The following is a 144179-nucleotide window of genomic DNA, read 5'->3' as shown; positions in this document are numbered from 1 at the left end:
ACACCCCACTGTCAGCATTAGACAGATCAACGAGACAGAAAGTTAACAAGGATATCCAGGAATTGAACTCAGCTCTACATAAAGTGGACCTAATAGACATCTACAGAACTCTCCACCCCAAATCAACAGAATATACATTTTTTTCAGCACCACACCACACCTATTCCAAAATTGACCACATAGTTGGAAGTAAAGCTCTTCTCAGCAAATGTAAAAGAACAGAGATTATAACAAACTGTCTCTCAGACCACAGTGCAATCAAACTAGAACTCAGGATTAAGAAACTCAGTCAAAACCGCTCAACTACATGGAAACTGAACAACCTGCTCCTGAATGACTATTGGGTACATAATGAAATGAAGGCAGAAATAAAGATGTTCTTTGAAACCAACGAGAACAAAGACACAACATACCAGAATCTCTGGGACACGTTCAAAGCAGTGTGTAGAGGGAAATTTATAGCACTAAATGCCCACAAGAGAAAGCAGGAAAGATCCAAAATTGACACCCTAACATCACAATTAAAAGAACTAGAAAAGCAAGAGCAAACACATTCACAAGCTAGCAGAAGGCTAGAAATAACTAAAATCAGAGCAGAACTGAAGGAAATAGAGACACAAAAAACCCTTCAAAAAATTAATGAATCTAGGAGCTGGTTTTTTGAAAAGATCAACAAAATTGATGGACCGCTAGCAAGACTAATAAAGAAGAAAAGAGAGAAGAATCAAATAGATGCAATAAAAAACGAAAAAGGGGATATCACCACCGATCCCACAGAAATACAATCTACCATCAGAGAATACTACAAACACCTCTATGCAAATAAACTAGAAAATCTGGAAGAAATGGATAAATTCCTCGACAAATACACCCTCCCAAGACTAAACCAGGAAGAAGTTGAATCTCTGAATAGACCAATAACAGGTTCTGAAATTGTGGCAATAATCAATAGCTTACCAACCAAAAAGAGTCCAGGACCTGATGGATTCACAGCTGAATTCTACCAGAGGTACAAGGAGGAACTGGTACCATTCCTTCTGAAACTATTCCAATCGATAGAAAAAGAGGGAATCCTCCCTAACACATTTTACGAAGCCAGCATCGTCCTGATACCAAAACCTGGCAGAGACTTAACCAAAAAAGAGAATTTCAGACCAATATCCTTGATGAACATTGATGCAAAAATCCTCAATAAAATACTGGCAAACCGAATCCAGCAACACATCAAAAAGCTTATCCACCATGATCAAGTGGGCTTCATCCCTGGGATGCAAGGCTGGTTCAACATACGCAAATCAATAAATGTAATCCAGCATATAAACAGAACCAAAGACAAAAACCACATGATTATCTCAATAGATGCAGAAAAGGCCTTTGACAAAATTCAACAACCCTTCATGCTAAAAACTCTCAATAAATTAGGTATTGATGGGACGTATCTCAAAATAATAAGAGCTATCTACAACAAACCCACAGCCAATATCATACTGAATGGGCAAAAACTGGAAGCATTCCCTCTGAAAACTGGCACAAGACAGGGATGCCCTCTCTCACCGCTACTATTCAACATAGTGCTGGAAGTTCTGGCCAGAGCAATCAGGCAGGAGAAGGAAATAAAGGGTATTCAATTAGGAAAAGAGGAAGTCAAATTGTCCCTGTTTGCAGATGACATGATTGTATATCTGGAAAACCCCATTGTCTCAGCCCAAAATCTCCTTAAGCTGATTAGCAACTTCAGCAAAGTCTCAGGATACAAAATTAATGTACAAAAATCACAAGCATTCTTGTACACCAATAACAGACAAACAGAGAGCCAAATCATGAGTGAACTCCCATTCACAATTGCTTCAAAGAGAATAAAATACCTAGGAATCCAACTTACCAGGGATGTGAAGGACCTCTTCAAGGAGAACTACAAACCACTGCTCAATGAAATAAAAGAGGATACAAACAAATGGAAGAACATTCCATGCTCATGGGTTGGAAGAATCAATATCGTGAAAATGGCCATACTGCCCAAGGTAATTTATAGATTCAATGCCATCCCCATCAAGCTACCAATGACTTTCTTCACAGAATTGGAAAAAACTACTTTAAAGTTCATATGGAACCAAAAAAGAGCCCGCATCGCCAAGTCAATCCTAAGCCAAAAGAACAAAGCTGGAGGCATCACGCTACCTGACTTTAAACTATACTACAAGGCTACAGTAACCAAAACAGCATGGTACTGGTACCACAACAGAGACATAGATCAATGGAACAGAACAGAGCCCTCAGAAATGATGCCGCATAGCTACAACTATCTGATCTTTGACAAACCTGACAAAAACAAGAAATGGGGAAAGGATTCCCTATTTAATAAATGGTGCTGGGAAAACTGGCTAGCCATATGTAGAAAGCTGCAACTGGATCCCTTCCTTACACCTTATACAAAAATTAATTCAAGATGGATTAAAGACTTATATGTTAGACCTAAAACCATTAAAATCCTACAAGAAAACCTAGGCAATACCATTCAGGACATAGGCGTGGGCAAGGACTTCATGTCTAAAACACCAAAAGCAATGGCAACAAAAGCCAAAATCGACAAATGGGATCTCATTAAACTAAAGAGCTTCTGCACAGCAAAAGAAACTATCATCAGAGTGAACAGGCAACCTACACAATGGGAGAAAATTTTTGCAACCTACTCATCTGACAAAGGGCTAATATCCAGAATCTACAATGAACTCAAACAAATTTACAAGAAAAAAACAAACAACCCCATCAAAAAGTGGGCAGAGGACATGAACAGACACTTCTCAAAAGAAGACATTTATGCAGCCAAAAAACACATGAAGAAATGCTCCTCATCACTGGCCATCAGAGAAATGCAAATCAAAACCACAGTGAGATACCATCTCACACCGGTTAGAATGGCCATCATTAAAAAATCAGGAAACAACAGGTGCTGGAGAGGATGTGGAGAAATAGGAACACTTTTACACTGTTGGTGGGACTGTAAACTAGTTCAACCATTGTGGAAGTCAGTGTGGCGATTCCTCAGGGATCTCGAACTAGAAATACCATTTGACCCAGCCATCCCATTACTGGGTATATACCCAAAGGACTATAAATCATGCTGCTATAAAGACACATGCACACGTATGTTTATTGCGGCACTATTCACAATAGCAAAGAGTTGGAACCAACCCAAATGTCCAACAACAATAGACTGGATTAAGAAAATGTGGCACATATACACCATGGAATACTATGCAGCCATAAAAAATGATGAGTTCGTGTCCTTTGTAGGGACATGGATGAAACTGGAAAACATCATTCTCAGTAAACTATCGCAAGGACAAAAAACCAAACACCGCATGTTCTCACTCATAGGTGGGAATTGAACAATGAGAACTCATGGACACAGGAAGGGGAACATCACACTCCGGGGACTGTTGTGGGGTGGGGGGAGGAGGGAGGGACAGCATTAGGAGATACACCTAATGCTAAATGACGAATTAATGGGTGCAGGAAATCAACATGGCACATGGATACATATGTAACAAACCTGCACATTGTGCACATGTACCCTAAAACCCTAAAGTATAATAAAAAAAAAAAAAAAAAAAAAAAAAAAAAAAAAAAAAAAAAAATATTTGTAATGATAAAAATTCTAATTTATTCTTTAGTTTCTCTACACATTTACTTACATTATTTTTTACTTTGAAGAAGATGTGTGAGGTCAGAATAAAAAACATTACTGTTATTTTACAGTAAAGGCAGTTAAATGCATTTAAGTGACTTGATCAACATTATTCTTGGAATTCAAATAAAAGTTGTCAGGTACCTCTAATCATAAACATTCTGTTTAACGCAATGCTTCCTGATTTAGACTCAGGATTTTAAAAATATTGAGTCAATATATGCAGAAAACAAAAAGGCACAAAAATAAAAAGCTGCTATCATTGTTTAAACCTTGGCCCACATTGAAGATGTAATGTCAATAAAGAGACGTAAGTCTCATTAACAGGTTATAGCACTTTGATATAGAAAAATTACATGGATGGGCCGGGCGCGGTGGTGGTTCATGCCTGTAATCCCAGCACTTTAGGAGGCCGAGGCGGGCGGATCACAAGGAGATCGAGACCATCCTGGCTAACACGGTGAAACCCCGTCTCTACTAAAAGTACAAAAAATTAGCCGGCCGCCTGTAATCTCAGCTATTCAGGAGGCTGAGGCAGGAGAATGGCGTGAACCCGGGAGGCGGAGCTTGCAGTGAGACGAGATCGCGCCACTGCACTCCAGCCTGGGAGACAGTGCGAGACTCCAACTAAAAAAAAAAAAAAAAAGAAAAATTATATAGATGGAGAGAATTAGATATAAGAAAATTCCAAAGAGCATGTAACTATGAAATAATTTTAAGTGTTATAGGCAGAAAACAAATATACTTTACTTATTGTATTATCTATTATACATTGTATCATATACTTTGTTATAATATATACCTAATTTTTATGGTATATACACACACACACACATATAGACACGATTAAAGAACAAATATAAAATTTGGATAACATTAAAGAATAGCTTCAAATGGCATATCTTTATAATGCCAGGAATCAGCCATAGCAGATGAACCTACCTGGTATGCAGCATTAAGAAACTGTAAGCTCATTAGGAAAAAAAAGATAAAATGAGGAAAATAGGAAGGCATTCTCCATTGCTTTTTGCCTGAGGAGCCTCATAATATAGTAATTCAGAACACATATTTTAATATGTGTTGACTCCTTGGGTATATATAATAAATGTCTTTCTGCCTTGCAAACATTTCTGCATTCCAAGAGCTTATGACCCATGAAAAGCTTCTCCTTATCTTATCTCTATATTCCTAAAGATGGAAATAGAATTTAGAATTTAATAAAAAGAAATGTTTTCAGAATGTACTAATAGAAAGCACTATTGCAAAGTATAATTAAATGTTGACTCTTAACATAAACTCCAATCTTGTAGGTGTACTACCTACATGCTGGTAGCTTGGGTAGGATTATTACTTTCTTAGCCTCAGGGATATTCTGAATATAAACTAAAATATACATGCTAAGCATTGAGCACAGGGAGGAAACATAGTTAGTATACGATAAATGGCAGATAATGTGAAGGATGCTGTGATGACTCCCCAAGTCCCCTTCAAAATGGAGTGACATATTCCCCCAGTTGCTGACTGACAGCTCAGGTCAGCCTTTTCCAAGGTTATCCTCAGCTGAAAACAGATGCCTTAGCCAAGTTATGCCCTCTCTCCAGGGGTATCTAAATCCTATGACTGCTTATCACAGGGGTATATAAAGGCCTGGTTTCTTGGCCAGCAAGGGAACTCTCTGAAGAGCCATCACCACTCAGGAATACTATGTACGATTAGTTGAGGCTACACTGCAGTCTAATTTCTTTTTCTGCCCAATCCTGCCTCCTTCTTTTCCCCAACAGGTCTTGATCCCCAGCAAACCCTAAATAACTTTCTGCAAAATAATCTCTATCTTAGAGTCTGCTTCCCCCAGCACTCAATCTTCAACACATATAACTTTGACTTTCTGAGTTTTAAAATTATGTTTTTTTAAAAAATATTAAAATTAATTAATTTTAAATATGCTATACAGGACTTTTTAATATAAAATATATCTTTAAGCCATGAAATATGAAATCAATTTTTTAATCTAATAGCCTCACTTTATCATTTAAACTCTTTGGAATATGAGATAATTTACATAATTATGCTTTTCGGAGATCCATAAAGCAAGACAGCAAGACTACTTGTATGAACTAGCTCCAAGGCTCCTTCGAAGACTGAACAGGGAAAACCAATTAGGTATTTACTGCCCTCAGAATATCCTATAATATTTATTTATAATTTAATAGTTCAGGTCATCCATTACTTCAGCTTCCCTTACACATATCTCTATAACATTGCTATTAAAAATATTTTGTGTATCAAAATATTTCATATACCCCATAAAATACATACCTGTTATGTACTCAAAAAATAAAAAACACATTTCAAAAATATTTTGAAATTAGTATTTCTCTTAAACCACGTTTGTTCCTGTCATTTTCTGACATTAATTAAAAAAATAAAATTTTAGACTTCTGGTTTCAGTTAGAAAACCTATACATTTTAAGTAAACACAATTTTTTTCTGATAAAATCAGCAAACATAATAAATTATAAATCATTCATTCACATTCAGTTTATTCCAGGACACAGACTAAAATGTAAGCCCATTTTTATGGGCCATCAAATAAGGAACTTGATTAAAATTATTAGTTCAACCAATGAAGTGAATGTTTGCCTAAACTGCCAAGTTTAAAAAAAACACTCTTGTAGAAATTTTAATCTTTGTAAATTTTTTTCTGAAAGTTGTCCCAGAATTGTTAGTATTCTCAGAAAATAAAGAAGGCATTTTCTTCTCAAGCTGGACTCTAAATATTCTGCATGTCATCTGTCCATCAAACTCTGTCAGAACAATACACTCACTTATATATATTTTATATATCATTTAATAATATATACTTGGTCATTGTAAAGTTTTTTTAAAAGTAACTAAAATATCAATATATGAAATTCTTTAGAAATATTTTTATATATTCTATAACCATTTGTAGACAATGTCATATTTTCTGTAAATAATTCAATCCTTTGTCTTAGTAAAAATTAGTGTAAATAGAATGATACGCTGTTAACAAAAATTTAGTCAAATTAAATTTGGCAGCATTAATTTTAGCAAAAATAATTCATGAATTGGGTAAGCCCCCTGAACCAGTTGAGGTTCACAAAGGTTCATCAAGTAACATAGGCAGGTAGCATTTATAGACAGAAAAAGGAAATGAAATATAGAAACATAGATTGATCATAGCTCAGAATTTACCTGATTCAGGCATGGTGTGATGAAGCACTTGCCCTATACAGATACATGGTCTGATCAGTTGTCAGCCCAGGACTGGTTAAAGCCCAGCTGCTATGATTAACTGAGTCTCAGTTATTTGTTACAGAATATGTTACAGTTGTAGACTGTTTTCATACAAAGTTAAGTTGCAGTTTGCTACCTAGGGACTAAAGAAACAGAGAAAGCTTTAGGCCAAATTTAATTTAATTTAACAATATTAATTTAAATTTTCTGATTGACATAATTCTTCAAAGAGCATTGGAATACATCTCCTAGACCATTACTGATAAAAGTGATTTTTGTTTATCTCAAGGATATTCAATTAATTATTTATAAATTTTGTTCATAAGTTTCCATTTGTACTCTGCAAGAGCAGAATTTTATGTTGATTACCAGAACGACTGTGACAAAAAAATCTATTCGTTGTTTGTTCATTTAAAAATCCTGGAATATTTCCAGTAACATTTTGACAACTATAGTTTTTATGTCTACATGGCAAAATGAGACAATGAGAATAAGAATTGGAGATGGATTAAAACATACATTGCTCTTTGACAGTGTATTTTAACAGCCAAAATATAAAAGACTAATAGTCATGTTATAAAGATATATATACCAGACTAAATATCCAGAATAACACTTTCAAATAATTTTTTTTCAAGGCTGAAATATTACAGTCAGAATTGGCCTGTATTTGTGTTTGTATCCAAAGAGACACTACCTATGGGGTCCAAAAAGCCTCAAACAGAACATTTTTAATTATTTTAAGTCTATGATGTCCCCAGGTGACAGGGAATAAGTAATCTTAATTACTCTCTTTAGGTTTTAAACATTTTCCAAAGATAAAATTTCAAGGAATATTAGCTTCTTACATTTTTAAAGAATGCCTAGGAGTCAATATATCAAGGGTGAAAAAACAGAAGTAACAAACAGCGGAATTCAATTCTTAGAGGATTATGATTTTAAAAAATATTTATCATTTCTACAATATAAGTACTTATGCTTAATAAATTTAAATTTTAAAAGTTCAGCTTGAAAAATAAAAAAGACTACATAAAGGTCTAAGTAGTATAAAAGTACAACTATAGAACTTATAGAATTAAATAAGTAAAATGTGAAATTCAGTGAACTGATTAAAATTACAGAGTTGAGAAGGAGTAGAAGCTACACAGGAAACATAATAACCAAAATATGCCTCAGAGAGACAAAGGTAAGTAAAACCTGAAACAGAGGTTAGGGGATTTACAGGCTAGCATAACAAGGCCATCAACAGTTATAATTGGGTTTTCTGAAGGAGATCATAGAAAGAATGGAGAAAAGTGGAATATTTAATAATATATTACTAAGAAATCTCTATAATGGTATAAAAATAATTCTTAGATCCAGGAATCTTAAAAATACCCAAGAAAACCCACACTCTAACACATCAGAATAAATTTGCTAAACTCCAAAAGAAAAAAAGTCTCAGAATAGAAAAATCAACAAAACAAAAAATTATCTGCAAAAATGTCACTGAAACTGAAAACCAACTTAGTAAAAGCAACAATGATATCTAGAAGATATTAGAATGCCTTTATTGTACTAAGAAAATATTTCTGACCAAAATTTTAATCCCGGATTATAACTAAAACAAAATCATGATCAGATAAACAAAATCAAAAAACTTTTTAATAAGAATATAAAAATTTGTTGATTAAGAATGTATATAAGTAAAACAAGAGATAATTCCAGATAGACAATCTGAGATGATAAATAAATAAATAAATAAAATAATTAGCAAAGATTCTGTTTAACATGTGAGTACACATTTAGAAAAATCTTGTGCAAGTTAACAATAGTAATATATACATTTAAAAAATTAGAATTCTATACGATTCTATCCAGCAAATACTTTGCAAAGCAGTTGTTTAATTTCACACTCCATCAGCAATGTATATGACTTTCAATTGTTTCATATCCTTTCAGTATTTAGGTTTTTCATTTTTAAAAAGTTTCTGAACTATTCTAATTATTGTGTAATGATATGTTATTTTGCTGTTAATTTGCATTTTGCCAGTTTCTAACAACATTGAGTATTTTTTCATTTTCTTAATTGCCATTCTTATCTCTTCCTTGACTTCCTTGTCCTGATATTTTGCCATTTGTTTTTAATTGGACATTAAATTGGATTGCTTGTTTTCTAATGGAATTTTGGATGTTCTTTACATACTGTGGTTATAATTCCTATGTCAGATATATCATTTGATATCATTTGTCCAATATATATCAAATATGTCATTTGTAGCTTGTTTTTCCATTTCCTTTTTGAGTATCTTTCCAATCTCAGAAGTTTTTATTTCTTATGAAGTCTAATTTTCATCTATTTTTTTTCTATTTTGTGGTTTATGTTTCCAGTGTCCTACTTAAGAAAATTTTGCCAAAACTCTTTGATGCATTGCTCAGTATTTTTGTTCTTTTTTCTTGCTATAATTCAAGTTAAATACTCCACTCTTTTGGGACGTCTAATCTGCTTTTAATGGCATGTAGTGAAATGTTATCTCACAAACTGTACTTTCTATTTTCTGAGGTTTAATTTCTCCATACCTTTGATATCTCTCCATAACATAGTCATAATATCCTCTACTTTTTTGCACATAGAAAATATATATTTTAATAACTGTTTCATGTCATTATCTATAAATTTGACCATCTGTTTCATTCCAGGGTCACATTTTGTTGATTTATTTTACTCTTTGCTCTAGGTCACATTTTCCTACCTTTGGGGGCATACTTGGCCATTGTGATTGAGTGCGAGGAGTTATTAATTTACATTGTTTTACGCTGATATAAAATTATTAACTTTACATTATTTTATATTCAATTTTTAAAATTTCTATTAATATATTATTGACACACAATAAAATATCTTGGGAACAGTTTGGTCATTTTAAGATTTGCATTTATACTTTACTAGTTGGGACAAGAGCAGCTTTTAGTCTAGGGCTAATTTTGTGCCTCAGTGAGGCAATTTTATTCTGAGTACTCCATTCAATGACCAGTACATTAAGATGTTTTTTCATTTTGCCTGGTGAAATATGGAATATCTCAACTCTGTGGGAGTTCTGGAGATTGTTTTATTTGCCCCTTTTCAGTAGTTCTTTCTCATTCTCAGATATTTTCCCCATGAATGTGCACTAATCAATAGTTAGATGAAGATCCAAGGAGGAAGCTCTGTAGATTTCCAAAAATTTCTCTCTGTATAGCTCTCTCCTCCCTGGTGATCTGCCCTGGAAATACTAGGCACTTTGGCCTTTATACATTGTTTCTTATCAACTCATGTTAACAGCTGGGCTCTTTTTGGTCCTTCACCTCACCCCCTCACATAATGTGTTGGAAGCTCTTCAGACCGTAAGCTGAGGCAGTGATGAGTTCTCATTTGATTCATTCTTGCAAGTATGACTGTCATGTGACTGTTTACTATACAGTATCTAAAATATATTGTTTCATATATATATTTTGTCTTTAAGGCAAGAGAATAGATCCAATTCATATTTATTCACCATGGCTAGAAGTAAAGTTTCCTTATATATTCAATACTTTTAGAAATTAAAAATGTTAAAAACAAAATAAAATCGTGTTTTTTTCAGTTCTTGTTTTTCTTTCTCCTCTCCAAATTTTATGAGTGTTATTAATATAACATATATTTAATACATAAACTACTCTCTGCTTATCATCTATTTAGTATATCAACCCATACTTAATATTTATCCAATTAATATAAACACATTTCAAAAATTATTTTGAGCAACTACTATGTATATAAAGGTAAGATTAGAAAGGGATGTAAGTGTATAACACATGATTTTTTTTCCTCTCAATATTCACAAGTTGTTGGCCAGGTTTGGTGGCTCACAACTGTAATCTCAGCACTTTGGGAAGCTGAGGTAGGCAGATGGCTTTAACCCAGGAGTTTGAGACCAGCCTGGACAACACAGGGAAAACCTATCTCTACAGAAAAAATAAAATAAAATTAGCCAGGCATGGTAGCACGTGCCTGTGGACTCAACTGGGAGTCCCAGGTGGGGGTATTGCTTGAGCTCTGGAGGGAGAGGGTGCAGTGAGCCAAAGTCATGCCACTGTACCCCAGCCTGGGTGACAGATTGAGACTCTATCTCAAAACCAAAACCAAAAACAGAAACAAAGAAAAAACCATAGTCACAAGTTGTTATGAAGATAAAACTTTAGCAGCCTAATATATCTTGTTAAACGTGCTTCCTGTTGCTTGATTTTTGTTATAACCCTACATTTCTTTTTCAACTATATATGGGACTCTGAAGCTAGTGACAAAACAGCCCAAACCCTCAACTTCCCCCACTAATACTCATACTAATGACTTTAACATTTCATAAGCCCAAATGAAACAAAACAAAAACAAAATTTTTTAAAAAATGGCAAATTACTATAAACCAATGATTTAGGTTACACGTGAAAACAATTTTGTCAGTTTTAAATTTTTAAACTATGAGTTATATCACTAAAGCTGGCTAGAAGGACTATCCAATTATTTGGAGAGGACCCTTGCCCTCACCACAGTCTCAGACCTCTGTGTCCCTATCTTCTTCAGTCTAGTTTTCCCATCCTGATCTCTCATGTTGTTCAGTGCCTTAGATTTGCTGCTAGCTTCACTGGCACCTTGAATTAGACAGTTTATCTTCTATGTTATGTATCCTTCGTTCCTGAAGTCTGACTCCATAACAAAAATGGAAAACACACAAAATAAACCAGCTCAAAATAAGCAAACATATTTTTAAAAAAGTCCTAAGGGGAAGTATAAGAAAGAAACTTCATTTCCTAAGTTATTGACATGTTTTTCACCTCCTTTTTGTTTTGTTTTGGGCCAGGATCTCACTCTGTCGCCCAGGCTGGTGTGCAGTGGTGTGATGTCAGCTCACCGCCACCTCTGCCTCCTGAGTTCAAGCCATGCTCCCAGCTCAGCCTCCAGAGTAGCTGGGACTACAGACTTACACCACCATGCCTGGCTAATTTTTTTATTTTGTGTAAAGATGGGATTTCACCATGTTGCCCAGGCTGGACTCGAGCTCCTGAGTTCAAGCAATCCGCCTGCTTCAGTCTCCTAAAGTGCTGGGATTCCAGGCATGAGCCACTGCACCCAGCCTCCTTTCCTTTTCCTAAAAGAGAATATGGAAGATAGGAAACTATCTTATTTTTCCAATGATCATAGTAAAAAAAAAAAAAAAAATACATTCTCACTTTCCTAAGGGATGTTCTGATATCGGCATCTGCAAGTAATTGCATGGAACAGCAAAACAATGCAAGAAAGTAAACAGCACGTGCCAAGTAGTGGTGCAGCTTCTAAATTATGTGAATTAATAAGATAAAGAAATTGCCTTCAACGGCAATGGCCAGGGAAGGCTTTACCTTCAGGAAGAGCTTGAGCTAATAAAAAAATTAGACAATATATGACGATTTACTGAAAGGGCAAAAACATTTCAAAAAGGAGAAAGATTACAGTTAATGCAAAGGAAATAAAAGACAATAATTTGAGTGTGTATCAACGTTGAAATAACTAGTAAGTCAGTGACACTGACACTTACATAGAAAATAGAATGAAGGGTCCTTAATCTCCACACGTCAACTATTCTGAATTCCATCAATAAATATTTTACTGTTCCAAAATTGCCATATTCAGAAATATTTTGTCACTTAATTAAATTTATGACCTGGAGGAAAATTTTTCACAGTTACCCGGAATCTTGTTGCAGTAAAATAAGTACATTAATTTCACATCTTCCTGGATACAAATATAAGTGTTAACTTTATTTCTTAATAAAGGACCTGCTGATACACTGAATACAGAAATGAAAGAAATAATTACAAGCTGGAATAACTTCTTTCACTCTTTTCCTCTTAATTGCCAATGGAACAAAAGCAATCTGACAGGTTACTTAATACAAAGTAGACAATGAAGCTGGATTGAAGCATTAGGGTTTCTCTCTCCGATGTACCCTTTTTAACTAATGTGAAGTACTGGCTCTATTTTATCTGGTTATATTGACTGTATTTCTGTTACAGTGGGTAGCTAGTCTGATATGAACAAGGCAGGAGAGGGCTACCCCCTCCAAACAAAAGTATCTAGTGACCATCAGGTGATAGTCAAACTGTTGTTAACAGTCTCTCTAAAGTAGTAATTGGTCACAGCTGGTGCCGGGGAAGGCCGGCTCCTAGTTGATAGAGAACACCTGAAACTGATCAGCAGCTTCCCGTAGGTGCCGGGGAAGGCCGGCTCCTAGTTGATAGAGAACACCTGAAACTGGTCAGCAGCTTCCCGTAGGTGCCGGGGAAGGCCGGCTCCTAGTTGATAGAGAACACCTGAAACTGATCAGCAGCTTCCCGACGTGATCTCAGGAGACGGGTGAGTGGAGCCTTTACTTTTTGCTCTCTCAAAGTTCTTTAATCTCTCTCCTTTTAGTCTGAAGTAATGTCTTTCTTGCCTGTTTCACCTATGAGGTAAATTTTTTCTTTGACAAAAGTGTATTAAGCTGGTGGGTAAGAAGCCTGGAAGTCACTGCTCCATTGTAACAAACAGTAAATGGCTGAACAAACTGAAGAATCATCATCTCTTCTTAGGTTTATCAGAGAAGTGAGGTAACAGGGCAAACTGCTATACCCAAAGTTGAAGAGGCAAACAGGCACCTACAGAGTATCCCAACTTAGTGGAACAGAAAGTTATGAGCAGAAGCCACCTTGGGTATCATTCCCAGTATAGGAAAACCTAACTTTAGTTGATGAATTGCTGAAGGCTCAGAACGCACAAGTCTGAAAGTTAGAAACTCTAGAGGACCTAGTCGTAGTTTACACTTTTGTGAGTTTCACCTCCAGGATCTTTACCAAGTCCTATGAAGGTCAGGGAAAAATCCTTTCATGCTTCCAGCAGTGAAAGGGAAAGGCACCATTTTTAAATACACCACACCATGCTGTTCCTAACAAGACCTGCCTTCGGGAGAAAACATTTTACAAAAGCAATTTTACCAAAGGTGTTTTATTAGATCCTAATCTAGCTAGGGGAAATGAAATACCTGACTCCAGCTCCCTGTAGCACCCCTGTTCCACCTACAGTGGGGCAATAGGGAAATTGAGAAGCATCTTTTAAGCTTATAGTCCGGGGGCACAGAAGACTGTGACCTAATTATATAATTTTAGAACACTTCCCTTTCCCACACCTTACCTCTTCATTACTAAAGGCTTATTAACCACAGTTTTTTAAACTCAGATTCATCATATCCTCCATTCAACAAAAATTACAAGTCATACTAAGACAAAAAATACACATTGTGAAGAGACAGAGTAAGCATAGGAAGGCTAAATGACTCACGTAAGGTAAAATGTTGAAATTATCAAATCAGGAATTTAAAAATATATATCTGATAAGTGTGCCATGAGCTTTAATGAAAAAGGTAAGCAATATGCAAGAACGAAATATAATGTAAGCAGAGAGATGAAAATTTTGAGAAAAAAATAAAAAGAAATAATACAGATAAAAAACACTGTAACAGAAATGAAGAATGCCTTTGATGGGCTGATACACTGAACAAGGCTGAGGAAAGAATCCCTGAACTTCAAGATGTAACAATACAAAATTCCCAAACTGATATACAAAGAGAAAACAAGACCTAAAAATTAGAACAAAATATCCAGGTACTATGAGACAACTATAATCAGAAACTATGAGACAACTACAAAATGTATAACATATGCATAACAGGATTACCAGAAAGAAAAGAAAAAGTGAAAGGAACAGAATAAATAATTGAAGCAATTATGATTAAGAATTTCTCCAAATTAATGTCAGACACCAAACCACAAATCCAAAATCTCAGAGGACAGCAACCGAGATAAATGCCAAACAAAGAAACCTACACCTAGTCATATCATATTCAAATTTCAGAAAATCAAAGATGAAGAAAAAATCTTGAAAGAAGCCAGAAGGGAAAGAAAATAAACCTTACATATATGTGAAAAAAACGATGAAAATCACATCTAACTTCTCAGAAATCAGGCAAGCAAGAAGTTAGTGCAGTGAAATATTTAGTTTTGAGACATACACACACACACAAAACAAAACAAAAAGTAAAACAAACAAACCTAGAATGCTACACGCTACATAATTATCCTTTAAACATGAAGGAGAAATAAAGACTTTCTCAAACAAACAAAAATACAGGGAATCTCCTGTCAATAGATTGCTTTCCTAGAAATGTTAAAAGAAGTTCTTCAGAGAAGGAAAATAGTACAGATAAAAAACGTCCATGTACGTAAAGGAAGAGCATCAGAGAATTAATAAGTGAAGGTAACATTTTTAAATAGCAATGTTTCACAATGAGTTAGAAACAGTCACTCAAAAGAAGATAGTTACTGTGAATAGTGCTGCAGTGAACATTCATGTACACGTGTCTTTATGATAGAATGATTTCTATTCCTCTGGGAATGTATACCCCAGTGATGTGATTGCTGGCAATTTAAGATATTGCCATAATGCTTTCCACAATGGTTAAACTAATTTACACTCCCACTGATAGTGTGTAAGTGTTCCCTTTCTCCACAACCTCGCCAGCATCCGTTATTTCTTGACTTTTTAGTAGTAGCCATTCTGACTGATGTGAGATGGTGTCTCATTGTGGTTTTGATTTCCCTTTCTCTAATGACAAGTGATACTGATCTTTTTTCATATGGCTAAAGACCCATCAGTGCCAGATTGGATAAAGAAAATATGGTACATATACACCATGAAATACTATGCAGTCATAAAAAAGAATAAGATCATGTCTTTTGCGTGAACACAGATGGAGCTGGAGGCTATATCCTTAGCAAACTAATGCAGAAAAAGAAAACAAAATACTACATATTCTCACTTATAAATGGGAGCTAAATGATAAGAACTTATGAACACAAAGAGGGAAACAACAGACACTGGGTCTACTTGATGGGGGAGGATGTGAGGAGGGAACAGAGCAGAAAAAATAACTATTGGGTACTTGGGTTTAATACCTGGTTGATGAAATAATATGTACCACAGACTACCATGACACGTGTTTACCTGTGAAACAAAGCTTCACATGTGCCTCCAAACCTAAAATAAAAGTTCAAAAAAGAAGATATTTGTTATGACATATCACTATGTCCTTGGGAGAAATATTGTTGCCGGTTAACTCTTCAACTAGTTTGTCTGTGTTTTTTATTTTAGCCATATAAAAGACAAGACAGGTTTTTAGCATTCCAAGTGATTTTTATTTTCTCAGTCTCCTCTTGCCCAAATTCTGACGTCATTATTTTGTGAGACAAAGATCTTCATCATTGTCCATTTTGCTTTGATTAGATGGCTGATTGGACAGGTCGCCTAAAGTCAATCTTTAGTATTTTTTCATTGTAAGATTAACTGTTGAGTCATTTGATATGACAATGGGTTCACAGTAGCTTTAAAGATTATGTACAACATATATTTGAGTGGAATAACACAGAAAAATACAAAGAAAAATATTTGGAGTTTGCATCTTAACAAATATTTGGAGTTTGGATCTTAACAATCACATAGGCTGCCATCTATATAACTCATGTAGCAGGCAAACGATTTGTTGTAATTTTTAATATGGGAATATTCACTTTTAAATGTAATTATGTATTCTATGCATAAGTTGGAATGAAAAACTTCATGTGTACTTCACACATTGAAATTCTAAGTTTAAATGTATATTTATTTTCTAAGAATAAAGTGCTACAATAATTAATATGATTACATAGGTGTATATAGCTCACCAGATTGTACACTGAGATTTAATGTTTTATTTTTGCTACACCTCAATTAAAAATCTTTTTTTAGAAGATAAAGAAAGTGTCAGTGAAGATAATTTTCTTCCCTGAGGTTATATAGCATTTTGTTACAAGGATAAGATGCAGCAAAAATTATCATGAAACTAATTGTGAAAATACACTTATCTTTGAAAGTTCTTAACTATTTGTTTACATAAAATAATAACAGAGTTAAGAATATTCAAATACAGGTAAATAACAAAATAGGCCAGGCATGGTGGCTCACACCTGTAATCTCAGCACTTTGGGAGGCCCAGGCGGGTGTATCACCTGAGGTCAGGAGTTCAACACCAGCCTGGCCAATATGGTGAATACCCCATCTCTACCAAAAATAGAAGTAGTCAGGTATGGAAGCACACACCTGTAGGTAGTCTCAGCTACTCAGTAGGCTGAGCAGGAGAATCTCTTGAACCTGGGAGGCAGTGGTTGCAGTAAGCTGAGATCATGTCATTGTACTCCATCCTGGGTAACAGAGCAAGACTCTGTCTCAAAAAAAAAAAAAATAAAATACATTGGCAGTATATTACAATTTTAAGAGAAAATGTGAAAGATGGCTAAGTAGTTGAGTTATTATTTGTACCCAGGTTGCCTGACTCTACAGCCTACATGTGAAACCACAAAATTCCATTAAATGAATACAATACCTAATTGCCTGCCTGGTAAACTGTGAATATTTTACACACAGTCAACCTTTTGGAAAAATAGACTTTCCAGTGTTATTGGTATAAGATGGTAGCCCAAATTCATTGGTGGGGTGGTGGGGGGAGTGGGCAAGAATCTTACATCCAATGAACAAACTCTGAAAAGAAAGCTTAATGTTTCTCATAGTTTTTATGATCCTCAAAAAAAAAAAAAAGAGGTAACTAAGGTGTGTGATGAGCACCTTTAAATACTCGAAGGTTCCCCAAATACGAAATCAGGGAATGTCATTCCGAAGCCTGTAGCTGGCAGATGACAAAACACTACTGCTCCTATGTAGACACATAATTAAATACAAAAACATAACCACACCATCAGTCTTGGAAAATAATACATATGATTGCCACATATCACTTAATCACCACATTTTCATCTTCCTAGACTAAGAGTTTAGCCTACTTTTACTTGGTTATTAACAAATACATGATAGTTTTGTTGAAAATTTCTAATCTCATTTAATTATAAGGCATAAATACATCTTGTGATCAATTGTTTTGACAACAAGCACACAAATGAAAAACATGTAGAGAAAAACTGATACAGGAATGAACTGAAGATTTACAATTAGTTAAAAAGAAACAAGCAAAACTCTTATGTTTCCTACGTAGTTTACACCGAAGGAAAATACGTGGAAGGGAGGCAGTTTTAGGCTTTGAGAACTTAATAGGGATCCTGTTTACACTTGGCCTTTTCCAGGAAGCCTTCATAGATTTTCAACTCTAGAATTACAGACACACATATGTATTCCAAGAGTATATCTTTACTTAGGGGGGTTTTTATTATGTTCGCTGCAGTGGTCTGGTTTACATTCAAGTCCCAGAATATAGGAGGTGCTGAATCATTATTTGTTGAATGAATGATTAGATATATTATAGAAAAAATGGATGCCTTCAGTTAATAGGCTATGGTATATTTCAAATTTGAATTAAGTAAACTCTTCAATCCTATATTTTTAAGGAAAAATTCTAAAGCTTTTGTATGTGCTGATGTGTTTCAGTGTTCCTTTAAGTGCACATTATAAAGATAAAAAATGAAGGGAATTTCTTCCTGTGTCTTTCCTTTTTTAATTCTAAAGGGGTTTCAACTGATATTTTTCTTCATAGGAATAATATAGCAGTAACATTATTTATATACAATTTAATAGTTATAATTATATAAAGAATCATGATTGTGAGGATGTGAGTGCTTTACTGTGTATAAAGTTAATCACAAGTAAGTGATATTTTATTGGTGATAGTGCTACATGCTGTTCAACTAAGTAAAGGGTGCAATTCATGAAAAGGTTCAGCTGGTATTATGAAAAATGAAACGTCAGTACTACTGCTGATGAATAGCATACCAAGCACTGAATTTTAACTTAAGTATTATACTTTATTGTATTTTTATAAGCATTCTATATTCTTAAACAAGAGAGTACAAAGGTAAAATGTTATTTTATCATAAGTTACAGAAATTACAGATTTTAAATTACAATACAATAAAAGTCAGCTTCTTATAAACTTTTAGAATGAATCATAACTTCATATATATGACCTACATGTATGTGTATATATCACATATAAAATAATAATTAGAAAAATCAACATACCAGGCACGTATTTCTTAGCACATAATAAATTTATTACTTCAGGTAATCCTCAAAATATCAATTATGAGGCACAATTTCTATCTTGGTTTTATCTGCAAAAAAACAAAATACGAAGAGGTTGAACCATCTCCCAAGTTCTCACAACTAAAAAAAGAAAAAAACCAGGATTTAGACACCAACTTTCAGACACAAAAATAAGGCCTGAAATAAGGTAATTTTTCTCAAAATGATTTTGAACATTGAAATCTAGCAATTAATACAGGACTTTTTGTCTTGGACACCAAAGCAAATTTTGTACAGAAGTTATCATCACCACTATTAAGAATAAGTATGTATTGTAGACCACCTAGTTAGGATTAGGGATGCATTAGAGAGATACACAAAATTATTCTGTATTTCAATAGGTTTATATTTCATTTCTTGTAACTATGAATATTATTTCTTCCAAGGAAAAGCATATGTATGCTAAAAATTTATTTAAAACAATAACCTTACAAATTGAATATTGGTAACCTAAAAACTTGATATAAATGAAGAATTTCAAAGATTCCCCATGACAGACTAACTAAATAAGAATGTTTATTTTAACATAATTCTCAGTTGATTCCTTTATGTATTACAGTTTGAGAAGAGATGAAATAGGCCTTGCATTGCATTATATTATAGCATATTTCTATTTTTAGTTACATTGCTATTTTCTAAATAATGATATATCATAAAAATATTTAGTCATAATTTTCTTCTTCCATAATTCCTTCTTTTTCAACCCCAATCATGGCAAAGATGGTAAAAATACTAATTTTCTCCATGAACTAGCATAGAACTATAATAAATAAAATTTCAGTTCTATGCATGCATCTAGTATGTAACTGAAGTAGGATCTTCCAGATTTTTTTTTTTTTTTTTTTTTTGAGGGGACAGGGTTTCACTCTTGTTGCCCAGGCTGGAGTGCAATGGCACGATCTCGACTCACTGCAACCTCCACTTCCCAGGTTCAAGCAATTCTCCTGCCTCAGCCTCCTGAGTAGCTGGGACTACAGGCATGCGCCACCATGTCCAGCTACTTTTGTTTGTATTTTTAGTAAAGTTGGGGTTTCACCATGTGGGCCTGTCTGTTCTTGAACTCCTGACCTCAAGTGATCCACCTGCCTCAGCCTCCCAAAGTGCTGGGATTACAGGAATAAGCCACCATACCTGGCCCGCAAAATTTTTAGTAATTCTTTTATAGGATCGTATACAGTGATGAACTACTCTGACAATCCAGAATATAGTCAACAATTGATATTTATATTTCATATTTGACAAAATTGAAAGAATGTCACCGGTTTTATTTTCACATTAACATGTTAACATTGCCATTGAAACATATTCAGGATAGCATCATTCTTATCAGGATTTATAATATAATACAAAATAAACCTAATGCATTTGACTAGCTACTCTAAAATCCAGATGTTTGTCTGCTGTACTTTGAGCTCTCCACTAAATTGGGGTGACCAGATGATCATAGCCAATACTTCTTTCCCAGATTTTTTTCCTCCTTCTCTTTTCCTCTTTCTACTCTTCCTAAGTATAAGGACACTTAGAAGATTCCATATAAGAGTTCTATGTAAAATTCATTAACTCTGTTGTTTAATTCCTTTTCTCATGATGAATTGTTGAGGACAGCAGGATCTCACCTCCAGAATCTAGAATAATCTCTCATTCACCAGAATCATGACTACAGTCTCCATTATAATTAATAATAATAATAATGTGCAGAGTCCTAGCACTGGAATAGAATAGTGCAATTTAGAATAATGAAGTGAAATTAAAGAGATAAGTTGCTAAATTATTAACACTCCAAATGTATTAATCATAAGTCATCAAGGTGAATATGGACAAAGGCACTTGATTGTTCCTTAGGCAAATAATTGCTTTTGGCAGAATGACTACTATTTTCAGATTTGGTCAAATTTTATGTGGACTTATTTATTATTAGATGAAATGCACACAACCCAAAGTAAGATAATTTTGAATAATGAAATTTGTGCTAGATTTCCAAAGCTAATGAAATTGTTTCCTAGACGTATTCTCTCTTATTTCCACTGCATTTCATGGCAAATTAACCTGTCATTCTAATGCCAAATTTATTTGTCTAGATAGACCTAATGGCATTATAATATTTCTCCTGCTCAGAAGCATACAAGACTCTATTCTCTTCTGAAGTAGAGTCTAGCTTCTTAGTTTGCCATTCAAGACTCTGAAGTGTTAATTCATCTAATTCATTTGCTACTTTCAGTCATCAAAATGATTATGTCTCAAATATACTGATCTTTTTAGCTGTCCAATTCAGGATCGACACATTTGTTATATACTCCCATATAGTTTTATGCCACATTGAGCTACCAGGCCTATGAAATTTGGTAACATTTTGTTGCATTTATCACTGATCTTACGCTATTTGCTTTAATTTGTGTCACTACTTGACTGCTCCACGTGGCTGTTTCTTCTCTCAAATTGCTTACAGTTCTTTCATAAAGATGTATTATGTTTTTTTATTTACATTAGAGTTTAACAGTATACTAAACACATAATAGATAAATATTTATAAAAATTTATGTTACGCCATATAGAGCACTTTAACATAGACTCATAATATTACTTGATTTATGCATATATGTGAAATAAACTTTATTGTATCCTATTTTGAAGGTAACACATATGAGGCATAGGGACATTAAAGAATCCCAAGCTAAAGAATTAAAAGGTAGCTTTTCAAAGAATCAAAAAAATAAGGCTAGTTAAAGTATCGAAGCTAGTAATTTACAGAACCAATATTCCAGCCTAGTGATTCTAATTTTATGTTTGAGTTCAAAGAGTGCTGTAGCTAATTGTAAGCTATTTACAATAAATATTGTGTATTTCAAAAATAAAAAATTCAAGGATTACATTGTCAAGGGGTGTGTGTGTGGTGTGTGTGTGTGTGTGTGTGTGTGAGGATGAAGAGGAGATGATTAAAAACATAGACATGTTCATAAACTTAAAAGTGTTAACATTGTTTTAATGTGATTTATGTGTCTCACAAACTAAAAACTTCAGCTTTCAAATGGGTATTACTATTTGAGGTTGACAACAAATTTGTGTAATTTTTGCCCCAACATTTCTAAGAAAATATTGTCACTATATTTATTTAATATATTTTTTTTTAGTCAGAACATTACTAACTTTAAAGGGTAATTTATTTTTGCATTATATTACAAATAGAGCTAATTAATTTCCTATTATGTGTTTCCCAATATATATGCCTGATACACAAATATTAATTATAAAATGAGATTCACTTAGCAGGTTATTTTCAGTCTCTTACTCATTGAGTGTTAATTTCAAAATGACATTTTAAAAATGCAATTATTATGTATATAAAAACATTTCAAAACCTTCTTATAATTTTAGGAAAATATATACTGCTACACTGAGATAAATATCTGTTAGTAGCCATCATGTTTTCTAAGTTACCTAAAAAAAAAAAATCGTAATTCTGATTCTTTGACACACCATAACTCTTGTAACAGGCTCCAGAAAAATGCTTTTTGAGACAAACCAACCTGAGAAAACAAATCTTAGAAAAGCCCCAGGTTTTGCAAAAACAATACCTGAGGCTTTTTTGAGAAACCTGCGAGCTTTTCCAAGATTGTTATAAGCTGGCTGCTCACTCAGATGGAACTCAGTTACAAATCGGGCATTGCTACACCCTGATGAAATTGCAACAGCTTTCTCCCAAAATTTGACCTTAGAAATACGACAATGAAGCTCAGTGATCAATTGATTAATTATGTAAGTTCCTGTTATCAAGTTCTTCTTCCTGGTTCCCTTTGAAAGAAGGAAGGAGAAACACTAGAATGATCACATTTAAAAAAATATGTATGAGGAAATTGATTTTAAAATCCTTTTTTGGAAAATATGCCATGACAGAAGACTCACTAAAGGACTCTTAATCTGCTTCTAATTAATAGGAAATATTGTCCTTTTAACAGGCTATATACTTGATTAAAGTTTATTCTGGTATCTTTTCCACAAAGAAAAGACATATGTATATTAACATGCTAGAATGTCAAGTCTTTTTTTCTTTATATACTACACATTTCATTGTAGCAAGATGTCCCCAGATCAAAGGTTAAAGACAAGAATACACAGGAAAGATATTACAGTGTTCCAAAAAAAAAAAAAAATACAATTAAAAACCAAGTTCTGCTTTCATAAATGTCTTGGGTCTTGATGGCTTCCAATCTTTATATAGAATACATTTTATGATTGAAGCCTCAAAAGACATGTTCTAGTAAAAAAGGGCATAAAATTAGTGAAATAAATACACATTTTTATTATTCTTTCTAATAGTAATTATTTCCCATAGTAATTTGCTGGCTCTTTTAAGTAAAACTCCAGAAACAAGCTTTCTTCTTTTGCTGTTCTGCTTTCTCCCTGGTGGGCACTTTGAGAAGTGAAATGATGTCTTATTTCTGTCTCTTATCAATGCGGCACTTGCAGGCCCTTTGCTCACACTGAACACTGCATAACTATATTCAACATTAGATAAAGACGGGGGAGGATATTGTAAAGCTTGTAAACAATACTAAAAATAAATTTTACAAACTCCCAGATAACACTACTGTATTTTAATAACTTTCATGACCTGTTTTATGGATCTTCTTATTTTGAGATTTACAATTCCATCCTTGAAATCAATATGTATTTGACTACCTCATTCCAAAAAGGATTCAAAATTGAAAAAAAAAAAGTCAATTTACCTGCTTTTCTCCAAGGAGACTGCTTGGTTGAAAAGTGAATAAATCAGTTAGTTTTGATATGATATTTTTATGGTAATCTAAAATTAATCTAGTTAAATTATCACACTCAAGACAATCAGATGTTAGATATCATATGTGCATATTTATTTATAATTTAAAAATATAATCTTTGGATTATATAGACATTAATATGGGTACATAAGTTCAAGTTCCGATATTAAATAATTTGGAGTTAGGGAAAAACATGTTTTCTACTCAGAACCTCATGCAGGTGGCAAAAAAAATTATGAATATATATTACTTTAGATATCGATGTGTAAAACAAACCCCAAACCATTTAAGAGATTTTTAGTATCACCTTTTGAATTTTTATCATTTAAACAATTTGATAATCCTTAACAAATGAAGCTAAGACATCACTTTTCTCCGTTTTAATTTCATTTAGTACATCTAACATATATGCACTTTTAGCAATGTTATGACCTATGAACCAATAATCCAAAACAAAAATTAGGACTTCTACAAAAACCTACATCCAGACACATGCTCTATGCATTCCATCTTCTTGCCTTTGTTAAAAGACTTATTGTATCTATATGTAATCTTGAAAAATACGTGAGGTTTTAAATATTATTATATTAATAAAAAGCCATCTTTTGGTGACTTAATTTTTAATTTAATTATATATACTCAAGCTTCCTCCATGTTGTCCCATGCTATGTAGTTCATTTGTTTTCTTTGTTATGTAACATTCTATTGTATAAATATATCACAGTGTTTATATTAGAGAACTCTGGTGTGTTCTGTGAACTGGTTCCGTGAACAGCATTTTACACATCTACTAAACATGTGAAAGAGTATTCATATATATATGCCTAGAATTTGAAGTGCTTGGTTATAAGGTATATGAATGTTCAACTTAAGCGGTTAATGCCAAAGTCTTTTCCAAAGTGTTTGTACCAATTTGTACCCCATGTAATTTGTAAATCCACATCATTTCCAATGCTTATTATTGACATGTTTCATTTTTAATTTATAGGTTTTTCTCTCAGTTAAATCGTTGGAGAATTGAATCTCAGGTTAACTTTAAACATTTTTCTAATTACTAATAAGGCTGAACATCTAACTTCACATATTTCCTTTTCTGTGAAGATCTAGCCACAGTTTCCAACATAGGAGAGTGCCTCTGAATTTACGTTTTCTCCATTGGATAGTTGTCATGTTTGCACTGATTTCATCTCTAAATATTATTAAATAGTTTGTTTCAGCCTAAGTGTTGCAATGTAACATAGTTATATGGTATATATAACATATATACATTTGTAATGCTTATAGTACTGGAACAATCATTTTAATAAAACAATATTTTATCTAGTAAATGACTTAATATTCAGTCTTCTATGGATGATTCTCAGTGTTGGAACGATACACATAGAATTCTAGACCGCATTTTGATATAGGGTCATTATACCACATTCATATACGTAACTAACCATTGCACTTCAGAATAACATAAATAGTCTATTCAGTATTTAGAAAACAAAGCAGTAATTTCTCTTTCTTATTGTATATTACTTATACATATACGTATGAATTAATAGGGCATTTAGAAAAAATAGATTGGTGAACATTCATATGTACTTTGTTGTATAACACTCCACTGTGTGAATATACCACAGTGTACATATCTACTTTTCTGTGGCTGTACATCTGTACTCATATACACATCAACAAATCATGTTATGTTTTTGCTGTTTATGCTTCTTTACACGATTTAGCAGCTGGAGTTCTTAATGCTATTGTTTTTGGAAACTTCACTGTATCATGAAATGATTGCTGTGATACCTAGAATTGATTGCAGTAATTTTACACAGTCTGTACCATGATGATAAATACAAGTATATGATTTACACTACACTTTCCTTACATTACACGTAATGTATTTATTTATGTAATTAAGGACATATGTATCACTAGACTAAGAGATGGTATCTTAAATGTTAAGATTTTTAAAAACAATTTTACACTATTCTCATAGAGCTTGTAGCTTAATGAGCAATATTGTCAAAATATATTTTTAAAGGATACAATTAAGATTCTCATGCAAATAAACAAGAACACAGGTTGTAAGATTTTATTCAACTATGTAATGAAGGAAATAGCGAGAGCTTCAAACCCACTCAAAAAGCATTTGAGAAGCTTGAGTATAGGAGGATCAGATTGCTGGGTAAGCCACATCAATGATTATAATACAACAAGATAAAAGAAATTACATATCTGGGATTGTATGTTTTGCTTAAGCCAAACTATTTGTCTTTATACTAGCCAAAAATCTATAAATTAAATGCCCTACGAAGTTGTAAAATGGCCTAGCCAAGACAAAATAAAGTCCAGGATTGCACTGACAACATGCCTAATAATGTCTTTTGCCTATTTCCAAATTTCAGATAAATTTTCTAGTAGTAATAAGAGAAAAAGTAATTATAGGCAAGAACATTACAATTAATGTGACTATGATGACAGTCTACCTTTAGTAAAATTTTTTAAGGATAAAAGACTTATGGTTAAGACTAAGTTTGGGATTGGTTATTAAAAGACAAAATAATGTACAGTAGATCAAGCAGCTTAGATGTTAAGAGTGAAAGGGTAGAAGGAAAATTCTATTGTCATAGAAGCAAGCAAATGATGCTGATTATAAATCATAATGTAATAAAAAACACCTCAGCAGATCTTTCTACTTTATTAGGTACAAAAATAAAGTTATATGATATTGTTCAGCTGTACTCTAGAGGTCATTTTAGGATTCAATGCCCTGGACTTCTCTTCCTTTATTCTGAAAGCATCATCTCTTTACCTGTCAAATTTAATAGGCACTACGAAAATACAACAGATTTTATTTGACACAGAAAGCTCTATCACTTCCCTCAGTTAAGGCAAGAAGACCATATGTAAATTAAGCACTGATGAAGACTGAATCAAGAGACACATCAATCTATTTTGAACGTTGATATTCTTCTCCATTGTAGTAACTTCATGAATGCCACACAAAGACTTCCTGCAGAATGTGGGAGGATTTGTTTCATGTCCAGAAAAGAGAGTAAATGAGTTAGAAGATCTTGAGTTTATGAATGTCAATGAGTGAAAAACCTCAATGTTTTTGCATCCAGTCCCCAGTGTCTATTGTTTTTCCCCCTAAATACTTCTTGAAACTTTTTTCACCCCTAGGGTTTTATTAAATTATAATCATATTTGGACTGCATGTCTCCCACAGTCTCTGTCTTAGTATTCCAACTTTTGGTCTCATCATGACCCTCAAATTGATCTCACGTGCCACCACCAGATTCTGGTTCATTGAGTTAAGAATCTGACAGAGAAGGAGGGGGCGCCGGTGGGCCAGGCGGGGGAGCGTGGGGGTAGGGTAGAGAGAGAGAGAGAGAGAGAGAGAGAGAGAGAGAAAATATCAAGTGAGCCAACGAGATTAAGGTGGTTAACAACATGCTTAGGGTATTTCATCTTGCAAAACAGAGGTGGCTATTTCATGGAAGATCGTTCTGTGGCAAAATACCTCTGCTGCTGTGAAAGGAAGAACAGAGATTGATAAAATGTGTATGATCCTAATATGAGTGATATAAACAAGTTAATGTGTTACAATAACATTTTGAGCTGAAGATTTTTTTTTTTTTTTTTTTTTTGATGGAGCCTTGCGCTGTCCCCCAGGCTGGAGTGCAGTGGCGCTATCTTGGCTCACTGCAAGCTCCACCTCCTGGGTTCACGCCATTCTCCCGCCTCAGCCTGAGTAGCTGGGACTAAAGGCGCCCACCACCACGCCTGTCTAATTTTTTTGTATTTTTAGTAGAGACGGGGTTTCACCGTGTTAGCCAGGATGGTCTTGATCTCCTGACCTCGTGATCCTCCCGCCTTGGCCTCCCAAAGTGTTGGGATTACAGTCGTGAACCACAGCACCCGGCCTGAGCTGAAAATTTTACTGCTTATTTCAAAAGTGAATTCCTCCTTTATATCATAATGTCTGTAGTTGTTTTGAACATTGGTGTTTTTAGCAAAATATGTGGCAGAAAATACAGCTGTATATATTTTAAAAATAGTGGATCTCTGTCAGGAATACAATACTACATGAATATTTTTCCTTCAAAACTTCTGAAAGTGAAATGCTGACTAAGTATCCTAAGTCTTTTATGCTTGCAACATAATTCTGGATGTTGGGAACATCTGGCTTTTTAATGCCTTCTGAAAAAAAAAATTCAGATGGATGAAAAATTTATTACCTGGCAGTTACAAAATTTTCCCAAACAGAAGGGCAAATATAAGTGCCTTCTGATAAGCTCACCCACCTCCATTCAAAGCATTTCCTTAACTATTCTGTTGTTATTTAACTCTGGCATTTGTCCAGCTTGCTACAGGTGTATTTGTAAAATCACTTCTGGGTTTGTGTGTTGGTTTGTTTCCAAGATCTTTTAATTGATTATCTTGTCATTCTATTTAATGTTAAGTATGTCTTGTAGGTGCCACTGATAGAACTGTTCAAAAAGTCATATATGACTTTGGTAACAGATTAAACATTATCTTTAATTAAGGAATCTGTGAGAAGAAAATAAAATTTAAAGCTATAAGATCCTTATATCCTAGACACAGGCAACTTGACATTTGCATTAAAATCCCTTCATTTTGTCTTTTACAGAATAATGCCTTCCCATTATCTTTTAAATTAAACAATGTATAATGTTCATTGAAGAAAAAAATCAGATCTCTGTAAAAGACGTATTTTAAAATATGGTAAGACTATACTTTCAGGGATCATTTCTATAGTATGTTACTAAAATATGCTGCAGAATTTTAAGTGTAGACAAAGACACTTGTTGAAGTAGAATAAAACCAGTTCAAAAAACTATGTTTTTGGTTCTCATACAAATCTATCAACAATTATAACATATTATTTTATTTTATTTATATTAATTTAATTTTATTTTATTTATTTTTTTTCTTTTTAAGGCAGGGTCTCACTTTGTCACTCAGGCTGTAGCACAGTGGTGCAATCCTGGCTCATTGCAGCCTTGAACTCCTGGGCTCAAGTGGCGGTCCTCCCATCTCACCCTCCAGATTAGGTACGCTTAGCTAATGGTTTTCTTGTTGTTGCTGTTGTTTGTTTGTTTGGCTTTTGGTTTTGTCTGTAGAGACAGGGTCTTACCATGTTGCCCAGGCTAAGTCTCATACTGCTGGCCTCAAGGGATCCTCCTGTCTTGGCCTCCCAAAGTGCTCAAATTACAGGCATGAGTCACCATGCCTGGCTTTCATATTTAAATAAATGTCTAATTACTACTGTGAATGTCTCTTTAACGCAGACTTTAAAAATGTGTCTCTAAAAATTTTCTAAGATTATAGGCTTTGAGCTTGGGATTTCTATTGCTGACAACTCAAAGCATTTCAGCTGATTACACTAAATAAAATATTAGAAAATCATGGAGTCAAGAATTCATGGAACCATAAAATAAAATGTCTCATCATTAGCTAATGTTTGGATTAACATATAGGAAACATTTTTATGTATAACCTTACTAAATATGTTTAAATTATACACCTGTGTTCACATAGCTATATATATGTGTGTGTGTATATATATATATACACATATAATTGTGTACATATAGTTACATATAGTTACGTATGTAATGTAAAGAATTTTTATTTCCTTAAAAACAACCATCTTCACATAACTTTTATACCAAAATATTTTAGCTTATCTCATTACTAAGGATATAAAATTTAAAATGGATGATACAAATTTTTTGTTTGCATTTCTGATGTCTAATGCATAATTTGGTAGCATGTTGTTGGCTGGGCAATTTGGAATTAGTGTTTTTAATTAATAACCTCATTTGCTGTTTAACTTGTGGAAAATGTCTGGAGGTTATAGTTTTTGGCATAACCGGAGAAATAAATGAGAAAGTAACTAGATAAAATAATCATAAATGATTGAAAAGAAACCTGAAAGATGAGCCGGCTAATGCTCACATTAAAGTTAACTCTTCTGTCTTGAAAGCAGTGATGGTGTAGAGGATATATTTATGCGGGGTAGGACAAGGTATAGCCAATTTATACTTTGCATGTCCAGTTAAAAAAATTCTGTGTGTGTGATAATATGGGACCTTGGTTTGTCACCAATATTAATCTGCTAATAATATAATAATTCAGAGAATGAAAAGCTCTACAATCTTTATTTTTTATTTTAAACAGCAACTAGACTTTTTAGCTCATTCTGCAAATGAAATATTATGTTCAGTTTAATAACATTTATATCAATTTAATGTAAGTAACATATAGTCATTTCAGAATTATTAGAAAATACAGAAAAAACATAGAAAAATAAAACAGCAATATAATTTTGACAGGCACAGTAGATCCATTATCAATAATACTCAAGAGTCTTGCTAAATAGGGATTATTGTATTATTCCTGTATAACATGAGTTGACTGAGGCTCCAGATTTGGGGTTAAGTAAATTGACCATGTAGTAGATTTAGAATGTAATGTAAGGTCAAACTGACTTTAGACTTTTTATTTGTATTATACAAGTTGTTTCTAAACTAATGGATTTCAAAGTCTATTCTTATTTGATTATTGTGATCATTAATTTTTACCAAGGAAATCTTACTTATAAGAGGCAGGATAGGGTAGTAAACAAGAACACAAATCTGAAGCCCAGATTTGAATCTTAGCCTTTTCATGTTTTTACTGTGGGACTTTAAACAGGTTAGTTAACTTGTGTCTCCATTTACTCATCTTTAGCAGTACCAACTTCACAGAATTCTCTGAAAAGTACAGTGTTAATAAAGGTGACGATTTCAGAACACTGTCTAGCACACATATTACATACCCCATAAGAGTTAGCTATAAGGATAGTCATTGTCATTAGCATCATCATTATAATGCTAATTATATCACAATAATTATTATTACCAGATGGAGGCACCAAGTGACAACATTAAAACAAACAAGGAAAGAAAAAGAATCTGCAAAGTTACCAGCATGTATCATTATGAAAAATAAATTTTAAAACCAGAAGGAAAAATAATAGAGAAAAATAGATTATTTCTTCCCACTAGAAGACTTATGATTCACTTTTGTTTTTAATGTAGCTACTGATTTCCTTAAATGTAGAAATATTATGAAACACAAAGTAACTTTACATTGTAATATTTTATTTGTTTTCTGGGTGACATGCATTTTACAATGTGACTAGAAGTCGATATTGGATGTACAATCTTCTGGGGTTTCATTTTCAAAAACATTTTCTGTTGAATACACAGTTTTAGACTTTATTAACAAACCTTCCTCTGTGTGTGTGTGTGTGTGTGTGTGCACAGGCATGCATTGTTCTGTTCTGCTTTGCCTTTACTGGAAAAGAAGCAGTACTGGGGGAAGCCCAGATGACAAAATCTTATTTGTTTAATATTAATGCTTACTTAGCATTCCAGTTAAATATCATTGGGTAAAGAGAAACAGCAATACAGTTGTTCTTGAAATCTGTCCTTTAAAAAAAATTAAGACAAGTATGTGTATGGGCTCATTTTTGCATTTTAAAGGCATTAATATTTGCATTTGCTTTGCCATATATCTAGCATTTTCTTGTAAATAAGCCTATTTAAACTAGCTCAGTGGAAAAACCGCAGTAAAGGGTTATTGATACAGGGTCACCTTTTCAGGTGTTCCTTCGTGGGTCTTCCATACCTTCACTTCACCCACCACCCTCAGCTATGCTATTTATTTCCTAAATCCTACCATGTAAAGAAAATCAGAAGTATAATGAAAGGAGAAAATAGATCGTTCTAGAAAGTCAGGGATTCTATTGTGCCTTAAGTGTTCTTCTTTTCCTCTAAGAATAGAAAATTTTAAAGACCAAAACAGCAAGGTACTGGTACCAAAACAGATATATAGACCAATGGAACAGAACAGAGGCCTCAGAAATAACATCACACATCTACAACCATCTGATCTTTGACAAACCTGACAAAAACAAGTAATGGGGAAAGGATTTCCTATTTAATAAATGGTGCTGGGAAAACTGGCTAGCCATATGGAGAAAGTGGAAACTGGATCCCTTCCTTACATCGTATACAAAAATTAACTCAAGATGGATTAAGACTTAAATGTAAGACCTAACACCATAAAACCCTAGAAGAAAACCTAGGCAATACCATTCAGGACATAGGTATGGGCAAAGACTTCATGACTAAATCACCAAAAGAAATGGCAACAAAAGCCAAAATTGACAAATGGGATCTAATTAAACTAAAGAGCTTCTGCACAGCAAAAGGAACTATCATCAGAGTGAATTGGCAACCTACAGAATGGGAGAAAATCTTTGCAATCTACCCATCTGATAAAGAGATAATAACCCGAGTCTACAAAGAACTTAAACAAATTTATAAGAAAAAAAGAACCCCATCAAAAAGTGGGCAAAGGATATGAACAGATACTTCTCAAAAGTAGACATTTATGCAGCCAACAAACATATGAAAAAATGCTCATCATCACTGGTCATTAGAGAAATGCAAATTAAAACCACAATGATATACCATCTCTCTCCAGTTAGAATGATGATCATTAAAAAGTCAGGAAACAACAGATGCTGGAGAGGATGTGGAGAAAAAGGCATGTTTTTACACTGTTGGTGGGAGTGTAAATTAGTTCAACCATTGTGAAAGACAGTGTGGCAATTCCTCAAGGATCTAGAACTAGAAATACCATTTGACCCAACGATCCCATTACTGGGTATATATCCAAAGGATTATAAATCATGCTACTATAAAGACACATGCATACCTATGTTTATTGTGGCACTATTCACAATAGCAAAGACTTGGAACCAATCCATATGTCCATCAGTGATAGACTGGATTAAGAAAATGTGGCACATATACACCATGGAATACTATGCAGCCATATAAAAGGATCAGTTAATGTCCCTTGGAGGGACATGGATGAAAATGGAAACCATCATTCTAAGCAAACTATCACAAGGACAGAAAACCAAACACCACATGTTCTCAGTGGGAGCTGAACAATGAGAACCCATGGACACAGGGAGGGGAACTTCACATACCAGGGCCTGTTGGGGGGTGGGGGGAGGGGGGAGGGATAGGATTAGGAGAAATACCTAATGTAAATGACGAGTTGATGGGTGCGGCAAACCAACATGGCACATGTATACCTATGTAACAAACTTGCACATTGTGCACATGTACCATAGAACTTAAAGTACAATAAAAAAAAAAAAAGAGTATCATTACAGATCAAAGAAAATGAAACAATTCCCAATCCTATCAAAGTATAGTTTTCCTTGAAACCAATTCCTACCATCAAGTCAATTTTCATGTATTTACTAGAAATGTATTCTACGTATTATATATATGTTAATATATATATTTAATAGAAATATATTTTTATGTTTGGAAAAAAATCGGAATTTACTCAAAAGGAGGGAGCTGGATATATGTATTTCCTGCTGTTAGTGCTCATAGCCATTATTTCTGATGACTTAGTTCTATTTCGAAGAGACATGATAATAAAAGTAAGATTTAATTTAAAGTTATTTACAAATTATGAGTAAATGGAATCACTTTTGTGAAGATGACAAAATCAAAAGTTTATTTATTGCAACCTTATGAATAAAGTGCTACTTACATTGCTAATATATTTCCTAATCAAATTCCTAGAAGGAAATATAGTCTTAAAAGCCTTATAATTCTCAGCTTTATATGTAATTATTACACATAAATATGGGTACTTACTAATATTTAAATGTAATATCATTATCAAGATGAATATACAATTAACTGTTTCAGGTACAATTGATTAGCCTCAGTCTTCTTGTTTGAATGCAATTGTGCTATTGACTAATAATTAACTAGCTACTCAATTCTTTTTATTTACTTGCTAGTATCTAAATAATTGTCAACAGAATGACTGAACTAGTATTATGTGTCTATACTATTATATTTTAGGTTTTCAAATAACAGTAATTATTTACATCACATCAATTTGAATGAGGGAAAGATTGTGATTATTCAGTTATATGCAAATGCTGAAAGGTATCATTTCTTATACTTTTCAAAGTATTTTATTTAATATTGACTATGGTCTAGGCACACTACTAGATACTATATTTAAAAAGGCTGAGGATTGGTGTGTCTGTTATGAAATCACAAAATGTTCCATAGACAATGGTTTATACCATTGACGTTATTTATATTTTATTTGGTAGGAAGCCCAAGGCTAATAATTTTGTGCTGGTGGCTCAACAATTTATTCAAAGATCTCAGAAAATCTCTTCTTCTTGTATTAGCGTAGTTGCTTTTGTCCTCCTGAGTATCATCCCAGATTTATAACATGGATGCTTGGTTAGATTGTGGCATGGAGATATGAAATTTTAAACAAATTTGTCTGTGTCTTAGCAAGAATAAGAAAATTGGGTTCCTGTTGGTTTAAATATAGGATCTGTTATATTAGCTAATTTCGTTCTAAACCAGAAGTATCCAGCATCTTGCCTTCATTTGATATCCATCTAATGAATATTAACTATCCATTTTATCATTTACGAATAGTGCCGAACTAAATGTGAAAAATATAACGCTGATCCAATAGAAATGTCTCGTCATAATGGCAAATAGGAAATTATAACACAGTACAAAAGTAGGCATAACACAATCCATAGAAGCATATAGTAAGATGATTAACAGGTACCATACTTATAATGAGAAATTTAAAAATCATTTACAGAAGAAAGGGATGTCTAATCGTAAACCTGAAAATAAATAGGGATTAGTTAGGTTAGACTGAGATTTCTACAAAAAATTCCTAGCAATCATGAAGATAAAGATAAAAAAGAAAATAGGACTTCTTCACTGGAAGAACCTCCATAGTCCCAGGGTTGTGTAGTGGGGATGGGGGTAAGAGGAAAGAGAGAGAGAGAGTAAGAGTATGTGTGTGTCATTTGAGCCATGACTATCTGAGTGGAAAATAGAGAGGTAAGCAGTGGCTAAACTTATAGGGTAAGATAAATTGTGCAAAGTGATTTAAACTTTGTTCTAAAAGTGAGGGAGACCATTGCAAATATTTAAGCAGACAAACTAAATGTTTAGCTTTCCATTCTTGGAAGATTCCAGAGGTTCCAGAAAGAATTTGGCAATGAATAGGGCATAAAAATGAAAGAATGGTTAATCAGCTATTAAAATAATGATGGTGGACACATTTGCTGAAACAGGTGATGAGGAAGAGAAGCATAAAACTAGGACCAAAGAAGATGAGCTCAGTGTTACAGAGATTGGTATCACCTATATTGGACACACGTAAGAAGTTGAATCTATAGAATCTAAATGAGATGGTTTTAGTTTGAGATTTAGAGTTGAGGATAATCTGTGTACAGAATATAATTGAATTCAAGAGAGTAAATGAGAGAGCTCAGAGAGATGTAAAGAGAGAAAAGAGACTAAATTACAACCTAGAGGGTGGACAATATGTAAGAAGCAGAACCAGGAAACTCATTCATCATCCCTGTTGGCTATAACACTACTAAAATATGGGAAAACACTCTCTCTTGTCAAAGTGAAATTGAATGAGCAAGACAAAGTGACATATTATGAGACAAAATGACAGTGATTAAGTACTGACCATTCACTGAAACACTTGATCCAATTACTTACTGTATACAGGGTTAGAGTAATGTTTGGTGTGAGATTATCTACAGTACAACGGCGTATTTCCTAGAACTTCACAGAGATGAAGGAAAGGTTTCAATACCTAAAGAAAGTAAAACATGATTGCTATCAGACATAAAATGGCTGCTGACCAGATGACCTGAGTTTCCATAATTTTAAAAGTTATATTTTAAATTAATTTAATTATCTCATTCTGATCCATCAGAGATCAGTTGCCTAAATGTGTAAATTATCTACTTGGTCCTCCCTGACTAACATAAACTACATCTTTTTTTTTTTTTTGCAATATTTTCTTTCTTTTTAAAACATTTATTATTTCAGGCATTGTGCTAGGTCCTCGGGATGAATAGATGGATAGTTAATATTCTTAATATTCATGCTTACTGTCCAGCTAAAGAGTCATAAATGTGGATCACTAATTTAAAATGCAATATGATAAATTCCATAATACAAGTATGTAAGATTGCTTCATTACAATAAACTCCTTGATAGTATGAATCAGCCTATTTATTCATAATTGAAACCTTTGCAATAGGAACAATATCTGTGTAGGCACTGAATATTAGCAATATTTTTACATTCCATCTTGTTTGAGTGAACTCCCATTCACAATTGCTACAAAGAGAATAAAATATCTAGGAATACAACTTACAAGGGATGTGAAGGACCTCTTCAGGAAGAACTACAAACCACTGCTCTAGGCCGGGCGCGGTGGCTCACGCTTGTAATCCTAGCACTTTGGGAGGCCGAGGCGGGCGGATAACGAGGTCAGGAGATCGAGACCACGGTGAAACCCCGTCTCTACTAAAAAATACAAAAAATTAGCCCGGCGTGGTGGCGGGCGCCCGTAGTCCCAGCTACTCGGAGAGGCTGAGGCAGGAGAATGGCGTGAACCCGGGAGGCGGAGCTTGCAGTGAGCCGAGATTGCGCCACTGCACTCCAGCCTGGGCAACAGAGCGAGACTCCGTCTCAAAAAAAAAAAAAAAAAACCACTGCTCTAGGAAATAAAAGAGGACACAAACAAATGGAAAAACATTCCATGCTCATGGATAGAAAGAATTAGTATTGTGGCCAAAGTAATTTATAGATTCAGTGCTATCCCCATCAAGCTACCATTGACTTTCTTCATGGAATTAGAAAAAACTACTTTAAATTTCATATGGAACCAAAAGAGAGCCTGTATAGCCAAGACAATCCTAAGCAAAAAGAACAAAGCTGGAGGCATCACACTACCTGACTTCAAACTATACTACAAGTCTACAGTAACCAAAACAGCATGATACTGGTACCAAAACAGATATATAGACAAATGAAACAGTACAGAGGCCTCAGAAATAACACCACACATCTACAACCATCTGATCTTTGACAAACCTGACAAAAACAAGCAATAGGGAAAGGATTCCCTATTTAAACAGTGGTGTTCGGAAAACTGGCTAGCCATAGGGAGAAAACTGAAACTGGACCCCTTCCTTATACCTTATACAAAAATTAACTCAAGATGGATTAAAGACTTAAACATAATACCTAAAACCATAAAAATCCTAGAAGAAAACCTAGGCAGTACCATTCAGGACATAGGCATGGGCAAAAACTTCATAACTAAAACACCAAAAGCAAATGCAACAAAGCCAAAATTGACAAATGGGTTCTAATTAAACTAAAGCGCTTCTGCACAGCAAAAGAAACTATCATCAGAGTGAACAAGCAATGTACAGAATGGGAGAAAATGTTTGCAATCAATCAATCTGACAAAGGGCTGATATTCAGAATCTACAATTTATAAGAAAAAACAAACAAACCCACCAAAAAGTAGGTGAAGGATATGAATCCACACATCTCAAAAGAAGACATTTTATGCAGCCAACAAACATATGAAAAAAAGTCCATCATCACTGGTTATTAGAGAAATGCAAATCAAAACCACAGTGAGATACTGTCTCATGTCAGTTAGATTGGCGATCATTAAAAAGTCAGGAAACAACAGATGCTGGAGAGGATGTGGAGAAATAGGATCACTTTTACACTGTTGGTGGGACTGTAAATTAGTTAAACCATTGTGGAAGATAGTTGTGGCAATTCCTCAAGGATCTAGAACCAGGAATACTATTTGACCCAGTAATCCCATTACTAGATATTTAACCAAAGAATTATAAATTATTCTACCATAAAGACACATGCACGTGTATGTTTATTGCAGCACTGTTCACAATAGCAAAGACTTGGAACCAACCCAAATGCCTATTGATGATATACTGGATAAAGAGAATGTGGCACATATACACCACGGAATACTATGCAGTCATAAAAAAGGATGAGTTCATGTCCTTTGCTGGACATGGATGAAGCTGGGAACCGTCATTTTCAACAAACTAACCCAGAAAGAGACAGCCGAACACCGCATGTTCTCACTCATAAGTGGGCACTGATCAATGAGAACACATGGACACAGGGAGGGGAACATCACACACTGGGACCTGTTGGGGAATAGGGAGATAGGGGAGGGATAGCATTAATAGAAATACCTAATATAGATGACGGGTTGATGGGTGCAGCAAACCAGCATGGCACATGTATACCTATGTAACAAACCTGAATGTTCTGCACGTGTATCCCAGATACATATAATAAAAAAATTAAAAATTAAGTGTTTAATTATTTAATTAACTTTAGGATACATGTAACAAGATAGCATAAAAGCAAAATGGACCAACAGAAGAGTGGAAAAAGGAGATACAAAATGAAGTAAGAATAAGGCCAGCTTTTAATACTTCAATTACATTTGACTCCATACTTTACTCTCCACATAAACAAATTCATTGTTTCCATGTAAGTGGAATCACATAAGAGATAACATTTGAGAATGCATTTGCAGAAAGACCAGATATTTCTCATGTGGAGTATTGATAAAGGCATGTCAGGAAGAAGCAGTTCTACTGACTTTCAACTAGTTGTAGGTGAATGCAGTGGGGTGGATTGTCAAAAGGTGAGAATAAAGAGATTCATTAGAACTAGATTGCAAAGGCCAAATATACTTGGGAAAAAAACTGGACATTGTTATGGGCTGATTTGTGTCTCTTCATAATTCAGATGTTAAAGTCCTAACCCACAATGATTAAGAGTGTTACTGTATTTGGAGTTAGAAGTTGTCACAAATTTGTTTAATATACTTGCTGATTCAGCATCCGTGTTTAGGTCTGATATCAGTTATTTGAAACCCAGTTCCTGTCACATTTGACTTAGTCAAAACTTTCCCTGTGTGTGTGTGTATTTTTGCAATATATCTGAGGCATTTTTTTTCCTTATCTCACAGAACCAAAACCCAACACATCCCTTAGCTTCTATGACAAAATCTAATAATTAACTCCAGAGTCATACAAATAATTTTCTCCCTTAGAGAGTGTTTTTTTTTAAACTAGACAATTTACAATCCATATGGAAAGCCTAGAGGATAATGCCCATGGACTTTAAAAAAGGCGTAGAAGGCATAGTTCCATAGTTTCTTACTCATTATCTCTCTCTCTCGTCTCTCTCTGTCTCTGTCTCTCTGTCTCTTCCTCCCCATCCTCTGATTGAGCTCTCTGATGCTTCCCATCAGCCCACATGGACACCCTTATTCTCTCTGTGTGTGTAATTAATATGGTACTTCTGTTTTAAGCTTTTTGGTTTTATCTCTACCCGATCAATACAACCAAACCTAACTCCTCCCATCAGGACTTTTATGACCACCTATAGACTATAGTCATCCTTGACAGAGATACCACAAGACCAAATCAGAGAAAGTCACAACAGAGGTAATGAAGGAAAAATCAGGTTATATCAATAAACTCTAATCCAATCTCCTCTTATAAGAAGAGGAGATTAGGACACAGACAACACACAGACCCAAGCACGAACATGTGAGGACGTAGCAAGAAGGCGGTCATCCACAAGCCAAGAAGAGAGATCTCAGAAGAAACCCAACCTAATCTTGTACTTCTAGCCTCCAGAGTGATGAGAAAATAGATTTGTGGTGTTTAAGCTACCTAGGGTATGGTATTTTATTATGCAGCCCTAGCAAACTAATATAATTCCCAAGACAATGAAGCTACTGTTCATGAAGATTAATTACAGAGGCAATATGGAATATGGGCTAGAGTTAAGAGAGATGAGTAAATCTCTCAATGGACTATAGAGAAAAAAGGAAGTCCTAACCTAAATTTATGACAACAAGAATGGAAAGGAAAAGTAAGATTCCAAAGATGTTGTTGAGGTGTAATTGATTGCCTGAAGAGTTTGATGGGGGATAGGTTTCACTAATCCATAGATTTTTCATAGATTCTAAATTGTAATACTAAGTTGAAAGCATTAACCAAGATCAGAAATTGTTTAAATGCAGCATTATTTATTTAAAAATAGGTTTTTTTGTTTTTGTTTTGTTTGTTTGTTTTTGTGTGTGTGTGTAAGGGAAGGTGGTAATGAGTTTGGTTTTAGATAAATTAGCTTCTGGAATCTTTTAGACATTTTCTTCAATCCTTTCATTTGAATATGCCATCAGGGTCTTGAGCTTGAGACAACTGTCTTAATTAACATTCTGATAAAGAAAATGGCTAATTAAGATGAAGGATGAGTAATCCATAATCCTGGGCTGACCCTATAGGGTTAATTGAAAAAATCCACAAATCCTTCTGTCCTCAAAAATGTCTATGTTCTTTGAAGTTTCTCAAAGATTGACTTTCTTACTTCATTCTACAGAAATAATAATAAAAGTTGACACCATTATCTCCCCAAGGTTTCTGTTAAAATGCATTGGTCTCCTATGGGCAGACTACAACCAGACTGCTAACTCTCTCACAATCATATTTCATGATAAATTCTGTTAATTTGAAGCTAAGAATACAGGAAAAGATCATATAGAACAATGAGGTTCTCAAAGTTTGTGTGTTGAAAAAAAGAAAAATAGAGAAAAAAATACTTCCAAGAAGTTATTGACTGGCTTGTATCAACAGCAACAAGCCACACTTTGCTTGACACGAAGGAAGCTCTCTCTCAATACAGACTTGTTAAAATAATGCAATATCCTTTTGACTTACAACTTTAAGTACTCAGGCAAAAGAAAATAGATAATTATTTGAAAGGACAATTTTCTAAGTCTCTGAGAAAGTATTAGATTTGTTATGCAAGCGTAATTATTTTCTCTCCTTGGTAGAAATACAACAGGATTAGGAATGCATTCCTCTTTAATCCCACTTTCTGATGTTAGTGGCCATAATGCAAAGGCTGCCCCAAGGTCCCAAAAAGTATTTGTGGAGAAAACGGTTTCCATGTTCTTTTTTCCTAAAATCTCTCTGTGTTGATGTTAGTCTTAGGAAAGAATATCTTAAATTAGAGCATGTCCCTCAAAATGTTTTATTTTTTCCTTTGTGCTGAGAGAGAAAAATTACTCTTAATAATTTAAAATATAAATGGACATTTAAAAAGCACTGCAAATCTCATTGGTGAATATGCAGAGTAAAAAGTGAATAAGGTAGTTTTATTTTGTTATTCTGTCAGGAACAAATGTAATTCAAGAAGTATTCTGAGAGAGCTAAGAACAGAGAAAGGATAATTAAATCTAGAGATTCAATGAGTAGTAGTAGAACCTATGACATAATTAAGAGTTTTCAAAGTACTATTTTTTTTTTTTTAATATCGACCTTCTTGGCTGGGTACAATGGCTCACGCCTGTAATCCCAGCACTTTGTGAGGCAGAGGCGGGCAGATCACGATGTCGAGAGATTGAGACCATCCTGGCCAACGTGGTGAAACCCTGTCTCTACTAAAAATACAAAAATTAGCTGGGCATGGTGGTGCATGGCTATAGTCCCAGCTACTCTGGAGGCTGAGAATCGCTTAGACTGGGGAGGTGGAGCTCGCAGTGAGCCGAGATTGTGCCACTGCACTCCAGCCTGGAGACAGAGCGAGAATCTGTCTCAAAAAAAAAAAAAAAAAAAAAAGAAAAGAAAAGACCTTCTGTGATAAGCATGGAAATATTATGGGAAAAATTTAAATGAGGTAAAGTTCTCCATCTTTGCTTTGCTTTGTTTTCTTGTCAGTATTTATTTATTGAAGAAATTGAAAAAAGTCAGAGTTGAGAAATTGGAGATTATGTAAAGGAATTAACATCTACTAAAAAGCTTCTTTATCTACCTTGAAGATTTGCAAAAGATGAACCATTTAAGTAAGCCAGCTATGAAAACACACACTGCACCATAAGCACAGCTCCTAAAAGAAAATCAGAAGGAGGACTAATGAGAGTAAAGCAGCAGGCAAATGAAAAATGTAATATCTTTCCTGTGCACTCTTTTTGTACAGTCTTTATTTTAATGGGAAACTGTGGAAAAGGACAAACCTATTTATGGGAGAAAAAAATTCTGCTTAAGAAGTCTAATGGAATCAAAGGGAGAGAAGACAGATAAAGATTGCTGCGAGGGGCGACATTAGAAAATGCATTGAAGGCACAGACTTTGGAAGATCAGTGGTTAGGAAAGTAATTTACGAAGTTGAATTACCACATTCACTATGATTACAGTCATATTATGTTTTTGACTTTATTTTTCCTAATTAAATAAACAACTTTATTATTGAACAGTTTAATTTTCCCACAAAAATGGCAATAAAGCTTTCTTCAAATAACTGTTTTCATTCACCAACAATGCAAAACAATGCCAGAAGTATGGCCAAAAATTATGTATTTTAATAGTATTTTAAAATATAGACAATGTAATGAAGCTGCCAAGCCATATCGCTGTAAACATATGATAGAGCTTTAAAAACTACTTCAAAATATATAGTTTATGTGATAGATTTTAATGAATGCAAAACACACCATTTAAAAAATAATCTGTGTGATAAAACTTATGACAATTGGCAGAGCATTTTGTCTAACTTGACAATGATAATTTCCCCAAATTCAAGAAGGGAATGCTGTCATTTAGTAAGCAAGAATTTCAAACTACCATTTACAGCTTATTTCATTATTTAACATAAAATGTTCAAGAACTTTACAAAAATGTTTAAGAATGTACATTCACAATAATTACATAGTCATGACTTTAAAATCAGTTTCTTATTTCATAAATATGAGGTTATCCTTATCATCAGGTCATTCCAGACACTTATTAAAATTTTATTCTGCTTTATACAAGTGAAAAAATATTGACTCTATTGTTAGGACTCTGGGAGAATAGCTAGATCAGAATATAAACATAAATTTTCAGGTTGCTCTAGATTTGGACAGGTTACCAAAGTGAAGAGAGGAAAAATAATACAGCTGCACTAAAACAGGTTAGAAATATGGAAAAGATTGTTCAAACTCAGAGTTAGCTTGTAAAAATGCAAACCACATAAGTCATCCAGGGAAAAATAACCTGGCACATTCAAGGGGCAGGTAAAACTTGTGTTCAGTGCCAAAAGAGACCCAGAGGTGATAATAGAAGGCAAATTATATACAAGCTTGCAATGCAATGTTGCAATAGAACTGAATAAGCTATTTTGTGATCCCTAGAAGTAGAAATAATATTCAGAAACATGGATGTGATAATTCTTCCTATATTCACAACTAAAGAAAATTTACAATTTCAAACATTTCTATTCAAACAATTTCACTGTATTTTTAGTTTAAATTTATAATTATAATTATTTAAAATTATATTAAAATAGATGTGATAAATTCTAATAGGTCCATGGAAGTTATGATGTGCATTGAAAAAACATTTATCAGGGCAATATAAAAAAATTATCAGATTTTATTAGAATAAGTTATAATCTTTTGATTTTTGAAACACAATTTTGGGGAAATTGTCATACAATAAAAAGTAACTTTACATGGAGCAAATCAAGAAAGGCCTAAACATACAAAAGACAATAAAATAGGTAGAGTCATGCATTACTTAATGATGTAGGTAGGCTCTGAAAAATACATCCCTAAGCAATTTTGTCATTAAGCCAACGCCAGAGTGTACTTGCAAAAACCTTGATGGTATAGCCTACTATACTATATCGTACAGCTTATTGTTCCTAGTCTACAAATCTTTAGAGCATGTTACTGTACTGAATACTGTAGGCATTGTTACATAATGGTGTTTGAGTATTCAAACATAACTAAACATAGAAAAGATACAGTAAAAACACAGGAGAAAATATAAAAAATGGTACACTTGTCTAGGGCACTGACCATGAATGGAGCACACAGGATTGGGTGCTCTGGGTGAGTCAGTGAGTGAGTCGTGAATGAATACGAAGGCCTAGGACATTATAGTACACTACTGTTGACTTTATAAGTATTTATATTTTTTCTCTAATAATTTAACTTTATCTTACTATAACTTTTGTACTTAAGAAAATTTTCAATTTTTGAAAACTTTTTGACTTGTCTTAGAAAATACATTGTACAGCTATACAAAAATATTTTCTTTCTTAATATCCTTATTCTAAAAGGCTTTTTCTAACTATTTTTTTACTTTTTAAACTTTTTAATTGAAACCTAAGACACACACACACATTAGCCTCGGTCCACACAAGGTCAGGATCATCAATATCACTGTCTTCTACCTTCATGTCTTGTCCCACTGGAAAGTCTTCAGGGGCAGTAACTCATGGAGCTGTCATCTATGATAAGAATAACTTCTAGAATATGTTCCGAAGGACATGACCTGAGCTGTTTTATAGCTCACGTTACTTTTTAATAAGAAGAAAAGAAGGAGTATACTCTAAAATAGTGATAAGAAGCACAGTAAACACATAAACCAGTAGCACAGCCATTTTTTTAATCATTATCAAGTAATATGTACTGCACAAAATTTTTCATGCTGTAAACTTTTATAGGTCTGGCAGTACAACAGATGTGTTTACGCCAGCATCACCACAAATACAAAAATAATCATTGCACTAAGACTTTACAATGGCTGTGATGTCACTAGGCAATGGGGAACTTTTCAGCTCTGTTATAATTTTGTTGTATCATCGTTATACATGATTCATTCTTGATCGAAATGTCATTATGTAGCACATGACTATAATTCAAAGTTACCCAATACCAGAACTGGTTCTCAAAGATGTAGAATAAAGCTTCTATATAATTTTAGAGAAGGTATTTATGATATTTCTACATTTTCACAGAAGAAAAGTCATTTTTCCCCTTAGGTCATTATTAAAGCTGATTTCGTAACTCTTATTTTTGAGTCTTACAAGGAGAGTAGAATTTAAAATTAAATTAGAGTCATCCAAAAAGGGGTTTTGAAGATTAGGTGTTTCCTGTTTCTTTAGAAGATCAGGTAGTAAATCTACTCTTAGTTTTGCTTTATCATGTATTTTAATCCTCTACAGTATGGTACACTCCACATTCCTGGAAGTTTTCATGAATTAAGGTTAGTTGTATAAGTAGGAGATGTTTTCTATGTGGAATGACAAAGTATACTGGGCAAAATTAGACACTCCACATAAATTATTCATTTTTTGATTTCAAAAACCTTAACAATATTCAAACTTCTAGAATGTATAACACTAAATTTTATAAAATAAAGACAAATAGATAAAAAGTTATCGCTATGAGTTTCTCTGGGATTACAAAATGAGAGTATGAAAAGGGAAGTAGAATTATTAGCAAACCAAATTTGAGTTTGTTTTCTCATTCACGACAGAAGTCAAACACCAAAGCACTGGGTTTTTGTAGAGAAAAGGGTTTATATCCCGGCAGCCAAGCAAGGAGACAGGAGTTAGGTTTAAATTTTTCTTCTCCAAGCTGAGGGTGGGGCAGGTTTTATTGTCAGAGAGTAATAAAGCATGATCTGATTGGACCTTGCAGTGAAGTGATGCTGGGAGATATGATCTGTCTGGATCCTGCCATGAAGAAACTCTAGGGCTTGATCTGTTTGGATCCTAAATCCTCCCACGTGATGTCTACTTCTTAATTCAGTCCTTGTTCCTCAGTCCAAGCACTTATGTTCTTCCTGTGGTTGCATGCTTGGTTCATCTGGCAATGCTCAATTTATGTGACTTCAATTTGAAGATCCACACAAACCGAAAATCACTAACAATTTTGTGACATGAAAGTTAAACCATGTCTGTGTTACTACAGAATCACAGAACAAATTTGCATACTGCAAACTTCCATCCAAGGACAATTTAGCATCAAAATAAAATATCACTCTAGAGTTACAAACTTCAGGTAGGCCACAAACCAAATTATAGCTTCAGGGTGAGATGACGCAAAAATTACCCAATCTATGAGGATAAACTTTAGGTAGGCCACAAACCAAATTATAGCTTCAGGGTAAGATTACACAAAAATTACCCAATCTATGAGGGAAGAAGCCTGTAAATTACACTGAGACTTATGATTTCTGAAGGACAGTTTAGTTAATTACCATGACCATTTAGGGCTTTGAGTAAAACATCACTTTCAGATTTCTTTGAAGTTTATCTGCTGAAACACCCTCAAGGCCTGTAAATGCTGATGTTCACAGGAACACTGTATGAAACTGAAGAGAGAGGCTAAGCAGCTCCTTCCTCTGGCCTTCATCATTCCTTCATCATCCTCCACATTTTCTTGGCCTATGTAACCTTTCATTTAAAAAAATACAATTTTAATAAATTTATTTTCGTGGCCTTTTTATCACTTTAAACTATTTTCCAAAAATAAAATTACTTAGTGTAAGGCACCATGATTTTAGAACTATAAAGTCCTATGACTACCAGTCATTTTATTTGATAGGATGAAGCTTAAGAAAATAAATATATCTCCTTGAAATTACTATGCATGTTTTTTTTTTGGTTAATGACAGGCACTGTTTCAACTAGATTTTATTTTTAAATTTGAATTCTTAACAATAGTTTTAGAAAGGTATTTTAATTTTGTTCTCGTTGCCTATTTGTTTCTATTTGTATTGTTTTCTTGCAAACTATATAAACCATCATTGTAAATAAACGACCACTGTAGATGATAGAAAAAAAAATAAAGCATGTGTATTATACTTGTAAGAAACCAGGAGAACTGTATAAATAGACCTCTAATTTAGCTACTTGTACCTCTGAAGCAAGCTATTGGAATTAGATAGGAACACTGTCAGAATAACCAGTTTACTGTAGGGAAGCATTAGGGCAAAGATGATTCTTACTCCTCTCAAGAACTCATTTTGGTAAAAATTATGTTGTCAAGAGCCAGTTGTAAGCTCTTTCAGGTCGGGGATTAACTTTTATTCACTTTTTTAATCCCTAACATCAAAAACCAAACCTAATGCCTGACACATGATAGGAACTCAAAATGAATTTAATCAGTTTGGGAAACTGTATTCATTGAAATTGATTAAATGTTTTATTGCAGCTTTTAACTGCCATTTTTTTTCAACATCAGCCACATATCACTGTCTATTTAAAACAAATCAGATTGATTTTTAAAACTGTTTATTTTGGATTTTGCATCGGAATACACACATTTTCAAATACATATTCCTTAAGCGACTTGATAGTGAAATTGGTCTATGCCAACATTCAAAAACCAATTAAAAGGCATTTATATTTTCTTACTTTATTAAGTGAATTTTTTTATCAAGAATATTTATTGAACACTATGGATGCAGAATATCTCCTTGCACGTGGGAATTAGTTACAAAATATTTAGAAACAATTATTTTATAATTGTTAGGCTAAGGATTATGTAATTTGATAGTTGTGAGAAACATTTATTCTGATTTTCTGAAATAATTGACAACAGGTTTGCTTATTTGTATTGTTGGAAGATTTTTAAAATTGACAATAACAAATTACTATGTAATTGACAGTGACCTCCTTTCACCTTTTTCCTGCAATCAGATATACCTGGTTTCTTTCTTCATGGCATTTCAATCTGCATTAACATTGAACATACACCAAAATATGAATGTTTACAAAAGAATAAAATGCTTAGATTAGGACAGGAATGAGAGGTCTTGGAGCTAATACAATTTGCCACATTCTACAGTTCTGCAGCTTACTGTCTGTGAAGGGTTAGTGACCTTGCAAATCTACTGTTCTCTCTGTTCTTCTCATTGGGCTCCTGTGAAGGTACTTGGTTCAAGAAAAGGTGCATTTTTGTAATTTATCCAAAGAAGGGGGTAGGCTGGAATCGGCCTGAGATTCTGGAAACCAAGATTTTTTTTTTAGGCAAAACCAATTCTTTAATGAGTGAGGCCTGCTTCTACCCTATTCTCCTTTTCTCCCCATGTAATGATTTTTTTAGAGGAAGTTTTTATCCCAGTTTGAATTCCAGTAATATGGTGAAGTTATTATTTCTCTGTCCCATGCTGAATCCTTACAAAGGGAGAAAGATAAGTGTGTTCTACAAATATTTGTCTCACCGATTGTACAGAAGACTTGTTTTATTAAAATTAGATAACTAAGCATAAAACAACTTTTTCTTTGGCCAGTTCGTAATGTATGACTTTGTAATTTCTGTGTGTCTCTGTTGCAAATTTCATAGTAGGGTAAATCAGTAGGCAAACAATGCTCATTTTTTACTGTTCTCTGTAAAATTCTGAATACCGGAAGTAAGTTCTCCTTCCTCCTTTCCTTCTTACACTAAGTATTCCTACAGAAGAAAATTATACAGGGAATTTTATGTATTCATTAATTTGTTGCTCTTCTTAGATTCCCTCTTAATTTCTGCCACATTTTCCATAAATGAGACTGCCCAGTATTGGACTTAGACTTATAATTACAGATGGCAATAGATCAGTAATAACTGATACTGTGTTTTTTTCTCTCCATTTTACATTTTGTAGAGAACCAGCTTATTAATCATGGTGTCTCATCATTTTTACATAAAAAGTCAAAACAATATTGTATTGCATTACTCTTCATTCAACTTATTTATAGGAAGTTAAAAAGATTCGTTAAATAAACTTTGCTGCCAACTAAGATGCACAGTGAGATGTATAAGCACTTCAACGTAGGTAACTGAATACTATGAATAACACATTATACTGAATAATAATTTAGCATGAAGTAGCCAGTTTTAATGCCAAGAAAATGCGTGCTTATTTTGATAGTAAGCTTACCAAAACACAGAATTGCAAAAAGGTAGCTAAGAAGACAGTAAAATAGTTGTCTCATATGTAATGCAGCATATATGGCTTAATTGGCATAAATTGCTACAGACTACAAAATGAATATCTTTATTTGTACATTCTGAAAGTAGTTTTTTTTGTAACTCACATGCTAGAAATATGACAACAGTTGCTATATATAAGGCATCCTTATGGTGTTCATAAAGACATAGTAACCCAACACCGTCTGTACTCTAAATACATTTTTTTCCTAGAATACCTATGTGTTTTTTTCTTGAGGTTCACATGTCTGGCACAATTGGCTCTGCATAAAAATATGCTTACGAATAGCAGAGGATTTAAAATGTTCTGAATGAAATGCATTCTAGGTAATATGGTCAGATAATATGCCGCACAGTATCTGTTTCTAAAGGTGAAAATCCATCTAGGAGCAGTTTTGTGCTATCCTGCCATTTTTTACTAATTTGAGATTGCTCTAAATTTATACTGAAGTATTAGTGTGTCCTTCATCAGGCTCTTATCTCATTTGATTTCACTGACCGTTAAAGTAACCAAGTGGTCACTTGGATCTAAGGATTGATATCGACTGCTATTATGTTAACCAGATATTTGTGAGATATAGGAAAAATGACTTTTTGAGTCAGGGAAACCTGGCATGGAACTCTCGCTTTGTATCTGATACACGCTGTGATGCATTAGGAATAAATTAACTCTTATGAGCCTCAGTTTCTTGAGATAAATACTTGTTCTAAGTATAAAATGTGATGACTCAAGAGCTTACAGGAATTACATGCAATCATTTCGGATGCTTTCCATCTGGTAAAGTCCTTTATTGTTTATTGAGGAACTGGACTCAAAAAGGTGTAAATTAAGAGCAATGCTTAAAACAAACAAACAAACAAATCCTCTTCATTGTCTTATTAATCCACATCAGTTATCATTCCTTGCTTTGATGAATGCTTAGGCTGATTTATAGCTTTTCTGGTCACTTTAAATATCAGCATTCAGATTCGCTTTTAAGATATTAAGTAGTTCATTATAAAATAAATGCAATGTTACTTTCTTTATAAGTTTAACGATACTGTACTTAGGGCCTACCTCCATCCACAACCACAGAAGTCCAGAATCCTTATTGCCATCCTTCTCTCTAGGATAAAAGTCACTTCACCTGTTTCTTTCCTCAATCATTCAACCTTATGCCAGAGAAAATGGAGGCCACATTCATCCCTTGAATTGTCTCCTGACCTTGATCCCTGGGGATCGTAAAAGGAAGTTGCAGAATGTTTTAATCACTTTAGAGCATTTCTTGCTCCCTTAGGATAGCAAAACTCATTACCTAGGTCATAAACAGATAAACGTCTTTGCACTATACAGTGTAAACATTCCATGACTAGAGTCCCTTAAACTTGGTAGCTTAATTCTATAATTGATATTCCCAATTATTTATAATAGAAAATATTCTAATTCTTTAATAGTCACCACCAACCTCAATTTTACATATATATAATGTAACTGGTATTTCATAGGTACTGATATGATTCAAAGGAACAATACTTTCAATAACAATATTTTGCTAAAAGTTTTTTTTTTTTTTTGAGACTGAGTCTTGCTCTGTTTGTTATCCAGGCTGGAGTGCAATGGTGTGATCTCGGCTCACTGCAACCTCTGCCTCCCAAGTTCCAGCGATTTTTGTACCTCAGCCACCTGAGTAGCTGGGATTACAGGCGCACGCCACCAGGCCTGGCTAATTTTTGTATTTTTGGTAGAGATGGGGTTTCACAATGCTGTCCAGGCTGGTCTCGAACTCCTGACCTCAAGTGATCCACCCACCTCGGCCTCCCAAAGTGCTAGGATTACAGGGATGAGCCACCACCCCTGGCCCAAAAGTTCTTGATATTCCAGAGAAACTCAGAAAATTTCTCTGCCCTCTCTTTCAAAAAAAGAAAACAGATTTTTGAGTGTATCATCTTTTTCTGTTTTATAATTCATTGTTGCTTTGCAATTAAAGTACATTATTCCCTTTCCACCAGCAAATCTGGACCTTTTATGTGCTAAAATTCTCTTGATACTCAATTTCTACTTCCATTGACTTCAATTAAATTCATAGCTGTTTGAATGTCAAATGTCATGTACTTGTTATGAAGAGGAATTGTGGTTTCAAAATCTCTGAATTAAGACTAATTTGGGAGTATGACTTTACTTTTCTGTGCCTCCGTTTTACTGCTTAAACCAGCAAGTTAAATGGGAATGTTGCAGGGATCACCATCCGCCTTTATGGTGGCATTAATCTTTGCAATTTCCATACCATTCTAGAGAATAGACACCACAGAGTTCAAAAAAGCTGTTGTCTGCAACTTCCCTTGTCAATACCTTTTGAGGGTCTTGGAGAAGGGAGTATACTCTGAGCCCTTCTGGGAGTCATGATTAACAGGCGGCTGATTAGGTTGCTCAAAATAAATTAATTCCAGCATTGTCAATTCTTGAGTCTTTAAACTGCTCTTTCTGTAGCATGCAAAAGAATTTCCAACAGTTTGACTCTATTGACTAGAGGTTAAAATTGAGTCCACATTTCATTTAGTTAACCTAATAAACTATTAACACCACTCCCAGTAGAGCAAAGCAACATGAAGTCCCCAAACCCAGATAAGTGCGCCCAAGTCAATAAACTTTTCTAATAGAATCTTATATTTCATTTCCCTTTGTATAACTCCCACTCCCTTGCATGTGTTTCAGGATCTTGCAAAGCTTGATTGGAATATTCTGTTAGTTCTCCTAGTGAACTTAATTTAACACTATGAATGATTGATACCAGTGTTTCTCATTTGATAATTTAGGGTATGAGCCATGGTTTCTTTGTACTTCTCTTTCAAGTTTACATAACTCTTGTTACATGACAGGTGATAGAGGTGCTTAATAAGTCCAATTGTTTCACTAATCCAAATTTCTTATATAGAAGTGGGTGGTTTTTGAAAAGTGGGTGTGTTGTTGCCTTCACAACATGAAGGTATGGTAGGTCATAGGTTTTGGAGGTTAGCTTCTCTCAGACTCATCTACATTTTCTCAAAGACTCCATCCCGTATCTCAGCTTCTCATATCTTCTTCACAAGTTCCACTGCCATCGCACAGGGGTTGACAAACATTTTCTTTAAAGGGTAAGTTAAGAAATATTTTTTTTTGTACTGTGGACACTACTGTCTTTGTTGAAACAACTTAAGTATGTCAGCTCTGCCACTGTAACACAAGAAGAGCAGCCATAAATATTATGTAAACCAATGTTGTGACTATCTTTAAATAACACTTTATTTATTTTTTAAAAAAAGATAGTAGCCTGAGAGCATTAGCCTGAAAACCCCACCATAGCATAAGAGACTTGGCAGGATTTAGCCTCAAAGTGGAATTGCAATTTTTCTACTCTAAAAATTAGATAACGTGTTGGTCTTCAACTGTGTCTGCCTGGTGACTATAGGTGAATAGAAATTCCTTTAAAGCTGCTTCGGAGGTCTTCTGGCTCTCCACACAGGTTGCAATTTGTGTCTTCATAACTTTTCAGTTTTCTTTTTTCCTGTATATGCTCTCTGGGAATGTCAGAAGAAGCCAAGTCTTTGTATTTATCCATGTTACCATGGCACCTAATTGTCACAACAATTTGAATTTTCATCACCTTACCCTCCTGCATTTATTCTATATTATCTCAGAAATCATTTGAATACTTGTGATGCAACTGTATGCCAGAAAGGACATGTGTCACATTTCCCCCAGCAATGAGATTAGCCCTGTGCTGCTTGAATGTATGAGAAAAACAAGCCAGACTCCTATTTTGATAGTTTGTTGCATAGAGCCAGTTATGATACTAATAACCGTATTAGCCAAGGCTATAGCAGATACCAAACAATACAGGGAAATCAAGATAAGTTTAAGAAGGGTTAATAAAGGAAGTCTTTTCAAAGGTGCGGACAATGTGTAGGGAAAACATGTGCTCTTTGAATGTCTTATCTGATTTAAGGTGTATTGATTTGTACTATTTGAATTTGAGAAGTCAGACTGTTTTTTTTCTGATACTCTTGAATCCTTTGGAGCTATATTATGATTGCTTTCTATACAGTAATTATAGACTGTTTAATGTGCTGGTAGAAATAGTTGTCAGATAAGAAATATTGGTATCACTCTTTGATGGTATTAAATTAAACTTGGCCTAAAGCTGCCTCCTTACATGTTTTAAGTTTAGCCTAATGGTTTCTCCACGCATAGTGAACTGTAACATACTCTTCTGGCAATCACGGAGGTTCAGCCAATTACATGCAGCCAACTTTTCAAATCCTGCTTGAATAACAAATCCTCTTTAAATAAGCAAATCCTCTCTAAATAAGCCAACACCCAGCTCTAACCAACCTAGATGTTTTTCTACCTCACTTTTGTTTTCTGTATGTCAGTTAACTTTTTATGTCTGACCATGTTACAGCCCTGGTGTTGAAGTCACTAGAAACATATTCTGGTCGGGAGTCCTCCCCAATTTGCAAAGTATTCTTTGCTCAATTAACCTTTGTGAATTTTTTTTTTTTTTTCCTCTAGAGACAGGGTCTTGCTCTGTCATCCAGGCTGGAGTGCAGTGGTGTGATCATTGCTTACTGCAGCCTCAAACACCTGGGCTCATGCAATCCTCCCACCTCAGTCTCCTGAGTAGCTAGGACTTCAAGTGCATGCCACCATGCCGGTTACTTTGTTTATTTATTCATTTATTTTGTAGAGACAGAGCCTTACTATGTTGCCCAGGCTAGGCTGGAACTCCTGCTTTAAGTGATTCTCCTCCCTCGGCCTATGGATGTGAGTCAAGTTACCTGACCCTACATTCTTTTAAATTTAATTTGTCTTAAAATTTTCTTTTAACAATGGAATTTATTCCCAAAATAATTATATACAGTTGGAGTAAATTCAGATAATATTTGTACATGCTAAATTTGCTCAGAACTCTATGATAATCAACCCTCCTGGTGAGAAGTGTGGGAGAAAGAGGAACATATAGCATAGACAAACCTCTATTTTTCAATAATTAGACTAAGAAAAATTTAATTTATGGAATAACTTGGAAAATGTATATAAATATTCTTACATATATAATGACTTTAGTTATTCTAGTTAAGATATTCTTGTTAAAATAGTAAGAATTGAAAAACGTGGCTAAAGTTACATGCATATTGAGTGGTAATTTCTATGCTTGAGCACAGACAGCCTTACCCACAGCCCACAGTTTACTTCAGTCTTAGGAATCTGCAATAACTAATTAGAATGATTATTATTAACATGCTGTCCTGGCCTTGCTTATATGAAAGAATGCTTACAAAGTTCTATTAAAATGACTTATTCTCTTAAGTACAGGACCATTCTCCTTGAAATATTTTATTTGGTCTTTGATTACACATTATTTTTTCCACTCACTAGAATTCAGTTTTACCCTTCAAGGTAACTTAATACTATTTTCTTTTCAACAAATCTTAATTGCTAAAACCTAAGAAGGTTTTGATATATATAGTATTTATTTCTCACATCTGGAATTATTTGTGTTATATTGAATCATATCTTTTCATGTTATTTCTTTTGGATTGGCCACCAATAGAACTGTCCAAAGGCTATTTTTCTATGTTCATATATAATTTAACATTGGTAATTTCTAATTCTATGTCCTATTAGTCAAAATTAAAGGAAATAAAAATGCCCCAAAAAGAAATTATTACAGATCAGGTACCACATATTCTATTAAGGCCACTAAGAATGGAAAATAAAGCTGGTAACAACTAAAAGGGAAACCTTTAGACTTAAGGACACACTTTCAATTACAAAATGCATTTGGTGGAGGATGTGTAAATGTAGCAGATTTTATCAATGGTTTGAGTGTGATTCTTTCTTCATGTGTTCAAATATTAGAACATTACAAGAAATAATAATATAAATACAATTATTTAAATTCTTCTTAAACCCAAGTAGCTTGTAGAAGTATATTTTTTATGGTAATGCTCCACTTTTTTTAAACTTGTAAGAAAATTTTACTATTGCCTTTGCTCACAGTCATCTTTTCTCTCCTTTCACATGAGTGTTTGGTTCATGTTTCAATTTTCTGCTGTATAAATTTAATAGATGTAAGGCAGGGTCACATTCTTATTCCCTACTACTAAAGTTACTTCTACACATCTCCCGTCTTGCTTTTAGAAGCACCCTGTCTTTTACTATATATCTAGTTGCTATATACATCTAGCTCAGTGAGTCTCATTCTTAGGGTCAGAACAGATCCTGCATTTTATGGATGGCCATCAGTGGTGGTGTAATAGCTTTCTCTCCAGGAAGATATAGTATGCAATCACACATAATCAAGCATTTCTCTTTAGCTGGGCTTGAGAAACTAAATAAAGCAATCATATAAAATTTTCAATGGCTATAAGCACTTACACTTTGACAAGAGGTTTTTATGTTTTCTATGCATTTTAATTTGGGAAAAGGCCATTAGAGGCTTTTAATTTTACATCATAATTATTGAACAAAAACCAAAATGAAACACAAAAGAGTGTAGCTCTTATTCTATGCTGAAAAAAGAAAATTATGGTTAAAAACACTTTTTTTTCTTGCAAGCTGTCCTATAAAAACTAGCAAGACTTAAAATGTCATATATGTAAATAACATTTCCCAGAATTTGCTTAAGTTGATCTGCTTATGGTCTGATAGATCCTAATTATTTTCTTCTCTCAGATGCACATAAAAGTGAAAAATTCCCTCATTTTATGATTCTCTGGTATCTCATTTATCCTTATATTGGTATCATTTCTATAAGGCTTTGATTTTAGCCTAAATGTAGAAGAATATGCAATTCAGTAAAACAAGCAAACGATGATTTAAAAAAAAACTTTATTGTGCTTGTGAAACTAAAATTATTTTTATAAAGTATTTACAATGGCAAGTCATAATAACATGGGTATAAACAGAACACTAAACTAGTAAATGAGACTACAAGTGTCACAGAAAGTTTCTAGACAGACTCCAGTTGAATTTAAAGAATAGACAGAATTTTGCTGTACAAAGACAGAACAAGGCATTCTAGACAGGACACCATGATGTCCATGAGACATCATGATATGTTTAGAAAGCAAATGATTTTACGTGTCTTGATTAGAAGTGCTGTGGTAGAAAAGCTAGTTGCCTACCAAGTATTAATTTCCTTTCGCTATTTGTTTATCAATGCTTTCTTTCTCTCTTAATCACTAGAATATCTGGTTGTTCTTTGTATTTCCATAAGACCATATAACTAAGATTTGGCCAGAGATATGCCGGTTGAGATGAGTTTTCATGCAAATTAAGCATGGGGCACAATTTTCTTTGCCTCTTCCTCAGTCTTGCTGCCTGGGATACAGGTGATTGGATTTTGTATGTATGTATGAGAAATAAACTGATATCTGCTCTAAAAATTAGAAGCTAAACATAATTTTGACTGATACAACTGCATATAGAAAGTAGTAGAAAGACCTGTTAAGCAAAATCATATGATGAGTTTTCTTATGTGTTCAAAATTTTTAACAATATTTTCTGAATATTAGGGCATCACTAAGTACTTTGAAACAAAGAGATATTATGGCTAAATTCAAATTTTATAAATATTGTATAGTAATAAGCAAAATGCATTACAGTATGATCATACTAGAAAGAGGAAAACACATTTAAAAGCTAGTAAAGTAATCTACATATATCCTTAGGTCTTTACTTGATTGGCTAGTATCATTCATCAAGATAAGTAATGAGGAGAAAGGTAAAGATTACAAAACATCATGAGTTCAGCTTTGTGTATTTTGACAGCGACCATCTATGGGATACTCAAGAACAGCTATACAATTCTTCCCAATTCCAAAAGAAAATTCTGTAGAATTAGTAGTCAACAAACCCTGTATGCAAAGATATCAATAAAGTGACTAAATATTTGACCTAATTGCTGAAAAGTCAAGCCAAACTTTTCTCTACAAACCAGAGAACTATTGATGATAGATTAAATTTTATAAAACAAAATAAGTAAAATAAACACCTTCTTATCTTACTAGCACAGACACACTAGAGCTAAAATTCCCACTGCCTCCTTTGACTTACTAATTTTAAAGAATTGATCACTGTAATGTGGACATGGGAAATATTGAATAGATTTTCCTACTTAGCCCGTAGTTCTATCCTGTAACTCAACTAACCTGTAAGAAAACAGTGTTCTCTTATGAGATCATTCTTAAACTTTTTATAACCTTCAGAAAGTGTGTGGAGAGTCTGAAAAGAATATTAAATATGAAAGGAATCCTGTGATAGCATAGATTAATCCAATAATAAACTTTTAAGCTAATGACTCTTAGAGTACAATTTAATAATTTAGTAAATGACTCAATTCTATTCCTACAGACCTCTGAGATAGAAATTTCAATTCAGTATTTCTCTGGCACACTAAAAGTAAAATGCATATGAAATTTGATGTTAATTTCTTATTCTAAAAGACTTTGCAATAGACCAATTCACTTATCTTCCTCTTCTGTGCCATTTATTTCAATTAAATAAATACAATACATTCTTCCCTGTTTTGATTGAATAAGTGAGACAGAATATGCCTTTGTAATTCTTGCATTCATCATAAGAATGAGTGTTTTTAGAAGAGACAAAAGAGAATTGATGCATTTATTTCTAAATTAACGGGTATATATTCTGGGTTTTTTAAAGACAAGGATGGGGGCTAATTAGTCATACAATAATTATTCCCAAAGTATAAGTATTATAGCTAATTTAAATTTGTGTTTGTATTTATTTTGAAATGTGAAATATGGTCACTGATCATCTACCTCACATTTATAAAAATATCCTGTGCAGAAATTTTAATATATATTATCATAAACCCATTTAATATCAGGAAAGCATGTTAACAGTTTTCAATATGCATAAAAAACATATACATAACAATGTCAGCAGAATCAATTGTTTTTCAAAAAATACATACTTAATGCATATATACTTAAATTCAAATTTAAATGTTTTCTGCACAGTTTTTGTTATCTAATTTTTGAGTACCTGTACTTTCTTCTATGAAGATATGCCACTTACGATACAAACTAAATTCGCTTAGAAAACTGGACAAGACAAGGATGCCATCTCTCACCACTCATATAGTATTGGAAGTTCTGGCCAGGGTAATCAGGCAAGAGAAAGAAATAAAGGGTATTCAAATAGGAGGAGAGGAAATCAAATTGTCTCTGTTTGCAGATGACATGATTGTATATTTAGAAACCATCGTTCTCAGCAAACTAACACAGGAACAGAAAACCAAACACCACATGTTCTCACTCATAAGTGGGAGTTGAACAATGAGAACATATGGACACACAGGAAGGGGAGCATCACACACAGGGGCCTGTCGGGGGGTAGGGGGCCAGGGGAAGGAAAATATTAGGAGAAATACCTAATGTAGATGATGAGTTGATGGGTGCAGTATACCACCATGGCATGTGTATATCTATGTAACAAACCTGCACATTCTGCACATGTGTTCCAGAACTTAAAGTGTAATAAAAAGAAAGAACAAAGAAAATTAAAACCCATGCAATAGATTTTTAAAACATACACTAGAAAATAAAATAAAACAAAACCGCTCAAAGCTCTGCTTCCAAAATACTTGAAGGAAATTTATTCAGATATAATCTAGTTGATAGGAAACATCAGGAAAAAAGATATACCTTTTGTTATCCTAGGACAAGCCATAGTAACCTTTGCAGTGATATAACACTTAGACCTACCTATCTACAATGTCAACATAGCTCAGTTGATGTCTTAAATATTCAGATGCATTTTCATATAACTCAACACATTTTGACTAAAGTTAATTTCAATAAAATGACAACATATCTGCAATGAAGTAATTAATTTTTAGATAAATTGTGGAGTGTCTCTTTCATGTGAGTCTGTGTCGTTCAGGTTTGTTTGTTTATTTGTTTGTTTTGGCTTTTTTTTTCTTTTGATGGGGTGTGGAATTGGAAGCTAGAGAAAAGTTGCAGTGGGCTATTAAGCATCTTCTACTTAGAAACCATGTTTTAGTTATCAATTGTTGCGTAAGAAATTACTCAAGACTTAGTGTCTTAAAACAGCAATGTGTTACTATCGTTCATAATTCCCTGGACTGCTGGGTGGACTGTGAGTGTGATCTTAGCTAAGTGGATTTTGCTTGGAGTCTCTCTTAAGCAGTTGTAATTAGTTGTTAGCTATGACTGCTGTCATGTGAAACTTTAACTGTGCTGGAAGGCCAAGGAAACTCACTCACCTGGCTGATGCTGGCTTTCAAATGCCTGCTCAGCTGCAGTTGTCACCTGGAGAGCCTGTGCGTAATTTTTCCATGTGGCTTGAGCTTCTCAGAACATGGTAGTTGTGTCTCTGTTTCCCAGAACTGGAAATTCCAAGTAATGGAGGCAAGAAGCCACAAGCATTCTATGATCCAGCTTCAGAAGTGTTGCATTCCCATCTGCACTGCAATCTCTTTGTTAGATAGGCCAGCTGTTTCAAAATGAAAAGGGATTACACAAGGGGGAGAAAACCAGGAGCGGATTATTGGGGAAGAAGGCAGGAAGAAAGGTGGCATTTTTGAGGAATACCTTTCACGGTCAGAAAACTCATAAGCCATTGAAACTGTCATTGACAAATGCCACTTTAAAAGGAACACTACTTTTAATAAAAATAAAGCTCAATACTAAGAGGAGCTGCAAAGCGAATTGTTTCCTCAAAATGTTTTTAGCCCTGCCTATATTCCTTAGTGCCGATTCTTCCTTACTATTTCTATTTTCTTTTCTGCTTTCTTCCTATATTCATTTTAATTTTATATATATTTTAATAATCAAATACTATGATGAAAAGTAAAGCATCTAGCATGGTTCCTGAGAGATAAGTTGGGTTTGGTTTGGTTTGATTTGGTTTATGTTTACGTGAAGCAGATACGTCCACTATCATCACTATCAGTGTAAAACAACCATGTATTGGATGAGTGTTGGGGATGTTTTAAGTCCCGCAATATATTTCAAATGTCTACTTCATATTTAAATATTTCTATTTAAATATTTTCATATTTCTACTTATATAGTAGACATTTGAAAAATCTTGCATGTGGGACTTAAGCATTCAAATTTTTCTACCAGAATTTTCTCCTCTTTTCAAGTATACTACTTAGTTGTTTTCATGATTTGACAAGATTAATTGTTTCTCTTTCTTGATCTTGCCTCTTGCCTTCTGGGATTTATTGCCTTTTTGGTTTGCTTTTGAAAACTCTGGCCACCCATTCCCATTCCAAATATTTGCCCTTCTTATATTCGTTCCTTAAACGTAAATATTCTGTGGTTTTTTGTTAGTGACAAATAATGACTGGAGGAAATATTTATGATATAGCAGGACACAAAAGACACCAAGGTAAGTTAGTATAGTAGAAGTAAATTAATCAGTATGTGCAAGAGAAACATACAGTTTATTCAGATTTGAATGAGAGTGAGAAAGACACTTTCATGAAGACATAATCAGGAAAAAAGTATGTAGAAACAAGGAATGGATTTTATTATTGAATTAAAAAAAAGTGAGGACAGCCAAGAACCTAGCAGTGATTATAACGAGTAAACAGTTGCCTTGACAACAGAACCACCGCTTGATGCTAGTAATATTATGGTAATAGAAACCTAGGTAAATGAAGTAAATAGCAAAGAAGAACTGGTTAGTTCTTGTTTGGGGAGTGGTCGTGGAGAAATTTGGAAGGATTTTCTGCTAAAAATCGTGTAAGAAGAATGTGACTACTAAAGAATAAACTTGAGATTAGTTATTACAGAAAGAAAAAGACCTCCTATCCTCCCACCCACTCAAGGACAACTCACCTTTTCATTCTGGGTCAGTGCTAAGTAATACATTATGTACTTGTATTCATCCATGCTGCTGCCTTCGCTTGTTAAATAGGCATCAATACTTGGAAATGAAGCCTAGATTCCAAGGACCAAAAATAGGAAAAATATGGATTCTCGTCTCCTGGTGCTCTGTGTTGGAGCTCAGAGTAATGTAGGCTGTTGTTGCTTATGTTGTTCTTCTCTCATTATATTCGCCTTGTAGGACTGTCCTTCTACAGAATGGAATGTAGACAGAGTCTCAAGAATTTGACACAGCAAGCAGGAGAATGTGTGAGCATGTATCTGTGGGACTCTGGTAAATAGAAGATTTTGTGAAGCTGAAAAATAGCATCCATCATGAACATCTGGGCAGTAATTTCTAGAAAAACTAATAAATTTCTGAAATTGTAGATCAATTCATGTTTTATTCTTTAATAGAGTTACTTCTAAAAAGTGGAGTGGATAATCTTTTAATCTCAAATGATCCTTGGAGGTAGATAATCCAAATGATGAAATGGGAAAATTTATTTTAGAGGAGGAAAAGAAGAATAATCCCAGAAGGCTAAAATTCAGGAGAGGAGGCTCCTTATTAAACGTCTGGCTCTAACAATGGCTAGAAGAAAAAAGGTAGACACTACCAAGTCAGTATAAGGGGATCCCTCCGTAAGATTTTGCAAGTGTGAAGACAGAGAGTTGGAACATAAAAACAGGTATGCCAGAAAGGTAAATTTTACCTGTTCTCTAAAGGCAATGTAGAAACCTAAATGTCAGAACCTCTGACAGGTTGTTGAAATACTGCCTTCTACCCTTGTAGCCAATTATTTTTGACTGAGGAGGCCACAAAAGTCCAGCTGGGGAAATGGTCTATCTCTTTTATGAAGGACTCTGCCTTCATGAAAAATAAAGACAGATCTGACAAAAAAAAAAAAAAAAAAAGGGAGCCAGCAATAAAGCGACTCCACAAGCTAAAAACAAATAAATGCCAAAAAGGAAGACATGGAAAAGATGACAGACGTGTTTTAAAAATAGCCTATTTTATTATTGACTTTCCTTGAGAAAGCTAAAGAAGAGAATGATTCCAAGGAAGTGTTTTAATGTGAGAATTCTGTTTCAAGATGTGTATATAATAAATATTTTATAGTATGTGAAAGAGAGTTGACCTTAAGCACTGATTTTTGTAAGAGTAGTACAAATTATTTTGGTTAAAGTTAGTATTGAGACATTAAAGAGTTTTCTTAAATAACAGTGTAGTATTTCCATTGGTTAATAATAATTTCCTTCAAATAATTTGTCTTGAAACAGATGTGTGTCATTATGCCTGGCTTAATGAAACTCTTGTACAATATTGGGAAAAGATGTGTGAGAACATAAAAAGTGTGCATTTCTGCATTTCCAGAACCATTCTTAATTTCCAGATACTCGAATTGCAATGGAAACCAAGAATGTAATGTAAAAAAATAATTTTTTAAAAAAAGAAAATGATATTCTTGCCTGTGATATAAGTGGAGGAGGCTGAACAGTTTGGCCCTTAGCTTTCTAAACCTTGCAGATAAACAGTATGCTTATTTATATACAAACACACGCATGCACACAAATGTGTCTATTCAAGTGTGCATGCATGCATGCATGTATGTTTGGATAATTTTGGTATCTAGGCTATGTCCATAGTGTCTTTGGTTTCTGAGCTGGGATGTGAAACAGGTAGGGTGCTGGAGCAGTATTTACAAAATTCTCTTGAGCAAAATGCTAAAGACAGAAAAGCATATTTTCAAGTAGAGACATTAAATAAAAAAACGGCAAAATGAAAATTCATTATATTGAATGAAAGATATTAAAGAGAAGGTTAGAAGTGTCAGAAGCTTTGGTACAAGACTTGGGAAAGGAGGTGCTCAGGTAAAGATCATAGGGATGTCCTGGTTTACAGTCCGGCTTTAAACCCTTGACCTCAGGTGGCTATGACAAGGAGCATGCTGAAATGTAAGAACTAACTGAAAAGATGAGGAAACAAATTAGGCACGACTGAGTGAAATTAAGTTGTCCACACCTCACTCCGAAGCAGAAGCGGGATCCACAGAAAGGACAGGAAGGAGGGAAACTCAGATGAAAAATTTCTCAGAATGCAGATCCTCGCAAAAGGGTAGCAGGCTGAGCTCTACCCAAAAGACTGATGATATGACAGAAGTATCCTGGCATCTTCGTTCTGGGAGACTAGTAGAACGGATGATACAATGGCCTGGGGATGAGGATTAGCTGGAAGCTTTTGGTAGGGGTGTTTCCCTTACCTGAAGATAGCTGGCAACATGGGATTGTGTTACCAACCCCAGGGAAGTTAATCTGAAGTAGCTGAATTCTTGGCGATCACTTGGTTGCAGAGGAGACACCTTAAAAAAATCACATGCAGTCGAGAATTCTTTAATTATCCAAGTCTGGGGGGAAAGCCTATTTGGTGAACACGGTAATAGATTAGAAATGACATGCTGAGATATGAAAATTTGAACAGATTCCAAGTGTTGTGTAAATATATTATTTTTAGTCCAGCTACTAGAATAAGAAATACATTCAGATTTCAAGAGCCTACTTTATTTACCTCCTTTCTCTATTTTTTTATCAAGAAAATTAAGAGATTAATTAGACAATAAGTGTTGGATATGTTTGCAAAAATTATAATAATAATCTCTATTTTTCCCAATGACCCAAAAAGTTTGTGTGACTAATTGGTAACACTATAGAAATTCTAGGCTGAGTATCAGAAACTTCTGGAATGAGAGATCTGATGTAAAAATTATGATAATTGATTGAAGTCACATTTCAATGTCCTTTTACATTGATATTAGTATATTGAGTATTGAATAACAGAGTTAATATGAACACTCATGATGATAGGCTCAGAAATGAGGCTATGCTTCAAATGACTAAGATTAAGACGAGGAAAAGTAAAAATGCTGAAAAAAGAAGAATAATGCTTCCTAATTGCTGGTATTGAGAATTTTGTGAGAAGGAAACAAAAAAAATTAATCTCAAGTAGCAACATAAATATAAAAGGAAAATAAAAACATTTAAAAACAAAATATTTCCTTATCCCCATGCCTAAGCATACATTTTGACCTTAAGTCTGTGCTTAAATATACTAAATTGCAGTTTGAATTGTATGAAGTTTCAATTTTAAGGGGGAAATATGTCTTTTTAGGTACATTTCTAAGTTTTATTTTATTATAATCATTACTTAAAATATTTTTACAGAATATTTCAAATGAAGTGATCTATACTACATACCCTAAATACAAGTATGATGGCATGCTAACACACACACACACAAATCCCTCATATGATAATTGCCTGTTGATTCCTTTAGTTGAATCAGGGAAAAGGTAGTTTATGGTTTGCATGGATTCTCCCTTGAATTTTATTTCAAAAGTTAAGAAATACGAACAGCATGAAAGAAAGATGTTCAGAAACCAGTGAGAACTTAGTTGTAGCTGTAAATATTGTAGTGAACTTGGAATGTACTTATAGCATATAAATGCAACCATTTAAAATGTGAGGCAAGGCCTGTAAGATATTTAGAAACGCCATTTTATTCATTTTTTTTGTTTGTTTTGCAACATTACCTTAGAGACAAGTAAGTTTATATAGCTTGTTCCATGATGCTGGATTTATAAAAACAATTTTCCTATGATCTCAATAATAAATACATTTACTGACACTATGGGAGATATCAGATTGTTCATGTTTAAACAATTGATTATTTTTTGACACACAGAAATAGTTCATAGACCCAGAGCAACTTAACTTTAATAACTCGAATAGCATCGTTTTTCTTGATCATAGAGATTTCTAGAAATAATATGACTTTATAGTGAATCAAAATTAAAGCTATATTTTAGTTGAATTATTTTTGCTAGTTTTTTAATGCAGAATAACAACACAAAGAGAAAATCTTGTCTGTTTTTCTGACTTAATGTAAAATGCTATGTGAATCAGAGATGAAGTACAATGACTATGTTCATTAACTTACAACAAACATATAACTTACTGTAATTTATTTTAAAAACATAAAAGCAGCCTCATTTTTCTAAATAATACTCTATTTTAGTGTCATTAGTCATCGAGATTTATTTACCATCTTTTTATTATTTGAATATAAGCAGACATCCTGAATGTTGAATGCTTTCTGAATTATAAACTATTCATCTAGGGTTTCAGTGCACCTCACTGAAAAAAAGAAAAAAGCGTAAACATTTTTTTCCTGTGTAATGCACATGGAGTAAATAATGTTATTCACTTTATAAATGAAATGAGCTACTTCTTGATTTAGCATTAAGTTGGTAAATAAAACTGTATAGAAGAGTGATAATTTATAGATGTTATGCAAAGTTTAGAAGTAACGGATGAAGTGAGGGGAATGCAAAATTCCATATCCTATTGTTTTGTATATTGTCAAGAAACAACTATAAAAAAAGTTCTTCCTTGTACCTGTTGATCTGCCTTGACTGTGATTAATAGTGATAATAATAATATATAATTATAGAGCATTAACTATGTTAGATATTTACTAAGCACTTTACATATATTAATTCATTTAATCCTGGCAACCACTCTATGTCTTGTTATCTCCAAATTATAAAGAAACTAGACATAGAGAATTAGATAATAGACCAAGTTAGAATGGAGATCATTATTGCAAAAACAAACCAACCAAAACACAAACTGGAACTTGAAATCTTCATAAGTATAAAATAAATATGGTCCTTGGATGAGTTAGAGGAATTCCTCCCTTGTGATCAATAGAAAAAGCTGATGAAGTCATTTTCTAAAATAACATAAATAAGGAAGCTGCAGCAGATTCCCTCCGGGAGAAGTTTGTCTTCATATTTACCACAACCTGCTGAGAATTGTTGTGTTGTAAAGCTTGGGGCAAACTAATTCCACTAAGACTTATGTTGCTGTTATTTTGACTCACATCACAATATGTAAGCACTTGAGTTTTTCATCCTCTACTATATTCTAAGTGTTTTACTACTTTGCACTTCCTTTCTCCTAGTCAATCCACCCCCTGTTCCCAACTTTCTCAGAATTTCTACTGTGTAATTCTAGAAGCCCAATGTATGGTTGAAACACAATTCTGTTTTGCAAGATACAAAGTAAAAATATTTTGCAACTACTCAGGTATCATATTATCAGATCAAAATTTGCCCAGGACAAAATTGAATGGATAATGAAGACATTATTCAATATTGTTAAAATGGGAGAGAGGGCAGAACTCATTCCAAACTCAACTGCACTTAAACAGAAGGAAAGGGTATTTGGACAGTTAGGGTGAGCTAGTGGAAAAGTACTGAAGAACATTAAAAGGGAGGCTGATCAATGAGATGTGTTGAGCATGATGAGTTACTTCTCAATATGCAAATGTTTTTCTCTGTGATTAAGTCATCTGTGTTTGCTAATTTGCACCCGTGGAAGTTAGGTGTCTACCCTCCCACAATGACTGAGAAATAGAGGTATTATCTTCTTTGATGGTTACATTTCAAAGGGACAGCTTCCAGGTTCTTGAGAAAGACAATACAATGTTGTCTAAGTAGTACACAAGGATTTTATGAAGATCTAAATCTCAAAGAGGCAGAAGAAGAATTTATCACTGCAAGTTTTCTGAAGTAGAAGTTCTAATAAAAGGAAGGTAAGACCTATTGGCAGAAAGAAACCTATCAAAAGTGTAATTCAGCCGAGGGGAACACAAAGGCCTTTGCGTCAACACCCTCTCTCAGCCTGCTATGTCTTAAGTACAGATTTTTCTCCGAAGACAGGGAATGTACCAGGTTTTCATTGATTTCTTTCTCCATTCCCTGCATCCTGAAAACTTTCTCAAGCCAATCAGTTGGGGCAGTCATAGAGATGACCTTAATTTAATTTTTTTTTTAGTTTTTATTATCTTGCTCCACTTCTTAAGAAGATAGTGCTTTATTGTCTGTGAAATGTTTATCAACTATTTTTTTTTATATTTTATCCTCTTTGGAGGGAAGTAAGCAGTTTTCTGTTTCACTGTGTTACTATTACTCCCTCTTGACCCAAATCAGAATCCCTCATTTATTTAAATATTTTCTGTATTACTGTTACTTTCTACTGCCACTGTGCTGACATTATATATAATATAAATATATTTAAAATATTTTTAATTTGATAAAATAAAATGTTTTTCAATCTTGATTTTATTTATTAATGGTACAGATCTTTTTCCTACCTCAAAATGAACATTGAAAAATATTCTAAATTTTTTTAATCTTAATTTTATTTTAGTTTGGTAAGAACACTAAACATGTAATCTACCTTCTTCACAAAATTTTTAAGCGTACAGTTCCATATTATTGACTAGAAGTAAAATGTTGTACAATATATCTCTAGAGCTTATTCATATTTGCTTTTTAATTGCCTTACTGATCATGATGGTTTCACATACTTATTAGCATGAGCGACAGCATTAAGCATACAGAAAGTAAATCAAATTTTTAGGAAGATATGTATGTATTTGTACATTTATCTTTAGATGATTTTTTTTTGTTAGATCCAATTATTCAATTGCTTTTAGCCCAAAATGTTGCTTCCTGTCGGCAGCTTGTACTAATAGTAGATAGACTACCTCTGCCATTTTCTTACAAGTTGATTGTATATATCACTTCAGTGTTAACTTTATCAGAGCTGCTGAACTTGACTATGCAGTCAGTGAACTCCCCAACTCTAATAGGTACAATTCTCACAGGGTCTAAACCATATGTAGTGACCTTTGCTTAAAAATCTTAAATGAGTTTAGCATATATTATACATCTATATTTTCCAAGCTCTACCTGCTGAGAGGGTCTAGCAGCAATGACACCTTAGTAGCACAACAAACACATCCAACACCACACCCATGTCTTGGTTTCTAACACTACTGTCAAATAAAGGAGCCTGGGATAATGCCTGATTTGAGGACTGGGGCAGGGAATATGCAAGATGAATCTGGAGCATGTTATGATGTCAGAAAGCAAGCAAGTGTGCTAAAAACCACAACGTTTATTAATGGGGTATGACAAAGGGGGCAACTACAAAAGTTTCTAATTGTCAAAGCTGGAACAATTTAAACAACAAAACAAAGAAAGAAGGATTGAATTAAAACAGAAGTATAAAGTAAATATTCATGTGTTTATAATGATATAAATTATAAAATACTTAATTGGTAAAAATAGACAAATCTCCCATGAAAAATAATCTCAAATACTTTATGTAGCTAATTCCCCATTAAGGTGATAGAACATAACTTTCCTTGAAGATAAATCTGCTGTTCAAGCTTCTGGACCAGCAGCAAAGGAACTAAGCAATACCATATAAGGCCCCTGAAAACACTAATTCAGAGGAAGAGCGATTTGCTAAACACAGCAGGATTATATTCTCTCAGATCTGTGGCAGAAATTGTACTCACAGAAATACCAACAGCTTCACCCTAAGAGACACAAGTGGAAGCTAGAAGCCAGTATATGATAAACCAATTGCATAAAGGCCAGACCCACAGACAGGCCAAGATAACGTATCTTTAGTATGATGCTTCAAATGGGGCAGATTGAGTGATTTGACATTTGCCATGATTCAGGCTTCATTACCTACCTTGACTTCCTGGGCAGTTAAATGAAAGAAATGTCATGTGGGGACAGATAGTACAGCTACTCTGTTACCAAATTCGTATTTTGACTTGAACTTACAGATACCTATGTAAAGCACTCATACTTAGAATTCTGAAATTCAGTTTTAAGGATATTTCTGAGATAGAATACATTTTTATTTACTTGTATAACACCAATGAGATTGAAAACACAATGGGTAGTAGTAGGTTTTATTATTTTTAAATCCTGTTCAGCTCTAGGGGGCCATAAACAAAGTTGTTCTAGTTCATGTTGACAAGTTCAAAGCTGAAAATTGCCTGAGATTTCTTAAAAATACATCAACAATCTATATTCAATACAGTGTTACTCTATACACAAAATGAGCTCTAATTTCAAGCAGTGATGTGCAGAATGTAATTATAAAGTCATGTCCTTCATGCTCTAACATTGATTCCTTTCTTTGTCTTTTTTTTTTAGAGGTTTTCAGGGTTTATTTCATATTTATGTAGATGTATGCCTTTCCATTTCTATTTATAGTTTCTATTTATTTTCTATCTTTTGCTGTCCCTTGAATTCCTACACATTTATTATGGAATAAAAACTTTTATCTCCTCTAAAAAAAAGAATGAGAAGTGAGGGACAATTGTCAGGTAATTTTTAGGAAAATGCCATCTAATCTCTTCCTAGCCATCCTGTGATATAATCTGAAAGTAGAAATGTTAACAGATGTTGTGACTCATGTCTAGTTTTGAATGCTTACCAACTTGTGAGCTAGATAATTACAATGAAGTTTGAAATGATTGGGGCATATAACATATATTTCAATTTAATGCCAGTTTTTAATGGCAAAAATTTGGTTCCACTGAAACTCCATAATGCTACAGAGAGCTACTACTTTTTCCAGGAAGTAGGTAATCAGCTAAAAGATATTTCATTTTTTTTTTTTTTTTTTTTTTTTTAGTAGAGATGGGGTTTCACCATCTTGGCCAGGCTGGTCTTGAACTCCTGACCTCGTGATCCACCCTCCTCGGTCTCCCAAAGTGCTGGGATTACAGGCATGAGCAACTGTGCCCGGCCGGAAAGATATTTCTTAATTGTAATCAAGATGTAGATGCATGCTGAAAACCAGCAAAAAAAAAATAAAAGCAAAAAAGATCCTATTAGCTAAGAAGACTATATCTGTCAGAGAATACTACATTTCAATCTTAATGTTTCTTTGACACTTTGGATTTCTTTTAGCATGTTCCTTCCAGGTGACTATAGTTGGCAGGAAGTAGGGAATAGTTTAATCAGTATTTTTCACTACTGTATTAATAAATAATTTTGTTAAAACCGACTCTCTGACTCCATACCCCAACTTCCTGAGCATTAGAGTGCTATGAAAACGTAAGTGATTGGTTTTTTATTAGAGTGTTTCCAATGGGTTATGGTGTCTGAGCATATGAATGTCTTCCTTAATGAATGAGTCTTTTTATCTAAAGGGAGGATGCTAATTCACACCATATTTCTCTCTAAACCCAAGCGGCATGCGTTAGAACTGAAGTGCTTATTGATTTAAATTTCATTGCCTGTTTATTATAAAATATAAAATAGTCTTAGCATTGTTTTTGAAATATTGATGGAATAGAATAATGTAGGCATGAAAAAAACTAACTTATTGAAGTGCTATAATAAAATTTAATGTCACCTTAATGAACAAGATGAATTAGAAAGTGTGACCATATGGCTTTTACACACCTGTGCTCATCAGCATGTGCATATAAGGGGAGCTGCCAATACTTCAAAATAATTATTTTATAGGAAGGAAAAACGTTAGGTATCCATCTATCAGGGATAATGCTATTTAAAATGTTTGTGCACGTGTGTGTTGCTTTTATTTTAGGAGGGAGAAAATATCTCTTTATAATGGCCTTTTGGGAAAAAATAATTTTAGACTTAGCAGTTTTTTTGTAAAAGCCATATGTTATGATAACCTTTAATACCTGATATATAGAATATTTAACAGCTGGACTATCTAAAAGCTTTGTAAATGAAAGTAATTCCATATATGTGAAGTACAAAAATGTATTCTAGATTAAGTCCAGATTATACGTCTCACTGAGGTTTTAGTTCACCTCCTAACAACAACATGCGCCCTCCATATTATTATTTTCTACAGACTTTCTTAATTTCCCCCTCATTTATTTTACCATTTTTAATATTTTATTAATACTATTGTTTTAATTTAAGACATTGAAGAGAATCAGTCGTCATTATAATTCAGTGGCTTCAATACGCTAAACCTGGTCTCTCATTCCAAGTAACCAGTCAAGTGTGACAACTCTCCTTTTCAAACCTTGGATAGTCTATGTGAGAGCAATCATATGTGTCAGTTGGAAATCTCGCCTCACAGCTATTGAACAGATGGATTTTAAGGGTATAGCTCCTTGAAGCATCCTGACAAGACAGTCTAGTTTGGTTGTTAAGAAACCAGTGTCCATGTCTGAGCATGTCTGCATGGTTTTCTTCAAGAACCCAACAAGTCTTTTGAAATTCACTCAAATGTTTAAAGAACCCATAACATTAAAATTCCCTTTTATGTGTTTAGTAGTTTTCTGTTGCTGAGTAACGAATTACTTCATATTTAGCAGTTTAAAGCAACACAAATTTGTTATCTCAACTTCTGTGGTTAAGAATTTAATACATTTAATTTCGATCTTCGGCTAGGAGTCTCACCAGGGTAAAATCAAGGTGTCGACTGACTATCCTCATCTGGAAGCTAATCTGGAGAAAGGCCTACTTCTAAACTCTTTGAGGCTGCTAGTATAATTCGTTTCCTGCGGTCATAAGAGGTCCTGTTGTTTTGCTAGGTGCTGGCCATGAATCATTCTTAGCTCTCAGAGGCTGATCTAAAGTCCTTGCTACTTGATCTTCTCTATCTCAGCAATAGAAAACGTCCTTCTCAAACATGAAATATCTTTGACTTTTCCTTCTGTGTCCAGGCCTTTCTGTTTTTAAAAGGTCTGTGTGATTAGGTCATGCCCACCAGCTAAGCTCCTTATGTTTAAGCCTACTGTGTCATATTACATAACCATGGGAACAAAATTCATCGTATTCATAGTCATGAGAATTATATAAAGCCTGTATGAGAGGGGTTGAGAATCTTGGGGACATCTTAGAATTCTGCCTTCAATATTTGTGGATCAATGATCTCTATGAAAAGGAGTTCAGTTTTAACTAATTTGTATTACTTTATAGAAGGGACACTAACACACATACACACACACACACACACACACACGAAACACAAATTATGCAACTGATGAAACTGAAGAATGTAATCCTATAACACCAGTACCACTGAACCAACACTTCACAATATATGCATGTGTGCACACACACACACACACACACAAATACACACATGTGTGCACACAAAAACATACACACACACACACCTGAGAGATATTAACAATATTTTTTAATGTCTTGGTGTTCAGTTTTATATCGATATGAATTTTCAGTATTCATCAGCATAAAAATGAAAAAAACAAATAGATTCAACATGCTATTTATACTTTTCATTAAAAAGTTATAATTTAACTACTTTTGTTAAATGAGAATTAACTGTTAACAAGGAAGTATTTCATAGTATAAAATATTTTTTCCTTGGATTTCAGATCCAATTCAGTTGAATTTCACCTATGGCCTAGGCCGAGTTTCTTTCTTTCTTTTTTTTGAGACAGATCTCAATCTGTCGCCCAGGCTGGAGTACAGTGGTGTGATCTTGGCTCACCGTAACCTCTGCCTTCTGGATTCAAGCAATTCTTCTGCCTCAGTCTCCCAAGTAGCTGGTATTACAGACATGCATCACCACACCCGCCTAATTTTTGCATTTTTAGTAGAGGAGGGGTTTCACCATATTGCCCAGGCTGGTCTCGAACTCTTGACCTCAGGTGATCCATCTGCCTCAGCCTCCCAAAGTGCTGGGATTACAGGCATGAGCTACTGTGGCTGGCTGGCCAAGTTTCATACTCTCTCAAAGACTGGCTTTACTTATCTATAAATCTGGGACAATCAAATTATATTGAGATACCAAAAAATGCATATAAATCATTTAACAGAATGCTTATAGGGTAGGCAGAATTTTTAAGATGTCTCCTATCACTTCTGTCCATTCTTGTGTGATTTCCTGCCCTTGAGTTTGGGGACTTCTTGATGATAGAATACATCTGACTTAATTATGTTAAATTATATAGCAAAGAGATTTCTCAGATGTAATAAAAGTGTATCTGGAAAATACTGTTGGGGAAAAGCTGAGTGTTGGGAAAAAAGCTGAGGCAAGGCTTGTATGTCTGACATAATGTAAAAGAGTCTTGGAACATGTCTAGGGGCCAGGGTCTAAAACCCCTAATGGCCTTTGGAACACCAAGCTCCATGCCAAAGGGTGGAAGGCTGCCCTGCCGCACCACAATCTAAGCCCAGGACATAAAACCTCTAGTGGCTTGGACGGAATCCAGGGTTCAGGGCATAAATCCCCTCGTGGCCTCTGGAATGTGTCTAGCCTTGCTGGCTCCTTGCTTCTAGCGCTCCCAGGCTCATAGATTGATTGTATCTTAAACTAGAAGAACATACTTCTCATTATCTCAAGTAGCAGAACATGTTCCGTATGCTTCAGAGAAAATGCTAAACTGTCACAGCTGTAGATCATGTGCTTGATACAGCACTTTCTTTCAAACCCCACAGACTCACCACCTGCTTCTTTGTTTGATCACCAATAAATAGTGCGGGCTTCCAGAGCTCAGGGCCTTTGCAGCTTCCATACTAGTGTTGGCCCCCTGGTCCCACTTTATGCACTCTTAGCTTGTCTTGTCTCATTCCTCTGCCTCTGCCGGACTTCACAGCCCCCATGCCCTGACGTTGGGTCTGACCACCCCAACAAAATACCTTGATTCATATACCTGAGTTCATGTACCAAGAATTCAACCAAATCCAATCAGTTAAGTTAATGAAGGTGAAGAATATCTATGTGAGCCTTACCAACTTAGGAGAGGCATTAAAATCACTGCCCTTTCAAGTGTCGGAGATATACAAAGTATAAGAGGGTGTAAGGAAGGGGTTATATTTCAAGGACATTTTACTTGCCTCTGGAAGCTGAGAATAAGCTCTGTATCAAAGCCTGCAAGTGAACAGTAACATCAGTTATACTACAACTGCAAACCACTGAATTCTACCAGTAATAATGTCAACTAGAAAAAGGACCACAAGTTCCAGAAAGACACACCATCTAGCTGATATTTGGATTTCACCCTTTTAAGACCTTGAGGATAGGACCAAGTCATACGTGACTGAACTTTTGACCTTCAGACTGTTAGTTAATACACAGGTATTGTATCAAACTACTCAGTTTGTACTAATGTGTTATATGGCAATAGAAAATCAATTATTTTTTAGCTCATATCATGCATATGGTAAATGAATATTATTATTTTCAATGTCTTCCAAATTAATAATGCTATTTGAACTGGTTAGAAATTTTTAGAAAACATTGCATTTTTTGTTTTTAAGTCAAAATCATTCTAAAGAATACCTGCCATAAGTTTTGCATTATACTCACAGAGTGGTCAAAGCAACAGAGCAATAATCAACATGTTCATAACAAGCTATGAAATCTATTAACTCAGTATGAAAGTTCTTTGATTTTAATTAGCTTCACAGAGTTTTGAGACCTAAAGTAACAGTAATTTTGAGATTAGGTTATGAAATTGTTAAAGAAGAAGGAAGAGGAGGAGTAGAGGAAGTGGAGAAGAGGGAGAGGAGGAGAAAAGGCAGGAGAAATGGGAAAAAGAGAAGCTAACAGTATTGCCACAGCCACAGACACCTCCAGGGAAAGAAGAGGTAAACCAAGAAATAGATTATGTTGAAAAACATAAAGTAATTGAACTGGACTTATATGGCTTGAAAAGTGACTTCATAATATGATCTTTGGAAACTCATAACAAGGTCCTGTTTAAAATCCTTCAATGTTTCACCATAGAGAACTCCCAGTGTTCCTAACATCTGATTTTGGATGCATTTCTATCTTCACCTATTAGTTCCTTCCATAAAAGCTCTGTCAAACCCAAAAACTCTTCTTGATTATCTAAAAAGTATATATAACTATACCTCTCTAAAGCCTTTTACTCTTTCTTGAATACATTTTAAACACCTACTTAATAATACAAAACTCTCCAACTCTGCTGTCATCTTTTTTAAGTTCTCTACAGATTCCAAAGCCTGCCTTACTATTATACTATTATTACTATTTGAGTTTTAGGGCTCACCCTAGTGAATCTTAATTATTTGCAACTTTGTGTCCCCCTTGTAAGCATTCACTTGCACTTTTATTGCTTAGTGTAGTGTTTGCCATGTACATAAAGTCCTTAATAAATCCTCATGGAATTCATAAGGAAAGTTGAGACAATTTACCATGCCTGTGAAATGGCCATGGGATGCCATGCTGTGTAGACTCTACGCAGAAACTTTCTCAAAAAGGTGATAGATAAGCACAACAAAATGCTTCTCTACTTCAAACCTCATTCTCCCCAAAAGATAGACAATATGTTTTGTTTTCTGATATTTTCCTTTGCCCCAGTTTTAATACAATACTAATTCTGTCATAATCATGGAGAACAGGGAAGTTACCTATTTTTACTTTAGATAAAAGGACAAGTTATTTGATTATACTTATTTTTTCATAGTATGAACTTTATCTGAGTTTCAGTTTTTTTCATTTCATAGAAGTCTGCTGCAATTTAAAGTTCATGGAAGGATGAGAAACTGCATCAGGAAAGGCACAGAATGTTATCATACAATAAATAATTGAGGCTCAAGTCTTGTAAAGGCCCTATGCTACCAGTAAAAGAATGAGACTGTGAGAAATAACAAGTACTACAAACTATTAATACCTAACATGTATATAGTACTTTAAAACTTACACATGATGCTGTCATTGTCAAAGAGCCTCAGAAATGACAGAAAGGATATCTGATATTTTGTACCAACTCAGCCTCTGTTACTTTGAGTCTCAGCATTTTGATATGTAAAATAAGAGGAATAGCTACAAGATTTTGACATTTTGCAGCTAGAAAATTATGGGAGTCTAAAACTTTCTACATCTGAACATGTAGACACAGAAACTTTATACAAATAGCAAATTCATACTTCAGATGTTTTTGCTTCAGTTTCCTTTAGGTCAGTGCTTTCTGGTCCCTCATTCTACCAGGTCTTATTCTTCCTATTTCATCAATCTTGCTTCTTTAGATGAAGTAATCACCCCACCCCACCCCCATGAGGACAGCGTTGCCTCTGCTAGTAATATAGCCTCAGTCTGGAACAACATTCACACTGTCTTTTCTGAGCATAGGAGTTTATGTTCTGAAAGCCAGTCAGGCAAGAGATGGTTAAATTGATCAATATAGACAATTCTGTTAGAGCTACCTCTATTTTCAATTAGGTAGGGTTAAGAACTTTGCTTGTATATCGTTATGTATTTGATGCCTATCTATGTATCTTACCAGGTTAACTCTGTCTACTCTACATTTTCAACCAATAGGCTCCTCAAATATCAAAGTAGATATGGATGTAGAGATGGATAAATAACCGAGCAGTAACTATCTTTAAAACTTTAGAAAATTTGTTCATAGACAATTTCAGCTATTGGAGCCAGTTCTCAGAAACGAGCTCAATTCTTAATTTTGAGTAAGTTAGGGATTACTTAGTGAATGCAATTAGCTGGAACTTTTTTTTATATTAACTTGTTCCTCTTAGTGGAATAGCAATAGTTTGTCAATCTAAATACTTATTTGAGAAAGATTGCTTTGTTTAATGCTTTATATACAACAGGTGCTTACATAATATATGCTTATAATTAGTTTATGCCCAAACCACGAAGAATAGTGACACACCTAGTTAACATACTATGTGTAAGCATTGGCAGCAGTGTTTTAAACCCAACTGTTGGGGCAGATGATTGATTTGTGCCTAATTAAAAACAATTTAAAAGACTAGTTGCTCTGAGCAATTAACTTCACTGAAGCTTATTTTCAGGGAGAAAAAATATTTTTCTTTTTTTCCAGCAGGGTACATAAAAGGAAGGTTTATAAAACAGAAGCTATATTTACTGTCTTATGTCATACCACATTATTTTACTAACCCCACAAAGAATATAATGGAATTGGTTTATTCGGAAATTATATAATGCAATGATTTCTTGGGTCAAGCTTCAAGCATTCAATAATAATAAGATTTTGTTTTCATGTCTATTCAATCATTTTACCAATTCTTACATTGATCCTTCAAAATAGGTGAGCAAAATAAAAGTTATCTCTATAATTATAAATATTTATTAAAAACACACTAAAAATCATAAATTTTAAAACTGAAAGGAACTTTAGGAAACCATTAGTAGAGTTATATAGTTTATGCATTTAAGTAGATAGTCATTGCTATGATAAAAAAATTTGCCAGGGAATTAGTATTGAGAAACAAAATTTTGGTTCTTTTAGCACAGTGATTAGGAGCCCAAGGTGAGAGCAACTGGAAGTTTCAAAAATAATGTAATCAATTTAGCAACCTTCACAGGAATCATTTTCTGTATTGATTACAATTATAGTTGAGAACATAGTGTTAAAAGAAAAACTTAAAGCAATTAAACAGGGCTTCACTGAGCAAAGAATGCTTTGAGAATTAGGAAGCTCTCAACCTGGAATAGATTCAGAGTGATTTGGGGGCTGTCACATGGCTGCAAAACATTTATGGACAGAAAAGGGAAGTGAGATACAGAAATAGCTGAATAGGTCACAAGTCAGTGTTTGGCGTCTTTGAATGTGGTTTGAACAGTTGGTTGTCTGCGATTGGCTGAAACTCCGCTGCTGTGATTGGCTGAGATGTGGCTATTCGTAACAAGAGTAGGTTACAGTCTGTTTACACATTCAGTGAGGTTAGAGTTCACTATGTATGAAGAAATCTTTAGGCTAAACTTAAAAATGTGTAAGGAGTCAACTTTAGGCTGAAATATTGATAGGTTGGCCAAAACTTTAAGCATTGATGTCTTTATGTCACCATCATAAATGGACTTACTTGGTCTTAAACTCCACTGGAAAATAGCAGAACAGTGGGTTTTGTAAGGTGTGAACAATGGAAAAAAGGAAACCTGATTGATTACTTCAGGTAACTATTTTGTAAGGATTAGAGCAGAAGGGATTTCTCTATTACACAGAAATCTATTGTTTTCAGGTGAAAAAAAATTACCTGTTTTGGGATCTATCTGCTTCCTTAAGGTTTCAGTTTAATTATGTAGCATTTAGTATTAGTGTCTCATTTTGGCTTGATCTGTGGACCTAGCGCATGAGTTCAATCCAAGAAAATTGCCTCCCATAATTTTGTTTAACAATTCCCAGTTTTGGCGCTACTCCCAGTTACCTCATTTTGGGTTTCTGGTCTCCATCATTTTGGGTTTTGGTCTTACTGTGTCATTTATAGGTTACAGTGTCCTCATGATTACATATTTCTTTGATTTTTTGTCATTTCAGTTGAAAAGAGACCATTTGGCATCCTCTGCATGGCTGCATGTGAACATTAAAAACTTTTGAAAGAATAAAGCACACCAGGGAGACTACTATTATAACTCTCAGGAGGATAATACCAATAGTTGGGAGTTTACTCTATAGCCAGGGTCCCCATGAACCAAACCAACTAAAATAAAGAATTATCATAATGAATCAGATGAAGAGTGTATTTGTTTTAACTGAGCAGCCCATTTGTTAATCCCTTGCCACTGAGTCTCCATGATACATGATGTATTCATCCATGTGCAAAAGAAGTGTCAGCAACTGCACTGATTACTCCCTATTCAACCAGTAGAGCAATTCTATTATCTGGCTCAACTTCAGCAAGAAAATGTAAAGAAGTCTGTTGTGCAACGGTAATCTTTGCAATAGAATCTGCTACATTGCCTATTACAAGGGATACATTTCTAATCATTGCCTCATTTGCATTTACTCCAAATCATAAAAAAGGGACCTAATAAATGATGACCATCCAGAAGGCTAAAGGCCTCCTTGCAACATTCTCTCTATTCTATGATGTAGGTTAAGAGGAGTGAATCAATATTCTCTTTCTGACTATGGAGAAACAAAGGTACCATTAAAATTCCTAGCCCGCATTGAACATTCATATTCCATCCATCAAGGCCTAAGGCTTCCCATGTATAAAATTGTCTGTGAAATCCTCAACAAATAAAAGTATACCCCATGGGTGCACAAAAGGCCCCCTTTTCAGTCTATAATTCATATAATCATAAATAAGAAAGCAAAATTAAGAGAGAGAAGAGTTTCATGATGGCAGAAAAATCTTATCCTCGATCGTAGGAAAGCTGCTCATGTCTAAGACACTGTCTGCTTCTGAGGAGAAACTTGTCTGATTAGCTTTACTTTAAGGTTTCTAATACATGCACAATTCCAAGAGTCTGAAGGGGCCCTGCTGAGTTGTGAGATTACAGGACCAAGGTTTGAGGTTCCAAAATTTTGCTGCATTGTGGTGGCAAGTGCAGTTTTCTCTGATGGTTTACATAAAACCAAATGTCTAGGTTATAGATCCTGAAGGGTTTGATTGTTTTCAGTTGGTGGATATGAAAGCTTCCTTTACCTAGTAAAAATACACTTTAATGTAATACATTAAAATCTTGCAACATTTAGTCATATCTGAAAGATACGTGAGGTTTTAATATTGGGGATAATTCTAGTGACAATTTTATAAGGGGTAAATTATATTTTCCAGTGGAAGTAAATATGATTGTAATCAATCTGCAATACTTTTGACTGATGCAATCCAGTTGATTCAGTTACCTCTGTCTAATGTAATTGTATCTATAATACTCTATTTGTTTTGCAATGAGTCTAGTGAAACAAGTACCTCCATCACTAAAGATTTCTTCAGGCATGCTCCATGAAGGAAAGATATTTCCTAATAACCTTTTACCTACTGTAATAGAATCAGACTTTTTGCATAAAAACACTTCTATACCACCAGAAACTATTGAAATTGGCAGTTAAATAAAATCAAATATTTAAATAGTCCTTCAGGAGTTTAGCTGACCAAACATTGATAATTGGATCGATTGTGGTGACTGTTCTAAATTTATAAAAACGGTTTTTGACCAATGATTGACATTTGTTCATCTACAAATATATGATTGAATTAGTTAATATACTGGATTATTTTATGTCTTTTATGATGAGTCATGGAGCACAGAGATTTTAATAATGGGAGCTTTAAAAACGGGAAGAAAAAGAAAAGAACACAGGAAGGAGCAGGGGGCCTTCTCAGTTCTCCATGAATTGATACTTAAAATTAAATATTATCTACTTAAATACCAATTTGGTTTCTCAAATTCAGGTGCATAGTACTGTTTATTAAGTGAGTTATCACAGGATCATAGGTAATTTGACTTGGACTATGCAGTTTACACAAATTGCATATCTTAACAATTTCAATACTGGATATAAGTATTACTAAAAATAAAGGAACATAAAAAAACTAAAACTCTATCTTATATTAGAAATACAGCACTTTTCTCCATTTTGTGGATATAATGCAAATCCAGTCAAAACCACTTGTGCATGTGTGCACAATTGTGTGCGTAAATCGAGAGGCTGATTTTAAAATATACTTGAAAATCAATAACCACAAAGATAATTTTAAGTTAGAAAAAAGTTGTTTGAGGGCTTACATAACCACACTTCAAGAATTATTATAAAACTACAGTAATCAATGCAGGATGGAAGTGGAGCAAAGGTGGACAAATATATGAATAAAAGAGACGATCAAGAAAACTCTTAGTCAAAAAAAAAACTCTCAGGTACATGAGGTCACTTAATTTATAAAAAGGGGTCACTGAAACTTTGAAACAGATTTATTTTAATGGTTCGTTTGCATTTGTGTATTTTTGTTAAAAAGTAAACCTTCACCTTCCCTCACACTATAAATACACAAAATTATATTGCAGATGGATCATAGTAATAAAGATTCCAGAGCATGTTTCCTTGTACTTTATTAATAAAGACACTATTGAGAGAATTAAAAGTGAGCTACAAGGTAGGATAATCATTTCAATACTTATATCTGACAAATGATTCGTATATGAACCCGAACATACAATAAATAAATAGGCAATCCCGTGTAATTTGACTGATACCATTCAACAGGCAGCAGTAAGTAAAAGGAGTATCTAATTGCAGTGAGGAGTATCTAATTGCAGTGTGTATATGAAAGTGCTGTCACCAGGAAAAACTAAGCTTAAACTTCATAAAGTTACAAGATTAAACAATTAATCTCCCTAATGACTAAAATGAAAATACTGATAATACCAAGGACTGGCAAGAGAGTGAGGCAGCTGGAACTCTCATATGCTGCTGGTGAGAAAATCACTTTGGAGTCCTCCTTGACATGATTTACTGGAGCTGAACCAATAGTTCCAATGACTCAGCATTTTTACTCCTAAGTATGTGACCAGTAGAAATGCACACATATGTTCGTCAAGGTCTCTTCAGTACATATGCAGTGAAAATGAGTGCATTCATTTCCCACATGAACAGGAAGTTAATAGAAAGCACATACAAATATTAAAAAACTGGAAGAAACTCAAGTGTATGTCCATCAAAAATAGAAAAAATAAATATAATATGTAGTAGAATATTAACCCATACAGAAAAAAAAACTACTATTATACACAATGGCATGGATAAGTATTAAGGATAAACTGTTGTGCCAACAGAAGCAAACTATCATACACCTAATATTTCGTTTCTACAATGTTCAAAAACAGGTAATGTAATCTATAGAGATAGAAATCAGTGTTCATCTTTGGGGATTAATAATTAGGATGGTGCTTAAGAGACTTATGGATGTTGCTAATGTGCCTTATCTTTGTCTGAGTGGTGATTAAGTTTACATGCTTACTTTTTAAAAAGTTTTATTTGTAATAGTCACATAATTATACATATTTAGCATGTATAATTACATAATTATCAAATCAAGGTAATTAGCATATTTTTCACTCTAAACATGTATTTGTTTGTAGGATAAAATTCAAAATCCTCTATTCTAGCTATCTTGAAATATGCATCATCATTAACTATAGTCACCCTACTATGTAATAGAACACCAGAACTTAATCTTCCTAATTCTAACTTTGTACCCATTGACGAAATTCTCCTCATTCTTTCTCCCTTCTACCATCCACAGGCTCTGATAACCACTATTCCAGGGGTCTCCAACCCCCAGGCCACAGACCTGTACTAGTCTATGGCCTGTTAGGAACCAGGCTGCACAGCAGCAAGTGAGCAATGGGTGAGTGAGCAAAGCTTCATCTGCATTTACAGCCACTCCCCATCACTCATATTATTTCCTGAGCTCCACCTCCTTTCGGATCAGCCATAGCATTAGATTCTCATAGAAGCACAAACCCTACTGTGAGCTGTGCATGCAAGGGGTCTAGGTTGCATGATCCTTATGAGAATCTAAAGCCTGATGATCTGTCACTGTCTCCCATCACCCCCATATGGGACAGTCTAGTTGCACGAAAACAAGCACAGGGTTCTAAACTGATTCTGCCTTGTGGTGAGTTGTATAATTATTTCATTATATATTGCAGTGTAATAATAATAGAAATAAATTGCATAATAAAAGTAATGTGCTTGAATAATCCCAAAACCATCCCTACTCCACCCTGGTCTGTGGAAAAATTGTCTTCCACAAAACTGGCCCCAGATGCCAAAAAGGTTGGGGACCTCTACAGTATTCTAATTTCTATTTCTATGAGATTAACTTCTTTAGAGTCCACATACAAGTGAGATCATGAGGTGTTTGGCGTTCTGTCCCTGCCTCATTTCACTTAACATAATGTCCTCCAGGTTCATTCATGTTGCTGCAAATTATAGGATTTTCAGGCTGTCTTCTAATTGAACAGTAATCCATTGTGTGATTTTATGTGTGTGTGTATATCACATTTTAAAAATCCATTCATCTGTAAATAGGCGCTTCAACATACCAGTTTTATTACATATATATGTATATCCAAGAATGAAATTGCTGGCTCATATGTGAGTTTATACCACAGAAATAAAAGGATCATATGAGACTATTATAAACAGCTGCATGACAACAAGTGGAAAAACCTAGAAGAAATGTATAAATTCCAGGACACATACAACTTATCAAGATTGAATCATAAAGAAATAGAATATCTAAAGAGATCAATAACAAGTAAGAAAATTGAAGTAATAGTTATGTTTTTTCAAGTCTCTCATCAAAGAAAAACCTAGGGCCTGATGGCTTCACCTCTGTTTTCTGCCAAATATTTTTAAAAAATAATACCAATTCTACTCAAACTATTCCAAAAAATTAAAGAGGAGAGAATAGTTCCAAAGTTATCCTACAAGGCCTAATACCAAAACCAGAACAAGGACACAGCAAAAAAGAAAACTACATGCTAATATCCCTGATGAACATAGAAGCCAAAATTGTCAACAAAATACTCACAAACTGAATTCAACGGCAAATTAAAAAAACTATTCACCACGATCAAGTGAGATTTATCCCAGGGATGGAAGGATGGTACAACACATACACATCAATAAATGTGATACATCTAATTAACAGAATGAAAATGAAAAAGAAAAAGTGTATGATCATTTCAACAGACACCAAAAAGGCATTTGATAAAATTCAATAGACCCTCATGATAAATACTATCAGCAAATTGGGTATATAATAAACACACCTAAACACAATAAAGACCATTTATTCCAAACCCACAGGCTACATCACATTGAAGAGGAAATATTGAAAACTTTTTCTCTATGATCTGGAACAAGACAAGAATACTCACTTTCACTACTTTTATTCAATATTGTGCTGGAATTCTAGCCAGAGCAATTAGACAAGAGAAAGAAATAAAGGATGTCCAAATTGGAAAAGAAGGAAGTCAAGTTGTCCCTGTTTGCAGATAACGTGATTTTATACATATATATATATAAAACTCTAAAGATTCCACCAGAAACCTATTAAAAATCAATGTAGTAAAGTTGCAGGATACAAAACCAACACAAAAAAATCAGTAACATTTCTATATACCAATAGCAAATTTATATGCTTACTTTTAAAGTATTTGTCCTTAACACAGGTAAATTTTAATGTATATATTCATAAAAATAATTTTATATAACTTAAATATATTTATATTCATCTTACCAATATTTTTAAGCATTGTGTAGTACATTGTATCATATAATTTTAAAAAGCATTATGTAGTATACAAAACCAAAAGGAAATTATAATGATAAGAATAGTGAATAAAATTATATGGCTCCCTTCCAAAAATAATAATAAAACATGCCACAATAAAAAACACACTAATATACACATGCATTTGAATACCATTCTTCCAAATCCTGAAGACAATATTAATCAAGGTGATGGGGAGTTCCCAAATTTATGATCAGATATGCAGGGCTGTTTCTTTTTCTAGATCACTGGTTTAAATGTTCCTGATATGCTAATAAAGAAAGTTCATTAACTTCCAATAGCTGTTTGGTGTTTTATGTAAAATGAAATGATGGCCTCAGCTGACACCATTAAAAGCCATGTCTATAATTTACATTACAAGAATAACTTTCCAGCCTATCTCTCCAGAGGCCAAAGATAAAAAGAGCATTAAGATAGCAGAACTTAACTGCTCTTCTATGTCTGATGTATTATATAACGTAGCAGGATGATGCTATAAAGCTAGTGGTTGTTTAAATAATCATTAATATCTATCTGACCATTTCTATTTCAGGCAGGTAATCTTTTCTTTTTATCAGTCTCATTTTTATTAATATAAACCAATACTGAAGGACAGAAAGCTATGATTCTATATGCCATTTTATACCAAATTTTCAGCAGTTGTCAAGGCGTATCAGTTCTCTCTCCTGCTTCATGTCTCCACATCGAGGGACTTCTTTTAGAGTAACAAGTGGGCTTTGATCAGTTCTGCCTTCCACCCAAGGAAGAAAAGACTAATTTATTAAATTGTAACATATGGCTCAGCAATTTCTGTGCCTATATTTGCCCTGGGGCCAGCAGAGAAGATATATTTTTGTTTTGTTGCTCCAAACTGTAATAAGTTAACATGACGGGCTCTGCCTTTGTGGGAAGATTTGAGGGAGTAATTTAGCTGGAGGGCAAATAAATAAGCCCATCTGGAAGCCCCTAAGCCATATTCTCCATGCACCTTTATCAATAGTAAAGATATTTTGATCTCCATGTACCTGACTCCTGTATGTTTTTCATAACTGTTCCTATTTGTTTGAGTAAAAAAGATATGTCCTTTTGGAGCCCCTAAATCAAAAATATTATGAAATATTATAATTTAGGGGCCTAATTTTTCTTATCCTCACATGGGCAGAAGTGGTACTTTTCAATGTTTTTGAGGATTTAGCCTCAACACAACTATATTGATTGAATGGAAGGCATTAAGAACCCAAAGTGTGAGCAAAAATTACGTTTGAAATTTCTCACTGCAACATAAAAGACCACCTGAAAATTGTGCAATTCAGGCCAATCTCTGTACTTTCAGTACATTAAGTAGCCCTAGTTTGAACCACCGTTTCTCTCTTGATGATGGTTAAGGACCTTGTGTAGAAGATGCTCGGGCTGAATTTTTCTGACCCTGAAAGCTTACCTCTGTCTGCCTTGCATACCCTCTAGGAGAAATTAGCTTAAGCTTAAATATATTGTGACCAAGATGAATAGAGTAAAAGAAATCCTTTCATAGGTGCCAAATTGAATAAATTCAATGGATAATTACAGAATAAATAATATCCGAAAGTGTAATAAGCTGTTATTTTTTATTCTTCTCCAAAGTTAGTTTTACCTAATCCTAGGGAAAATGTACCAATTTTTAAAAAACTGTACGTATCCTGATATAGTTTATTCATAAAATCAAGCACTATTTCAAGAGTGTTTTCATTGCGGAAATGATTATAAAGTAGCCTCTCTTCTAGTATTTTATAAAACTCTCAACTGCTGCTATTCAAATTACCTAGCTAATTAGGTCTCCAATGAAAAGGTGTGTAAACACAGTCATTTTTAACCTTAAAAATAATTTCTAACTCCCCTGGGTGCTGTTAAAAATACAGCTAATAAAAAAATTGCTTAAGCTGTGTGAGGATAATGCAGTTAATCAGAGATCTCTAAAAATCTTCCAGATAGAAGCACTGAACTGTGCAAGCTAATGTGAAAATATCGTAATCCCAAAGCATTTGAATAGGGAATTTAGTCCTTTAACTTAAAAGTAGGTAAGTAGTACTCGTATCATTACATTAGTCACATTAATCATCACATTTTCATACAGAGAAATATAGTTAAGCACAGCAGCTGGTTAAGTTGTTAGGGATAATGACTTGCATGGCATTCTAAGAATGTGAAATAGTTTTTCCATTAAAAAATTAAGGTGACTTCTGCGTATCAACCATGCTCCTCAGAAAAAGCCCGGAAAACAAAAATTCACAGTGGATTCACCCTGCTTCTCCTTCTCTTCCTCAAGTACATCACCATGCCACTGTAGAAAGACACCAGGTCATCCTTCCCAGGAGCCAATAATTTAAAATAGCCCTGCAGATTGATCCCTTAACTTTAACATATAAGTTACCACTTTGAAAGAAAAATCTACATGACTGTTACCTTTTGCTCAGGATATTCTGATTGCTATAGAAATGATCATCTTCATGTTCTAGAATTTTTATATCAGGAATAATTGGAGGGATGGTGAGCATAATATAACAAAATTAACCTATTATACAAAGGTTTTCAAACTTTTGGTGTTTCATAAGTAGTCTTTGTTTCAATAAAAATTAATAATAATAATAAGCTTTGGAGATTTTCTAAATTCCAAAACGAGTTGATGAGTGTTTTAATCTATGTTTTCTAGCTTTAATGTGGTCACAGAATTGGCTGAAAAACACTAGAAGTGATCTCAGAAAGACTCAAGAACCCAGAGAGGCTTGGCATGCAAACCGCAGAAAGGTAGAACACAGCATGTATTTTTAACACCCTGCTGTACTCAGATACTCCTACCAATAGCAGGCAAAGCCAAAAGCCCTAGAAAACCTCCTGCTGAAATGACATCTCCACCTCAGTTGAAATCCAAGCACTTCCTGTGAATCAGCATCTTCTTTCAAAAATCAGAGTCTGAGTAGGAGTACGAGATATGCTGAGCTTTGGTCAGAAGCACACCAATATCCACTCAATATAGGGCTCTCCCCAAATAGATGGTCTGCAGGCACAGATATCAGAGACAAATTCTAAATCAAAGATCATGTGTGCATTTTAAATATTAAGATGTTACACCAACTCTTTATGATTAGAACTTCTCTCTATCTATATGTATTTGAGATGGAGTCTAGCTCTGTTGCTCATGCTGGAGTGCAGTGGCACAATCTAAGCTCACTGCAACTTCCGCCTCCTGGGTTCAAGCAATTCTCCTACTTCAGCCTCCCGAGTAGCTGGGATTATAGGCACCCGCCAACACGCTCAGCTAATTTTTGCATTTTTAGTAGAGATGGGGTTTCACCGTATTGGCTAGGCTGGTCTCAAACTCCCGACCTCAGGCAATCCGCCTGGCTCAGCCTCCCAAAGTGCTGGGATTACAGGCATGAGCCACAGCACCTGGCCAGAACCTATATTTTGAATCATTTTAATAGGACCTGAGTATCAGAATAGATCTGAATAAGCAGAAGAGGAGATGGCCAGTTTAGATATCAAATAAGTAGGGAGGTTCTAGGAAGGGGAGAAGAGTAAAGTGTCAGTTTCGGCTGGAAGTGGTGGCTCATGCTTGTAATCCTAGCACTTTGGGAGGCTGAGGCTGAAAGATTGCTTGAGCTCAGGGGTTCGAGATTAAAGGCTGCACAACATAGGAAGACCCTATCTCTGCAAAAAACAAAATAAAATAAATTAGCTGGGCATGGTGGCATGTGCTTGTAGTCCCAGCTAATCAGGATGCTGAGGAGGGAGTATCACCTGAGCACCAGAGATCAAGGTTGCCCTGAGCCGTGGTCGCACCATTCAACTCCAATGTGAGCAACAGAGTGAGATCCTACCTCAAAATAATAATAATAATAATAATAATAATAATAATAATAACAACAATAATAATAAATGTGTCCTTTTCTGAGAAGTTAGAAGTATTAAAGTGAAAAAAAGCAACTGAAGCACATTTTGCCTCATTCACATTGATCTTAGATCTTACCACTAGTTTCTCTCTAAACAGGAAAATCTTCCAGGCTGAATCTGCTCTGCTGAGAAATGTACTGTAGCTAACTGCCGAGGTTATTGTGCCTGCTCAGCTAACCAGTTAAATTGAAGGTAGATGCTGGAGTAGCAGGGAAAGTATAAAAGGGAGTTTCTTCCTGTGTTTGGTGTAGCTAAGATTATGTATGATGTGGTAACTTAATTGTATTAATGCCCTCATTCTTCTCTTATCCCTCTAACATCTTGGAATCTCAAAGCAACTTCATAATCCGGCTTGGCTGTGTGACTTTAGCCAATGAGATGCTAACAAACTTAATGAAAAGAGAGACTTGGAAAGGTATTTTTATGTTTTTGTTCATTCTCTTGCTTTTCTGCTGTCACTACTTGCCCAGCCTAGACAACTGGCAAATGAGAGACAACGTGAACCCATCCCCCACATTACCCCTGGAAACAGTCAGCTGACTACCAGGCCTGTGAGTAAGTCCAACTGACATAAGAAGAACCACCCCCAAGCCCAGTCTATACATCCGCCATTAGACTCTTGGGCTAAAGAAAGACTTATTTTTTTAAAATCACTGAGATTTGGGGAAGCTTGTAATACAGCTTTGATATGCAAGAGATAGCTGATACAATGGAATTTAAGCAATAGTGCCAAAATGTTTTGTACCATAAACTAAGAATTATCAATCATTGATGAGTACCAGAATGACCTGGAAAGTATTTTGTTGTTGTTGTTGTTTAATAGATTTAGAGGAAAAGCTTTTAAAAATATACTCAGACCCCTTTCTGACCTCAAATCACTTGTTCTAGAAACAAGGTAAATATTTTGTGTGTCTCAGCTTACATAAAATATGGAGGCCCACTGATTTAAATATACTGTTGTTTCAACAATTGGAAGGGAATATCTCTAGAATGTTTACACATTTTATCACTATTTTAATCTGCCAAGAAAGAGAGTTGATTAAGTTTTATGTGTTGACTTAATTACCCCTAGGCCATAATTTATTATTCTTATCTGTGGATACTGGTCATGCAGGATATACCCTGAAAAGTCAGATGATCACAATGGGCTTAAGATCCTTTTCTTGGAAAAATGCCACCTAGCAACACACTGAGCAATCATTTCCATCTTCTTGATAAAGATGCAAAGGAAATATGGATGCATTTAGCCTGGTCCACAAGACTACCACAGGAGTTCCCTTTCTGCACAAACAAGTGAGTAAACCAAAGCCCAAGCAACCTGTCTGCAGGCCAGAAAGTTATCATCTTTACTGCCAATGTTCCTAGTCCTCAAATATTATAATAGCATTCCACCTCATTTGTTTCTCTTCCTGCTGTTCCACTTGCTGGGGGAGATCATCCCATGACTGCTTCCTTCTAATTTTCCTGAACTCACAGTGGCTTCCCTGACATTTCTATGAAGAAATCCCTGCCCCCATTCTCTCTCCCCACCACCGGCATACATCTCTGTATTCCAAAGTATTTGAAGTAACTTTATTTTTTTGTTTCCTTCATAGCTATTAGCATTGATATGGTGATTATATTTGTAGTATACCACTTATGATAAAATCAAGCATTTAGCATTTATGGGATACATACGTGTGTGTGTGTGTGTGTGTGTGTGTGTGTGTGTGTATTGAAATCCTGGAAAAGCCTGTTTTATTTATTATTAGTTAACAAGTCTTATTATCACAAGTCTTTTATTATCAGTCAGATTATCAGAAACTGGAATATCAAAGCCAAGTAGATCTGCCTGAACCCATCAGTGAAATTTGTGTTTCCCTTGTGCCACATATTCTTAATTATTTTTGTATGAACTATGCTTAATTCAATAGAAAAAAAGTTTCAGGTATCCAGTAAGATGAATCAGGAGTGAAAATGATGAGGATATGCCCAAGAGTCCAAGACATACTACTTAATGGCTCTAGTCATAACTGAACATATTGTGATTTGAAGTACACATTGAAGGCAGAATGTGGTGATGGTCAGTGGCACCATAGTCACTTCCAGAAAACCTAGGTACTCCTTCTGACCCTGATGCTAGCCATCTGTGTGATTACGGAAAAATCATTTAACTTTCTTTTCTTCATCTGCAAGATAATAGGAGAACTAGTTGATCTCAAATTAGTTCATATCCTGTTAATGCTTTCTCCAGCATTTGGTCTTGGACCCTTGCAGTTAATTTTTCATTGGCCCTGATAATAGTGCTTTCCTTTAGTGAAGGTGGCAGCAGGAGGTGGCAGAAAGGGCATGGGTTTTAAAGTCAAACAGATTTGTGTTTGAATTCCAGCTTTGTTCTTCCTGGCTGTGGGCTCTTGGCCAATTTTCTTATCCTTGCCAAGTTTTAGTTCACTCAACAGTAAAATGATGATAGTAATGTCTTTCTCATAGAGTTCTGATGATAGATGAAATGACACGGAAAATGCTTGACAACATTATATTCGGTCCTCGATAAATGCTAATTTCTTTTTCTCTGGCTCTTTTTGTATCTTTCTGAAGTCCCACTCTGTTTCCATCAGTGCTTTTTCTTTCTCTACCCACTCCTACATACAAATATTTCCCCAGTTCAGTTTTATACTCTTTTCCAGAGATAAGTTCTTCTGAAATCTTCCGCTATTACTGTGCTGAATGCATTTAAGTAAATACTGCATGGCTAACCTCTCATTTGGGCTATAATCACAAAACTTAACTATGCTCTATTAACCATATAGCTACCCTACTCATTCCTTAAATCCATGACACACAACATGAAACTCCATAAACCTGCTCTCGTTCTTGTCTTTCCTATTTTAGTTTCATGTTGCCACCATCCTGTCCAGAATTGAAACTTTGAAGTAATCATTAACTCTTTTATACTTCTCTTCCCCTATATGTAATAAATTACCATTGACTTTTCTAGGGCCATACTGTTACTTATTTCATCCTCTTCCCTTCCATTTGCAGTACTGATCTCATTCTATTCATTAATCACAACACCTTCAACTATAACTTATGAGGAATCAAACACAAACCACCTGAAATCCAATTCAAAACAGAAAAAAAATCTTTTTTTAATTCCATAAATTTATGTAAAAGAAAATTTTAAGTTCTGGATTTTGCTTCAGGTAATCATTAATCTAGAAACCCAAAATGATCACTAAGACTCCCTCCCTTTGCATTTCTCTTGTATGCTTTCCTCTTCCTGATTTAATTCATCAGCAGGCTTTCTCTGTATGGTAGCAAAGATCTTAGCAGCAGCACTAGGAACATATGAAATGTATAACAAAGATTCCAAAGAATAAGAGTCACTCAAAATAATTTTAATAAATTCCCAAAAGAGATTCTGATTGCCTTTCTATTTCTCATTTTTGCTTCTGTCCTACACAATAAAAAACAATATATCGTGGCAAAAAAAGAAAAAGTCTACTTTACCAGAATCACAAAAGTCTGCTCTACCAGCATCACAAAAAGTATGCCAAAGAAGAGTCTTAATTAGTTCATTTACCTCCAAATTTTTGCCACTCTAATCCATTCTCCCTGTAGAGGAGTGAGTTAGTCCAGGAGTGTTTCTCTATGAGAGGTCCTTCCACATGAAAATGGAAGGATTACAGAGAATGAAACATCCTTCCTCCAAAAAAATGACTTACTAAACCTGATACGATTTCTGAAATTCCTCCTTTGAAAGTCATTTGATGGCTCCCAGATTTCAGCTGAAGAAAAATTTTTAAACACCCTTAATTGTGTTCGTGTCATCCGCTCAACCAACAAATGTTTTTCAAATGCTCTTGAGTGACAAGCATTGTTTTAGACACTGAGGATACAGAATGACAAGGTAAATGAAACTGTTGCCCTGATGGAATTCACATTTGATGGACTAATCTGACTTTACCACTTCTTATACTTTTCCATGAAGATTTTCTATCAGTCCTCTGATATTACACTCAATATTTATTCTCTCAATCTGTTTGGGGGCTCTATGTCTTTGATGATATCATTCTTTCAAAGTCTCTGTCTCTTACCACATTATCTGTTAAAGTATGTCTTTATTTATTTATTTATTTATTTTTGAGATGGAGTTTCGCTCTGTTGCCCAGGCTGGAGTCCAGTGGCTGAACTCAGCTCACTATAACCTCCACCTCCCAGGTTCAAGCGATTCTCCTGCCTCAGCCTCCCCAGCAGCTGGGACTATAGGTGCACACCACCACACCCTGCTATGTTTTTTTGTTGTGTTTTGTTTTTGTTTTTTGTTTTGTTTGTTTTAGTAGATGGGGTTTCACCATATTTGCTGGGCTGGTCTCGAACACTTGGCCTCAAGCGTTTCTCCCTGCCTTGGCTTCCCAAAATGCTGAGATTACAGGCGTGAGCCACCATGCCTGGTCAAAATATATATTATTTAGCTTTTATTGTATAACATAAATTTCAAAATCTTCGTGTCTTCTTGCAAGAAACATTTATTTTTTTTCTTCTTGAGTTTGGATGAGTTGTGGTTCAGCTGGATTTTCCACTAGGCTAAAGGTTGGGTTCAGAATTGCCTCACTTGTCTCATATGGTGACTTAATGGGCATGCTTCTCTCATGGTAATGGCAGAAGTCCAAAGGACCAAACACTGTCATATCAGTTTATATTATGCCTACTGGCATTCCAATTACCAAAGAAAAGCATATAACCAAGCTCAATATCATTGGGGCAGGTAAATATACACCATGTGCTCTAGAGGGAGGTACTGCCAAGTCAAATGTTAAAGGATGTGGATATACAATTCTATTATAGAGAAGAGAGTGATAAATTGGAAGAAACAATAAACTTCACCATGAAATCCAATACATTCTTCAAGACCTAGCTAAAATACAAATTTCCTTTTGCAAATATTTTCAATCCTCCAGTCAGAAAATTTCTTCTGTCTCCAAAGCACTTTGAACTTTAATGAGTGCTCCATACTTCTGCAAGGTATTATAATTAACTGCTCACAAGTTGTACCTTGAGGGGTAGAAGTTTATTTATTTTGTACCTACTACAATGCCTAGAAGATTTTTTTACGTATAACACGTACATAACTTTAACATAGTAGTCAGTAAAACTTTGTGATCAAGTGCTCCAGCTATGGAAATCGACTCTGTCACAATGAAACCAAGCTCCACACTTAGGGGTTGAGAATCCTTAAACAAGAATAGCACCATCTCATCTCCTAGCATGTTAAGAAGACATGTAAAGCATGTAAAGCACTGCCTAGCATATAGGAAAAGCATAAGGACATACATTTATCATTACCTTTTTCTGGCCTCACAAATGATCGCCAATATTCACTCACCTCTAAAATTCTAAATTAGCTGAGCTTCTATTAATATAATGAAAAAATTATCTTTCCTCTATGGATTGCTGCTTATTGACATTTTTCATAGAAGCTGATATCAAGTATTATCTGTCAGTGATAAATATTATTACACAACTACTTGGAACTTTCAGAAGTGTATCTATTTTTTTTATGATTATTTGTTCTTACCTTCAACTATACTTTGCACTCTGAAACAGATAGGGTAGGGTTAAAGTGACCTAAAAAAAGTTCTTGGATAGAGAAACTAGGTCTGAATTGGATCAACAAATGATACATTTGACCTCAAACATTTGTACTGTAAACTCCTAGGAGAAACAGTCTTTTGATTGCCTTATCTTAGATGTAGATGCTTAATCTTTCTTTATGTCAATAACTAGAGATCAGGTATAAACATTTGGACTTATGTATACAAGTGCAAAGTGAACTTATGAATATGCTGAGTTTCTAAACTGATAATAGTTCCTGGCAATACCTATTTGGAATATTTATATCAGAATGAAATTTTCAAAACTTAAATGCATTCTCTAAAAAAATTGAGAAAAACATTATTTACTTTTTCCAGAGTATTGGTTCAGAATTATCTTACATGTACCATGTTATTTTCATGTAAATACTATTATTTTATTTCTGGGAGCATGGTATAAAATTTGCTTTCTTTTTATGGATAAACAGAACTCATTATTTAGTCTGTTTTGAAGTAACACAAATGATTATGAGATGTTGTTCCAGATACAGAACTTGTTTTCCACATTTCCTATAACTAGTCTAAAAATATAACATGTTCTGAAGCCTTCTAAAGTCAATATGCTAAGTGTCTTTCTTTGTTCTTTCATTTAAATTCTAGCTAGAAAGTCTTTTTAGTAAACTTGCTATAACTGCATTTTTAGGTGTAAAATATTAATGCGACTGAAAATGAAACACATATTGTTTATTAATAAACCTGCATGTGCAGGCAACATTTGCATAACTTGATTTAAAATAAAGAACTGTCATATAATTGGTATTCTTAATGAACAATAAAACCAATGCAGGAGTCAAAAAAGGGATGTGTGTGGAGGGTTGGGTGGATATAAAAGCTAGGTAAAAATAGATATGAACCCTTCAGATCCTTTAATAATGCATAAGTGCCTTTTTAAAATTGCATATTAAATCTATAGGATAAGCCATTAGTGATTTTGTGTTTGTCTGTGTAGTTTGTACATGTCACACTCAGCATGTCCAAACCTTTGTTTCCTTTTTTTATGTTTTTTTCTTTATTTTTACAATATTGCTCTTTATTTCTGCAGAAGCTTGGGATTTGGGGAATGGTGGTGAACTGATTTGAAAACCTTGGGTGTGGTGACCAGAAAGAAGGGAAAATAATACAGTCTCTGAGAACTGAGTGGGGTTTGATTCACCTCCTTGCCAGAAACCCTAGTAATTGAGATGCAGGGAAGATGAGAAGGTGACAGGAGCAGTGGCTGCTTTAACTACCTGGATAGTCTACCAGGTAACGCTTTCAGATAAGGCAAATCAGAATTCACTCATAGATGATGGCATTAAAATAAAACAGTTAACACTTCTGAGTTTCCTCTGTGTAATTAAACATTGAGAATCCATGCCATATAGCATTTAATCACTAAAACAAAACTATTATGGAATGTGCTACCCTGCCCAGAAAAATTCACATGTTGGAGCTCTGACCCCCAGTGTGACTTTAGTTGGAGATAAGACCTTTAAGGAGGTAATTGAGGTTAAGTTAGGTCATACAGGTGGGACTCTAACCCAATAGGACTGGGGTCCTCATAAAAAGAGAGACACGAGGAATGCGTGCACACAGAAACGGCTATGGAAGGATATATTAGGTTGGTGTAAACATAATTGTGTTTTTTGCCATTACTTTTAATGGGAAAATATGCAATTACATTTGCAGCAAACTAATAGTAAGAAGGCAGCCACCTGCAAGCCAGGAAGAGAGGCATCACTAGAAACCAATGCTGCTAGCACCTTGATCGTGGACTTCCAGACTCCAGAGCTTTGAAAAAATAAGTTTCGGTTGCTTGAGCCACCAAGTCTGTGATATTCTATGATGTTATACTGAACAGACTAATAACAGCATCAACAGAATGCTACTATTACTCACATTTTTCAATCAGAGAAACTGAGCCTCTGAGAAATGAAGTAATTTTGTTCATATCCAGGAGATGACAAGGCATCTTGAACCTAGGTTATTTTAATTTAATGATCATGATTTCATTTGCTTTGGAAGTCTGCCTCTCTATTGTGGGTAGATATGTGCAGTGGTATACTGTCACTGTTTATCATTTGTAACATAAATTGGTTAACTTTATGCTCTTGAAAAAAGGTTTCTGTCATTACATAAAAATCAGACAAATCAGAAAGTAAATCCAACCTTCTTTTTTAACCCTAGATATAGTAAGCTTTATTTAGTCACTGATTTAATACTGTCACTTGACATATCAGTGAGACTTATAATGAACAAGCTGCTTAATGTTGGTAGTGTACTTTTTAAATAGTGGGTCCTGGATTCATAGTTTCTAAGTGGTTATGTGAAACAGCTTCAAAAAGCTCTTAATATTCTGTCAAATATTTATTCAATTGGAAATATTTGAGTTTCAATGAGTAGTAATTTATTCCACTTATATTCTGCATGTGCTCATATTAAACAAGAGTTAATTAGGTATTTCACAAGATGTAGGAATATGGGCCCTTGAGAAAACGATGGCAAATGAAAGTGCCTTACAGCAGCTACATCTTTTTTTGCCCAATTCAAGATTAATAAAATGGAGCAGTGTATCAATGAGGAAATGTATCAATAATGTGAAATCATTAAGTGAGAGGTATGGGCACACATACTAGGAAAGGATTTTGGGATATTTGTTTTCTATTTTCCAGTGTTCATGTGTTACATAAAACCAGCAGAGTAAATTCAGAAATACCTAGGAATATGTAAGAAACATCTCATTATTTTGCTATGAAATGCTGTGCACAATTTAATAATACTTCCAATTGGCACAGAATCAGTTATTAATGACACACAGTATCTTCCACACATGTGACATTACAGAGACAAATTTCAGGCAACCCCACATAGGTTCCTTGAAGCTAAAGTCACCATTTTCTGTATCCTAGACATTTATATACTCTCCTTTCTTAAGACCATCAAATTCAGACGTCATCTTTTTCAGATTTTGCATCACTCACTTTACTTTTTTGAGTTCTCTCTTTCATTAAAATTGGCGACAGGTAGACCACTGTCTTCACCCACACTCCTTTTTAGGAGCTCTATATTAAATATAACATAATTAGAAAATATAGCCAAAAAATAAACACTGTGAAATTAAAAGAAATTCCTAAACCTTCACAATGTTGTTGAATTAACAAATCCTTATTTTTGTTGCTATCTTACTTCTTAAAATTAGGGGTCCACAGCCCCTGGGCCACAGACCAGTACTAGTCCATGGCCCGTTAGAAACCAAGCCACTCAGCAAGCAGTGAACAGCAGGCAAGGCAGCAAAGCTTCATCTGTATTTACAGCCCCTCCTCGTCGCTCACATTACTGCCTGAGCTCCAGCTCCTGTCAGATCAACTGCAGCACTGGATTCTCACAGGAGTGCAAACTCTATTGTGAACTGCACATGCGAGGGATCTAGGTCATGCACTCCTTATGATAATCTAATACCTGAAGATCTGTCACTCTCCCCCATCCACCCCAGATGGGAGCATCTAGTTGCAGGAAAATAAGCTCAGGGTTCCCACCGATTCGGAATTGTATTGAGTTGTACAATTATAGTAATAATAATAGAACTAAAGTGTACAATAAATGTAATGTGCTTGAATCATCCGGAAACCATCTCCCCACACCGGGTCCATGGAAAAATTGTCTTCTATGAAACTGGTCCCTGGTGCCAAAAAGGCTGGGGGCTGCTGCTTTAAATGACAAGGAAGCCCAATCTCTAGTTACTTTCCTTCTTAAATTTTAAAAATATAAGTACTTCATGTCCTTGCATAGACATTTACTCTTCTGTATTATCAAGCAGTAGCATCAAAATCACTATTTCATTTTGCTAAAATGCTATGATTCAAACATAACAGGGTTGATTTTACAATGTATTAAGGTTTTAGGGGCAAAACCAGTTTTCAGAAGCTTGGAAGCAGCCTAGGAGAAGAGAAGGTGTTATAGCTTTAGTCTATGCTCTGTTCATATGTGGAATTCAGACGTGTCTCTATATGTCTGGCAGCCTGCTCCAGAAGTCGATTGTAATAAACCCTGAGGAGCATCCTGGGAGAGGGCTCATCATAACGGAAGAGTCAGGCAGTCAAGCGTGGCTTAGTGAAAAAGCTTTCATTATCAGTCAAGAGAAGCAATTCTGAGTACCGCACGATGTTCATCACTAATATTTGTCTTTGAGGCTAACCACCCATGAACCCTTGTGTCCTATTATGGAAAGAGAGGCACACATGAAAAATAAAATAGGCTGTTATTCAATTAGCACTCTGTATGATGCTGTGACATCAGCTACTTTGATACATGTCTGTAAATGGCAGGATAAATGTTTGTCCCCTATTGTGTAGATAACACAATGTGTATTAAGTGCTGAAAGTACTCAGGAGAACCCTACGACTTCAGAACACCTCACAGACTTTGACCCATCTATAGGAGTAAGATCTAGTGGAAGATAGTATTATTCAGAAGCAGTGTATCCAGAATGTCTCTATAGATGGATAGAGCTATAGAATAGACATAGATTATAGAATAATAGAAACGGCTATAGAATAGAAACAGGTCAATCGATAGATAGATAGATAGATAGATAGATGATAGATAGATTAGATAGATAGATAGATAGATAGATAGCTGTTGTTTCTGTTTTTTTTTTTTTCAGGAGAACCTTGACTTAAGGCAATTTGTTGGATATGGTAAGCAGGATAATAGCCTACCACAGACACCTACATCCTAACGCCTAGAACCTGTAAATATGACAAAAGGGGCTTTGCAGATGTTAGTAGGTTAAGAATCTTGAGGTGAGCAGATGATTCTGTATGAATCAGATAGGCCCAATGAAATCACAGGGTTTTTTTTTTATAATTGACAGAAGTAGGCAGGAGAATTACAGTCAGAGAGTGAGGTGTACCAAAGAGCAGTAGAGGTTGCTGTGATGTAATTGCTGGCTGATGGTCATGAACCAAGGAATGTGGACAACCTTTAGGAACTGAAAAAGGCAAAGAAACAGATTCTTAGCTACAGACTCTAGAAAGAATGCAGTCCTGCTGACACATTGATTTCAGCCCAGTGAATTTCATTTCACTTCTGACCTCCAGAACCATCAAATAATAAATGTTTGCTGTCTTAAGCCACACATTTTGGTAGTTTGTTACTTCAGCAAGAGAAAACTAATACACTAGAAATACTGCAGTGGCAGATGAGGACAAGATCTTGCAAAAGGAAATGGAAATAGAAAGGAGAGAAGGAAAGGAAGGAAGGAGAGAAGAAAGGAAACAAGGAAGGTAGGAAGAAAGAAGAGAAGGAAGGGTAGGAGGGTAGGAAGGCAGGCAAGCATGTAACTGAGAATGATACGAAGCAAGAAGGATGAATGAGAAGATAGGACAAAAAAAGCCCAAGATAGACAAATGACTAGAGATGCTTACCTTAGAGTAGTAGACTTTGAGCTTCATAGAAGTTGAGCTATTGACCTATGATTTCAATGTGCTTATAGCTCTCACTACTTTCTCTGAGCATTATAATCCTGGGATACTCAGTGAGAACTAAATATGTTTCATTTTCCACTCTTGCTTCCTAGCCTAAAATATATATTAGAACTTGAGTGTGGTGAGTATTTCAAAACGTATACCTACATTAAAACATGAAATTGTACACCTTAAATATATATAATTTCTACTATGTAATTATACCTCAATAAACCTGAAAAAAATTATTACTTTATCTCATTATTCTTCCAGCAGTCAATAAATTTTAAAAGAACAAAAAACGATTCTTTCTTGCTTTAAAGTATACTGCATTATTTGTGTAATAATTTTCTCCTGTAGATAAGCCAAGGATTTCCCCAAATGTAAACAAAATAATAACAGACAGATTTAATGTTTTAATATGCAAAATCCTACAATTTAATAAACAAAATGCATTTTTTCTATTTGTGTTTAATATCTGAGACATTTCATTATGCTACAGATTGTTCAAACTTGCACTGTCTTTGCTACAGTTATTTAGCAATTTTGAAATCTTTTCAACTCTATAAAATGTGTCTGAGGAATAGCTTTTCATCAGTTTAGTAATGATCCCTATATTTTCCAACTCTTCATTTTTATGCTATTTTTTCTGTTTATATATTTAAGACAAAGTGGTTCAATAAATTTCATTACATTGTCATATAAAACTAAGACAAGACCTCTGCTTATCTAATGCTCTTGAAAATTGATTTAAGTCAAGGACTGGAATTCAGAATGGTGCCACAGTTTTGAACAGTATTTTCAAAGATTTCTTCAAGGTGAGAGGGTGAGAGTGTATGGAAGTACAGTGAGTAGCATGTTGGAGCGAAAGCAAATGAGATTACATTATCACAGCTGAATGATAGCAGAATGATATCTATTACAATACTTTTTTTGTGAAGAGCTATTTTGCAGTCTTTACACATTATTCTGGCAAGCAGTTTTAGCCCTGTGGCTCTATGGACAGAGAAAATAATTGGCAATGAAGACACCATTTTCTCATTCTTAAAGAAGATATCCTGTTCTCAAACAGGAATTGCCTTCTGTTTCTCTTCTTCTGTTGACTACTATGAAAACATCACATTGGAAAAAACTGGTGCCATCACCAGATCTGATTACAAACATAAAAGTTGTCTCTTCCTTCCGTGAACATGTAGACTTGCAATTAGTGTTGATCAGTTTCCAGGACAAGATAAAATTGTGCTTTCCAACCTTTTTGGAAGCCCAAATATGACTGTGTGTCTTGCTGAGGCAAATGAATATGTATGAAAGTAGTTATGTTACTTCTAAGAAGAAGCTTTAAGAGTGAGTAAGTGACTTACCATGGCCACCCTTTCTGTGTGATACTGAAGCATGTATCAAGATGGAGGACTGCTGGAAACTCATTTTGGACACAGTAACTTAAATGGGGACTCCTCATTACAGCAGCATGTATTAGTATATCTGAATAGAAGCATAACATAAATTCAGATAGCATCATGTTTCTCTTTTCAAAATTCAAGATATAATACCTTGGGAGACAATTCTTCATGATGTCTCATGTTTTTGCATGTTTGTGAGCAGAGGCACTGATTTGTCTTTGTTCTAGACTGTCTTTTCAAGGTTATTTGTATATAATAGCCTTGGAAGACAGAAATAGTTCTCCTTTTGGGCAAAAGGGCAGATCTGCTAAATAACCTACTGCAAAAGAATCAGGTTCTGTAACATTGCAATTAATCAGTTGTGAAGCAAAAACATTGCATGTGCAGTATCAAGTAGACACCTCTGCGTTATTCTCGTGGGACTTGGAGAAAGAGGATGGGAGCAAGGCAAACATGATATTCATAAGCTTATGGTGCTCTAATAAAGTTATTGTCTCTGTAAGTTCTGTCTCTTCATCCACTAACCATGGCTAACTTGTTAGTGTAGAAGTAATCTAAAATCTCAGATCCTTCAAAGTTTCTTGACATGATACTGGAAGATTTTCAAAAAGTGAGAATATAAACAAAAATCCAATTTCATCATGTTAATGCAAGATAAAAGATGATAAGAACAAATTTGAAATAGGAGATAGTTTTGTACAAAGAAGTTAGCATATAATCCTCATAAAGCTTAAAAGTTTGCAAGTATACAGCAGAATGCATTACATATAGCAGGTGTTCAGTGAATATATGGCTTGAATTAAGTGACTCAATTTTATTACTTTAATAATAGAATTTTAGTCTTATTGAGCAATTTATGATTGCATATAATTATTGTTTTGGATTTGTAGAAATGACAGCAAATCACAATGATTATTTGCCTAATAATGGTAAAAGGAAAAGCCTACAGTAAAAAAACAAAAAGTATATATGTATTTATATATTTATATCAACTTTACTACACTGATTTATACATCTCTAAATCTTTTAGCACATGACACATTGATAAATTGATTATTAATGATTAAAATTATTACGATTATTAAAACACATGGAAAGCTATCAGAGTGAAAGAATGCTTTTAAGCTAATGTCCAAAAATTTAATGAGTATAAATAGTAATAAAAAATTAATAAAGATTGTTGCATTAATAAAGGTGGAATTTATAAAGCCCCTTTAAAATTGCAGAAATATTTGCATATATTATACAACATATTATTCACATCAAACCTGTGAATTATAATCAGTGCTATAGTACCTATCAGAAAGTATAGAAATAAAGGCTCTGCTACTCAAAAAAATTTATATTTCAGATGCAGTGGCTTATGCCTGTAATCCCAGCACTTTGGGAGGCTGAGGCAGGGGGATTGCTTTGAGCCAAGGAGTTCAAGACTAGCCTGGGCAACAGACAGAAGCCATATCTCTAACTAAAATTTTTAAAAAGAAAAAAAGTAATAATTAGCAATATACTAATTACTCAGGACTCCCTAAGTCGTAGCCCACTGTTCTTTATGCTATACATTAATCTCTGCATATCTATGAGATTTGTCACACAGATGCCTTGTATAATTGCACCACTATCATAAATGAGTCTATGAAATATCACCTTAGATCAAGATGATCCATAATTAAATTCTGAATAATTGAGTAATGTTTTCTTTACCAACAACATTAAAATGTCTTTCCAAACAAATAAAATGCTAAGATATTCATGAAGAATGTTCAGCATTCAGACACTCAATTATCTTATATTTAATAAATGGAACTTTTGTTCCTGGGGATGGTGGAGAGGACACAAAACAAAATAGAGCATTTCACAATATGCCCAAGACTATTGGTTATTGAAAACGAATGGTTCAAACTGCTCACTTTGTTGGGCAGTTATGATCAACAGAGAAGCTTACAGGTGACAAAAGTATGTTTTAGGTTTAATATGAATTGAAAAACTCATATAATTTCAATACTCTTTAAAACACAAGCAACCCACCAAAGGACAAATGTGAAACATATGCAAGTAAAATAGACTATGTGAGTTGCACTAGACAATCTTTTCAACACTAAACCCAACTTAAATATCATCTTCTTCTTCAAAAAATGAAGGGTAGAAAATGTCCATGCAATATAATGTGTAGTCTCTGCATTATTTCTCAACTCAGTGCACCTAAGCCTCTATATGCGTAACTGGCTTCCAATTTAGTAACATAATGAAATTCATAGAATTTACATCTCATTTGTTTTGAAACTTTGCCCACAAATGATTTTGTATACAAAGATGCAAATCCCCCCAGAGTTTAATGCAGAGATTGAGATTATTGTAAGAATTTTGCTATCAGATATGGTTTTTTCTGTTGTTATTTTGCATGCTAAAGAAACCCAGTCATGTCATGTAGATAAAGCTAGTAGCTATTTTCACTTTATTTCAAAGGTTAGAACATTTCAAAGATAATTTATGTGAATTGGCAAATGTTCTGAGGCTCAGTTATCCTGTAGAGTGACTGAGGTGTTATCAAAGACATTTTTGGTTTTTTATTGGCTTTAGCATTTTCCTTCTGTGCTTTCTTGTAGGAAGCAATTTTAACCCTATTTGCTTGTCAGTTTTAGAGGCCATTCATATTATCTGTGAGTAAAGATGAAAGTGAATACATTTAATAGTATTCTTGGCTTTTATAATTTGAAAATGGTAGGACTGCACTGAGATGGAGATTGCAGAGTTGCTAAATTATTAGGGCTAAATTGAACATTCAAGCTAAAAATATCATTATTCCAAATCATAATAATTAAATTATTTGTAATTGTTTTCAGCCAAACTACAACCTCACAAGCAACCTTCCTTCTTCCTTCCTTCCTTCCTTTCCTTCCTTCCTTCCTTCCTTACTTCCATTTTACAAGTTAGAACATATATTAGTGTCTCATGCAAATTTAATATAAATTTTGAAGTTTTATTACTTACACAAATAGTGGTATATTTCAGTGATTTTATCCTTGGAGTTTGAGGAAGAATGGACTTGTAAAACCACAGGGGAATGACATTCTCTTTTGGGGCTTATCTGGAAATGTTGAACACTCAAAGCAATGATAGAGGTAGGAGGCAGAGAAATTCTAGGCAGACAGGGGCGGGTCCCCAGTGAAAGCCCACCTTCAAGCCAAAGTAGCATGAAAACCACAGCCCAAAGTGAGAACTTCCATTCCTTTTTGCCCACTCTCTCCTGATTGGTTATTTCTGAAGACCCCAGACTCTGTCAGTACAGAGGAGAGATGGCTTGACTTCAGAGGAGAGATGGCTAGACTTTGGAGAAAAGAGATGGCTTGACTTTGGGGAAGAGATAGCCAAACATAGGGGAGAAGACCACCTGACTTCAGGAAAGACTACCTGCCCTTCCTGTCCCCTTTCCAGCTCCCCTCTCTGCTGAGAGCCATTTCCACTGCTCCGTAAAATTGTCTGCCTTCACCATCCTTCAAGTGTCCTTGTGACCTCATTCTCCTTGGATGCCTAACAAAAGCTTGGTACCCACTGAGTGCAGGTACCCAAAAAGGCTGTCACACTGTCCCTTTGCCATTGCCAGTGGAGGGCAGTTGCCCCACGTGATGAGGTAAGGAGCCAACTGAGCTGTTAACACATAGCCATCAACAGACAGAGGAGCTAAGAGAGGACTGTAACACTCCCTCTGGGGCTCCAGGGTCACAGGCATCCTTACCTGGCACTGCCATGGGCCCTGCATGGAGCTCGCTCCCACCAGTGTCCAGAGTGGCTGGCTGGATCCCACACTCGCTCACTCACACCTGGTCTGGCCGTGGGCCCCACACACAGCTTGCTCCCACCAGTGCCCGGAGCAGCTGACTGGGTCCTGCCCTCGCTTGCTCATGTGATCCCTCCTGCAAGGAGCTGAGTGCGGTGGGCTGAGTAAACATTCACCCTTGTCACGAGTCTGACAAAGGAGCCGAGAAAAATCCTATATTAGCAATATTTGAAAAAAAAACTTATAAAGCAAAGAGCTTTTATCTATGCATTTTCCTATATTGTTTTATATGCATTGTGACTTCCTGATGTTCAATTTTACTGATTTCTATTTTTTTTTAGCCACTGGAAAATTACTCACTATGCCATTGGCTACATTGCCCAAGTGCTTGCTGATACTCACTTACCCCTTTCACTACTACTGGACAGTGACCTACACATTCTTAAGGATTTGTATCATGCATCATTTCATGTAAAGTTCTGTCCAACTGACATCATTTCTGTATCATTTAAAAGTAATCTATGTCAACAACTAAAAATACATCATTTGGTATTTTTTTCACATTCTATAGCTCCATATTGACCTGTCCACATCTATACATGTAACATATCACAGATAACTCACCCACACTCTCATATATACATTGTCTCTATTAGACTTCTATTCTTCCACACATAAGAGAAAGCGCAAGTAATAGTGACTACTCACAGATGACGGTGTTTTATTTTTTTATCAAATAACAAGACGTTTGGGTATTGGGAGTTCGGAGCAGATGCACCAGCTCAAACATATAAATGCCAAGGTTTTCCAGTTTCTCTTGCCATTTTATTCACTGTCAGTCCCAAGATGGCCACTGAGCAAGGTCAGTAAAGCAAAAGCCAAACTCTCTGAGAAATACAATATTTCTGCTGACATCTCCTTTGTCATAAAATGTGTCATGTGTCATTGCCGAGGATATGGAAAGTTTACCTCTTACAAAAAGTTTCTGATAAAAATTATTCAAGTATGTGGACCATAAGAACAAAACAGACAGCTCTTTCTCTCTACCCATCCCCTTTCCAACAAACACAGGAAAAGACAACAAAACAAAAACACCACCATCACAAAACATGATATCTATAAAAGAGAGGTAGGAAAACAGCAGATCTAATCCAAAGACAAGAAATGGCATAGTGACAGCTAATTAGCAGGATCGAGGTGAAGCAGTCTAATTCGGATAAGGAGGAAACGAATTCATTGAAAGATGTCTTTAAGAAAAGTAAAACAAAATGTTTTATTAAATTTTTTTTGAAAAAAAACTCTACAAGGGAAGAAACAATCTTCTAATTAGACAGAAAGATAGAAAAGGCAATTAAAAATGTAAGGTGAACAACAAGCTGGGAAATTCAGTTAGTGTAAGCTAAAGCATCATGCAATTTTGTGCAATTCAAAAATGTAACACAAAGATTTTTTCTAAAAAACAAAGCTAAGCCGAACCTATGCTCTTCAGGACTTAGAGAAAAATACTAAGAATCAACATATTCCCAAAATAAATCTACAGATTACTTTGTCTTATATAATTATTTTAAATGTTTTAACAAATGTTTGTTTATTTATTTTTTCTTTTGAGACAGGGTCTTGCTCTCTCACCCAGTCTGGAGTGTAGTGGCGCTATCATGGCTCACTGCAGCCTCAACCTCCAGGGCTGAAGCAATCCTCCCATCTCAGCCTCCCAAGTATCTGGGACTACAGGTGCGTGCCACCATGCAAAGCTAATTTTTTTTTTTTTAATTTTTAGAGAGAGAGGGGTGTCTTGCTACATTGCCCAGGCTAGTCTCAAACACCTCCCCTCAAGCCATCCTCTCCCCTCTGTCTCCCAAAGTGGTTGAATTACAGAGATGAGCTATGCCTGGCTTGTGTTTTGCATTTGACCACTTTTAGAAGGAAGCTATTTTTCTGGAGGCTATTGTTTCTAAAAATAAAATTCCCTTATCTGTGAGTTGAGTTTGGGCAATCATTCTACAAAACGACTTCGATTATATAAAGTTCCTCTTAAAATTAGCACAAACAGATGTTGCAATTTGGGTTAACTGTAAGTTAAATGAGCAAATATCCTTTACCCTGACATTTGACATGTTGGTACATACACAAAACAAATTATTGGAAGTATAGAACAGTGCAAAAAGGTCTTTAGAGGATTGTTGTCATAACAAAATATGTAAAACATTTGCACTATTATTATAATATGGATAAATAGCATGCATATTTGTATATCATAATACTACTACAGCAGTGAAAATCAGTTCACTGACCACTACACTTATCAACATAGATGAATTTTCAAATAGTTTAAGCCCAAATGGAAGTCACAGAAGAATAGACACAACATATGTCAATATATAAAATCAAGTAAAACTAATATGCTCTTATGCTCTTTATGGATACATAGAGTCATGAAAACCATCACAAAACTAAAGAGAAAAACCAAAATAGAAATCAGCATAGTAATTATGTCAGCAGAAAAAAAGAGGATAGAAAATTGTATAGATGATTTTTAGTGTATTGCTTCAAAACAATACGAAATAGTTAATAATCTTATTTGATTCAGCAGAAAATAAAAAAGACATCTATTTCTTTTAGGATGAGGATATCTCAAATCCCTATTAAGGGATTGTCTTTAGAGCCTGCCCTAATGGTATAATAGTACACACACATACACACACATGAGAACACACACCTCATATTATATATATACACACACATATATTACATTTAAATAAAATGTATTTTCAATAAATGATGTGATGAATGGATTTAACATAACTTTATGCAAATAATTCATAAATTATCTTGGAACAATTTATTAAATAACCACATAAATTGTATTTTCCAAATGCTAAACATCATATTTATGGATTATTCAGGGTTATATTAGCAACAGTTTATTTGTTGACTCTATTACACATTTCATAGTCCCTGAAATATTGCAGCTTTATAATATACTTCATATTAAAAGCTATGTCGCAACTATGAATTGCTCTATTATTTTTTTCAATATTTTTTAAGGTTGTCTTGCTTGTTTTTAAAAATAGCCCATTGTTGTTTTCTTGTTATTTGTTGCTGTTGTTGTTGCTTTTGTATTTGTTTTTGGCAGGGATTTAATTCAGTTGAACTTGAGATATAATTTGTCAAGGTCAAAAAATATAACCCTTTTTTTTTTGGCAAATATTTTAAGTCTTGTGCCAGACATATTAAAATGATGTCAGGCCGCCATATCTAATTCCCCACCCCTCCCCCCGCATTAACTGAAGCCCCTCTTACAATATCGTAAATTACTTTTCTTCAAAGAATGATGCTTACCAGTCACATTTGGTATAATGTCATTGTTAGAGCAGGAACGGGAGAAAAAACGGACGGAGGCGGCTCTACAGCAGCACAGGTTGATCGAACAAACATCCGCGGAGGCGGACACCAACTAGCGCCAGAGCCCTCCCCTGCTGACAGACTGGGTAAGTTTAGGTCCGTGTGGGAGAGATCTGGGCTTGTTGTGAAGTGGGGTGGACAGTGTGGTTAGCTGTTGCTAAGTGAGGAATTTCCTGAGATCAGGCGGTTACGCTTAGGACTTGCCCGGCAGGATGTTTCTCACAGCCTGAGCCCTAGTGGAATTTTCCACTCTGACCTGCGTTTGGAAAATGGCGGGGGTTTACAAAATGGTGCAGCTTGGGCTAAGAGTCATCATATCCTCAGACCAGATAGTGAAACATCTGTTTAATGAAGCATGAAATAATATGTCCAAATAAAAGCCATTATAATTGTATATAAAAATTCTACATTTATCTATGATATGAAAAGGCGTTCACAAAGAATATTGACCAATAAGGAGAAGAGCTAGGGTGAAATTTATAATAATCATGGTAATAGGAATAACATTTTGTGAATGTATTATCTTCTAGGTCCTTGCAATTTCTTTCACCACTATCTAATTATCTTCATAACAATTTTATGAATATGAAACTATTATGCTTCCCTTTGATATATGGGAAATACAAAACTTAGACAATATAATTTGTCAAGATTTGGGGGCAATATTTAAAAGAATAGCCTCCATGGTGAATGTTTCTTATCAAGTCCTACTATTCTTTAATTTGGTTCAATAGTCATGTAACTCCAATAGTGTTTTAAATCTCCCGGGGACTCACCTTCCTTCTCTATGAAACCGAGTGAATTAAAGTTTCTTCCAAACAGCTTATTGTGGGTCTAAATAGTATAATGTCTGTCGAATTTTAGCTCCATGACTCATATTCAGAAAGCACTTATTAAATGTAAAACTCCATATGGCCTTAAGTATGATAAAATTTTTACTCTTATGTTTTTCGTTTTTGTCCCTATCTTGTGAACAATTATACTCAATGGTTTCTCCTAGTGTCAATGTGACATTTTATCTTACCTCTTTTTACTGATTATATCTTTTGATAGTCTTTTATGAATTTTAATTCTTATATTCTAACATTAAATCTCCCTTTATTCTTTCTGTCTTATTATCTTCTCGTATCTTATTTCATGCAATTCAGATATTAATTCTAAGAAGCTTTTAAAGTAAAGGCTTTCCAAAACTTAGTTCCTATAATTGTGGCTTATTTATTTTTAAGTAAGTTCTCTCTTTGCATTTAAATGCCTCTTTCTACTTAATTGAATGATTCCAGTGCAATCCAACACTTGTGTTTCCCAGTAAACAGGATGTTTGTAACACCCTTCACTTTCCATAGGAATGCAATTATTAGTCACTTCTCAGTTTTTAAGCTCGATATCTACTTGATCAGCCAACTTCCAGCCAATTTTCTGGTATCTAGGTTCAATCAATACTACTTTAGTAATATTTATTACAATGTTACCTGTTCATATGTAATTCAAAATGAAATTAAAGTCCACTGTGTGGCATATATTGAATGTGCTAGGAAAAGAGAGAGATGAGACTAAGCTACTTCATTGTATATGCAAGTTTATTCTCTTTTATATGTTACAAACTTTGTTAGGAAGCATGATATCACTTTTTTAGTTAAGGATGCAGTGCAACTATCAATTACCTTGGATTGTATATAATCTATGTTTAACATAATGTTATTTTAATCACAATACAAAAAATTAAAAAGAATAAATGCCATTCGAAACAATTCACGTTAACTTAATTTTTTCAAATATATTTGAATAACCTTGGTCTGGTTTTCTTTCTCTCCATACTTAGTTTCCAGACTGTACTTAACCAAAACCAAATTTTTAAAGATCATAATGAAGGAGATTTATATTTAAAAATACAAATGGCTCACATGAATGTGACATGTCGGCATTTTCATGACAAGCCCTCACATGTTAGAACCGAGCAAATTGTAACCCCAGGGCTCTTGTTTTTTGCATAATATACTTTTATATGTATATATGTATGTATATGTCATTATATATAATGATGTTTTATGTTGAAATATTTATGTAACAATTATTTAAAGCCTACTGTGTGATATGAATTGTACAAGGTATTTAGAAAAACAGATGGATAACACATAGCACCTCCAGAAGTCATAGCCTGATACAGAAAACAAATTTGAAAAAATAAACTACAATATAGTAAAGTATGATGTTATAAAAGAAGCACATAGTGCAATAGTATAAAGAAGATAAAAATTAACAATGTTTTGAAAAGGAGAAGGGATTTCACAGGCTACAGAAGGTGATATCAAATTATGAGAATAATTTTAAAGTTCAATGGTGTTTTCTAGTATAAATAACAAGGAGGGGCGAGCTGGTAATTTAATTATTCCTTAGGCAATCAAGAAGGGATTCTGATCATTTTCTCCCTGCTTTATTTATTTATTTATTTATTTATTTAACTCAGTTTTGGACTGCTCACATTTGTTGACTAGAAGGTGTAAATTTTGGCTTTTCATTTATGTCTATACAATAATAAATTAAAACATGCCCACCTTATGACCCAGGAATCCATTTACAATAATAGCTTTTAAAATAAAAAGAAAATTTATAGGTAAATCTGATGTTGTTTTCACATGGGAATTAATGGTGAAATAATTTTGAAAAATGCTCTGGCTATTTCTAATAAATTAAAACATGCCCCACCTTTGTGACCCAGGAATCCATTTACAATAATAGCTTTTAAAATAAAAAAAACATTTATAGGTAAATCTGATGTTGTTTTCACATGGTTCCAAACAAATTGCAGAATGGTTTTCACTGAATTAATGAATCATTTTTAAATGTGGAAAAAATTAAATATAGGAACAAATTAAATCCAACAATATGTTTAAAATATTGTGTAATCAGAATACATCTTTTCATTTATTATAAACATGTATAAGAGGTTTCAGGATTTGAGGGCTAATCAAGGAAAAAGATATGACCCTGTGTGTGCAGTAGCACACACAAGCTTTATGGGACAGTGCTCTTTGACAAGCTGATCTGCAGGGCAAGTCCCTCACAGCTGGTCTATTTAGAGGCTATGGGGTGGAGGCGAATACTCAGAAGAGGAGTTGAGTGAGCAGACTCCAGGGTGAAGAAGATTAGAGAGGAGGCTTATAGGTTTAAGTGATGTCACTCAGTAGCATGGTGGGGAGTCTCAGGGTCAGAGGGGCAATGACATTGTCAGAAAGGCAATGACAGCTTGGAATCTTTACATAGCCCCGAGCTTATTTATTCTCATCAGATTTTGCTTGAGGTTACATAAGGTATTCAGAACAAGTAGGGTCTAAATGGCTAAAAGTCTTTTTTTGGTCTATTTTTAAAGTGTCTTAATGTATAAAATGTTGAATTTGGCAGTGGTGGGTTTTTAGTTATGGATCTCAGCCTGCAATGAAGAAATAAGTATCCCAGGGCCACAAAGAGGCAATTTTGACTCACTTATATATCAGAATGCAAAACAAAATAATATTGAAATAACTGGAAATATCAGTTAAAATTGGCAAAATAATGGGGCAAATTAAGATCATCCTACTGTTAAACGTAAATCTCAGAGATTAGCAGCTTCTAGTAAGAAATTCAAATAACCACAGCTTTGAAAAATCCCATTAAGATAATAAATGTTTAATTAACATTATAATCTTAATTTATAGATTAAGTTTCACATCGGCATTCCAGAATATGTTTTTTCAAATCTTTGTATTCAGTGAAAACATCTGGTATTAATAGTACAAAAAATATATATTCGATTTCTGTTATCAACTTATAAATAGGTATAGGTCATATCCATTTTCTTATAGTAGAGCTACTATTATAAAAATATTCATATTTTTATTCATATTCATACAAATTCAAGTACATAGTCAACCTCTAATGCATCAAATCCAAAAGAAAATTTCTTAATCCATGTGTTACATTTTTAAAACATAAATGGAAATCTCCCCATTTTATCTTTTTACACAATCATTTAAATATCTCTAATTTGAACATTTTGACAGTAAATGTTTGTAGCAAATTACTCTCAATGAAATTGAGAAAGTGCTAATTTAAATCATCCCAAACAACTGTCCTTTAAGCAGGAGAAGAAAGATAAAGAATAAGGGAAATGAGTTTCAATCCACCGCAATTATATATCTATATTGAGTGAGGGTCCATTTGAAAATAGATCCCCTATATATTCCACTTCCTATAATAACAAATAATATTCATTAATATGTATCACATCATTCCATTTTTCAGAAATAAATCTGAATCTGTGTTTCTATTGCTATGAGAAAAATTATCATTAAAAAATTTCTTCAGGCTGGGCGTGGTGGCTTATGCCTGTAATCCTAGCACTTTGGGAGGTCGAGGTGGGAGGATTGCTTGAGCCCTGGAGTTCAAGACCAGCCTGGGCAACATAGCAAGAACCCATCTCAATTTAAAACAAAAAGTTCTTTATATGGCTTTATTTCAAATCACTCCTCTGGTTGTCTCAACATCCAGAGACTTTAAATTTCTATACTCTTGAGTCTTACTGTGTTTGGGCTATGTCTATGGCCATCATTAACACCTTCTATGCAAGACTGCTTAGATCTCTGAAAACAGGCAGAGGTAGCTGATGTGACTTGATATGACTGCCCACTTGATGACTTACTGAGAAAAGCAAAACAAAATGACACAACAAGTCCACCCTCCTGTTAGGAATCACAAACATCTGCTCCTACCCATTTTTAGCTCCTGAAACTTCAGGCTTTCACATCCTATATCAAAAGACAACCACTGTCCATGATTGCATATATAACAAATTAATCCTACCTGAGTCTTGGGATAAGCAATGTTTATATGCCTGTTCTCTCACTTTCTGCTGAACTAGCCTTCCCCGTGGATGGTATAAGGACCAGAATTGAGGTTTGAACAAAGGGACCCAAAGATGGAAGATGCCCCAACTCAATGACACATACTTTCTCTGTTGGAAAGATGAAATAATTTGTACCTGTCATTACTGTATCATACAGATTAGCCTCTAATTAACTGTGGGTTTTATTTATATTCTTGAATTGAGGACAGATGGGGCCAGAAAAAGGTGTCAGCAAAGAGACGCCATATTAGAACCTCATGAATGAGGAGTACCCCATGTTAAGATGTCAAGTCTTCCGAAAATGATCTACTGATTCACCATGAAACAACTCAAAACCTCAGCAGGGCTCTTAATAGTAACTGACAATGTAATTCTATAATTTATTTAGAAATGAAAAGACTAACCAATATAATTTTTTAAAAAAAAATATATAAGAACTAATACTAATTGATTTCGATAGAGTAGTCTAGAAATAAGCACACATATACAAGGTCAATTAGTTTTTTAAGAAGCAGTAAACAATTTTAATGGGAAATAAAAGTTTTTTCAATAAATGATAGTGGCAGCCTGGGGAACATAGTGAGACCCTATCTCTACAAAAATTAATTAAAAAAAACAGCTGGGTATGGCAATGCATGCCTGAAGTCCCAGCTACTTGGGAGGCTAAAGAGGGAAGATTACTTCAGCCCAGGAATTTGAAGTTCTACTGAGCTATGATCATGCCTCTGCACTTCAGCCTGGGAGTCAGAGAAAGACCTGTCTCATAAATAGATAAATAGATAAATAAATAAATAAATAAATGAATAAATAAATAAATAGTAATGGAACAGTTACATATAAAAAACGAAAAGAAAATGCACCTCAATTCTTACCTTACAACAAAAGCAAAAGATCAATTTGAGATGGACCTAACCATAAAATCTAAACATAAAGCTTCTAAAAAAGATACTCTTTGTGATATTAAAGTGTCAAATGTATCTCATAAAAAACACAAAAGTCACTAGGCATAAAGGAAAAAGTTTATCAATCAGACATTATAAAAGTAAAAAATCTCTTTTTCAAAAGACAGCTTTTAGAATCTGAATTTTTTAGAAATTTAGAAATATTTCTCCCACAACTGACAGTGGGTGAAATAGTTCCAAATATTTATAGTTGACAAAGTTATTTTAAACACATATATAAAGAAAGCCTCTAACTCAATAATAAAAAGACAAATGATTTCACCAAAAAAGGGACAAAAGACTTGAACAGGCACTTCACAATAGAAGATATTTGAAAAGTGTTCAATATCAATAGTCATGAGATACATAGATATTAAATTCACTGTGTGATATCACATACCTGGTAGAATTTATCAAATGAAATACTTGAAATCCTGAATATTCCCCAGGATGTAGAGCAACCAGGATTCCTATCTTTTGTTTATGGGAATTAATGGTGAAATCATTTTGAAAAATGCTCTGGCTATTTCTAATAAATTAAAACATGCCCCACCTTATGACCCAGGAATCCATTTACTCATCCATTATTCATGCATCCTTTGCTCTAGACAAAGAAAAGTGTCTAGAAAAATTCTTATACGTGATGATTCACAGCAGCAGTAGTCATAATAGCTAAAAACAGGAAGCAGCCCAAATATCTAGCAGTAAAATAAATATACTAAATGCAATACAAAAAGGAACGTATTACTTATACACAGAACAAAATGGATGAATCTCAAAAATATATTATGCTGGGTGAAGGAAGCTTGGCATGAAAGGACATTATTTCCATGAAGTTCTGGAATTAACAAAATTAATCCATGGTGATAGAAATCAGAATGATGTTTGCTTCTAGTAGACACTATGATTGGCAAAAAAGAGGCACCAAGAGAACTTTCTAGGTACACAAAAGTCTTCTATAACCTGGTAGGACTATGGATTAAATAGGTGTATGTGTTGTTAAAATTCTTCAAATTATCTAATACAGCCCTGTGCCTTTCAACGTAATTAGATTATGAAAGGGCCATATTTCAATAACTTTAGTAAATAAAAAGCAAACCACATGCAAAATGACTTTGAATGAATTCCTAAAATACATGCAAAGGGTACAAACATATGCATATATCATATACATTAGCATAAATTCAAAACAATCCATACTATAGAATGAACTTCAATGAATTCAGTTTCAGGAGTCTTTTACTACTTGGACATTTTCATATTAGCTGTTGTGTTCTGCTTTTAGTGGATATTATTGCTACTTTTTATGGTATACACTGAACGCAAGAGACAGATAACACTGGTGGACTTTTCTGTTACAACATTTTCTCCAACTTTTCAATTGCAGATATTACACATATATTTACTGAAAAGTTAATATAGTATTTTTAAAAGTTGGAAATGAATCTGGAATAGAGTTTCATGTTGTGTTGAAAGTAGGTTAGTCTGCTAATGTTGTCTTCAGTAATTCATTTGTAAGTCTGTGACAAATCTGTCTTTTTTGATAGTCTGTGCTATTAGTCTCCCAATATTTTGGGAGTCACTGAAACTTGCCCCCTTTCCTGATTTCTCCAAACCACTTACTTTTTGTGTCAAGCTTTTCATGCATTACGCATGCATTAGACTCAGAATAACTTTTACTTAATATTTTATTATATATTTCTTCATCAATACAAAGGCAGTTATAAAATTCAAACTAATGCAAATGTTAAAATCTTTAAATATATCACTGATGTTTTCACTTAATATTAAGTATAATAATATGGTTTATAGTATGGAGGGCTTAATCTGTGCCAGAAACACTTCCATGTCCTTTACATGTATTATTTTACCAAATATTCTTAGCAAGCACTTGAGGGCAAAACTAATACTATTCCCCTTTAGGACTGGGAAGCCCAAAGAGATTAAAATAATTTGCCCAAGTCTTGTAGCTAGAAGTGACAAATTTAAAATGCAGACTCACGCAGTGGGACTCCAGGACCCATCAACTATTCACTTGTATGCCATCATCTCCATAACTGCTTATATTATCAGAATATTTAAATCAGTACAGTATAATATTGTATTTTCAAAGGAAATAAAATTAAAGCACACCTGGCACCTTATCTAGGCATCAGCAATACAAGTAAAGGAAATCAAATCTGTAGTCTAGGTGAAATATTAAATAGTTCAGAATTAGGGGAAACAAATCGAAACATAACAAAACTGTCTTTCTTCTGACATCATGCCCAGGCATAGGCTCCAGAATCCTATCACAGATTTTATTTGTTAAGCAGATCAAAAATGAGGATGGGGGCATAGGCAACATTCATTTAAACAATTAAGGATAAGACAGTATCTTGGAAGGATGGCATCTGTGTTATGTAGAGGAGACAAAGGCAGATACTGCAATATTTTCCAAGGCTGAGCAAATATGTGAATTTGGTCCTCAGTAAAAAGTCACCAATTTAAAATCAAAATAAGTTAATGTCTTCCCCCTCTTAGAAAATAGGAATATTTAATTTCAATATATACATACTTTTTCTTCTTCTTTGTAACTTTTAGGGTAGGGGACATGCTCAGGTTTGTTATATAGGTAAACTACATATCACAGGCATTTGGTGTACAGATTATTTTGTTACCAGGGTAATAAGTATAGTACCTGCTTATTTTATTCTGTTCCCCCTCCAACCCTCTACCCTCCACCCTCAAGTAGGCCCCAGTATCTGTTCTTCCTTTCTTTGTGTCCATCTGTACTCAATATTTAGTTCTCACTTATAAATGAGAACATGTGGTATTTTTTTTTCCGTTCCTGTATTAGTTCCTTAGAATAATGTCCTCAAGCTCCATCCACGTTGCTGCAAAGAACATAATCTTGTTCTTTCTTATGGCTGCATAGTATTCCATGATGTATATGCAACACATACCTGTTTGCATGCTTTGTAAATGGGATAACTTATCCCCATCTAACTCACCTCACTTGATGCTGCATGTTTTTAACTGATTTAATAAATCATGTGATTAGAGCATTTTAACTTGCTCTGTAAACCTTTCAGTTCCATGACTTCTGGGGTCTCTCTTCCTCCAAGAGTATACTTGGAGGCTACCATTCTATAAAAGTAAATTTCCATGTGACAGTTTTATTAATGTTACTAATTACACATTAAATGCTTTATGAATGAAAAAACAAACTTGCCTTCCTGTGATAATGCTAACTAGGCCATTAAATGTTATAATTTTGAAGGACTAGACTTGGTAATGTTTTACTGACTATTGTAATCTTCAATGGTTAGGATTATTAGACTATGGTTTTCTTTTTTGTTGTAATACTCTTCTCTGGGTTTGGTACAATGGAAATTCTAGCCTCGGATGATGATTTAGAAAATTTTTCCTCTTAGTTCTCTTTTCTGAAAGGGCTAGTAACACTGGCATTATATCTTTTTAATATGCTCACATTTTCACTAGTGAAAGGTTAGGCCTAACATTTTCATAGGAAGGTTTTGCATTATTGTTTTTATTTCCTCTTAATGATATAGGTAATTCAGATTTTCCATTTCTTTTTTTTTATTATTATTATACTTTAGGTTTTAGGGTACATGTGCACAATGTGCAGGTTTGTTACATATGTATACATATGCCATGTTGGTGTGCTGCACTCATTAACTCGTCATTTAGCATTAGGTGTATCTCCTAATGCTATCCTTCCCCCCTCCCCCCACCCCACAACAGTCCCTGGAGTGTGATGTTCCCCTTCCTGTGTCCATGTGTTCTCATTGATCAATTCCCACCTATGAGTGAGAACATGTGGTATTTGGTTTTTTGTCCTTGTGATAGTTTACTGAGAATGATGATTTCCAGTTTCATCCATGTCCCTACAAAGGACATGAACTCATCATTTTTTATGGCTGCATAGTATTCCATGGTGTGTATGTGCCACATTTTCTTAATCCAGTCTATCATTGTTGGACATTTGGGTTGGTTCCAAGTCTTTGCTATTGTGAATAGTGCCGCAATAAACATACGTGTGCATGTGTCTTTGTAGCAGCATGATTTATAGTCCTTTGGGTATATACCCAGTAATGGGATGGCTGGGTCAAATGGTATTTCTAGTTCTAGATCCTTGAGGAATTGCCACACTGACTTCCACAATGGTTGAACTAGTTTACAGTCCCACCAACAGTGTAAAAGTCCTATTTCTCCACATCCTCTCCAGCACCTATAGTTTCCTGACTTTTTAATGATCACCATTCTAACTGGTGTGAGATGGTATCTCATTGTGGTTTTGATTTGCATTTCTCTGATGGCCAGTGATGATGAGCATTTTTTCATGTGTTTTTTGGCTGCATAAATATCTTCTTTTGAGAAGTGTCTGTTCATGTCCTTTGCCCACTTTTTGATGGGGTTGTTTTTTTTTTTCTTGTAAATTTGTTTGTGTTCATTGTAAATTCTGGATATTAGCCGTTTGTCAGATGAGTAGGTTGCGAAAATTTTCTCCCATTTTGTAGGTTGCCTGTTCACTCTGACTGTAGTTTCTTTTGCTGTGCAGAAGCTCTTTAGTTAAATTAGATCCCATTTGTCAATTTTGGCTTTTGTTGCCATTGCTTTTGGTGTTTTAGACATGAAGTTCTTGCCCATGCCTATGTCCTGAATGGTATTGCCTAGGTTTTCTCCTAGGGTTTTTATGGTTTTAGGTCTAACATGTAAGTCTTTAATCCATCTTGAATTAATTTTTGTATAAGGTGTAAGGAAGGGATCCAGTTTCAGCTTTGACAAACCTGATAAAAACAAGAAATGGGGAAAAGATTCCCTATTTAATAAATGGTGCTGGGAAAAGTGGCTGTAAAAGATTTCATAGATCTAGAAGTACTTGTTTTATGAATCTGTGTGCTTCAATGTGGGGTGCATTTAGATTTAAGTGAGTAAAGTCTTGTTCAATTGAAGCTTTTACCGTTATGTAATGCCCTTCTTTGTCCCTTTCTGCTGTTGTCTGTTTAGAATCTGTTTTATCTGATATAAGAATAAACCACTCCTTTTGTTTTGTTTTCTGTTTCTAGGATACATATTGAACCCTTCACTTTGAGCCTATAGATACCATAACATGTGAAATGGGTCTCTTGCAGACAACAGCTGGATGGATCTCAATTTCTTTTTTGTCCAACTTCCAACTCTGTACTTTCTAAATGAGGCATTTAGACCATTTAAATTAAAGGTTAATATTGATATATGAAGTTTTGAGCCTATCATTATGTTGTTAGCTGGTTGCCTTGTAGTTTCTATTTTGTGGTTGCTTTCTAGGGTCTGTTGGCAATTTACTTAAGTGTATTTTTGTGGTAGTAGGTATCTTTCTTTCACTTCCTTGTTTAGAACTTCCTTAAGAATTTCTTGTAAGGCAGTTCTGGACAGGTGCAGTGGATCAAGCCTGTAATCCCAGCACTTTGGGAGGCCAAGGCAGGTGAATCACTAGGTCAGGAGATCGAGACCATCCGGGTTAACACGGTGAAACTCCATCTCTACTAAAACTACAGAAAAGTTAGCTGGGCCTGGTGGCGGGTGTCTCTAGTCCCAGCTACTCAGGAGGCTGAGGCAGGAGAATGGCGTGAACCTGGAAGGCGGAGCTTGCAGTGAGCCGAGATGGAGCCACTGCACTCCAGCCTGGGCAACAGAGCAAGACTACGTCTCAAAAAAAAAAAAAAAAAAAAAGAATTTCTTGTAAGGCAGTTCTAATGGTAACTAATTCCCTTAGTGCTTGCCTGTCTAGAAAATATTTCATTTCTTCTTTACTCAAGAAGCATAGTTTGGTGGGATATGAAATTCTTGGTTGAATTATTTTTCTATAAGAATGCTGAAAATAGGCCCCCAATCTCTCCTGGCTTATAAGGTTTCTGCTTAGAAATGTGCTGTTAGCATGATTAGGGTCCCTTTTTATGTGATCTGACTTTTTTCTCTAGCTGCTTTTAGGATTTTTTTTTGTGCCAGATTCCAGATTCCAGATTCCAGATTCTTACTCTGTTGCCCAGGATAGAGTGCAGTGGTGCGACCTCAGTTCACTGCAACCTCCACCTCCCGGTTCAAGTAATTCTTGTGTCTCAGCCTCGCAAATAGCTGGGACTACAGGTGCCTGCCACCATGCCTGACTAATTTTTGTGTTTTTAGTAGAGATGGTGTTTCACCATGTTGGCCAGGCTGTTCTCAAATTCTTGGCCTAGAATGCCTGCCCTGGCCTCCCAAAGTGCAGGGATTACAGATGTGAGCCACTGCAGCAGGCCAAGATTTTTTTTTAGTGTTGACTTTGGACAGTCTGATGACTATATATCTTGGTGATGTTTGATTTGCAAAGTATCTCACAGGCGTGCTCTGGATTTCTTGTAACTAACTGGATGTCTACCTCTCTAATGACATTTGGGAAATTTTCTTGAATACTTTACAGGTTGTTGAGTTTTTCTCCTTCTCTTCTAAGAATGCCAGTAATTAATAGGTTGAGTTGCTTTACATATTGCCATATTTCTTGAATACTTTCTTTTTATAAATATTTTTATTTATTTTTGTCTGACTAGGTTAGTTTGAAAAACTTGCCTTAAGCTCTAAAATTCTTTCTTCTGCTTGATACAGTATACCGATAAAGTTATTGCAATTTGTTTTGTGTTGTATTTTGTATTTATAATATATTTTGAATTTTCTTATGTCAGTTTTTCAATTCCAGAAGCTCTGATTTATTTCTTTTAAAGATGCTTATCTCTTTCTTCATTTCTTGGGTTGCTTTACAAATTCCTTTGTGTTGATGTTTAACCTTATCTTACATCTTGTCAACTTCCTTGCAGGCCATGCACTGAATTTTTTTAACTGCCATTTCTGAATTTCCATTTTGGTTAGAGACCATTGCTAGAGAGCTAACGTGATCCTTTGATGATGTTACTATATTCAGATTATTCATGGTGCCAGAATTCTTGCCCTGGTTTCTTTTCATCCAGAGAAACTGACAATTCTAATTTTCGTTATTATTTTCACAGGTAGAATTTTTTTCTTTTTCTTTCTTTGCCTATGTTGTTACTTTTTTCCTTTGCCTTTCCCTCCTTCTCCCCACCATGTTGTGTAGGACTTTAGAGAATGTTGGGTAGGAACTTTTGGTTTTGTTTCTAATTCCCTATTCACTTATTTTAGCATGTTTCATATTGAGCTGTGCAGTTTGATCTACAAGCTGATAGATGGTGCTTCTGGGTTAAAAAAAAAAACAAACAGCTATATCCAAAGTGGCTAGATATATACTAGCTCCTTGTTTACTGGCAGAAGCTCTCTGTTGCCTCAGGAAATGGGTTGATCCATGGAGTGCACAGTGGTCTGAGCTTCCTGCTCAGCCTCTTTGGGTGCCAAGATGGCGAGGATCAGTTTAGGCAGGCCCATCTACATGTTTCCCCACAGGAGGCACAAGCTTCAGCACTGAGGGAGAGAATTCAGTGGACAGCCACCAAGCACCCAGACATGTACTTAGGCATGAAGCTGGGAAACCATCTCAGCCCCAAGTTCTCTGCATGAGGAGGAGGTTGGGCTAAACTACAATTCCAAGTATGCGGGTGCTCCAGATGCCTGGACATATGCCTGGGCATAGGGCAGACAGGGCTCTATTTTACCATGGTCTCTGCACAGGGAGGGTGAGGTAACTTAGGCTGCTGATCTAAGTGAGTAGGTCCCGTGAATTCCTGGAGATTTGCCTAGGTGTGGAGCAGAGAACACCCTGCACTGCAATCTGTGCCCAAGAAGGATGGGTTGGCCCAAGCTTCTGGCCCAGGCAAATGAGTGCTCCTAATGCCTGGAGATATTTCTAGGTGTGGAGAGAGAGGGCTCCCCTTCATCATGGTCTCTGCACAAGAAGAGTGGGTGACTCAAGCTGCTGACTCAGGCACGTGGGTGTTCCAAATGCCTGGACATCTACCTGGACACTGAACAGAGAGGGCCCCTCTGCAACCAGATCTCTGCACTGGAAGGGTGGGGCAACTCAGGCTACTAATTTCAGTGAGAGGGACTCCAAACGCCTGGAAAATATGCCACACTACACCATGGTCTGTGTACAGGAAAGGTGGAGTGGTTCAGGCTGCTGACAGATGAGTATGTGCCTGGAAATCTGCCCGAGCATGGAGTGGAGAGGTCTCCAACTTATATGGTTTGTTTTCTCATTGTCTTGACAATATCAGAACAATAGTTTTTAATTTTAATTAAGTTCAGCTTATCAATTATTTTCTTCATGGATCCTGTCTTTGGTGTTGCAGCTAAGAAGTCACTGACAAACTCAAGGTCATCTAGATTTTCTCCTATGTTATCTTCTCACACTTTTATAGCTTTGCATTTTACACTTAGATTTATGTTTATATTTTATTTTGAGTTAATTTTTTTGAAGGGTGATAAGGTCTATGTCTAGATTTATTTGTGTGTGTGTGAAAGTCCAATTTTTCTGGCACCTTCTGATGAAGAGGCTATCTCTTCTCTATATTATTGCCTTTGCTCTTTTGTCAAACGTCAATTGACTATATTTGTGTGGTTATATTTCAAGACTCTCTATAGTACTCCATTGAACTATTTGTCTGTTCTTTCACTGATACCACACTGTCTTAATTACTGTAGTTTTATAGTAAGTCTTGACATCATGTAATGTCAGCATTCTGACTTTGTTCTTCCCTTTCCATATCATGTTGGGCATTCTAGACCCTTTTCCTCCCCAAATAAAATTAAGAATCAGTTTTTCAATATCCATATTATAGTTTGCAGAGATTTGCATTGGGATTGCCCTGAATCTATACATCAAGTTGGAAAGAACAAACTTCTTCGAATTATTGAGTCTTCCTATCCATAAACATGGAATATTATTTTGTACTTATAATTCTTTTATCATGGTATTTTAGTGCTTTCCATATAGCTATTGTATATATTTTGTTAGGTGCATGTGTAAGTATTTTATTTTGGGGGTGGTAATGTAAATGATATTGTGATTTTAATTTTGAATTAAACTTGTTTGTTGCTGGCATATTAGTTGCTTTCTTTTTGTCCCATTTATTCTTTGTCCTAGTCTGCAGTATCACAGTCTTAAATAATATACCACTGTATTAGTCCTTTTTCATGCTGCTGATAAAGACATACCTGAGACTGGGGGGAAAAAAGAGGTTTAATTGGACTTACAGTTCCACATGGCTGGGGAGGCCTCAGAAACATGGCAGGAGGCAAAAGATATATCTTACATGATGGCGGCAAGAGAAAATGAGGAAGAAGCAAAAGTGGAAACCCTTGATAAACCCATCAGATCTCATGAGAATTATTCACTATCATGAGAATAGCATGGGAAAGACTGGCCTCCATGATTCAATTGCCTCCCCCTGCGTCCCTCCCACAACAAATAGGAATTCTGGGAGATACAATTCAAATTGAGATTTGAGTGGGGGCACAGCCAAAGCATATCAACCACTTAAAATATAGTATATAATATACACCACTTAAAATATAGTATATACAATATATATTTTAAATTTCTTTTACATATTCTTTATGTTATTGATGTCATTCATTTTATTTTTATATAATAAACTCAACACTTTATGCTTAGACTTTAAACTGTATGCTTTAGACATAAATGACTTTTAAATTTAACCTAATTTTTACCATTTCTGATAACTTTTGTTTATACAGACAGAAATTTTTATCTAGCATTATTTTATTCTTTCTGAAGAAATTCCTTTAACATTTCTTGTACTACATGTCTGCTGAAAATAAATTCTGTCAGGTTTGATTCTCAAAGTGCTTATTTTACTTTTATTTTTTTAAAAATTTACTGGCTATAAAATCCTTAACTTACAGACTTTTTATTTCAAAACTTTAAAAATGTTATTCCATCGTCTTCTGGTTTGTGCCTTTGTTGACAAAAAAAAAAATGTACTGTAGTTCTTATCTTTGTTCCTTAGGGTACAATGTTCCCCCCTTCCCTTGGGATGTCTCCAAGTTTCCTTTTTCAGCTATAAAAAGATAATGTCTAGATGTTTTTATTTTTTAGTTGAATGCTCATTGTTATATGTTTGTTTTTATTTGTTTTTCTTTATTCCCCTTGGGTTTGCTGAGCTTCTTGGTTATGTAGTCTATTGACTTTCATTAATTTTAGAAAAATCACTGGCCATTAAATATTTTTCCTGCATTGTTTTATCATCTTTCTAAATCTAGAATCTCCAATTACATATATAAGAGGACTTCATAAAACTCATGGAAAATGGGGTTAAAAGATAAGAATATAAAATATAAACTTTCTTTCTCAACATAAGCTTCATCAAGTGTAAAACATTTTTCTAAGTGATGATGTGAGTAATTTAGTCCATTCCCAAAGAAAAAAAATCCTCTTTAAGGATATTTTAAGATTTAAAAAAATGAAAAGAAGTTAGGAGAAACCAAATTAGAAATATAAGATGAATGCCTAATAATTTCCCATCAAAACTCTTGTAAAATTGCCCTTGTTTGATGAGAGTAATGAGCAGAAGCATTAGCATGGTGAAGGACTCTGGTGACGCTTTCCCAGGCATTTTTCTGCTACAGCTTTGACCAACTTTCTCAAAACACTCTAAAAATAAATAGATGTTATATTCTTTTGCTCCCCAGAAAGTTAACTAGCAAAAGGCATTGAGTATCCCCCAAAATTATTGCATGAGCTTTGCTCTTGACTGGTCTGCTTTTGCTTTGACTGGACCACTTCTTCCTCTTAGTAGCCATTGATTTGATTATGCTCTGTCTTCAGGATCATACTGGTAAGGACATGTTTTATCTCTTGTTACAATTCTTTAAATAAGTGTTTCAGGATCATGATCCTTCTTGTTTAAAGTTTCCATTGAAAGCTCTTCTCTGGTTTGCAGCTGATCTGGGCACCATGGTTTTAGCAACCATTGAGTGGAAAGTTCGCTCAACTTTAATTTTTCAGCCTGAATTGTGTCAGCTGACCCAGTTTAGATTTCCATGATGTTGGTTACTGTTTTTGCTGTTAACTATTTGTCCTCTTCAACTAGGGCACAAACAATGTGAATTTTTCCTCAAAAATTGATGTAGATGGTCTATTGGTATGGGACTCATCTTCAACATTATCTCATGTCTTCTTAAAATGAGTTATCCATTTGTAAACTGCTGGTTTCTTTGAATTATTTTCCTCATAAGCTTTCTGCAAAGCATCAACAATTTCACTATTCTTTCACCCACACTTCACCATAAATTTGATGTTATGTTTCCTTCAATTTTAGCAGAATTCATGTTGCTCTGGTAGGGCCTCTTTTTAAACTGGTGTCTTATCCTTCTTAATGCCTCAAACTAGATCTTGTTCAGGCATGTTATAACAAATTATTACAAGCTTGTTTGGTGTAAAATAACATTTAAATCCACACACAGTCTTGTCATAATACACACTTCCCATACATTTTTGAAGACCCCTTAGAGGTTATAGCATTCATTTTTTTATATCTTGTATTACATACTTATTTTTTCAAATTTTTGTCTTTGTTTCTGTTTTGACAATTTTACCTGTCTTCAAGTTCACAAATTCTGCTCTCAACTCTACCTGGTCTGCTTATTTATTTTTTAAGGAATTCTTTTATCTGATATTAGGTTTCTTTATTTTTTAATATTTCCATTTGGCTCCTTTTTATATATAAATGAGAAGGAAACATATTGGGTACTTCACTGAATCATAGCTAAACAGAGTCTGACTCCATAGATGATTGAAACTAGATGCTTTCTGGAAATCTGCTTAGCACAAACAAGTGGAGGTTCTTATCCGAGTTATTTTTAGGATGGATCAATTTCTACCCTCTTTACCTCATGTTGTTGTGATTACTATTAAGGTTGCAAGTACATACACTTAGGTTGGCTTTGCCTGAGTCATGTGGTCACTTTTGCTAGTTCCAAGGCGTTACCACATATTTATGGAAAGTTTGACAAAATAGAAAATGAAAAAAGTGTGACTGTGTCAATAAAAATTTGAGGTTCTTTATAGGAAGAGATTTCCTGGCAATTTTTTTTCTCTAATCTCTTCCAGATAAAATCTTTCTTATTCTTTATAGTCCATTTGACTGCTAACTTTTCTATTTAAGTTTCTCTGGCCTATACTATCAAAGTAATTAGTTTATTCCCTTCTATTTTCCAGGAAGACCCTCTATATAAGAGTGCTACAGCAAACTTCATGTTGTATTATAATTACTTACTTTTTTCTAAACTTCATCATTACTAGATTTTGCAGTTTCAGTATTAAGTCCTCTCCATTTTATTTAGTTAACTTTGAAATACAAGGCCTAATTGAATGAATAACTAAATGAATGAATAACTTAGTGAATGTATTACAGGAAGGACATGAATTTCTCTTGGACTGAGGCAAATGCAGAGCAACACATCTCAGAAGGAGAGTTCCACATTGTGCATACACACATGTTTACCCGGATTAGTGTGGACATTTCATTTATTGTTTGGAAGATTAAATAAGGCTCTTAAAGAGCTGCAAGCAGTATTTAATCTTTAATTTACAGTAAAACACAGGCTTATTCCTCCTGAGTTTTAATTTACACAGTTATTCTAAGATCATACTGTTCATTATCCCTTCAAGATGAAAATAATTGGTCCTGATTTTGGAAAATGACCTATAATAATGAAATCAATGTAACTTTCAAGCATTACAGAATGAGAATACCCTAATCTTTAAACAAAAATAAGACAGTCGTGTGGCTTTGCATTTCAAAGGGAGTGACATGTCTGGCAAATTCACCAACATATATGTGGGTCCAAAATAGATTAAAAAATACTTGTCATGTCTCCTACCTGTATAAAAACTTGTTAATTCCGTAGGGGATAAACTTTTATTCAAAACTAAACTGAAATTTTAGAATGAAAACTTTAAACCTCTCTCTGATTCCAAATGGACTAAGGATGCTAAAGATTAAATTATCATTTCAAAAGCACACAAAACAAAGGATAAGAGCACTTTAGGACTACAACCCAAGTTGCATAGTGAAAGCATGACCAAAGCAGCTTTTCTATATCCTTAACTTTCCTTTCAGGGTCCATGGAGATTTCTCTTAATTTCTCTTGTGTTTTGTATGGTGTTTCTTCTGTGTCTTTGTCTATGTCTTTGCTTCTCACCTTTCTTAGAGTAACTTTACTTTCTTTGTTTCTTTTTTATATCTATCTATTTATATTTTGAGAGTGAAAAAGAGAGAAAGTCAGGGTCATGAACTTTGTCAGATCCTTGGACGTGTTTACATAATACAATAGAAAAATACTCGTGACTTATTTTTTTGTCTTTGTTAAGAGCCTTTAAGTGCCTCAACCTCCTTCATCTTTTCTCTAATGTCTTAAATTCTTGATTTAAAAATAAACATCAAAATGAATTAAAGATGCAACAGAGTGAGATACAAATCAGCATGATCTTTTCTATAAACATGGTAGCATTTTATCTTTCCAAATAAAGTAGAAGAAATAAATGCAGAGCCAAAAGCCAGATTCATTTTTTTATTCTCTTTAATTAAATTATTAAATTAATTTCCATCAACAATCAATTACTGTGTGTCCCCTTGATATACAAAGTGCTATGCTAGTATTTGGTTTGGGTAATTGAAAAATTCAGGTGTGACTTTAATCACTGAGATAGGCTTAGTTTTGATTTTATTTAATTGCCGGGGGTTGGGGGGGAAATGGCAGTGAGAGATTTATTATCAAGGGTTTATTCTACTGCCCCACCTTTAATCTACCTCAAATAATACTAAATTACATTCAGGTTGCTCTTTAGTTCCTATACTTGAGAGACATATCCAGTTATTTCTATACCATAACTATCTGGAATTCCCCTTTAGGGAGGAATGGACTTAAAGATTTGGTCCCTAAATTGGGCATTGATTTAAGGGGAAAGTGTGCTGTACACTTTTATTCCCTTTCATGGCAACAATAACTGGCTGTGGTGAGTCCCGGTTGTAATCTCATTGCCTCATAGAGGTAAAACAAAGTCAATAAGCAGGTTTCTCTCTTTTTCAACTAGTAAATGAAATAAGAAAGGAGTACAATTTTTCTAAAATGATTTCCCAAAAGGCCTTTGTAAATACTTCACATTGTGATTGTTGCAATGATGTGAAATTTATCTTTTTGAGAAAAGCTATACCCAGCTGTTTGTTTGATTTGAGAATAATTTAAAAAATCACAATTTCTTATTTTCTTTTGTTAGCTTTAATATGAGGAATAATAATAAAATCATGCTTAATTTTAAGTGTGCTTTAAATTTTTAAAACGGATTTTGATTGGCTCACTAAAAACAGTATTCCAGGAGATACAAGGAATGATATCTACTCTCAGCAAGCATATTATTTTGTAGGACAGCAAAGATACATACCCAAATATGCCAAACACTGATGTGTTAAGCATGTTAAGAATAGTGCATATAAACTGCTATACAAGTTGAGAGAAGTGACAGATTATGTCATTGTAGTAAGCATGAGCACTTCAGGAGTTGGCTGATTTTACTAGCATCTTGAAAGATAAAACTACTTGTAGTTAATAAAATGCAGTGAGCAAATGGATGGATTTAGAAAAACATAAGGCTTTGAAGAAGGTAAATGCTTCAATAAAGCTCATGTATAGTGTTTACCAGAGAAACAGTGGGAGATAAGGCTGGGGAAAAAAAGTTAAAGCCAGACCGTAAGTGTCTTGAATGTCCAATACATACATTTATTTAACTCTCTTGACAAAGTTAAACCATTGAAATTTTAGTGACACACATAGCTGATTTCAGAAAAATATTGCAATAAAACTACTTTGTGCAGGACCTAGGAGACCCTGAGCAGGACCCTAGTGACCTAGGAGTTGAAATGAGATAATGTAAGTTATGTTCCAATAGGGACAGAAGCAATTTCTCTCTCTCTCTCTCTCTCTTTAATGTTCACATACTGCTTTATTTCAAGTTGATTTATTGTTCATTTTATACTCAGTTTATTGTATCATAATTGTTTATACACATTGGTCTCCAAAATAAACAGAATTTCTAGTGAGCAGAGATTCTGCCTCTCACTTCCACATCTTTAGACTAGAGAAATGCTATGCCCAGAGTATGTAGATATCCAATCAAGGAATAACTGTTGGGAAAGGAGAACAAAAAAATTGAAAAGTAAACATGCAGGCTTTGAGTGGCTCTGAAAATAGTGATGTTGTTAACAGAGCAAGTGACAATAGAAGACCCTGGCTTAAGATGGACAGAGGTTGAGCCTAGTTTTAAACACATTATGGTAGAAATATTGATGGAATATTTTTATCAGAAGTGGCCAGAAGGCAAGTGGGAATTATTAACAGTTGAATTATATTCTAGGTAAAAAAGGAATGAATTAATGCTCCAAGATTGAGCCAAAATAAGAAAAAATGGGGGGTCGATAAGAAGGTTAAGAAGTAATGATGATAATCCCTGCCTACAATGATTTCTGCAGATATTTGGAAAGTTGAGTCTTTCAATTCTGTAATAATATTTTAATCTGATGAATTTTCAAAGGATAACTTGATAACTAGTAAGCCAGAAACAATTTTCTACATAATGAATAAAACAGTCTTATGAAAAAAGACAGAACCATAGAAAGGATAGAATCACAGAAACCCAGAGATAATGAAACCAAGAACCATAAAAGTAAAGTTTTTGCCCCAAATTAGCTAAAATGGTACATTTTAAACGTAGATTCTGTTTGTTTACCAGTTCTTTCACTCTTTAGCAGCTGCATTTTTAAACATTTATAGTTCTTTTTTCTTTTGGTAGTTATATCCATATTTTACAATTATCAGTTGCTAATAGAAAATGGATGCAAACCTGATTTACTATCCTTGCTTTATTTTATGTGTTAGTTGTTTTCCATTCCTGTACTGTTTCCAGATTTTCTCTTTGATCTTGAAGTTTGAGAATTTTATGCTTGTTTTGGTATGGACCTTTCTTTAATAACTGGGGAATGCTTAGGATGTTGCCAGACATGCAAACACCTTCTCAATTGAAATGTTTGCCATACACACACACACATGCATGCATATGTATACGTACATATGTGTGTGTGTATTAATGTGCATATTGTATATACACAGCAAACACTGCAGTTGAGAAGGTGTTTGCATATATACACAAACATGCATATACATATACATTTAAGTAGACTGTATTAATCTGGTAATCAATAAATATTTACTAAACAATTAAAATCAGCTTAATGTGATGGGATAGAGCAATGAATAAACCAGAAAACATCCTTTCCTTTATTTATTTATTTATTTATTTATTTATTTATTTATTTATTTTTGAGACGGAGTCTCGCTCTGTCACCCAGGCTGGAGTGCAGTGGCGCCATCTCAGCTCACTGCAAGCTCCTCCTCCCGTGTTCGCGCCATTCTCCTGCCTCAGTCTCCTGAGTAGCTGGGACTACAGGCGCCCACCACGATGCCCGGCTAATTTTTTGTATTTTTAGTAGAGATGGGGTTTCACCGTGTTAGCCAGGATGGTCTCGGTCTCCTGACCTCGTGATCCACCAGCCTCGGCCTCCCAAAGTGCTGGGATTACAGGCGTGAGCCACCGCGCCCGACGCTTTCCTTTATTAAGCTTACAGTTGCAGGAGAATAAGAAAGGGCAGGAAAAAAAAACAAAATTTATTTGATAGAAAATATATTAAAATGTGTTCGATTCTGTGGAGCAATATAATTGAAAATGTTAAGTGGAGAATACAGGATGGGGTAACTTGTTCACTAAAGAACTCGCTAAGAAATTGATAATGGCAGTGAAAGAGGGAGAGATACTCATGCAGTGAAGTTAAGTAAAAAGTCTGTGTATCAGAAGCATTTGTTTAGAACCCAGAAGATAGGAGAGTTGCTTTGTAGAAAATTTTGTAATAGATATAACCAGAGACTATAATTTGAAGGATATTGTAGCCCACAGCAAGGATATATTGTCTTTTGCTAGACAGGATCAAGGAGCAAATGGAGGGTTTGGAGCAGAAAAACAGTGAGCTATGACAAGTTTTTTTAAGTGTTTTATGTTTTTAATGTTCTATGTTTTATGTTTTTTAATGTTTTATGATTATTTTGAAAGCAGAAGATGCTGAAATGGCAAACATTTTTACAGGACTATTCAGATTAACGTTGAGGATAGGTTGACTCAAGGTCTAAGATTGGTGGAAGCTGAGGGACTAGCTTGGAGGCAATTGCAATCCCCGAGGCAATTGACGCTGGTGGCTTGGACTACGGTGTTAATGAAGGACGTGAGGAGAGATGTTGGGATTTGGGATAAAATAATGTTTGAGAAAAGAGAATTTGATGAGACTATCTGCATGGGGCAAGATAAACAGAAGAGTTAAAGAAGACATCAAGGTTTTTGGCCTGACAACTAGACAGATAGATACAGTTACTGTTAACAGAAACTTCTTAAGTTCCATTAGCAAAAACCTTTTTTTCATTTAGTCTCTAACTAAAATAAATTTGTCCGTATCTCCTATATTCTGATGGTCTCTGTTCATTTCTTGTTTATTATTTTGATCTTATATCCTTGTATTAACTCATTTTACATTTTTGCTGGAAGGTCCACAAAGTGTCTTCAAAATTTAATAAATTCATACATAGACAATAATCTGTCCCTAAAAAAAACAAATAAAAGACATCTCAAATGTATTTACTATTTTTTCAAGTAAGTTGAATATTAAAATCAATACTACCTGTACTACACTAAGAAAGATTAACACATGGTCACAACAAGTGCATTTCTTTCATGTTGGTGATACTTGGATTCAAATCTTGTTTTCTCTCTAATAATTGCAGAACTCTGCAAAGTATGGCAGAGTTTTACAGCATATGTTTTCTTATATGTAAAGTGGGAAATATAAACCTATCTACGTCATAGATTGTTTGAAATTTAAATTAAAAATGACAAGGGCAATACTTGGCAAGGCTTGATGTCTAGTAAGGGTTCCATAAGTTTTTAATGATGCCATTATTTATCCATGATTAAGAACTAATGAATTCTAGGGTCAGAAGCGCTAACCTAAGATACTATTTCTCTTTCTTTTCCTTTCAACTAATAGAAGATAAAGCAATTATACTTTTTGTTCTGTTTTACATCAATATCTAATGGGGCTCAAACATATAAAGATAGGGAATATTGGTTTGAATAGCTTCATCTCATAATTAATGCTTGGAACTTTTACACTGAAATTTTTGTGAAAGTTTCACCAGGCAGCTACCACATCAATCCTTGAGCATCTATCTGAAATGATGTCTGATGGAGTAAAAATATTCAGTGAACACCACTATGTGACAAATAACTGGTAACAATTAAATTAATATAAGAATTACTTATTTTTTTAAGTCTTTGTGTCATGATGCATGTAGCTCTTTTTTAATGAAAGATTCATCCAAAGCTCTTCAAAGATTTTCTCTACACATACAGAATAAACTAATAATTGCTATGTTTATACATTGTGTTTAGATGGTTTTGAGTATGTGATATGTTCCAGGTTGTGGTTCTTGACATTTACATACATTCAAAACATTTCACAATTAGTACAGCATGGACCTCAGCAAATAAGGAAAGAAAGGATTTGTATACAGCCCAAATCCACAAGATTGTGTGGAAACTAGTATCAGCACTCATAAAACTCTCACCTGATCTTCACATGGGGTAGATATAACCAGCATTTTCCTACTTTACTAATAGGAAAATATAGAGGGCAAGTAACTTACTCACAGCAGAAAACCAGGAAGTATAAAATGTGAAATTTGAACCCATGTCTATCCAACCATGGGTCTTAGATTGTTTTATTTTGGTCTTCAAACCACTTCCTCTGCAGGTGACTTGCCCTCAAAATTAATTAAAACTTGTTTACCCAATGTAGACTTAAGTCTTTATGCTTGAAAAAATACTGCTTAACTGTTGTAAAGTGCTAATAAGAGGATGGGATCTATGGAAACTTCATCTACTAAATCTAAGATGCTGAATATGTTCTCAGCATGATGTGATTATGCTAATCATTTTAATAAGCCTCAGTGCATTCTAACACACACAAGGCAAATAAGAACTTTGTCTTGTTACCAAAGATATGTAATAACTTAATCAAGGATTAAAAATGAATCAATAAGAAATTATGACTCTCTAAATCATATTATTAAGAAACAAAATATTTCCCAGCATCAAGACAATTCATAAAAAACTTGCATAAAAGTAATGAGGATTTTGCCTTTCAGGAAAAGGTATAAATGGAGAAGGTGGCATGATGCAGAATATACTCACTTAAGGCTATAAAATATAAATGCATGATACAAAACTTTGAAGACACATCATTTCTGTCACAAACATCAGCACTATACTTCAAAATCCATCACAAAGAACCCAGCTTTTATTGCAAAGCCTGGAAACATATACTGGAGATGTATGCAATTTAAATTTCTATATAAGCAGATGAAATTCAAGTTCACAAAGCCCATGTTTTTCATAGAGATAGACCCTGGGAGCACTATTTCTTTTAGGTTGTTCTCCTTGGACAGCGCTAACATTCTGGTATGAGGTATTGTTTAACATGAAACATTTTACACTGCTGTTAGAGGTTTCTGGGGTACCCAGTGGCTCCAGTTAGTGTGTAGGCTATATTCGTAGTTTAAATAGTTCTCTTGACTTCTGGTGATTTCTGTCAAACTGGAAATCCCAGCAGGAACAAAAATGACATTGACAGCCATGGGGTGGCCTGAATTGCATTTCACCTTCTAGAATTTTCACTCTTTCAATAAAGTGTATCATCGAGAGGGATGGGAGGACTGTCAGGTCACAGATACACCACAAATGAAAAATGACATTAGTTTTGCTTTTTATATAACAGGGTCTGATGTGGAGCTTAGTTAAAGTCATTTAGAGTCTTGGATAAAATTTGAGAAATAAAGCAAATTTATTGTTATGTTTCAAAAATATATTTGCCACACAGTTGAATTTCAGGAGTAAGAGATGCTACACCAACATTTTCCAATAAATCTAATAACATTTTATGATACAGAGTCTTGTCATCCATAGTGGAACCTATGAGCTACCTGGCAGGCTCTCATTTCTAGGAACTGTTCTCTTCACAGATAGAGTTATTGGGCAGCTCCACCAAGCAATTTTCTTGATATATTAATACTGATATATTAATATTCCTTAACAGATACTCTTGAGTGGTAGTGGTTAGGTGATTATGACCTAGGAAAGTCCCATCAGTCCCTTTTTCAGGGATTTAGAGTTGAGAATAAAAATATTAAATCATTTTCTCTTGAGTGATTGGAACAGCAGTATTAAAGCTTGGGAATAGCGACTTGAATAAATTCCATCTTGAATTTGGGAAAGAAAGCAATGGAAACATTGATTTAGAAAGAGACAAAGATAAAACAGACATGCAGAAAGGAGCAGAGGGGGAGGTAAAATTTATTGGCTTCTATACCTAGCTTTAATCCATAGTTGAGCCTGATTTTTTTTTTTTTCTGAAAAATGTCTCCTTTGTCTCTGTGACAAGTTTTTTTTTTTTTTTTTCTGTTTTCCCTAAGCCAATGCAAGGTGTTGATGGAATCAAAAGAGTTCTCACTAATATTATCTACTTGTGGAAATAAAGTGTTTCTAGTCATGCCCTTCAGGTAGAAAGCATACATTGAGCAAATACCTTATGATAATGGAGAATTGGGATATAAAAAGCAACATATTAAATTTTATGTCAGATAATCAGAGTAGCAGGTTAGAAAGACGTAGGTTTTAAATTCAAAAACATTATTCTGACTTGAATCCTAAATGTAGTCTTGAGTTAGTTATTGAGACTTTCTTCATCTTTGCTTCTCATAGGTCAGATTTATGGTTTTGTAGTAACACAGAAGCTCATATTCAGAAGGGGCTCATGCTCGGAGTTTAACATTTGCTTTTGTCTTGAAAATCTTAATAATTTTATCTTTCAATTTATATTATGTAAGTGAAGTTCAGGGGACAATGGAGCATGCACTGAGAGCTTGGAGCCTCAGCTTACATGACCCTGCTTCCTGCTGTCCCCAACCTCTCCAAGATGAGTTCTGGGTATGCCCACTTCCCACCTTCTGGCACCCTTGGCTCCTCTCAGGCTTCCTCTCTCCACACACTCTTTCAACTGCAGCTTCTTTCCACCCAGGGCTGCTAGTGGATTGCATCAATATTACACCATCACTTTCTGCCCATGGTGAGAGCCTGGATGCTGGTCAGATGCATGCCTCCTGGACCCTCAAGATGGGGCCAGACAGCTATTCTTATGTTGGAATGACAGCGTCACAGGACAGTATATTTGGCAGGTGTCTGTGGGAGTTTCTTACACACTCCTGATCCAGGTACTGAGCATGTCGTCGTGCGGAGGTTGTGATTCTTGGGATTTGCCTGTCCACAGTGCATCACAGCAGTGGGCCACTAAAAAGAGAGAGTGGCTTCCCTGACATTTTGTTATTTTTATCTGGGCTCCTGCAAATTATGCAGCTAGTCTAGGTATGGTGTGGAATAAGACTCTCATATTGATTCCACACTAGAATTTAGCCTTTTCAAGGCTTGTGTGATGGTGAGATTGCTACGGTCTATAAGAGTCAATTTATATGTAGGTATTTTCATGAAAGGACAACAAAAGTCATAATTGGAAAGAATAAAGAAAATATTGAAGAGAAGAAAGCATGCTATCTGTCTCGTCTAGATCACCCTCCGTAGCTTCCTAACTGGTTTTCTACCATTTGCATTGTAGGATAGTGACCAGTTATCCTCACCAGGGAACAGCCACCTCTAATTTTGTCCATTGTGCTGTACAGTCATTTTTATTAAATAAAATGTTAAGAAGCACCATGAAAATGCAAGAAATGGAGGATTTTATAACTAACTCATATTATGGAAAACTTAAGATGAATTAAAACTGAATGCACACCATGTCAGCAAATATACTACATAGCAAGTGTTTGGTATATAGGAGTTATTATTATTACATAAATGTTTTGATATAAAAATGGCAGATGAAAACCAATTGCAGCCAGGCACAGTGGCTCATGCCTGTCATCCCAGCTACTTTGAAGGTTGAGGCAGGATAATTGCTTGAACCCGGGAGGCAGAGGTTGGAGTGAGCCGAGATCGCACCACTGCACTCCAGCTTGGGCAACAGAATGAAACTCTGTCTCAAAAAAAAAAAAAAAAGGAAAACCAATTGCATGGTGTTATACTTCTGCCCAGACCAGGTAAACATATAGAAGTCCTATCATACATAAGCTGGTTCTTGATTTTCTACAAGAAAGGAAGGAATGGGTAACTTGATATAGTTACAAATTACAGATGTTCAAGAATTCATTTTGGACAATAATTTCAAGCCCTGTCTATCAGTTCTCGCTAACATAAACAGCAACATTGACTGATTTAATTTTTATATCTTCTAATTGTACCTTATCACCTGCGAGTAAAGGTGCTAACAGTAAAATAGCCAAAACACGAAATAAATAAGGTAATTATAGAGTTGACTTCTTATAAACTTGTAATCCGCATATTACATACAAGCAACAAGGATCTATACACAGAAATAAAATTTTAAACATTGGGTACATGTAAAATTCTGGTCAGATTTTAAATAAGAGTCTTTGAATTTGGTGCTATTCAGTTGACTTAATACAACCGAATGAATCAAATGTTTTATAGTTGTTTACATTAAAGAGGATTTACATGTGAATTAGAGTCTGTATGAAGCATTAAAAATCTTCAAACGTCTAATTTTGCAAGTAGATTCCTATCGTAATTATACAGTCATCTCTCTTAACTCTGTAAACCTTGTATTAATGGCACAACAAATGGAATTGATTTAGTAAGTTCGAAGTTAAGGATTTGAAATTCTAATGCAGACATAACCATAGCCGAATTTTGTAGGGTTACATATGTTTACATGAATGCACAGATGATAGCATGATGTAGCAAGAAGCCATTGTTGAGTCTGCTGAGTGCCTATCTTTTTATACAGGAGAAAACCAAGGAGAAAAGACGTCAAGTTACTAGTTCACAATTTTAAAATAAATAATAGAGCCAGGTATAAATAATGAAGATTAACTGGTATCCAAACTGGGCAGCTGCTTCTAAAATCAAACTAACATTTGCTGTTGCTTAGAATCTAAAAAGTAAACTATATTTACATGTCTGTAATTTACATCTTGAACTACTAAATTATATTACCACTTTCCATAAGTCATAGTGTATTTAAATTCAAAAGTTGAAGGAAACGGAGGACCTCATGTAATGAGAGCATGAAAAACTCAGTTGTTTGCTTAAAGGCTGGCTAGATATTGAAACTAAACCACTTCCCCACAAAACTAATATTTTATTTCCCTTTGCATTTTGTAAATATGGAAATGCCATTCTGTTAACTTTTGAGCTGTGAATACAATAAACCATTTCAGTGGTCTTATTAGAACAGAACTATGAGAGAAGCCTAATAGGTATTGGAAACCCCATTTGATGTCATCATTGTGGAGCCAACGTTCTGATTAATATTCATTGGTTTTGTCTGAAATTGAAAGAGTATGATGTTTATCAACATATAATGGTGTTTATTCATTACATTGATATTTATTATGAGTTTTCACAATTTGAAATAATAACCACAAAAACGACCCAAATGGATTTCTGATTGTGCATTGTTTATAGCATCTGTAGAAAATATGTTGGCATGGCACTCACAACTAACATGCTTTATTTAAAATTAAAGGGAAAATAGTGCTAATTATAAACATTGTCTATAATAGAGCTTTGTAGTTTACATAATTACATTTTGTAAAGAAAGGAGGCAAGCTTGGTCTGACTTCATTTTTCCATTAGAAAGGATCTGACGGTCTTCTCCCATGGCACCAGCTGCACAGTTCTTTGCATGAGATCAGTGTGCTTCATATCAATAGCCTGTAGAGAGAGTTTACTTTCTAAGAGCTGCCTTTTGCAAATGTGCCAGGGGAGGATAATTTTGTACTCTCTAATAACATGCAGAGGGCTAGTCCGGTCCAGAAATTTTGCTTCACAAGCTATGCCTCTACCAGCATTGCCACTGGAAATCCCAGTCTCAAATAAAAATGTATTTTTTTTAACCAAACACTTACTAAGAAGCACTTTCCAAACTAAATAAGTATAAATAAGATGGTGGGAATAATTAAATAAGTTTTTCTATGATTTTTAATCTAATTCTTTCCTCTCATTTTTACATGTAGAAAAAGTATTAAAAGATGAAAATTGATGTACAGTGATACAAAAATTAAAATGACCTAGCTAAACACATTCTATTTAAATTTTCAAGGTTGTCAGTGAGAAAAGCTAAAAGAAGCATTCCAAGTAATGAAAAGATATGTCTTCTTCTCAAATTAATGTAAATCAGAATATTGGAAATAGAATGAATTTTTCAAATGTTTAACAAAAAATTAACACAATGAAGAAAAATTCACTGAGTTTACTTTGGTAACAGAATATGTGTGTAAAGATCTTCTGGTGCTGTTTTGATACCTTAGACTGTGTCTCTTTTTGCAGGCAAATTGACCGGCATGCCTTAGATAATATTCATCTCCATATTTTCAGCAGCTAGAATGGCAGTGTACTGAAAAATATGGACTATTATAATTATGATAATTTTATAGCATATTTTATGAGGCAGACAAATTCTAGGCACCTCTCTGCTATTGAGCTAACTGTGCAACCTTGGATAAGGTAATACATATTTTGGATCTTTTGTTTCCACATCTGTAAACTAAGGAGAGGGCTGGTAATCACCAACAAGTAAATTTGCCACGGTCTAACATAATAGCTAATGAAAATCTCTGATGACATTTTTTACTCAGTAACTTTAGTGATGAATTATATATGAAATGGCAATGATAGAAAATAAAGGCAAAGGGAAATAAAGAACATAAAAGCACTTCATGATATATGATATAATTTAGACTTGTTCTATGTATCACTTGTTAAAAAATATGACAAGAATGCAAAAGCAAAATAACATCAGTAGCCTTTAAAGCTTAGAGTAGAAGAATTCTGCAATACCAAGCTATTTAGGAATATAATGTTAATCATTTATTCAGGGATTAAAAAAACGAAACTAATAAGGTAAATATCTTACTACTCCTTGTTGAAAGTTTTAAATTACTTCATAATGTAACCTGCTCCAGCAGACATTTAATTATTATTAAATGCTAGCAGCACATATGTGTTGGCGATATTTTCCTACTGCTAAGAATCTTCATCTTTTAATATGCCTGAAAATATTTTTTGGAGCCAAAATTCCTCTTGGAAGATATCCCTGTTTATAATCCTTATTGACTAGTCACAGGCTGAGAAACGAAGCTTGTATAAAGAACGACTGTTCTTATTTTAATATATTTTCTTAAGACAAATCTTGAAGACCAGAAAAAGATGAGACTTTCACTGAATTAAACTGAAATGTAAATACATCACTGTTTCATATCCTGAAAAATAAGGAAGACTAAGCTGCATTAGGATGATTGATAACAAAGGAAATACTGGAATGTAACATAAATCAAATAATTTGCATTATTCAGAGCTAAGAAATAAATAGCTCAGTATAACTACTATGCCCAGTACCAAATAAAATTTAAACCATTGCTACAGAAACAGTTTATATCATCTTAATACTCGATTAATTGTAGTTCTATTTATTGAGCACACATATAAGCCAGGTCCTCTAAATGTCCAGGTTTCAAAGACGAGTAAATCCTGAACCAGAATTTGCAGTCTAAGAGACAAGTCATTGCCATAAGTATCTAATTTCAATGTTACATGATAAAGAATGTATCTATGCTATTGCTCCTCAACAAAGTGCTGTATCTTCTACAAAATCCCTTGTTTATATCTACTTATAACATCTCATTGGGCTTTGTCATTTTCTTCCACACCCAGGGTTTCTGGATTTAGGGATTTGGGTGGAATCTAATTGAAGATGTGTAAAATATGTTACTTTAGCACATTGAATACTCACCCTAGTCATTAATTCAGGAATGGACCTTTATCCACACTCGGCCAATTGGTATCTCTATGATGACTCTACTGTCTGATGGCAGATAATTACTATAAGTGTTCATGTTTCCAGCTGTGTAGGAAATGCTATACAGGATCATGTTATTATAATATTTTGTTTTACAGGCTGCAGTGGCAGCCCTTTGGGAGGCCAGCTGGGAGGATCTTTGAGCCAGGAGTTAGAGACCAGCTTAGGCAACATATTGAGACTCTGTCTTTACAAAAAAATTTTGAAAAATTAGCTATGCATTGTGGCATGCACCTGTGGTCGCAGCCACTTGAGATGCTGAGGTGTGAGAATCACTTGATCCCAGGAGGCAGAAGCTGCAGTGAACTGTGCTTACACCATCGCACTCCAAGCTCAGTGGCAGAGCAAGAACCTGTCTCAAACAAACCAAAAAAAAACAAAAACAAAAAAACAATATTTTGTTTTGTGCCTAGTTTTGCCCCTGCTTTTCCCATATTTTAAAATCTGAAATAATAACTATTTTTTTCTTAAGCCAAGCTGAGTTGTATTCTTAACATTTGCTGCCAAGATGGTCATTGATACATTTATTTTTCTTCCTTGCATGAATTTCACATATAATTAAAACCTATGTTAAACACACAAGGAAGAAGTTTTCTAAAGGTACTACATAAGTCTGATTCTTCATTTTTACTGGAGAGATAAAAACTCTTAGATTATTGAAACAGAAAATTTATTCAAAATAAATATGTAATTTCTTCAGAGATGTTGGTTCTTCTTAAAATATTTCACTAAGGAGAGTTAAATCGGATAATAGGAATTCCTACGTGTTTTAGTTGAGCATTTATACCCATTAGTATGATTTTCTAGTAGATTAAGAAAGAATTCAGGCTGGGCATGGTAGCTCATGCCTGTAATCTCAGCACTTTGGGAGGCCAAGGCGGGAGGATCACAAGGTCAGGAGTTCAAGACCACCCTGGCCAACATAGTGAAACCCTGTCTCTACTAAAAATACAAAAATTAGCCAGGCATGGTGGCACATGCCTGTAGTCCCAGCTACCTGGGAGGCTGAGGCAGGAGAATTGCTTAAACCCAGGAGGTGGAGGCAGTGAGCCGAGATCACGCCACTGCACCCCAGCTTGGGCAACAGAGTGAGACTTTGTCTCAAAAAAAAAAAAAAAAAAGAGAGAGAATTCAAACATTTTAGTGGGGGTTCCCTACAGCAAAGAGCTATCCTAGTGAGTTTTCCAAGATGAGGCATAATGACAACAGCCCAAGTTCTATTTGGATAAAGATTTCAGCATCCTCTGTGGTACAACATGATCACACAGACCACTATAGGACACTGTAAGAAACAAACTACTGAGATAGACTGACTGCAAGTTCTAGAGCGAAGAGAAGATTCAGAGAGGACATGGGGATTCCATTCCCTCAAAAAGATTTAGTCTTAATTCTAAACTCTGTATGAACAAAATGAAGACTTAACAACCTAACCTAAATAACTCATAAAAAGTGCCAGATTTTACACCTGGCAAAAAAAAATGAAAGATTGACAAAGTTATTTTTAATGTAAGCAACAGTTGTCTAAAGGAGTTCTATGGACCTTCACTCTGTGTGTCTGTTTTATAAAATCTAGAATTTGTTTCTTAAACCAATCTTAGCATTTCAAAAGTTCTGTAATGGAAATTAATTTGGGAATTAAATTAAATGTGCTAAAACATTTTGGAGATGATCTCTTTAACTTTTTCTGCCTGACAATTCTAATTTTATGAATACCTTAGGCTCTAATTGATTTTGCCATACCTCTAAATATGTTTGTATATTTTTTAGGGTTATAATGGACTAGGAATAATATAGTTTTACACTGACCTTTACTGAAAAAGTTACTTATGTTTATTTTAAATTAGATTATCAAAATGGCAATTTCAAGACAAAAATGGCATACTCAACTTACCAAAATCACTGTCCACCTGCTACAATTGTAAATTATTAATTGGGTGACCCCAGCAACGGGTGCTTTCTGAGCTCTAGAGTCCTCTGTGTAAATAGGAAACAAATAGATTTTCTCTATCACAGACTATATGTGAATTAAATATGTCACATAATTATCATGAGGTCTAGCACATATTAAGCTTCCAAAATATTATTATTTTTGCACTTATTATAATTTTTGTGTTAGTATTTTTAATCAGAATAATATATTCTCATTTTCTACTCTATACTCAATAAATCAAACTTTCATATATTTAAATATAATTTTCAGGTTAAAAATATAAAAACATGATAAAGTAGTTTTAAGAATATCTGAGAAAAAATATGTGATAATTTTATTATGCTAATATTAAATATTTGACAAGTCCCACTAATATTCAAACATATAGATAAAACAAAAACTAAAGGATGCCTTCTGTTTGCACATTCACAGCAAATAAGGAGACGTTGGAAATCACTTGATTATCACTTGTTAAAAATAAATTTTGCACAATACTTGCTTGGTATGGTTATAAGTAGTGCTATTTAAAAAAAAAGTGGTGGCTATTACCATATTGTAACATCATTTTTAAACTAATGAAATCTAGTATAAAATAAATGTTTCAGCTCTCAATATAAATTAAAGAGGCTAAAGTTCTCAAACACTTTCAAATAGAATTGAAGTGAGAAACAAAATGGATTTAAGATACCATTCAAAATTCCCATATTGTACTTTAGCAGAAGGTACATTTTATGTAAAGAAATAATATCTCATAGGTGGGAATTGAACAATGAGAACACTTGGACACAGGGTGGGGAACACCACACACCAGGGCCTGTCATCGGGTTGGGGGAGGGGGGATGGATAGCATTAGGAGATATACTTAATGTAAATGATAAGTTAATGGGTGCAGCACACCAACATGGCACATGTATACATATGTAACAAACCTGCACGTTGTGCACATGTACCCTAGAACTTAAAGTATAATAATTAAAAAAAAGAAATAGTGTCTAAATGTCCTCAATAAGTCCCTCTTTTAGGGAAAAACTGACTATTATATATTGATATAAAAGAGAAAAATTGGTCACACTGTTAACACTTGAGTCCTGTTTTGGTTTTAAAATTACTCTGGAATTTTGGAAATCATTTGAATTCAGAACATGTACATACAAGCAGAGCATATAAAGACGCCAACCACTCAGAACATTAGCCAACTGGAAGCAATGGTTAAGGCCACCAGTACATTCCAGCTAAATATCAGTCCTGCTCATAAGTGAAATTTAAACGTATTTCTCATGAAAACAATCATGGAAATATTCCTCCTAAATTTTAATTAGCCATGTTCTTAGTTTGCTAATACTTAAACTGTCTGAAGTTAATATTTTGGAGGTTTTAATTAACAAGTACAATAGGTTGTGCTTAATGGCATAATGAAGTATAACGTGATTTTTATGGTTCTATTTTAATACCCAAATATTAACTGAGAGCCATATATTTATATAAAAATTAAATATCTGTTCCAGTCAAATAATACCACATTGATTTCATTAGCATTCATAAGGTTTCACAGCTGGAATGCAAATGGCACTTTTTCCCATTATAACACAAGTATTTTTTTTTTTTTTTTGAGACGGAGTCTCGCTCTGTCACCCAGTCTGGAGTGCAGTGGCGCGATCTCGGCTCACTGCAAGCTCCGCCTCCCGGGTTCACGCCATTCTCTTGCCTCAGCCTCTCCGAGTAGCTGGGACTACAGGCGCCCGCCACCATGCCCGGCTAATTTTTTTTTTGTATTTTTAGTAGAGACGGGGTTTCACCGTATAACACAAGTATTTTAGTTGTTATAATTGGATATATTATTTTACCTTCCAATAATATAGATAAATAGGCATATTTCTAAATAAACACATTTTCAGGAGCGGGTCAAGAGGAAATGATTTTATGTAAAATTGCAAAAAGAAATTAATACTTCCTGGTAATTTAATATGGCCCAGGCACTTCACCTGAATTATCTCATTTAATCTTCTCAATTAAAATATGTAGTACACATGATTATTATTATTCTTTTACAGAGACCCATATGTGAGTATAGAGAAGTGCCATAGTTAAACAAAGAGAAAGCCAGTATCTGAATCCCAGGAAATCTTTTTCCTAACCCTGTGCTTTTAACCTCTATGTCTTTCTGCTTTCCAGATAAGTGTTCTTATATTTGGTTTTAATCTGAAATTGAGTGTTACTTCCATCTGATATCCCGTATTGTGCTGTATTTTACCATTGCCCAATAAATGCTGTAATAATTGTGTTTAAATACCAGTCTTAATACCTGATGATCACCTCATAAATAATGTTTTTTTCTTCTCTCATTTGTAACATTCTGCTCTACATTGTGATAATTTATGTATGTGTATTATATCCTTGGAAAATATTATAATCTCAATTTATGTGTTCATTCATTCACTCAACAAATGTTAATTGAACATCTACTCTGTGCCTTGCACTGTTCTAGTTGCTGGGGACACAGCAATGAAACAAAATGAGTCTGTCCCGAAGCAGCTGATACTCTAGTTGGGACAGCAAGACAATACAAAATTAGTATAGACTGTGTAAGATGATGATAAGGGCTAGGGAGAGAAATGAAGCAGGTGGGGGAATTGGATAGTCTGTTTTAGGGAGTGTTGTTTTATTTAGTTTAGTCCAGTCCTGGAGAGTCTGTTGATGAGGAACATTTCAGTGGGGAGTTTAAGTTAGGGATGGAGGCCTGCAGACCTCAGGGAAGGGAGAGTCCCAGCCAGGGGGAACAGCAAGCAGAAAGACAAAGAGAGTAAACATATTAGGTTGGTACAAAAGTAATTGCGGTTTTTGCCATTACTTTCAATGGTAAGCACCGCAATAACTTTTGCACCAACTTAGTAGCTTTATCCCTTGTACCTAATTGTGTGTTTCACATACAATTAGAACTATAAATAACAGGGATGACAGGACATAAGTGTGCCTTTTCTGGTTCTAGCAGGTTTCTCCTAGCCTTTATCTTATAGGTTTCTATGATCAGAAGTCATTGTAATAGAAAATCCACCATTCTCGGGCTGGAAAATTTAGTCTGTTCTTCAGGCTCTGCGTTATACTAGTTCTGTGGCCTTAAGCAAGTTAATTTAACCTTTCTGAGCTTTTCTCTAAGGAAAGAGAGTGTGGACATCTGTTCCTGCCTTCAGATATTCATACAGATGGACTCCAGGCCATGCTTTTAAATTCGACTGCTTATTTGAATCACTGGGGGAGTGATTTATTT

General features: G+C 34.5%; 2 long non-coding RNA genes and 1 pseudogene across 2 annotated transcripts; 1 reads left to right on the top strand and 2 right to left on the bottom strand.

Moving 5' to 3' along the window:
* Positions 1 to 3740: 3740 nt before the first annotated feature.
* Positions 3741 to 19162, bottom strand: LOC134732728 (uncharacterized). The gene is made up of 3 exons (XR_010116211.1): positions 19074 to 19162; positions 6905 to 7089; positions 3741 to 4315 (listed from the first exon to the last, which is right to left on the bottom strand). It is a non-coding gene; the product is annotated as an uncharacterized lncRNA (long non-coding RNA).
* A 9491-nt stretch (positions 19163 to 28653) lies between these two features.
* Positions 28654 to 28736, top strand: LOC129465107 (uncharacterized; annotated as a pseudogene).
* A 29700-nt stretch (positions 28737 to 58436) lies between these two features.
* On the bottom strand, positions 58437 to 107315 carry LOC129464810 (uncharacterized). Its single transcript, XR_008651761.2, has 5 exons — positions 107009 to 107315; positions 99856 to 99976; positions 62842 to 62940; positions 60554 to 60872; positions 58437 to 59198 (listed from the first exon to the last, which is right to left on the bottom strand). It is a non-coding gene; the product is annotated as an uncharacterized lncRNA (long non-coding RNA).
* Positions 107316 to 144179: the final 36864 nt, after the last annotated feature.

This window comes from Symphalangus syndactylus, chromosome 16 (assembly GCF_028878055.3).
Source record: "Symphalangus syndactylus isolate Jambi chromosome 16, NHGRI_mSymSyn1-v2.1_pri, whole genome shotgun sequence".
NCBI lineage: Eukaryota > Metazoa > Chordata > Mammalia > Primates > Hylobatidae > Symphalangus > Symphalangus syndactylus.
The sequence above is the reverse complement of the archived record's forward strand: the minus strand, read 5'-3'. Positions and strand labels throughout refer to the sequence as shown.